This window comes from Prionailurus bengalensis, chromosome A2 (genome assembly GCF_016509475.1).
Source record: "Prionailurus bengalensis isolate Pbe53 chromosome A2, Fcat_Pben_1.1_paternal_pri, whole genome shotgun sequence".
Taxonomy (NCBI): Eukaryota; Metazoa; Chordata; class Mammalia; order Carnivora; family Felidae; genus Prionailurus; species Prionailurus bengalensis.
Genome location: NC_057348.1, coordinates 85,144,257 through 85,288,435, shown reverse-complemented (window position 1 = coordinate 85,288,435; position 144,179 = coordinate 85,144,257).

Genomic DNA, 144,179 nt, shown 5'->3' with positions numbered 1-144,179 from the left:
CCCATACAGATAGGAAGATTCAAAGGGCAGCCAGGCAATTGAGGTTTATGTAACATACTGAATTAAGGAAAGAGGTAGGGGTTTGGGATTTACAAAGGAGAGGAAAGCCATTCACAGGAAGGCAGAGGAGATGTTTAGAAAACAAAGGTACCCCGTTATACAGATAAGTTTCTCAAGCGAAAAAGTATCTCTGGTAACAGCCCTCTTCCTGGTATAGTCTCCCCTTCCAATGTAAATTTAGGCAGTTGAGTGGGGAGCTAAAGAGCTTTTTCTGAATATGCTGGGTTTTGATTGCCTGTAGCTCAAAATAATCCTCATGCTAGGGTAACATATCTTGGGGTGATAAATTCTGATCCCCTTTATTTATAATCACAGTTGTCTGCACATTATATGAATTCCTCAGAAGAATATTATTTGCCAATTCTCACAAAATGAAATTTTTATTTGGTGTTACATATAAAATTCTTACATCCTCCACTTTTTACCGAGAATCTCAAGAGTCTGATAAAAGATATTTGAACATTCTAATTAATGCTGTTCTATCTTTGTTCACCAGACAATAACAATCCATTCACATTTGCACAATCATGCTGTCGCCAGCTAGGCCCCAAGACCTGACCTGTACTGCTCATCTGCTTGTACTCACTCACCTTTGTCCAAAATTTTTCCTTAAGCTCTTCTTTCCAGCTTATCTCATAACTCAGGCAAAAGACCCTGTAAGCATAGCATCCTATGATGTAAACCAAAACTACCCTTTTAGCAGTAACACCTGCCCAAAGAGTTCTGGCCTGCCTAGACCACCAAACATGTTTGAACGTAAGCCCTGACTCACTCCTGCACAGATGGACCACGGAGAGACCCATGGAGTGACTGATAATTACCTTTATCTCATTATAATACTAAAATCTCCATCCAAGGCTGGGCACAACACTCATTTAGATAACAATGTTTTTTAAGACACATGCACCACCTTAAGCCTGACCCTACAGAAGATAACAAGGCTCCCGTACCTAAATATTCACCCTAACCTTAAATAAAAAGAAAAAAATTTACCCTTGTTTGGAGAGTCAGGGCTTTGGAATTTATTCCCTATGATCTCCTTATTTGCTACAAATAAAGTTTCCTTTGTGTGACAATTCCACCTGGTGTAGTTTCTGTATGTGTCTCACCAAGGAGGAAACTCAAGTTAGTTCAGTTACAATGCCAAGTTCAGTAACTGTAGATCAAATGATAGCTATTGAGAAGGTAGGGGACAAGGGAGGCTGCCCCAAGATAGACCACTTTGGCATGAAAACTATTTTTGAGTTAAAAGCAACCAAAACTCAGTAGATTAAGAAAAAGCCTTACCTCTTCCACAGTTGCCTAAGAAGAATTTAGAAAGAGTACCTATACCAGGAAAAGAGTTATCACCATAGATAACTACATTATACTATCAACTAGGTCTGGTTCCCAGGCAGGAACCTAGCAAGCCCAGTGAGATCATAGTCCTCTATGTCCCATTGTTTGCTGAGTCAGGACCCAACATTTGCTTCCTAACTCTTCCTTACTCTTTTTCACCTTCCTGTCAATCAAATTCCTTCCTTTGGAAGTCCCAGACCCTTATCCCCTTCTCCTTATTCTGATTGATATATATCCTTCATTTTGCCTGTCTTTGGAAATACTTAACTGTGTATGGGACTGCCTATACATTTGCTATTAAATTTGATTTTCTCTTTGGGGCACCTGGGTGTCTCAGTTGGTTAAGCTTCTGACTTCGGCTCAGGTCATGATCTCACAGTTTGTGATTTGAGTCCTGCATTGGGCTCTGTAGTGACAGCTCGGAGCCTGGAGCCTGCTTCAGATTCTGCATCTCCCTCTCACTCACTGCTCCTCCCTGCTCGTGTGCGTGCGCTCTCTCTCTCTCTCGCTCTCTCTCTCTCTCTCTCTCTCAAAATAATAAAATAACCATTAAAAAATAAAAATAAATGATTTTCTCTTTTAACTCTGTTTCCTGTCAATTTGATTCTTAGTCCAGCTAGAAGGACTTAGAAAGGGACAGGAAACTCTTCCTCTCCAACAATAAATACAAGAATTATCTTAGAATACTATTACTCTTGGAAAAAGTAATATTTTTAAAAAAGGCATAGTGAAAGTCCAGGGATTTATAAAATTAAATAAAACCAGCTTTGACTATTCTTCTACTACCCAGAAGTGACCTTGTCTCCCTGGTTTTCAAGTTAAAGGCAGCAAAGGGCTGTGGTTAAATATGTTGCCTCAGACCCCTTTGCTGGTGCTGAATCTGGCTTGGCTACTTACTAGATGTCTAACTGAACAATTTATTTGTCATGCTTCAGTTTCCTCATCTGTAAAATAGGGACTATATCAGAAACTTCCTCATTAGATTCTTATGATGATTACTTCTTAAATGAATTAATATTTGTAATTTTTTTGTAAATACTTGTAAATTATTCAAAACATTGTCTGGCACACATTAAGTGTCATAAAATAACTGTTAAATTACTAAATAAAGGTTTTAGTATATATGTTTTTAAAAAGGAACAGTAGAATTATCTGCTTATAATTTTGTAATGAATAAACCAACAGTACTTTGTATAATTCTGGCCAGGATAAAGTACCTTTAGGAATATGTTACAATTCACAACGTTTTTACATTCATAAATAACCAACCATTTGACTTATAGGTAGTTCACTGTCAGCAATGCCATTTATCAGATTAAAGCAAATTTACTGAATTTTCTTTACTGTGTTTTACCTACATACACTGTCACTACCAAAATCTGTTAGAGCCAAAAACAAACAAACAAACAAACAAACAAACAAAAAAAAAAAAAGAGAAGAAGAAGAAAGAGGGAGAGAGAGTCAAAATAAATTGTAGATGTTTGAAGATGTCTGTATGCTTAGAGTTAGAAAAAATGTGTCAAGACAAAAACACAGCTGAAGTATGGTTATGGCTAAATGCCTCAAATATAAACTCTTTGGTAAGTACTAAATAAGTTCTACATCTGGCTGGCCGATTATTATTCATTCTACTTCCTAGGGGGAATATCACAAATGACAAAGCATATGTTGATTTGGGATCAATTCAATAAAAACTCTTTCTTATGCAAATATTTATCTTAAATTCCATAAAGCTACTAATGAAGGCAACAATTTTGAACAGACAATAGAATTCTGCAAACCCTGGGGACACTGAGGGCCTAGATTTTCAAAGATAAACTGAGATGCCTATTGTGTAATACTTAAGAAAGTCCGTTATATTGTTTAAATCTTGTTAAAGTATGCCTGTGTTTCTTTGTAAGCAGAAAAAATTTATATACAGAGATTCGAACAAAAGTTAAATATGCACTTCTAGAATAGCATAGTGGAGCTACAATGCTTCCTGTCCTAAATGCTTTCCATATATTATTTGACTCAGCAATGGCCATGAAGTAGGTAGCATTTTTGTGATTCATTAAAACACACTGAGACAAAGAAGTATTAATTATCTAAAATTATTTTACTGTATTATAATGTTTGCTTGATTATTGTACATCTCCTTCACTAGAATGTAGTCTCCAAGACAGCAGTGACCTTGCTCTGTCTTTTCACAGCCATATCCTCAGTGCTTAGAATACCTTCTTGCATCTAAGTATTGAAGAATGAAAGAATATCAAATTAATGAGCTTGCTAAGATCTCACAACCGGTAATTTGTTAGACTAGATGCACATTCGAATCACCCCAGATGATTTTTCTTTTTTATGACCATATTAAAAAAAAACCCAAAACAATAACAATAACAAAAGACAACATAGAACAGCATTGTTAGAAATTTCTAGCCAGGCTTTGAAAATCACAATGTCTTTTATCAAGTTCTGCTCAAAACAAAGTTGATGTTGTAACTCTAATACTCATTTTTCTCAAAAACAGCTGCATAACTTTGGATAAGGTACTTAGCCACTCTGAATAAGGGTAAACCTTTAATATTGGGGTAATGAATATTTGATATGTTAGTATTTGTAAAGCTCTTAAAATAGCGTTTAGCATTTCATAAGCGCTTCAGTAAAAGTTAGCAATTATTGTCATTATTGTATTAAATTAATTACAAGCAACCATCTTACCTTTTCCAAATTTGTGCTAGGAAATATTAAAAATGCAAGTATATCCAGATGGTCGTCTTTTAAAAGAGAAGAAATTTGCTTCATATTGTTTATTAAAAAAATTTTTTTTGATTTTTTAAATTTGATTTTTAAACATTTTTTGAACAGAAAAAACAAACAAACCAGTGTATGTCTTTGCCTGAACTACTGAATGATCAGAAAGAAAATTCACGGGGAGTTGCGGCAAGATGGCGGCTTAGGAGGACGCTGGGCTCACCGCACGTCCTGCTGATCACTTAGATTCCATCTACACCTGCCTAAATAACCCAGAAAACCGCCAGAGGATTAGCAGAACAGAGTCGCCGGAGCCAAACGCAGACGAGAGGCCCACGGAAGAGGGTAGGAAGGGCAGCGAGGCGGTGCGCGCTCCACGGACTGGCGGGAGGGAGCTGGGGCGGAGGGGCGGCTCGCCGGCCAAGCAGAGCCCCTGAGTCTGGCTTGCAAAAGCGGAGGGGCCTGACGGACTGTGTTCCGACAGCAAGCGCGACTTAGCGTCTGGGAGGTCAGAAATTAACAGCTCTGCTCGGAAAGCGGGAAGACTGGAGGACAAAGGGAGGGAGAGCTGCTGAGCCCCCGGACAACAGAGCTCAGTTTGGTGGGGAACAAAGGCGCTCGCCAGCGCCATCTCCCCCGCCCATCCCCCAGCCGAAATCCCAAAGGGAACCGGTTCCTGCCAGGGAACTTGCTTGCTCCGCGCAAACACCCAACGCTGTGCTTCTGCAGAGCCAAACCTCTGGCAGCGGATCTGACTCCCTCCCACTGCCACAGGGCCCCTCCTGAAGTGGATCACCTAAGGAGAAGCGATCTAAGCCTGCCCCTCCTGCCCCCGTGCACCTTGCCTACCCACCCCAGCTAATACGCCAGATCCCCAGCATCACAAGCCTGGCAGGGTGCAAGTAGCCCAAACGAGCCACACCACCTCACAGTGAATCCCACCCCTAGGAGAGGGGAAGAGAAGGCACACACCAGTCTGACTGTGGCCCCAGCGGTGGGCTGGGGGCAGACATCAGGTCTGACTGCGGCCCCACCCACCAACTCCAGGTATACACCACAGCACAGGGGAAGTGCCCTGCAGGTCCTCACCACGCCAGGGACTATCCAAAATGACCAAGCGGAAGAATTCCCCTCAGAAGAATCTCCAGGAAATAACAACAGCTAATGAGCTGATCAAAAAGGATTTAAATAACATAACAGAAAGTGAATTTAGAATAATAGTCATAAAATTAATCGCTGGGCTTGAAAACAGTATACAGGACAGCAGAGAATCTCTTGCTACAGAGATCAAGGGACTAAGGAACAGTCACGAGGAGCTGAAAAACGCTTTAAACGAAATGCATAACAAAATGGAAACCACCACAGCTCGGCTTGAAGAGGCAGAGGAGAGAATAGGTGAACTAGAAGATAAAGTTATGGAAAAAGAGGAAGCTGAGAAAAAGAGAGATAAAAAAATCCAGGAGTATGAGGGGAAAATTAGAGAATTAAGTGATACACTAAAAAGAAATAACATACGCATAATTGGTATCCCAGAGGAGGAAGAGAGAGGGAAAGGTGCTGAAGGGGTACTTGAAGAAATCATAGCTGAGAACTTCCCTGAACTGGGGAAGGAAAAAGGCATTGAAATCCAAGAGGCACAGAGAACTCCCTTCAGACGTAACTTGAATTGATCTTCTGCACGACATATCCTAGTGAAACTGGCAAAATACAAGGATAAAGAGAAAATTCTGAAAGCAGCAAGGGGTAAACGTGCCCTCACATATAAAGGGAGACCTATAAGACTCGTGACTGATCTCTCTTTTGAAACTTGGCAGGCCAGAAAGAATTGGCACGAGATTTTCAGGGTGCTAGACAGAAAAAATATGCAGCCGAGAATCCTTTATCCAGCAAGTCTGTCATTTAGAATAGAAGGAGAGATAAAGGTCTTCCCAAACAAACAAAAACTGAAGGAATTTGTCACCACTAAACCAGCCCTACAAGAGATCCTAAAGGGGACCCTGTGAGACAAAGTCCCAGAGACATCACTACAAGCATAAAACATACAGACATCACAATGACTCTAAACCCGTATCTTTCTATAATAACACTGAATGTAAATGGATTAAATGCGCCAACCAAAAGACATAGGGTATCAGAATGGATAAAAAAACAAGACCCATCTATTTGCTGTCTGCAAGAGACTCATTTTAGACCTGAGGACACCTTTAGATTGAGAGTGAGGGGATGGAGAACTATTTATCATGCGACTGGAAGCCAAAAGAAAGCTGGAGTAGCCATACTTATATCAGACAAACTAGACTTTAAATTAAAGGCAGTAACAAGAGATAAAGAAGGACATTATATAATAGTTACAGGGTCTATCCATCAGGAAGAGCTAACAATTATAAATGTCTATGCACCGAATACCGGAGCCCCCAAATATATAAAACAATTACTCATAAACATAAGCAACCTTATTGATAAGAATGTGGTAATTGCAGGGGACTTTAATACACCACTTACAGAAATGGATAGATCATCTAGACACATGGTCAATAAAGAAACAAGGGCCCTGAATGAGACATTGGATGAGATGGACTTGACAGATATATTTAGAACTCTGCATCCCAAAGCAACAGAATATACTTTCTTCTCGAGTGCTCATGGAACATTCTCCAAGATAGATCATATACTGGGTCACAAAACAGCCCTTCATAAGTTTACAAGAATTGAAATTATACCATGCTTACTTTCAGACCACAATGCTATGAAGCTTGAAATCAACCACAGAAAAAAGTCTGGAAAACCTCCAAAAGCATGGAGGTTAAAGAACACCCTACTAACGAATGAGTGGGTCAACCAGGCAATTAGAGAAGAAATTAAAAAATATATGGAAACAAACGAAAATGAAAATACAACAATCCAAACGCTTTGGGACGCAGCAAAGGCAGTCCTGAGAGGAAAATACATTGCAATCCAGGCCTATCTCAAGAAACAAGAAAAATCCCAAATACAAAATCTAACAGCACACCTAAAGGAACTAGAAGCAGAACAGCAAAGGCAGCCTAAGCCCAGCAGAAGAAGAGAAATAATAAAGATCAGAGCAGAAATAAACAATATAGAAACTAAAAAAACTGTAGAGCAGATCAACGAAACCAAGAGTTGGTTTTTTGAAAAAATAAACAAAATTGACAAACCTCTAGCCAGGCTTCTCAAAAAGAAAAGGGAGATGACCCAAATAGATAAAATCATGAATGAAAATGGAATGATTACAACCAATCCCTCAGAGATACAAACAATTATCAGGGAATACTATGAAAACTTATATGCCAACAAATTGGACAACCTGGAAGAAATGGACAAATTCCTGAACACCCACACGCTTCCAAAACTCAATCAGGAGGAAATAGAAAGCTTGAACAGACCCATAACCAGCGAAGAAATTGAATCGGTTATCAAAAATCTCCCAACAAATAAGAGTCCAGGACCAGATGGCTTCCCAGGGGAGTTCTACCAGACGTTTAAAGCAGAGATAATACCTATCCTTCTCAAGCTATTCCAAGAAATAGAAAGGGAAGGAAAACTTCCAGACTCATTCTATGAAGCCAGTATTACTTTGATTCCTAAACCAGACAGAGACCCAGTAAAAAAAGAGAACTACAGGCCAATATCCCTGATGAATATGGATGCAAAAATTCTCAATAAGATACTAGCAAATCGAATTCAACGGCATATAAAAAGAATTATTCACCATGATCAAGTGGGATTCATTCCTGGGATGCAGGGCTGGTTCAACATTCGCAAATCAATCAACGTGATACATCACATTAACAACAAAAAAGAGAAGAACCATATGATCCTGTCAATCGATGCAGAAAAGGCCTTCGACAAAATCCAGCACCCTTTCTTAATAAAAACCCTTGAGAAAGTCAGGATAGAAGGAACATACTTAAAGATCATAAAAGCCATTTATGAAAAGCCCACAGCTAACATCATCCTCAATGGGGAAAAACTGAAAGCTTTTTCCCTGAGATCAGGAACACGACAGGGATGCCCACTCTCACCGCTGCTATTTAACATAGTGCTGGAAGTTCTAGCATCAGCAATCAGACAACAAAAGGAAATCAAAGGCATCAAAATTGGCAAAGATGAAGTCAAGCTTTCGCTTTTTGCAGATGACATGATATTATACATGGAAAATCCGATAGACTCCACCAAAAGTCTGCTAGAACTGATACAGGAATTCAGCAAAGTTGCAGGATACAAAATCAATGTACAGAAATCAGTTGCATTCTTATACACTAACAATGAAGCAACAGAAAGACAAATAAAGAAACTGATCCCATTCACAATTGCACCAAGAAGCATAAAATACCTAGGAATAAATCTAACCAAAGATGTAAAGGATCTGTATGCTGAAAACTATAGAAAGCTTATGAAGGAAATTGAAGAAGATTTAAAGAAATGGAAAGACATTCCCTGCTCATGGATTGGAAAAATAAATATTGTCAAAATGTCAATACTACCCAAAGCTATCTACACATTCAATGCAATCCCAATCAAAATGGCACGAGCATTCTTCTCGAAACTAGAACAAGCAATCCTAAAATTCATATGGAACCACAAAAGGCCCCGAATAGCCAAAGGAATTTTGAAGAAGAAGACCAAAGCAGGAGGCATCACAATCCCAGACTTTAGCCTCTACTACAAAGCTGTCATCATCAAGACAGCATGGTATTGGCACCAAAACAGACACATAGACCAATGGAATAGAATAGAAACCCCAGAACTAGACCCACAAACGTATGGCCAACTCATCTTTGACAAAGCAGGAAAGAACATCCAATGGAAAAAAGACAGCCTCTTTAACAAATGGTGCTGGGAGAACTGGACAGCAACATGCAGAAGGTTGAAACTAGACCACTTTCTCACACCATTCACAAAAATAAACTCAAAATGGATAAAGGACCTAAATGTGAGACAGGAAACCATCAAAACCTTGGAGGAGAAAGCAGGAAAAGACCTCTCTGACCTCAGCCGTAGCAATCTCGTACTCGACACATCCCCAAAGGCAAGGGAATTAAAAGCAAAAGTGAATTACTGGGACCTTATGAAGATAAAAAGCTTCTGCACAGCAAAGGAAACAACCAACAAAACTAAAAGGCAACCAACGGAATGGGAAAAGATATTCGCAAATGACATATCGGACAAAGGGCTAGTATCCAAAATCTATAAAGAGCTCACCAAACTCTACACCCAAAAAACAAATAACCCAGTGAAGAAATGGGCAGAAAACATGAATAGACACTTCTCTCAAGAAGACATCCGGATGGCCAACAGGCACATGAAAAGATGTTCAGCGTCGCTCCTCATCAGGAAAATACAAATCAAAACCACACTCAGGTATCACCTCACGCCAGTCAGAGTGGCCAAAATGAACAAATCAGGAGACTATAGATGCTGGAGAGGATGTGGAGAAACGGGAACACTCTTGCACTGTTGGTGGGAATGCAAATTGGTGCAGCCGCTCTGGAAAGCAGTGTGGAGGTTCCTCAGAAAATTAAAAATAGACCTACCCTATGACCCAGCAATAGCACTGCTAGGAATTTACCCAAGGGATACAGGAGCACGGATGCATAGGGCCACTTGTACCCCAATGTTCATAGCAGCACTCTCAACAATAGCCAAATTATGGAAAGAGCCTAAATGTCCATCAACTGATGAATGGATAAAGAAATTGTGGTTTATATACACAATGGAATATTACGTGGCAATGAGAAAAAATGAAATATGGCCTTTTGTAGCAACGTGGATGGAACTGGAGAGTGTGATGCTAAGTGAAATAAGCCATACAGAGAAAGACAGATACCATATGGTTTCACTCTTATGTGGATCCTGAGAAACTCAACAGGAACCCATGGGGGAGGGGAAGGAAAAAAAAAAAAAGAGGTTAGAATGGGAGAGAGCCAAAGCATAAGAGACTGTTAAAAACTGAGAACAAACTGAGGGTTGATGGGGGGTGGGAGGGAGGAGAGGGTGGGTGATGGGTATTGAGGAGGGCACCTTTTGGGATGAGCACTGGGTGTTGTATGGAAACCAATTTGTCAATAAATTTCAGAAAAAAAAAATAAATAAATAAATTAAAAAAAAAAAAGAAAGAAAATTCACAATCATGTTCATAAAAATATTTTATATATGCAATTATATAAACCTACATATATATTGGAGATTTTATGACACAAAATTTATAACAAATAAATTCTCCAATTGCTGGATGTTGTTCTTCCAACTAATACACTGTTGTTGATTATTTATTCTTTACCAAACACTTCCAATAACAAACATGCCAGAGAAGAAATTCTTTTTGGCCAATTTTCTGAAACTTGAGGTGGCTGACTTTGGCTAAGTTATCAATTACTAGCTGCAAGAGTAGGGATGGCTAAAGAACAAAATTAAATTATTTTGACCATGTGAGGTAAAGTTCAAAATTAAAATTCAAACCTCATTCTCCCTGATTTTTTATTCTGCTCAGTCTCAGCCAAAGATGTCAATGCCTGCAGAGATGTGAGCACCTCTAAGCCTCTGTAGCCTGTGTTCTCTTCCATGGGGATCACAGCGGTCCCTCCTGTACCTCAGAGTTCTAATGAGTCTCTCAAGTGTCTTACTTTAAAAAAGCTAAGGAATTAGCAGAATTAATAAGATAACCATCATGCTGGCTCCTCACCCACTAAATTAAAAAAAGTACTAGGGCACCTGGGTGTCTCAGTTGGCTAAGCATCCGACCTCAGCTCAGGTCATGATCTCACGGTTCATGAGTTTGAGCCCTGCGTCGGGCTTTGTGCTGACAGCTCAGAGCCTGGAGCCTGCTTTGGGTTCTGTGGTCTCCCTCTCTCTCTGCCCCTCCCCCTTTCATGCTCTGTCTCTTTCTCTCTCTCTCGAAAATAAATACACATTTTTTTAAAAGTACAAATAAAAATGTCCAACACTAGCACTTAACATTATTAATTCAGGTAAATATAGGAATCCAGAATAGTTCCAAAATATAAAGCAGAGATGAGGGTGTCTCACATTAGAGAGTAAATGGAGAAAAATCGGTTTTTGCCTCAGATGATGCCACTTTTTTCTGTGCTGGTTGTCCATAGTTTACAACTTGGGCTCAGAAAGTTAATTAGGAGGCTCTCCTCTCAAGTAGTCAATTTGACATTGTACATAGTCCTGTTGGAGGAAAAGCCATTGATGTATATTCTCCCCCCTCTCAGAAAATGACATTTTGGCTAGTCTGTACTAAATGTGGCTGTCCAGCACATTCAAACTCTCCCACTGGACACGTTCCTCCTATGCTCAGTTGGGTAGCACCTCTAGGGATGACATATCTTCCACAGGCTTTCCATTGAGACTTAACTCCTACAGAAGATTTCTCCATCTCTACATTTGTATGTTTGTTTTCAGGAGACTTCTGAACTGAGTCTGCAGCTGATGCCTCTGAAATGTAGGAACAATAGTGCAAGTTAGAACAGTAGCACTACTCGTGCTCCCCAAGATACTGACCTTCTGGGATTTTTGAAAGGTGTGTGTAGCATGAGGCCTTGAGCAGCATTTTATCTGCTATATCATTTTTTTTTTTTTTTTTTTTTAGCATTACTGGGTTGTGCCTCAAGCATTGTTTCTCTATACTCTTTGTTTGCTTTAGGAAGGTTTAGCTCAGTTGATACAAGCTCCATTTGTTTCTTTTTCATCTTTAGTACACTCAGACAAAAACTGGCCCACAATCCTTTTTCTCCTTTTCCTTTTCTTTCTTGCCCCTACATCTGTTCCTTCCTCCACTTTCACTATCTTCTTTCTGTTGTTTGTGTTGTCTCTCATAGAATAGTGACAATTAGTTCAAGGACTCACAAACCATCCACTGATCAACTAAATCTTGTCTATCTCAAAGTTCTTGATTTGGAAGAATCACACCCATTACTTGTCCTCCCATCATGACATTACCTAAGACCTAGAATCAATCTTCGTCTTCCCACCTCTATCCCCTGTGCTTCAACATGTTTCTTTCTCTAGACCTTCTTTTAGAGGCCTAATTTCATACATCCCTCAGGCACAGCCAGTATCTGTAGCTCCATCTCTAATATTATTTTGAAAATAATCTTACTCATCCCTTGAGTATTTTTTTCCCCAATATCCCTGGTCTTTCCTTCTTAAGTAAGTGAAATGTTTTCTGTAATCATGTGGCCTACATGTAAAGGATATAGTTACTGAATTGCTCTTGCTCTGATGACTTAAGAGGTACCTTCTGATCATTTTCTAGATCTAAGTTTGCTTTGGAGGAATGGTCTAATCTGTTTTTTCAGACTTTGCTCCATCAGGGACTCAAAACGATCTAGCAACAGCTTAACACATTTTCCTGCTTTATTTACTTCTTTAAGGGTAATTATACCTGGAAACATCAAATTTTCCCTTCAATATATAATTTTTCCAGTGATACAGTAACTCTTTTTTCTTCTAATTGAATCAGTCTGTCTTCTTCACACCCTCCCCATTCATTCTTATCAGTTGTTCTTTTCTCTTCAAAGCTCTTTTATAGGCCATTACATTTTCTCTTTGAGGAAACCTGTTCCTAGACACAATGTCACATCAAAGCTCTGTTTAATTATCATCTTAGATGTAGGTTTCGGCATTTTTTCTCAGTTTTATTTTAACCCAAGAAGACTGTATATTCCTTTAAAATATAGACCTATTTTCCTTTCATTTGTTCATTGATAAAAATGATAATATTTGTCTGAGTGAAGCTGAGACCTAAAGGTCTAATTTCAGGGATGCTACCAGAATTTATGCAATTAACAAATCCAGCACCAACTTGAGACTATAAAATGGATAGTGAACCTTAAAATCCTGTAGATAAGTTGCATGAATCTGAAGGTTTAGCTCCAGTACTTCTCTACAGATTAAAATGAGGAATGGAATTTGGAGCAGTTAGTCCAGCATTGCCTGCCAAATCAGACACTAATGACTGAAACTAGAACTCCACTCACAGCGCCCGATAGCACACATGGGAATTGGGTAGAGTCTAAAATCCTGGCCCACACAATCCAGAGATATGGTATCGCTTTTGTTTTCCGACTCACTGGTGACTGGAGTGAGAGTGGGGGTGGTTCCACCGGATGTCACTTTTTTTGGTTTGCTATCATGATGGCCCTCATTCCTCCAGCCCGGAAACAAATGCAATTTAAGTATATCTATCTATTACCATCATGCATTCTGAGTAATTAATTTTCCTTAGTAATGTAGTGTTCAATGTTGAAGCATTGTAAATATCCTTCTGATATGCCATGTCTGGTATCACTTTTTAAGTTTATGCTCTAATTGTTTAAATATAGATTTGATTCATAACAATATAAACAATATATTTGACTTTTCTATGAACCTTGTATCATCAACCATTCTAATTAATTCTAATAGTAAAATTGTAATTATAGAATAGTATGACAGTATACTTTATAGATTTTTGAAATATTTTTTTATCTATACAATCATGTTGACTACAAATAATGACAGTTTTATTGATTCTCTTCCTTACTTTACTGGGTAAGATAAACAGAACAATGATCAGTAGAAATGGTGACAATGGGTATCCTCATCTCATTTCTAAACTTGGGGTATACTTCTAATATTTTACAAAAAATATGTATGCTTGTTTTTGAAAATAATTATATAAATATGTATGTTTTATGTAGGTTTTTGTAGTATCATGCCTTATCTTAGATTAAGAATATACTCTTTGGGGCGCCTGGGTGGCTCAGTTGGTTAAGCCTCTGACTTCAGCTCAGGTCATGATCTTGCGGTTCATGAGTTTGAGCTGCATAGGGCTCTGTGCTAACAGCTCAGAGGCTGGAGTCTGCTTCAGATTCTGTCTCTCTCTCTCTCTCTGCCCCTCCCCTGCTCATGTTCTGTCTCTTTCTCTCTCAAATATAAATAAAGATTACAAAAAAAGAAAAAAGAATATACTCTAATTACTTGTTTTAGATATTCAGAAATTCTTATATATATCTGTATTCAATTAGCAGATATTTGTTTTGAATTTTTGTGATGATGCTTATGAGAAACACTGACTCATAATTTTCATTTCTTGTGATGTTCTTGTCAGGTTTTGGTATTTTGTTATGCACATCTCAAAAAGCATAATGATAAGTTTTCCCCTTTTTACTTTCTTAAAAAAAATTATGTAAGATTTTTTTTATCATATTGTTTTTATTGCTTTCTTGTTTAAACTCAGTTTATTTACAGATATGATCTATACTATTTACATACTTAAAATGTATTCAAACTTGCTTCCAGCATTTTGGTAAATATTCATCTGTACTTGAAAATAGTGTGTTTGCTACAATTTTTGGATATGGTATCCTATACCTGTCAAGTATTGCCAATTTGTTAAAGTTATTTAAATCTACACTGATTTGTTTTTTCTACATGTTCCATCAATTTTTTGATCTGTAAAAATTTCCCACAATAATTGCTGATTTTTCTATTTGTTTTTATAATTAGGTTGATTTTTGCTTTATATATTTTGTAACTATGTTATTAGCTGCAAATTTAGAATTTCATATCTTCTGGTGGATTAATTAATTTTACCATTGTTAAAATCCATTGCCAACTCGGATAATGTTTTTGCCACAAGTCTGTATCAAACATTGTATAGCTACTCACTCACGTTTTCAGTAGTTGTTGCTAGTATTTGCATGGGAAATTTTCAAATATTTCTTTTTTAAAGTTTATTTATTGAGAGAGAGAGAGAGAGAGAGAGAGAGAGAGAGAGAGAAGGGGAGGGGCAGAGAGAGAGGGAGAGAGAGAATCACAAGCAGTCTCTGAACTGTTAGCATTGAGCCCAACGTGGGGCTCGAACTAACAAACTGAGATCATGACCTGAGCTGAAACCAAGAGTCAGATGCTTAACTGACTGAGCCACCCACGTGCCCCACAAAGATTTTCTTTTAATTATCCTCTTATTCTCCCCTCTGATAACTATTAATTATGCACTCTATTGTTTTGATGGTTACATTGGGGATACTAGTGTATGTCTTTTACTTACTACAATGCGAAAGTACAATGGTATTTTCATCATTTCCAAGACAATGCAAAGACCTTAGATCAGTTAGGTCTCTTTTAGTTCCCTCCTCATTGTGCTTTCTTTGCCAGGTATATTGACTTGTATATTATTATTGTTTTATACAATTAATATTAACTTTGATTTGCTTATCTATTTCCCCTTTCCAATGTTTTTTTATTCCTTCCTGAATTTGTATGCTTCCATCACAGGTGATTTTCTCCTGTGTCATAAGAACTACTTTAGAAGAAGTCTATTTGACCAAATTTTCTTTTTTTTCTTTTTTTCTGAGAAATCTTTGTTTGCCTTCATTTTTTTTAAATCGTGTGTGTGTGTGTGTGTGTGTGTGTGTGTGTGTGTATGTGTGTTCATAGCACAGGGTCTGAGACATAACTATTTTCAAACATATAAAAGCATCTGCAATAAATTTTGCGTGTATTTTTTTTAAAAAGTTACAAATATCCTATTTTAACGTAGAACCATCCACTTTGCAAGGCACTAACCTTTCCTGGAACATTTCCATGCAACCTCAAACTCAACTACTACAAAGAAAAAAAAATCCTATTGTTAAAATATTTACTATTACCCTTTTGGAAGAAAGCAGTATCATTACATTCCTCTACTGAAATCAAAAGAGAAAATTTATATTCAGGAATGAACAACAAAATTGTTCTTTATATTATATATGGATATTTCATCATATTCCTTAGAAACAGAATTGCATAATACTGCTGTGAACAAAATCAGAGATTTTGAAAAATTTTTTTTTACATAGTGCTATATAAAACTTCCTCAAAAAAGCCCAAATGAAAACCGCAGCCTGTTTCATACATAACACATTTCATCTGAAATAGGTTTAGACCTTTATTTACTCTGTTCACACACAAAAAGACAACTCAGAACTATAGCTGAAGGCTTCCAACTCCGTTTACACAACCAACTCCTGACTTAAATTCTTCTTGACAGACTTTATCAAGAATTATGTGAAACTAAGGACTTCTACCAAAGAAAACCCTGATCAAAAGGCATTTTGCATCAATCAGTTCTTACGGCAAAACAAAACTAAAACAGAGACAAAACTTACTCGAATTTTTTCCCTGAGTCTAGGTAACACCTTAAAAAAGTACATATTCCAGGGTTCCCTGGTGGCTCAGTCAGTTACGTGTCCGACTTCAATTCAGGTCATGATCTGGCAGTTTGTGAGTTCGAGCCCTGCGTCCGGCACTGTGCTGACAGCTTGAAGCCTGGAGCCTGCTTTGGATTCTGTGACTCCTTTTCTCTCTGCCCCTCCCCCGTTCACGCTCTGTCTGTCTCTCTGTCTGTCTCTCTCTCTCAAATATATATAAAAACTTTAAAAAATTAAAAAAATTGCATATTATACCTGCAATCAAACATATATACATTCAAAATGGTCCTCAGCCTGTAGTCTATATTATAAAGTATTTAAACAAAATAATAAGACAACAGTTTCAGGCTCTTTTTAGTAATTAGTAGAAATAGCAGAAGAATTAATGTTATAGCTTTCTTTTTAAATTAGATCTTAGATAGAACCTGTGTTCATAGTGGGTGGAACAGAATTTCCATCTTTGAAACAGAGGTACCTATAGCTTCATTTTGTAGGTTTAAAGCTTACCATTAGCTTAGGAATCTTCCGTAACTTCCATTGCCTAAATGTTCACTGGAAACCAATCTTGCTCATAGAAAGATCTATTCTTTTGAGGGTCCTGAGAAAATACTGAAGGTTTCCTGGTTTCCTGGTGGCAGTTGGCTTGACTTTGGGAGCACAGGGACACAGCACTATGTCTCTGAAATCCTCAAAGTATTCTTAATATCTCCTTGTTATATTCCTTGGAAAACATGGGAGCTCCAGTCTTTAATCTTTTAATTAAGTGCTAAATGATGAACCTTTTAATTAAGTGCTAAATGATGTCTAAACTAAGAACAGCTCATAAGCCCTGAACAGGTTATTCCATGCTGATCACGAGAATATCTGCATCATTTAAGGAGGCCATGCCTGAGAAAATTAATGTTCCATCAAAAATATAGTATCTGGAGCATCTTCTTCCAGGAATTTGGTAATGATATGCATATCAGGTACAGAAGCATTATGGAAATCTCCATCTAATTATTTAAGAATATCCCTCAGTGAGGATGATGTCTCTAACCTTGAAATACCAGAATTTAGCCATACATTGCTAATCTTCAACTGGGTAAAGCAAATAGCAGTTGTTTTCATCCACTGAAAGCTTTGCTTGCACACTCTACATTAAAGACAGGAAGTCCAAGGCCTTTGGATGTCTAATCTCTATAAGCAACAAACCATCCCATGTCATTGCTAGGTACCACACTGGATACTTCTAAAATAAGACTTCAGTCAGTCTTCTTTGATGAGGTTGAAGGGCTTCTCACGTGGAAAATAGGAAATGCTGAAAGCAGAGGTAGATGGCATTCAGTCCACTTGGAGGGTCACGATATTGATGCACTGGAATGCGCAATGGACAGAGATGTGGGGCTAGAAAGAGGAGAGGACACATGCTAAAACCGATGGTGATGGCACTGGTGATGCTGGTGATTAATGTAGGTAGAGAAAGTAAAGTGAATGGTTGAGTTGTACAGGGAGGCTGACTGTAGCAAGGTCTGAATCTGGCAAAATGAGAAATAGTATTCAGAAATCATTCTGCTTGATGGATCTTCAATTCCTATCATCCTTGCCCATGGAGACAGTATGGATTAATCACTTCAATTCAACCAGCCAGAGTGATACCACCTAGAGAAACTTTGCCAGTGAGGACAATATCTTCTTTAAGCTGGTGCAGAAAGGCATCTTCTCCAGGAGGTGATTGAAGGGATGCCATACTTATGAAAATGGAGAACAGAGTTAGAATGTCTCTTCTCAGTGAACAACTGGATGGGAACTTTCTGTACTGTATTACCTAGGACCAGAAACTGGCCCAGGTGGTCCCTCTGGGGCCAGTGCATTAGGGCAGATAGAGGAGTGAGGATCTATGCAGACTATGAAGGCTGAGGCAGCCTCCTCCCACTAAGTCCAGCCTCTGTTGCTACTTGCTTCACATGGGAAAAAAATCTCAGTGTTGGTGCCAAGAGCCCCCCTGCCCCCACCAGGCACCCATATAGTTCCTTCCATATTCTGTGGGACTCCATTTGGATACAGTCTTAGATTGGCAGTTATTTTTTTCATCATTTTATTTATTTATTTTTTTAATGTTTATTTATTTTTGAGAGAGAGACAGACAGAGCATGAGCGGGAGAGGGGCAGAGAGAGAGAGGGAGACACAGAATCGGAAGCAGGCTCCAGGCTTCAAGGTGTCAGCACAGAGTCCGACGCAGGGCTCAAACTCATGAACTGTGAGATCATGACCTGAGCTGAAGTTGGACACTCAACCGACTAAGCCACCCAGGCGCCCCAATTTTTTTTCATCATTTTAAAATGTCAGTTTTCTCTGGTCTTCTATTATTTTTATGAAACAACTAGAAATCAATCTTATTATTGGCCCAGATAAATGGGTATTTTTTAGATTATTTTCTTAGTTTTTGAGTTTCAGTGTTTTACTAAGCTATGGATAGTTATGATTTAGGCCTTTATCTTGTTGGATGTTTGTACAGCTTTTTTACTCTGTGACTTGATAGTCTGATTTAGCTTTTGAAATATTTTTGGTCAGTGTCTTGAAATATTGGATTTGCCGTTGTATTCTTTTTTTTTCTTTTGCTAGGATTCCAGTTACCTGTATGTTAGAACTTTTTACTGTGATACAAATATCTCATAAACTCTTAAATTTGTTTCATTTTTCTCACTTTTCTTGAGTTTGAACAATCTCTACTGATCCGTCTTCCCGTTTATTAATTGTCTTTTTAAGTGTCTATTTGTCTTTTAGCCCTTTCTATTGAATTCCCATTTAAAGTTATTGTATTTTTCTAGAATTTCTATTTGAATCTTTTTAACAGTCTAAAGTTCTCTGGAGAAATTTTTTTTAGTTTTAAAAAATCTATTTTCTTGAAAATATTTTCATGACTGATAATTAGAAAATATGGATCACTTTTCCAATGTTTTTTTTAATTGATTGGTCCTCCTCATATGTCTCTAACTATTGATTTAGTAACTATTGATTTAGTAACTATTGATTTAGTAACTATTGATTTAGTAACACACACACACACACACACATATATACATATATATTATTTATTCCCTATGTTTTATTATTTCGTCTCAAAGAAGAATATGTTTGGCATTTTAACAGAACAGGTTTAGATTAACATCACATTACTTGAATTTTATTTAAAAAATTTAATGTTTATTTATTTTTGAGAGACAGAGAAAGAGCATGAGCGGGGAAGGAGAAGAGAGAGAGAGGAAGACACAGAACCCGGAGTAGGCTCCAGGCTCTGAGCTGTCAGCACAGAGCCCGACATGGGGCTCAAATTCATGAAACATGAGATCATAACCTGAGCCAAAGTCAGACACTTAACAGAGACTGAGCCATCCAAGTGCCCTGATGCTATATTTCAGCATTGTGAAGAGTGATACTGTTTGTCTTCCTCTTAGGGTAAAGTCCTTCAGAAGTCTCAGATAACAGTGTTCCAGGTATCTTCTTTCTTATTAGTCCCTTAGATCCAGTTTTTGTCTCCATAACACTGTTACTGCTAAAGTTTTACTTACCGTTTTAGCCTGTATTAAGCCTGACTTCCTGGCCACTTACTATATGCAACATAAGGGTTAGGAAATACCTCCAGAAAAAAAAAATAGTGCAGAATTCCATGCTGATTTCCCTCTAGTTTTGTTTTCTCTGTAGCCTCAGACCTCAGGCTTCCAAATGTGCTGAGCCTTCATACATACAACCCTCATTCATTACATATGTGCGAATACCTTGGGTTGAAAATCAGTGAAGAATTTGGAGGTTAACTTAATGCGTTTTCCTGTCTCAACAGCTTAGCTATTCAAATCCTGTCTGCCATAGTTGCTTTTTTAAATCCTAACATCTTTTTAAAATAATTTTAGATCGCTTTTATAGTTATTTTCAACAACAGAATTAGTCTCTCATAAGCTACTCCATTACAGCTGAAAGGATAAAACAAACAAAAAAACCCAAAACAAAAAAGAAAACAAAAACAAACAAACAAACAAACAAACAAACAAACAAAAAACTCCAAAAGCATCTAATCATGTCTTGTTCTCTGAGCTCTGCAGGGATATATAGTTAAAATGTGACTGAGCAGGATGCTATTTTGTTAGCTTATATTCAAGACAAAGAAGGCAGGAAATTCATACATTTTTGCAACAAGTATAACTGAGGGGCTGTTACAGTGCTCAGAAGTTGGACACTCTTCTAAATGCTGATACAGAAGTGAACAAAACAGTCAACAATCTCTGCCACATGGAACTTACCCTCTAGTGAAATAGGATACTCATCGTAGACATCGAAATGTGATAGATTTCTACGAACTTTTTAGAAGACCCTCATTAAGTGATTATAAATTTATGGTATGAAGCTGTATGTTACTTACAAAAATATTTAAGACAATATCTATGAGCATTTGGGCCATGTGCTTTCTTCAGTATCTGCCACAGCAGTTACACAACTTCTGGAATCATGGCATTTAATTTCTAAGTTCTGCTTGCTAGCTCAAATACAGAATTTGTGCTTTGGGTTTTGGTTCTTAGGTTCACTCTGCTCACACTAGGAGTTTTCTGCTATTGGATTGGATCCACACTTCCACTTACCTTCAACATTACTTTCACTATCTGGACTAATTTCTGGTCATCTAACTCTATTCTCTAGAGATTAAAGCTGGTTCCACTAGTAGGAGATCTAACCTCTGTGTAATCTATGACACAGAGAATTTCTTAACCTGAGGTCCTTGAATCCTTAAGTGTCCACTGTATGTGCTTTATGAGGTCATTAGCTCCCTGAAGTATAAAAACAATACTCATGTTTATATGCACATGTTAGAATATTTGCTTTTTGGGGTAAAGACCCTGTATTTTCCATAATCTAGTAATCAACTATGTTTATGACCGCAACCTAGGAATACTTTTGTACATCTCCCTCAGCCAAATCTAACCAATAGCTAACCATTTTGAATTATAAATCCTTAGTAGCTCTTAGGTCTATCCACTTTATATCTCTGATGCCATCATCCAAATCTAAGCCACCATTATTGCACCCACTGATATACTGAGTTCCTTGACTCCACTCCTGAACGAATCATCAGTGTATATTTAATACAAAATGTTTATTTTGCTCCTTTCTCTCCTTGATAGTTTTTCATGGATTCTCATGCCACTTTTTAAGATGCATTTAGAATAATGTAAACTTAAAAGGCTGTTAAATGCTTAGTATCACCCCACAGTCCACCTAGTGAGACCGTAAAACTCTTTGGCTAAGTAGCCTCTGGAGTCCCTTAAAATTCTAGCTCTGCTTACTATATCATTTTGGGCAAGTTACTTAATTCGCTGTGCCAATTTCTTCTTCTATACAGTGGGGATAAAAATGTATCTATGCAAATTAAAATATTATGAAAGTTAAATGATTTTAAGTAATAGTAGATTTAGAACACTACCTAACAATTACTCAATAAATATCTTAACAGGTATTAAATTTTGCATGATATAACTCCCTGCTGTCATCTCCGTATTTACCTCCAGTACCATCCCAATCTCTTGCCTCCCAACCAAGCTTTAACTACAGTCTTCTTAGCTTTTTTACAGCTCTGTGAATACCCTGAGATCATTATTACTTATATGGTCTTCACACCTACTTTGGCTTTCATTTCCACAATTTAGCTTTAGTGCCTGATTTCAGACAAGTTTAGGTTTTCTTATGAATTGTTCTCATCTCGCTTCGTAAAGAAATGTGATTGCAATGATTTTAAATAATTACAGGCATGCTTTTTTTGTGTTTTTTTTCAATATATGAAATTTATTGTCAAATTGGTTTCCATACAAGACCCAGTGCTCATCCAAAAGGTGCCCTCCTCAATACCCATCACCCACCCTCCCCTCACCCCCACCCCCCCATCAACCCTCAGTTTGTTCTCAGTTTTTTTTTTAATTTTTTTAACGTTTATTTATTATTGAGAGACAAGAGGCACAGAGCGTGAGCAAGGGAGGGATAGAGAGAGGGGGAAACACAGAATCTGAAGTAGGCTCCAGGCTCTGAGCTGTCAGCACAGAGCCTGATGCGGGGCTTGAACCCACAAACTGCAAGATCATGACCTGAGCCAAAGTCAGTCGCTTAACCAACTGAGCCACCCAGGCACCCCTGTTTGTTCTCAGTTTTTAAAATTTTTTTTTCAACGTTTATTTATTTTTTGGGGGACAGAGAGAGACAGAACATGAACAGGGTAGGGGCAGAGAGAAAGGGAGACACAGAATCGGAAACAGGCTCCAGGCTCTGAGCCATCAGCCCAGAGCCTGACGCAGGGCTCAAACTCCCGGACCGCAAGATCGTGACCTGGCTGAAGTCGGACGCTTAACCGACTGCGCCACCCAGGCGCCCCTGTTCTTAGTTTTTAAGAGTCTCTTATGTTTTGTTTCTCTCCCAGTCTAATTTCTTTTTTTTTTTTCTTCCCCTCCCCCATGGGTTTCTGTTAAGTTTCTCAGGATCTACCTAAGAGTGAAAACATATGGTATCTGTCTTTCTCTGTATGGCTTATTTCACTTAGCACAACACTCTCCAGTTCCATCCATGTTGCTACAAAAGGCCATATTTCATTCTTTCTCATTGCCACGTAGTACTCTATTGTGTATATAAACCATAATTTCTTTATCCATTCATCAGTTGTGGCATGCTTTGTTTAATTGTGTTTCATCTTATTGCAATTCACACACTGCATATTTTAAAAATTGAAGGATTGTGGCAACACTGTGTTGAACAAATCTATCAGTACCATTTTTCCAACAGTGTTTGGTCACTTTGTGTTTCTGTCACATTTTGGCTAGTATTTCAAACTCGCAATATTTTAAACTTTTTCATTATTTTTATATGTGTTGTATTTCAATATTTCAAAATTTTCATTATTGTTATGTTTGTTACGGTGAGCTGTGATCAATGGTTATGACTTGCTGAAAGCTGAGATGATGGTTAGCATTTTTTAGCAACAAAATATTTTTAAATTAAGGTATTCACGTTGCTTTTTTTCCTTCTATAATGCTATTGCACACTTAATAAGACTATACTATAGTGTAAACATAATTTTTACATGCACCGGGAACCAAGAAATTAACTTGACTTGCTTTATTGAGATATTTGCTTTTTAAAAAATTTTTTTTTAACATTTATTTACTTTTGAGACAGAGAGAGACAGAGCATGAACGGGGGAGGGTCAGAGAGAGGGAGACACAGAATCTGAAACAGGCTCCAGGCTCTGAGCTGTCAGCACAGAGCCTGAAGCAGGGTTTGAACTCACGGACCGCGAGATCATGACCTGAGCCGAAGTTGGCCGCTTAACCGACTGAGCCACCCAGGCGCCCCAAGATATTTGCTTTTTTATGGTGCTTGCAAGCAAACCTGCAATATCTCTGAGGTCTCCCTGTATTGTTGACCTGACTGTTCTCTAGACTGAATGTCTCATACTGGGCTTTAAAAAGATTTCCTTCATCTCCCAGTCACCAGCACTATAAATAATGTACAGCACATATAAACTATCCAGTATTTTTGATGGAAATATTATGATAAAAGAATAAAAGAAATCCTGAACCCACCAAAGTGATATAAATCCACTTATATAGGAGGAAGTAGATGGACACAATAGAGTTGATAATTTTGTACTTTGAGGAACTGAGCTCAAAGATCTGGTGGAACAGCTGTGCCTTGCTCAGAAGAGATAAGACTTGTTTCACATAAAAAAGACAACTTTAACAGTAAGTTCTAGAAATAGAAAACTGAGTAGCTGGGAGTAATACACCAAGGCAAATCTAGCTAAAATAAATATCAAGCTCAGTTTTCTCAAGTATGAACTGTACCTAATATGGGTATGTTGTTTAACATGAGTAAGAGAATAATTTTTTTTTTTCCTCCGGGGACATCTTTTGAGAATCCTTCATGTAGTCAGTCTTTTCTTGTCTGTTTCCCTTTCTACCTGCCAGCACCCCACAAAGATAGTTTTAACCATATTAAGCCAATCTCTTTTCCCACAAAGAGACTCAAAACCACAAGAAACCACAAATAGGCATGTAAGTCTTTGAGGCTGAAGGTTTGCCAAAGAAAAGTGTTCATGCCAAATCAAACTTGAAACTCTAATGCTTTCACACTTAAAACATTGCAGTTTCAGGGTAATGCAATGTCCAAGAAAACCACAACATTAAAAAAAAAATTTCAACACTTCATGATGTTAAAGGATAAATAAATGAAACATAACATTTTGATTAAACTGGAAACCAAATAAAACAAAGGTACAATTTTTCATCTTACGGCTTTTTAAAAAAAAATTTATAAATGTTTAAGTGTTTTAAGCCTAAGTAAACCTAAGATGTAAAACATAAGGTATGATACAGAATGCATTTTAAAATGACAAATGCTCAAGTTAAGTATGTACAAGAAATATTATAAAGGCTCTTTGAAGGGAACATGATTTTAAAGTTGAAAACAAACATTGGTTTTGTGAAGTAGAAGCATACAACATAATTAAATTCTCTGCAGCCTGTTCCTGATTAATGATAAACAAAGACTTCCTCAATTTTTAAAGAGATTTGTAGAGTTTTTATGTCTTCCTGCTTCTCCAATAAATAGATTTAAAATTATAGAGATGCTGTTTTTGATTGTTTTGTTTCTTTTACCAGTAAGTTTATTATAAAAGCATGTGATCAGAATGGACCTTTTTAAAAAAGTTTATTGAGTGCTTATTCAGTGCAAGGTAATATTCTAAGTACCTCACTTGCATTAAGTCAATTTCTTCTTCTGAACCATACTTTATGATTCAAGGACCATTATCAAACCTATTATACAGATAACGAAAGCACAGAAATACTGAATAAGTTTCAAGAGTTTATACAGTTTTCAAATGGCAGAATTAAGATTTAAATGTTGACAAGCTTGAATGTGTGTGCTTGATCATAAATAGGCCACCTAGAATTTCTTACCTTCTGTTTCCCTTTCAATCTAAACCAATCTGGTTTTTATTACAGTGAAATACTCTTTGCTAGGGTCACCAAGTTCCTTCTTAATTGCCAAATCTCTTGGATGTCTTCCTGAGCTTAATTTGTTTCCCTTCTTTGCCGTAATTAACATCATTGTCCACTTCTTCTTTCTTGTTTAGCTTCCACAAAATGCTCTCTCTCTTTTTTTTTTTTTTTTTTTTTTAGCTATTCTGGCTTTTTTTTTTTGTTTCTTTCACATAGTCTGAATCCACCTCCTTCAATCTCTTAGTTTTATTTTGCTTTTTGTTGTTGTTTGTTTTGTTTTTAATTCAGTCCTTAGTTTCCTTGACACTACTTAATTTTATCTAAGAGTTGATTCAATTGCATAAATATTTTCTGAAAATCTACATCGGGATATCCTATATGGGCAACTAAAACTCAATCTAGTGAAGAAGTTTAGAACATACCAGCCCAAATATGCTACTCTGGTATACTGACTATTGTGAGCAGGTATTTGAAAAACAGCAGATGCAAGAAGGACACTCTTACCTTTCTTCTTTTTCTAAAAAGCAGATTAAATTCCCATGTGAAATATGTCCTCCCTATACCAAAATGTAAGAAACATTCTTTTCAGCAAGGATGGGAAGCTGAGACCAAGATAAATCTATACAAACCAACTTTGTTAAACTAAACTTTATCTGTCTAGTCACTTCTCCACTCAGTCAACCCTAGTCCAAGCCCCTTCACCTTGCTATATTTTCACAATTTACTACTCCTTGTTCCACTCAATATAAGCATTCAACTCTAACTGCTTCTTTGAGTCTTTGTATTTGTGATGAATTTCCAAAGTATACATAAAATAACAATAACGATAACAATAATAACAATTAAAACTTTTATGGGTTTATTCTGCTAATCTGTTTTATGTCTAATCCTTAAACCCTAAGAGAATAGAGAAAAAAAAAAAACGTTCCTCCTCTATACTGGCTAAAATTAACTCCCTATTTTTTCCCTATTGAAACTTGCTCTTTCTCCTTTAATTCTTGTCTCGGTAGATAACACCTCCATCATCCAGAAAGCCAAATTTGATTCCTCTTTCTCATTTATCCTTCACCCTGAAACAGTCACCATGTCCAGCCCCTTCACATCACCCCAAGGCCACTTCCTCTGGATTAGTACTATAGCTTCTGATCAGTCTCCAACTTCTTTCTCACCACTTCTCTCCCCCCGCACCGACATAAACAGAGTGATCATTATAAAACCAAAATGCAGTCTTTTTAACTCTTCAGCTTAAATTCTTGAATGCTCCTTCCTCATGTCAAAATTCCTCTAGGTTAATACTCCTAAGCTAGAATTCAATCTATTATCACCCTTTGCCACTCTTCCAACATATCTCATCCCTTTATGTATGTTACCTATGAATCTTTCACATACAGCCAATCTTCACTATTCACAGATTCCATATTTGAGAATCCATGTACTCACTAAAATTTATTTGTAACCCTAAAACCAATACACAGATATTCCACAGTCATTCACAGATATGCACAGAGTGGCAAAAAAATTGAGATGCCTAATATACAAGCTTCCCATGAAGGTCAAGGAAAGTGATGTTCTGCTTTGTTTCAGCTCTACTACTGTAAAAAAGTGTCCTCTTCACAGTCTCTTTAGTGCTGCATTTTTCACATCTCTGCATTTTTTTGTTGGTGATTTTGCTGTTTACAACAGAGCCCAAGTGTGGTGCTAAAGTGTTATGTAGAGTGTTCCTAAGTGCAAGCAGGCTGTGATGTGCCTTATGGAGAATATGTGTCTGTTAGATAAGCTGCATTTAGGAATAAGTGACAGTGCTGCTGGTCATGAGTTCAAGGTTAATGAATAAACAATATTTATTAAATGAGGTGTATTTAAACAAAAAAATATACACAGAAAACAAGATTACATAATCTTAAATTATAGTCATTAATATATTATTTTATAACATATTATAGATAAAACAATTAAGAAACTGTATTAATGTTATAAATTGAGATTTCAGAATAAAGGAAAGAGATATAAAATCAACCGAATTAAGAAAAATATCCAAAAGGGCTAGTATCTAAAATCTATAAAGAACTCACCTAACACCACACCCGAAAAACAAATAATCCAGTGAAGAAATGGGCAGAAGACATGAATAAACACTTTTCCAAAGAAGACATCCAGATGGCCAACAGACACATGAAAAGATGCTCAACGTCACTCCTCATTAGGGAAATACAAATCAAAACCACACTGAGATACCACCTGACGCCAGTCAGAGTGGCTAAAATGAACAAATCAGGAGACTATAGATGCTGGAGAGGATGTGGAAGAATGGGAACCCTCTCGCACTATTGGTGGGAATGCAAACTGATGCAGCTGCTCTGGAAAACGGTGTGGACGTTTCTCAAAAAATTAAAAATTGAACTACCCTATAACCTAGCAATAGCATCGCTAGGAATCTACCCAAGGGATACAGGAGTGCTAATGTATAGAGGCACATGTACCCCAATATTTATAGCAGCACTTTCAACAATAGTCAAATTATGGAAAGAGCATAAATGTCCATCAACTGATGAATGGATAAAGAAGATGTGGCTTATATATATATAATGGAATACTACTTGGCAATGAGAAGGAATGAAATCTGGCCATTTGCAGCAACATGGATGGAACTGGAGGGTATTATGCTAAGTGAAATAAGTCAGGCCAAGAAAGACAGATACCATATGTTTTCACTCATAGGTGGATCTTAAGAAACTTAACAGAAGATCATGAGGAGGGGAAGGGGAAAAATTACAGAGAGGGAGGCAAATCATAAGGCACTCTTAAATACAGAGAACAAACTGAGGATTGATGGGGGTGAGGGAGAGGGGAAAGTGGGTGATTGATGAGCACTGAGGACGGCACCTGTTGGGATGAGCATTGGGTGTTGTATGGAAAACGACTTGACAATAAATTATATTTAAAAAAAGTTAAAAAAAGTTTTTAAAAAAGAAAAATATCCAAAACTTTAAAAGAAATTTAGAAATATCAATTATTTAGTAATTTATTTTCGTATTTCTAAAATAAATATGTATTCTCAAGCTCTATTCATTTAGAAGGCTTAGAAAAATAACAACCTTGGGGCGCCTGGGTGGTTCAGTTGGTTAAGAGGCTGACTCCAGCTCAGGTCATGATTTCACGGTCCGTGAATTTGAGCCCCGCGTCAGGCTCTGTGCTGATAGCTCAGAGCCTGGAGCCTGTTTCAGATTCTGTGTCTCCGTCTCTCTGACCCTCCCCCGTTCATGTTCTGTCTCTGTCTCAAAAATAAATAAATGTTAAAAAAAATTAAAAAAAAAAAGAAAAATAACAACCTAGTCTACAAACAAAGACAATTCAGTAGCAATCAAAACCTCTAGTCCAGACTTGGATTTTTGAATATGACTTCCCACTTAAAAAACAAAAAACAAAGAAACAAACAAACGAACCAAAATTCCTTGAGGACATGGTTAATTCAAGTCTAGGGCAAGAATATTACAAAATGGTTCTGGAACATCTTGTGTCAGAAACAAAGGAAACTTTCAAATATCACTGGAGACTAATTAAAATTAAAACAACAACAAAAAACTTAACTAACTGAAACTAGGAAACCACTTGAAAGTGGTCCCACTGTCAAATATAGGACAGCTATAACATCAAAGAAAATAGCAAGTACAGTGATTGAAACCACTTTAGTTACGCTAAAGTCCACTTTCTTACACAATACACAAAAATAAATTCAAAATGGATGTAGGACTTATATGAGACTTGAAACCATACAAATCCTAAGGAGAACATAGGCAGTAGCCTCTTTGATATCAGCCCTAGTAACTTCTTTCTAGGCAGGTCTTCTGAAGCAAAGAAAACAAAACAAAAAATAAATTACTGGGACTTCATCAAAATCAAAACTTCTGCACAACAAAGGAATCAATCAGCAAAACTAAAATGTAACCTACAGAAAGGGAGAATATACTTGCAAATGACATTTCTGATAAAGCATTAGTATCCAAAATATATAAACGACTGATATAATTCAACACCCTAAAAATGAATGATCCAATAAAAAAATGGGCAGAAGATATGAATAGACATTTTTCCAAAGAAGAAATACAGATGGTTAAAGACACATGAAAAGATGCTCAACATCACTGATCATCAACAAAATACAAATCAAAACTATAATGAGATATCTCCTCACACCTGTTAGAATGGCTAAAATCAACAATACAAGAAACAACAGGTGCTGACAAAGATGTGGAGAAAGAGGAACCCTCTTGTATTGTTGATGGGACTGCAACCTGGTGCAGCCCCTCTGGAAAACAGTATGGAGGTTCCTCACAAAGTTAAAAATAGAACAGCCCTATAATCCGATTATTGCACTACTAGGTATTACCCAAAGAAAACAAAAATATGGGGTGTGTGGGTGACACAGTCAGTGAAGCACGCCTTTTTTTTAATGTTTATTTATTTTTGAGAGAGAGAGAGAGAACGTGTGTGTGAGTAGGGAAGGACAGAGAGACAGGGGGAGAGAGGATCTGAAGTGGGCTCCAAACTGACAGCAGAGAGACCAATGTGGGACTCGAACTTATGAGCCATGAGATCATGACCTGAGGATGAAGTCAGATGCTTAAGTGGCTGAGCAACCCAGGTACCCCAAAGCAAGCATGCAACTCCTGATCCCAGGGTTGTAAAGTCCAAGCCCCTTACCAAAACAGGAAGAGATCTGCACTTGGCATTTGAGAGTTTCAATGTACTCCACTGTCTGATAAAGTCATCTTTGGTTTTAGACAGCCCTTTGTGTGGTAGTCGAGACTCCAAGATCTGCTTTGAAGATCCCTTACTCTGCAGCCCCTATATTTGGATAATTTCCTTGGTAGATGGTTCATTTTACTTCCAGAGCGGTCTCAGCTTGTAGGCTAAGGCAAAACCCACTAGGTCTATTTGGCTCAGCTCTTCAGAATGAAGTTCCCTTTCTAAACTTTGAAGATTAACCTAAAGTCCACTCAAAGATTGTGAATGTATTGACTCCCAGCTTTAAAGCTTCTTAGGGGCTCGGTTGCCCTTAGTTTAGATGTTGAGCTGCAGTATTCCTTCTTCCATTTCTCCTGCTATTCAATTCCATTTATTTTACATCTTCCAGAATTTTGTCATTATTTCCTAATTGCTTAGGGTGCCCTTTTCTGTTTTCTAACACTATTATGGCTCCTTGTGTGTGTGTGTGTGTGTGTTTAAAGTGACTATGTATATGTACATTATATATGTCATAGAATTATCCTTTGGATGGATGGAGTATGCTGATTTGTATGCTGAATTTAACATTAGAATCAAAGGTCATAACTAAAAAAATATAATAGAAAAACTAACATCTTCATAGCCTCTGTTTCCTTACCTTATTTTTTGTTAGCTCCTTTGTCGCACTTTTCATTGCTTTCTTTTAGCTCTCTAATCAAGCCTATTCAACTTTTATAGTTTCTTGTTTTTCTCTAAGAAAATGAGATGTACAATTACTAACAACTCAGCTTCACCCCCATTCCACAGGCTAATTTATTTACATTATTTAAATGTAGTATTTCCTTGTCTATTCTCAGAACTCGAGGTCTTTCCCCATGGAGGCCAATTTCTGCTTCTAAATTCGTAATTCCACTTCATCTCTGGGAACATGAACCATTGCTGATCTACTCTTTTCTCTATTCGCTCCATTGTTCAAGCTCCTCCCATTTTGAAAAAGTTGTTACTACTCTTTAATTCTAAATATGGTTCTCTCTCCCTTTCTCTCATTCTCTCTCCCTTTTTAGAGAAATTCTTTTGAGAGAGATCCAGCAATCATCCTTTCTGTTCACCATTCCAACTCTCTTGACAAAGGAGTTTTAATCAATGACTTCCTTCTTGTCAAATTCAATGGCTGAACACTTGTTCCTTAACTTTTTGACAGTCTTTCTTCTGATTCTTTTTATGTTTTTATTTTTTTTAAATTTTTTTTCCAACGTTTATTTATTTTTGGGACAGAGAGAGACAGAGCATGAACAGGGGAGGGGCAGAGAGAGAGGGAGACACAGAATCTGAAACAGGCTCCAGGCTCTGAGCCATCAGCCCAGAGCCCGACGCGGGGCTCGAACTCAGGGACCGTGAGATCGTGACCTGGCTGAAGTCGGACGCTCAACCGACTGCGCCACCCAGGCGCCCCTGATTCTTTTTATGTTTTTAAATAACATTTTCCATTCTCTACTGTGGTGTGGTCTTACTAGGATGTCTTAAACAGTGGCTTTTCTTTTTCCTTTCTTTCTTTTTTTTTCTTCAACTTTGTTCCATGTTACACTCCAGATTTTAACTAACAAGCTTATGCTACTTTTTATGCCAGATCCTTACTTCTTGACCTGATCTCTACTGTAATCTTTGGAAAAATATTTTTATATATGCTATTTAGTGAATAACCAACTGGAGGTATCCCATGTAACCCAAACTAAAATCATCATCCACTGCTTTCCTCTCAATCATATGTTCCAGTATTCTCCCTGCATTTCCCATCTCACTTACTAGCACCTCCATCTATATAACATGCAAAATAGGGACTTGAGGAGTCACTTAGGCTACACTTCACTGTTATTAGCCACATCTAATAAAGTATCGAGTCTTACCCCTTTCCTCATTTGCATATGATAAAGAAGCTGTCCCCTTTCATTTCATTTGTATTTATATTGGTTTAGCTTGGATCTTTATTATTTATCACCTGAATAACTGCAACAGAGTCCCATGTGATTTGTCCATTCGATCATACTCCTTAAAACTTTATAATACACTCAAATCAATGAGTCTAGAACACAAAGTTAATTATATTAGCCTTTTTAAAAATCATCACTTAACAAAGTCATCATGGTCTTCTATTCAAGGTGGTTTTCCTCACACTTCCCTCATTATTTGTACTAACTCTCTCTCTCACACACACACACACACACACACACACACACACACAAAGTGTATGACCATACATTTCATATTTCTGTGTCTTGGTTAATTTGTCCCTTCTCCCTGGAAGGTATTTCCTTTCATTTCTAGTTTTGTTAGAACATATAATGTACTTAGACTCAGCTCTTGTGTTACTTCCTCAGGCAGGAATTTTCTGATTTTTTTATAAGAGTTTATTAAATATATTTCTTCAATACAAGTTTTTCTCACCTAAATTACCATAGTATATTTAAATTATTTTTGCCTCTTCATTTCCTCATGAAACCATAATTTCCTTTGGGTATGGATGGTATTTTACTCATCTTTCTTTCCTTAAATGCCTAGTTCAGCAGTGAAGTAGGTAATGAGAACTTAGTAAGTGTAAGTGCTTATACTATGAACTGAACAAACAAAACAAAAATATATATTACACACTGTCTTGGGAAAAATACAAAACTGAAGTTTTCAGGCTTGAAGTAATCCTTATATTTATTAATTGATCTTTCTTTAATTATTGATATTTTAATAACAGTAAAGTTGACCCTTGAGCTGCACAGGTCCATTTATACACAGATTTTTTTCCAATAAGTATTTTGGAAAGCTGTTTTGGAGATATGCAATGATTTGAAAAAACTCTCAGAGGAACCGTGTTGCCCAAAAATATCAAAAAAAAAAAAAAGAAAGAAAGAAAAAAATTAGGTATGTCACAAATGCATAACATATGTGCAGATACTAGTCTATTTTATCATTTAGTATCATAAAATATACACAAATCTGTTTTGGAAAGTTAAAATTTATCAAATCTTATACACACTGAATGCACATGGTGCCATTTGCAGTCCAGAAAATTAGAAATAAACATAAAGATGAGGTATTCAATTGTAACTGCATGAAAATGACTGTAGAATTAACATTCTGTAGTACTGTCATAATTTGTAGGGATGAACTGTTGCTACAGTGAGCTCAAGTGTTCCAAGTGGCTACTTAAAATGCCATATGATGCTAATTACCTCCATTTGAGCAGTGCATCTTTCTAGTAAATTGTATATTATATTAAAGAATAATCTCCTGTGCTTCTTATGTAGTTTTTCATCATGTTTAATGGAATACAATAAACCTTGAATAACACCATGGGACTCATATGAAAGTCCACTAGTGATGCTAAAAGTGCTCGCATGAAGCAGAGAAAAATCATGACATTACGAGAAAAAGTTGAATTGCTTGGTATGCACCATAGATGGAGGTCTGCAACTGTGGTTGCCCATCATTTTAAGATAAATGAATCTAGGGTAAGGACCACTGTAAAAAAAAAAAAACGAAAAGAAAATTCATGAAGGTGTCCTTGCAGCCATGCCAGCAGGCACAAAAACCTTGCATTTTTTGCAAAATAGTCATTATATGCCTATATGACTATGATTATATTTATAGTCACTATATGACAATTTAAAGCAAAAGGAAGGTGAAAAACATAAAACTGCAAGATTTTATGCTGGGAAATGATGGTTTAATAACTTTTGAAAGAGACTTGGCTTGAAAAATGTCAAGATAACAAGAGAAGCATCTACTGCTGACCAAGAGGCAACAGATGAGTTCCCAGATGCCATTAAGAAAATCATTGAGGGTCCACCCAGGTAGCTCATTCGGTTGAGTGTGTGACTCTTGATTTCAGCTCAGGTCATGGACCCAGGGTTGTGGGATTGAAATCTATGTCGGGCTCCATGCTCAGCATAAGATTCTCTCAGCTTGAGATTCTCTCTCTTTCTCCCCTGCCCCTCTACCCTGTTCACAGTGCTCTCACTCTCTCTAAAAAAAATAAAGAGAAATAAAAAAAAAGAAAAAAAAACATTGGGGAGAAGATATTTGAACAGATTTTTGATGCAGACCAAAGTGCCATATTGTGGGGGGGGGGGGGCGGGGAGGGAAGCCATAAAGTAAATTTATTAGTAAGGAAGAGAATCTTGAGCACCAAGATTTAAGGCAAAAAGGGATAACTCTACTGTTTTATGCAAATGCAATTCAGTTTATGATCACTTCCCTTATCTGCAAAGCTGCTAACCCCTGAGCCTTGAAGGGAAAAGATAAATATCAGCTGCCAGACTTTTGGTTGCAGAACAAGAAGGCCTGGACAATGAGAACACTTTCTCTAGATTGGTTCTATTGATATGTTGTTGCCAAAGTCAGAAATACCTAGCCCATAAGGGAGTTGCCTTTTGAAGTTCTTTTGATATGGGACAATTCTCCTGGCCACCCAGAACTCCATGAGTTCAACATCAAAGGTATTAAAATGGCCTACTCGCCCTCAAACACAGTCACTCTAATTTTGTCTCTACATCCGGGGGTAATACGGACATTTAAGGATCATTACACACAATACTCTATGGAAAGAATTGTCAATGCTTTGGAAGAGAACTCTGATAAAACATCATGGAAATCTGGAAGGATTACATCATTGAAGATGCCCTCATTGTTAGGGAAAAAGCTGTGAAAGCTATCAAGTCTGAAACAAATTCCTGTAGGAAAACAAACAAACAAACAAGACAAAAAAACTGTGCCCAGATGTTGTGTACGACTTCACAGAATTTATAGACAGAGCCAGTCAAGGAAATCATGAAAGAGGTTGTGAATATGACAAAAAAGTGGGTGGTGAAGAGGTTCAAGATATGGATCTTGGAGAAACTCAAGAGCTAACTGACAGCACACCAGAGGAATTAACCAATGACTTAATGGAGATGAGTGCTCTCATACCAGTGCCAGATGATGAAGAAGTCATAGAAGAAGCAGCACCAGAAAACAAATGGTCATTAGACAATCTGGCAGACGGACTCTAATTATCTAAAAACTGCTTTTGATTTCTTTTATGACATAGACTCTTCTATGATATGGGCACTGAAACTAAAGCAGATGGTGGAATAAGGATTGGTACCATACAGAGACATTTTAGTGACAAGAAAAAGCAAAAAAGTCAGGCAAAAATTATAATATAGTCTCATAAACTTCCACCCAGTGTGCCTGCTTCTCCTGTCTCCCCTTCTGCCTCCTCCATGTGTTCTGCCTCTGCAACTCTGAGACAAGACCAACTCCTTCGTTTCATCCTCCTTCTCAGCCTAGTCAACATGAAGACGACAAGAATGAAGACTTTTATGATGATGCACTTCCACTTAATGAGCAGGAAACAGTCATCATGCTGTACAGTTAATAAACTTACCTGTCGTACATGTGTGAGTGTGTTTGCGGGAAAATGTAATAACTAACTGTAAGGCAAAGCTTCATGAGACATTTCTCTGTCATCATCATCATCATCATCATCATCATCATCTTTCTGGCCTAAGTATTTATCATGTGGAAAATTATGTGTAAGATTTATATGAAAGTGGATAGCCTATTTTTATACAGGCATAAGGTAAGCGATAGTTAACACAAAATCAATAATTTGTTAGTTCACTTACAGTTTTATAATTTGCTTTCAAAGAATTTTATTATTGTACAGTATGTGTTTCTCATAATTGGAGACACTGGGCATCAGCCTAACATCATAGATACATTTTTTAAAAAAATATAACAGTGTTTCCAATACTATATTATGAATGATAGTAATGGCATATGCCATAAAAATTTTATAATGATTTATTCATTAGTGTATAGGTTAGGCTACCTGAAGCAATCATATAGGTTACACTAGGCTACCATCATTATCGATGCATGAATTGTCATACCTGTATGTAAATATGATGTTTTTCACATTATCTTTTCATTTTTGATGTCTAATGTTAGTAATATGTGCAACATCTACAGTATTTTGTATCATATAACACAATATGGCTGTAGGTACTGACAAACAGATGATTTATCTTATAAACAGATGACATCAACTTATGGCACTGATAAATATAATATAATACTGTAAGTGTATTTTCTCTTACTTATGATTTTCTTGGTTTCTTTCCTCTAGCTTACTTTATTGTAAGAATACAGTATATAATGCATATAACATTCAAAATATGTGTTAGTCAACTGTTTGTTGTGGGTAAGGTTTCCTTCCAGTCAATAGGGCTTTTTGGGGGAGTCAAAAATTATACATGGATTTTTTACTGTGTGGGGGATTGGCACCCCATTTCCTGTGTTGTTCAAAGGTCAAGTGTAGGTCATTTGTCTTATGAATTATGATACCATAATATTCAAAATAAAGTGAGGGGCATCTGGTTGGCTAAAATGGTAGAGCATGTGACTCTTGATCTCAGGGTTTCAAGTTTGAGACCCATATTGGGCATAGAGATTAATTAAAAAGAAAGTATTAAAAAATAACTAAGATTTTTAAAAAATACAAAAATAAAATAAAGTGAAACTAGAGTCTGCTAAACATCAATTCATGTATTTAAATGCACTACCTTTAAAAGATAAAATTAAAAAACATTTAACAGTTAAAATTTTGAAGTAGAGGAAAAGTTAATGTAATATGAACTGTTAATAATTACTTTGATAGAAATCAGTTGGTTTGGAGGTTTACCTAGCACTAGATATTATCTCAGGCAATCTAGTCAACTTTTCTATTTATGCTCTGTGAAATGTATTTGGAATTTTTTTTGTTTTTTATATACATGTATATATATACATATTATAAATACATATGCATTTAATATCAAGTCATTTAATATCATGTTGTTAGGTATCTAATAAATGGCTACTTCAACTAAGGTATTTTTAAAATTTAGACTCTGTGACGTTACAAAAGGTTAAACACTATAATTCTCCAATTGAAATATTATATCTTGAAATCCATAAAGACATAAATCCCTCTGTTTATTTGCAGTATTCTATTTGTGGATCTCTATATAACTGCACTATATCTTCCCAGGATGACCCCATGGCCTGCTAGACAGAGAGACCTTTAGACCATCTCATTGCTAGACTGACACGTATATTAGAAGAGACATTCTTTAATCTATAACTGTACAGTATATCATATTTCCATTTATCTTGTGCATCACTATATTTTATTGATGCTTCTTGATGTGTTCAAATAAGTTATGCTTTCATGCCAAAAGTGATTGTACTGTCTCTGTTTTTACTGGTTTACCATTTTCTCTAGGGAGCTGACTAAGAGGCATACTTTTGAGATTGCTGTTAAGTGAAAGTTAATATGAATCCTGACAGAAAATGTTGAAGTATTTTAAAGAAACAAGAAAGAAAGAAAGAAAGAAAGAAAGAAAGAAAGAAAGAAAGAAAGAACAAAAAGAACAAAAGAAAGAAAGAACAAAAGAAAGGAAGAAAAAAGAAAGACATGTTTTATTATTTTCTACCTCTAGTTCTTTAATGTGACTGTTTAAGTTTCTACAAATTAAAAATAAAATATGTTACATGACCCTTTATAAGTGTGTCCAAATCAGAAGACACAGATGAAGACTCACATCTAGAAAGAATTCATTCATTCCACAGGATAAATTTGCTGAAATGGGATTATATGGAAACAGACAGAATTTTGGCTAAGGAAGTGTCTTCTAGAATATTAGTTCTCATATTTTCTAGAATACTAGTTCTCATATGTTTTAGTCTATGGATCATTTTGGGGGCACAAAAGACCTCTAGTATTGGCGGACTTATTGAATATTTTTTTTATTCAAGTAGAACCAACCTGGTTTCTACATCTTTAAGCCTCTAATTCTAGTGACTACAGAATATTAATTGTGCCATGATTAGAAATATACCATATTTAAATCACTTCTGGTGACTGTGATGCATTTACGATGAACTGGAAGGCCACTAATGATCACTGATAGTTATATGAAAGCCTCTGACAAATCCCAGCAGGAGAAAAGATAACCTATTTCACAGTGTTATTTTCAGCATTAATGTAAATATAGACAGTTTCTGTACATAGTAGGAGATAAAAATATTTTCTCTTTATTCCCAGTATCAATTCATCTTTTATTTTTCTCTAAGAGCTCAATTTATTCTTGTTGACATCTTTATACTAGGATCTGGAAAAGCTGAAGATATTTTTGTGAGTTCCACTGGTAATCTTTGATTGTATTGAAATACTATCTCCACAGCTGGTTAATCATCTCAAGTGAGATCAGTTTGTGTAACCAGTCTGACATTGAATTTGGGGGAAAAAAAAACCTATTTGGTTGCTTTATTTTATTAATTCAGATAACTGAATGGTTAAAGGACAGCCAAATAATTACCTCATGAAAAATCATGAGAGCTTTAGTAATACTTTGTAATCTCTACCTCTGATTAAATATGGAAAATAAGAGCAATGAAGAGGAAATGAAGTTGATGTTTCTAATCTTAGAAGGCTCTTTTCATTTCCTGATAACAGTAATCAAGAATTCCTTAACTTTATCTATCTATCTATCTATCTATCTATCTATCTATCTATCTACTTACTTAAATTTAATTCCAGAATAGTTAACATACAGTGTTTTATCAGCTGTACAATATACTACTTCAACAATGCTATATGATACTCAGTGCTCGTTAAGATAAATGTACTCCTAATCCCCTTCACCTATTTCACCCATCCCTTCCACCCACCTCTCCTCTGGTAACCATTTGTTTATTCTCTATAGTTAAGAGTCTGTTTTTTGGTTTGCTTCCCCCCCCCTTTGTTACTTTGTCTTGTTTCTTGAATTCCACATTTGAGTGAAGTCATATGGTGTTTGTCTTATTCTGACTTCACTTAGCGTTATATGCTTTAGATCTATACATGTTGCAAATGGCAAGATTTAACTCTTTTTATGGCCCAATAATATTCTGTTTTATATATATATATATATATATATATATATACATATATATATATATATATATATATATATATATACACCACATCTTCATTTTCCATTCATCTATCAATGTACACTTGGGCTGCTCCCATAATTTGGCTATTGGACATCATGCTGCAATAAACATAAAGGTGCATGTATCTTTTCAAATGAGTGCTTTTGTATTCTTTGGGTAAATACCTAAGGATTTTGTAAAAAACTTATAATCTAAAAATGAGTGACATAATGGAAAAGGACCTAGAAAATCTTCTCCTGCAACATAAAATTAATACCCCTAATTAAATATTCTTAAACTTTTAATTCAAATATACACACACAAGGGGTGCCTTGGGTGGCTCAGTCAGTTAAGGGTCTGACTTTGGCTCAGGTCATGATCTCGCAGTTCGTGGGTTCAAGCCCATGTCAGGCTTTGTGCTGTCAGCTCAGAGCTTGGAGCCTGCTTCGGATTCTATGCCTCCCTCTCTCTGCCTCTCCCCTGCTTATGCTTTCTCTCTCAAAACATGAAATAAAATAAACATTAAAAAAATACACACACACAAAAGTGTATGTGCCGTAAGTGTACAAGCAACAGATACTCACAAAATAAACATATCTATTGTGCTAATTTTTTTAATTCAAAATTTATTAATATAGCAATAATAAAACCATCATGGTAACATAATATGTTTTTGTGAAAAATAACTATATTTTCCAAACAAAAAATGTGAGAAGAGTGGTAATGTTTTATAGTTTTTCAAATTTCTTTAACATCTGTATTAACAGAAGGAAGTTGGATTTTATATCAGCTTCTGCATTTAATCTGTTGCTATCTGTTGTTTGATTGAATATTTTAAAGGAAACGAAGCCTTTTGCAAATATGCAGTTGGGAGGGAAAGTGGGGTTAATATCTTTTTTCAGATTATTATGGATGTTTTTCTTTGACACTACAGGAAAACTCTAGTGGTAATTTCTTAAAGGTAAATTAGAATGTGGGATGGAAACTGTACTACTCTGTCACCGCTCACACCTCTTCCACTTCTACCCTGGATACATATTGCATATGAGATGAATTTCACCTAGTTTTGGACTTCATATGAATGGAATAATACTTGAACACTTGTGAAAGAGTAGCAGTAAAGATGGCACAAAACGTCTTAGTATTATTATTGAGACAATTTTCCCTTTGGAGACCCACCTGCAAGAGTCCCAGGGATGACTAGGGTTCCCCTAACTACCCTTCCAGAACCACTATATTGTATAATATATTATTATAGGAATACACCTATTTTTTGCCTATTCTGTTATTAATAGATCTTTAGATTGTTTATTGGAAGGGCCATCCGTTCCCTCATTATTCTTTGGTTTACTTTTGTTTTATGTGCATCTTTTTCTGAACTCTACAATACTATATTATTTTAGCTAATATCATAGTAATATAACAAAATCTTATTTATTGTGTCTTTATAATAATATGATATATACCATAGACTAAGTCCTCCAATTTTTTCCTTCTATATTTTCCTATTTTTGGACTTTTTATCTCAACATTAATTTTAAATTCTAAAATATCTGTGCAATGGCATTTTATCTCTGTGGACTCTTATAAAACATTGATTATATTTATTTTGAGGCATACTATATTTTTGATGCAATGGTTGATAAGACTTTCTTTTAAAATCCATTTTTAATTGTACTGATTTGTGGGAATACAATTAATTTTTCTAAACTGTGAACTTATTAATTTACTTTGTTATTTTAATAATTTAGAATAGATTCTGTTTGCTTTTCTCATGCAAATTTATGTCATCTGGAATGACACCTATATTTCCTCTTTTCCACTATTTCTTTTACTTGTTTGACTGCATTGGCTAGGAAAACCTCAAGCATAATATTAAATAGAAGCAATGATATCAGATAGTACTGCCTCATTCCCAAATTTAAAGGGAAAAGTCTTCAAATTTTATTAAGTTACGTTTACCATACATTTACGGACAGTCCCTTTATAATCCCAGTTTACAAAAACTTTTATGTATTGAGTGTAAATGTTATCAAATTCATCTTCTGCACATAAAATATGAGTTTTTTTTAAATTCTCTTAATAATAGTAAATTATATTGAGAAACTTTTAAAAGAAATTTGCATTCCTAGAATAAATCTAAATTGGTTGGGATTTTTACATACACTCACTCACCTCCTCCCCCCCGCCCCCCAAATAAATTTAAGTTGCCAACTTTAAAATCCATATTCATGAGAGAGAATTGCTTGGAACTTGCCTTTTCTTATATTATCCTTGTCAGGTTTTGGTATTAAGGCAATCTTAAATCAAGTTGGAAGCTACTTTTATTTTTGTGTGTGTGTAAGCTGGAATTTTCTTTGTTGAGGGAGGAGTAGTTTAATTGCTTATTCAATATCTTTAATGGTTAAAGACTACAAATTTTTATATCTTTTTGTTTATTCGTTAAGGTATAATATATACACAATAAAATGCCTACACCTTTAGTGTGGAGTTCCTTGAGTATTAGCAACATTATATTTAACAACAGTTACATACCCAACTTTAAATTCCTCTGTGTCTTTTTCTTTTTTTTTTTTTTAATTTTTTTTTCAACGCTTATTTATTTTTGGGACAGAGAGAGACAGAGCATGAACGGGGGAGGGGCAGAGAGAGAGGGAGACACAGAATCAGAAACAGGCTCCAGGCTCTGAGCCATCAGCCCAGAGCCTGATGCGGGGCTCGAACTCACGGACCGCGAGATCGTGACCTGGCTGAAGTCGGACGCTTAACCGACTGCGCCACCCAGGCGCCCCCTCTGTGTCTTTTTCTAGTCACCTCTCTCTCACACCTCCCCCACTTCCACCCTTGAAAACAACAAATTTCTTATTTCTGTAACTTTAGATTAATTTCACCTATTATTAGATTTTTTGTAAGTGGAATCATGCAGGATCTATTCTTCTGTATTTGCTTGCCTTTTTTCAATGTAATGTCATTGAACTGTATCCATATTGTTGCATGAATAGTTTATTCGTTTTTATCACTTAATCTTATCCCACTATATGAAATACTACAAGGTATCCATTTTCTGCTAATGAAAATTTGGGTTTTGTCCAATTTATGGCTATTATGAGTAAGGCCACTATGAACATTTTTATATAGGTTTTTGTGTTGACATGTATTATTGTTAGGTAAATGGCCAGGAATGGATTGTTAGCTCATGGGTGAATGTCTGTTTAATTTGATAGGAAAATGCACATTAGTTTCTCAAAGGTGTTGTGTCATATTTTACAACACAGAATATGTGCAATCTCCAGCTACTCTACGTCTTCCAACATTTGGTAATGTCAGTCTCTTGCATCTTAATGTGTTAAAATGAAATGTCATTTGGTTCTAATTTGCATTTACCTTATACTTCCCTCATATTAACACATTTTCATGAATTTTTGGCCAGGCAAAAATATTTTTCAAATCTCTGTTCAAGTCTTTTATCCATATCTAGATGTGCTGCTCTTTTTTTTACTACTATTAATATTTTTAATGTCTTATCCTTAAAATCTTTTGCCATACGCATGTGTAACAAACACTTTCTAAATATCTGTAGCTTGTTTCATTTACTTAAAGGTGCCTTTTGACAAATAAACATTAGTAATTTAGATGAAATTCATTTGTATATATTTTTTATAACAAGCAAAATAAATGTGTACACAAAAATTCATAGCTATTCATCTATATTTTCTTACAGAAGTTTCATAAATATATTTATCTTTAGTTTGGAAGTGTCTTCCATTATTTTTAAAATACAATAGTTCAATTTTTCTGTGGTGTTCACTATTCTCATTCTCATTGAGAAATTAATGATTAGACCTTACTGCTCCTTTGATACTAACATTTTTTTCTAATTGACTTAAAATTTTCTCTTTGTATTTAGTTAAAAATTTTTTTTTAATGCTTATTCATTTTTGAGAGACAGAGACAGAGCACCAGCAGGGGAAGGAGAGAAAGAGAAGGAGACCCAGAATCTGAAGCAGGCTCCAGGCTCTCAGCTGTCAGCACAGAGCCCTATGTGGGGCTTGAACTCACAAGCCTTGAGATCATGACCTGAGCTGAAGTTGGAGGCTTAACCGACTGAGCCCCCCAGGTGCCCATCTTTGTATTTAGTTTTAAGCTAATGTACATGATTCCAGTAGATGTAGTTTTCTTTGTACTCACTTTACTTGGGCTTTTCTAATACTACTTAAATCTGTGACTTATTTTTTGTCAGCTTTGGAAAATTCTTCACCATTATCACTTGTTTCTTCCCAATTCTATCTGTTCTCTCTTCTGTGAAACCAATTACACATATATCGGCCTTGTAAAAATCTCTCTTCCAGGTTTGCTTAATGATTCTTTGTGCATAATTTTTACCTGTTCATTCTTGTTTAACTAGAATGGATATATTATTTGGCTTTATTTTTCAGTTCACTAAGCCTCTCTTCAACTTTGTCTAATCTACTAATTTCTAGTTTCAGTTATTGCATTTTTTTTAAATTTTCAGTTTTGCAATGTGTTCAATGTTTTCTGTTTCCTGTTCTGTGATAACATCCTTTATTTGGCACAATTTTTCAAATCTGAGCTTTGGTACTTATGAAACCTGGTAAATTTCTGTTAAATTCTAATTCCTATGAGGTAGGTCAACAGAGCACTATCTAAAACATATTAAATTAATCAGTATATTCTTTGGTAGACTTATATCTGATGAAAGATTTTCTTAGATCCTTAGCTTCTCAGTTTCAGCTTTCAGAATAAAAATTGCCTTAAGGAGAGAGTAAAGTTCTTGTCAATTTATTCTTTCTTCCCCTTTTTCTGTATTTGGCCCTGAAAGCCTAGTTCTCTAATGCTTCCAGTAAAATATTTCAACTAGAAGATTAATGTGAAACACTTACTTTTGTATAAAATATAATCACTTAAATTTTGATTTTTTTCAATTGTTGATATGATATAAGAGAACTGGAATAAATTAGAGAGTGTTGGGAAAGAAAAATATACTTCAATTAATTGGAAATATTAATTTTTTTAAAAGGCCATATGTTTTATAACATTTTGGATTTTTAATTAATTTGCTTTTTGATGTTTGCTAACCTATATAACCTATAACCCACATAATTATATTTCAATTACCTTTATTCTAGATATTCATATTTTGATCAATTTAGCATTATAGACTACTCAATAACCTATTCCAATGAAATAATACTGAAGAAATATCCATCTTAAAATGGATATTCATGTAAAAAAATCTAGATTGGAGATTTTTAAAAATAAATACATGAATCAAAGGTATGAAGAATGAATACATAGATTCCTTAAAATATTAATTTCCCATTACCAAACACAAAAGCCATTATTATTTGTACTTTATTTATATATTATAATGGTAGTTTTAGAACATGATCCCATATTTTTTTTGATACTTTTTCCACTGAGAGGTGGATTCTAACTTTTCCTTTTGAATCTGTTCAGGCTTGTGACTACTTCATCCACAAGTATATAACATAAGTTACTCTATGGACTTTCCAAATTCGGTAACAAAGGGCTATGTGATATTCATCTTTTGCTGAAACGCTAATTCTTAGACATGTGTCATAATATAAGAAGTTTGACTACCTTAAAAATCCCATAATGTAAGTCCAAGCTGAATGGGCAAGCCTGTGTAGCTATTCTGTTCAATAATTTCAGCCTAGCCTAGGCACTGTGTCCTCCCAGACCAGGTGCTAGAGGTATGAGGAAGAAGCCTCCAGATCATTTTAATCTCCAGCTTTTTGAGTAACTCCCAGCTGTTCTGGTCTTTCTAGCAAAGATCCCAAATATGGTGATTTAGAGTCTATTTAAAATTGTGATACACAGAACCATTAGGAAATTAAAGTAGGTCTCTTTTGGTATTAAAATTTGGTGATTTGGGGGCGCCTGGGTGGCGCAGTCGGTTAAGCGTCCGACTTCAGCCAGGTCACGATCTCACGGTCCGTGAGTTTGAGCCCCGCATCAGGCTCTGGGCTGATGGCTCAGAGCCTGGAGCCTGTTTCTGATTCTGTGTCTCCCTCTCTCTCTGCCCCTCGCCCGTTCATGCTCTGTCTCTCTCTGTCCCAAAAAATAAGTAAACGTTGAAAAAAAAAATTTAGTGATTTGGTATTAAAAATTAGAAAACTGGAACATAACTTGAAACTGGAGCCAAAATCTGAGGAGTTTCATAAAACACAAAACAAAACAAAATAAAACAAACACAGAAACATTATGACATGCTGATTTGAGGGCCAAGTGTATGGAAGCCTGCAGTTCTTGAAGAACTTGTCTATGAAGTGTTGAAAGGAATTGAGGGAAATGTTACTGGAAGCTTGAGGAGTGGAAACTCTTACCTTTGACAATCTTTCTAGTCTGCAAAAGATTCTCAAAGTAAGAAAGACCTTAGAAAAAAAAATCAAATCTGAGAAAAGCATCGCCTTAGGATAAAAATAAAGATAAGGTTTGAGAAAAAATTCTTTGTTAAGGTACCAGAAAGATTTAAGGTACTTTCTCATAGATATATAAGAAAGACATAAGGACTTCTAAAAATCTGGGGTAGGCCTTGCACATACTGCTAAATCACAGTATTTCTAAGAATATTTACGGCTTTATCATACAACAGTTTTTGCGTTGTGTAACTTAAGGTAGTGAAAGGATTAAGTGGAAGATATTTATAGTTATAGCTTTTGCCTAATGAATTGAATTTTGTCTAATGAACAAATTATGCATTAAAAAAACCTGTGTTTTAATGGGTTACACCAGCCTGCACTAAAAGGAATAGAGACAATATAAAATTTAAAAAATGGTCTTTAAGTCTATAAATTACCATGTTCAGTAAACTCAACATGGGGAGGGTGGAGTCACACACTGCCGAGAATCACTTTCAGGGAGCAGGCCTGAATTCTAGTCAAATAACTGGCTTGTGGGTGTGTTTCATTTACAGAATCACTAGAGACTAATAATTTTTGTGTACCTTTTCTTTCTTCTACTTTTTTTTTTACTGAGATATAACTGACATATAACATTATGTTGGTTTCAAGTATACAACACAATGATTCAGTATACGTACATATTGCAAAATGATCACCATAATAAGTCTAGTAATATTCATCACAACACACAGTTACATTTTTTTTTCTTGTTATGAGAACTTTTAAGATCTACTTTAAGATTTAAAATAGTGTCTGTTGTAATCCTAATGTGACGGTTTATTCTATGTGTCAATTTGATTGAGCTAAGGGATGCCCAGACAGCTAATAAAACATAATTTTTGAGTGTGTCTGTGAGGGTGTCACTGAAAAAGATGAGCATTGGAATTAGTAGATTGAGTAAAGAAGGTGCCCACACCATGATCTTGGGCATCATCTAATCTGTTGAGGGTCTGAGTAGAACAAAAAGGTGGAGAGCGAACTCTCTCTGCTTGAGGTAAGACATCCATATTCTCCTGCCTCTAGACACTAGTGTTCCTGGTTCTTGGGCTTTCAAAACCAGGACTTTACACTTTTGCACCTCTATCCCCTGGTTTTCTGACCTTCAGACTTGGACTGAACTATGACACTGAGTTTTATGGTTCTCCAGCTTGAAGATGGAAGATTGTGGAAATTCTTGCCCTCCATAATTGTGTAAGCCAATTATTTTTTTTATGTTTATTTATTTTGAAAGAGAGAGCATATGTGGAAGCCAGGAGGGGCAGTAAGAGAGAGAGAGCAAGAGCGGGGGGGGGGGGGGCGGATCTTAAGCAGGCTCCCACTGTCAGTGCAGAGCCTGATGTAGGACTCCATCTAATGAATCATGAGATCATGACCAGAGCCTAAACCAAGAGTTGGACACTTAACCAACTAAGCCACCCATGTGCCCCTGTGAAAGCCAATTGTAAACTCCATATACAGCTATATATATTTCTTTGGAGGACCCTGACTAACGCACCTATGCAGTCCTACCACTGAAGGTTGGATATGGTGGTGGTGACAGGAGGCATGAGCAGATCAAGAGAAACTAACTAAAAATTGAACCTGTATCTGTATCTAAATTAAATGATGGCCTTCCTGACCATGAGCTTGATCTTTTTCGGGGAGAGGTGGGGTCTTGAAAGGGAATGACTGCTTTGCTCATAGGATTTATACAAATAATTTATGGTCAGAAGTCATATTGGCATAATATTTTTTTTAATAACAGAGAATTCTTTGTCCTTTCTCCCATAAAAAATTTGAGTGTATGCCTCCTTCTTGTGAATGTGAGTGGGCTATGACTGCTTGACCAGCAGAGTATGGCAGAAGTAATGCTATGTGACTTTTGAGGCTGTCTAAAAAATTAGGCACCTATTTCCTACATAAATTGTTCTAGAAGTTCTGAGTCATTTGGAACATTTGCATATAGGAAGAACATTACCTACATTAACTTCTAATTAACCTAAGCCCTAAAGTCAGGATTTTATAATTTTCACCAAAAACCAATATATAATTATATTTTCTAGATCTCTATTTGCCTCAAAATTCTAATAATTATCATATGATCAATTGAAACAGATTTATGGTTGACTTTTACCAATGTAGAAACAAAAATAGAGTGTCATGTACATTAACTTGCAAATATATTTTTTAATGGTTATTATTTTTGTTGTTTCTAGAAGTAGTTATAGGGAAAAGTGTTTGTAGAGGAGAAATCAGTATAGTTAAATAAGGGCAAGAACTGCCTAGGCCAAATCTGGATTTCAAGGGCCCATGGTTTCAATTTAGAGACAGAGAATATAAGAAAATAAAATATGATGCATATGCCACGATTATTACTAAATGACTAACTGTCTTACCAATTTATCCTTATTTTCTCCAAAGTTTAATTAATATAAATATAGGTAAACACCAATGATTAAGAAGATTAGTCATAAAGTAAGAGTCTATTGTTTATCAAGTTTCTACTCAATTGTCCATTTGAGTTTTTATTCGGACTTCATTGATGTTAGGTACCACTTTATATCTTTTCATTCATGGTTCCTAATTCATTGAATATTAGATAATTCTTTGTACTGAAAGTAATAGGGAATTTGCTTTTCCACATATTTCAGTGGTGTTAAAGATTTGTTAAATAAATTTCAAGGACAAGTGTTTTGATTTATAGGACCAATGTTATATGAATAAACATTGAGTAGCTATAAAGGCTTTAACTTCCGTAAGGTTACTCAATTTTATTGAATCAAGATCTTCTGTTTTGATTGCTCAGTATTAGTCACCATACACCAGATGTAGAGCCTAGTAATTCTCTCTAGGTCTTTGAGATTGTTTATGAAAGGAAATTATTGTTTACAAATTCATCAGTGCAGTCTTTTTACAACATATATTTCAACAACAGCATTCTAAACTTAGTAGAAAGGAAAATGAAGCACCAAATTTACTTTTATTTAAAATTACTAAAATTTGATTATTTTTATTTTCATAGAGCAGGGGACATTGCTTTTAACCATCTGTGTTCTTTGGACATTGTTGTAATGGAAATAATGTAATGTAATAATAATTAAAATATAATTTCCCCACACTATGACTACCTTTGTAACAATAAGGTATACATACATTGGATCTCCTTGAACTTTTTTAAAAAATTCATTTGTTTATTTTGAGAGAGAGACAGAGTGAGCAAGGGAGGGACAGAGATAGAGGGAGAGAGTACATTGCAAGCAGGCTCTGTGCTATCAGAACAGAACCCAACATGGCGTTTGAACTCACACACTGTGAGATCGTGACCCAGCTGAAACAAGGAGTTGGAGGCTCATGGACTGACCCCCCCAGGAGTCTCTTGATCCCCTTGAACTTCTGATTAAAGAAAAGCATAGATACATTTACAAAAATAACTTAAAAATATGTAACTAGATTCAGAAGTTCTAAATTCCATTCCAATTTATTCTTAAGTGTATAAGAAATAGGGAATGCAAACATTCTAAGGAAAATTTAATTCACAGGAGAGTAACTTTATACTCTCCTGTGAGTATAAAAATAATCAAGCTACAACAAGAGTATTAAAAATAATCAAGCTACAACAACTTGCTAATGAACACACAATATAAAAATAGGTTAATTGTGACATCAAAAACACAAAAATGGAGGGGAGTAAAATGGTAGAGCTTCTGTATGTGATCAAAGTTAAATTATTATCAGCATAAAATTGACTGTTGTATCTGTAAGATTTTTTATGTAAGCCTCATGATAACCACAAAGGAAAAAAAAAAAACCTAGATTCACAATAAATAAAGAGAAGGGAATAAAATAATACCATTATTGAAAATTAACAATTCACAAAGGAGGTCACAAGAGAGGAAGAAATGAAGAAAAGGAAATACAAAAGAACCAGAAAACAATGAATGAGAGAGAGAGAGAGAGAGAGAGAGAGAAAGTGAGTGTGAGCGAGTGCACGGTTAGGGCAGGGGCAGAGAGAGTTTGGGACAGAAGATCTGAAGCAGACTTTGCACTGACAGCAGAGAGCCCAACGTGGAGATCAAACTCACCAACTGTGAGATCATGACCTGAGCTGAAGTCAGACACTTAACCAACTGAGCCACCTAAGTGCCCCCAGAAAGCAGTGAATACGATAGCATTAGTAAGTCTTTATAAATCAATAATTATGGGATGCCCAAGTGTTCAGTCTGTTGAGCGTCCAGCTCTTGATTTTGGTTCAGGTCCTGATCTTAGGGTTCATGGATTTGTGCCCACACTGGGCTGTGAGCTGACAGCATAAAGCCTGCTTGGAATTCTCTCTCTCCCTCTTTCTCTGCCCCTCCCCTGCTCACACTCCTTCATTCTCTCTGTCTCTCTCTCTTGCTCTCAAAATAAATAAATAAACTTTAAATAAGTAAGTTAATAAATAAATAAATGAATGCTCTAACCATCAATGGATTGATTTCTCCAGTCAAAGGCATACAGTGCCTAGTGCCTGGATGGATAAAAACAAGACTCAATTATATGCTCCCTACAAGAGATGTACTCAGATGTGTGCTTTAAGGGCACACATAGGCTTAAAGTGAAGGGATAGAAAAAGATATTCTATGCAATAGAAACCAAAAGTGTATAGGTGTAGCTATATTTATGTCAGATGAAATAGTATTTAAGTCAAAATGATAACAAGAATCAAATAAAGCCATTACATAATGATAAAGAGGTCAATTTATCAAAAACATATGATTATAAACATATATGTGCCCAACATTGGAGCACCTAAAAATATTAAGCAAATACTAACAGAGCTGCAGTGAGATGCATATAATACAATAACAATATGAGACTTCAATACCCCACTTTCAACAATGGGTAGATCATCCAGACACAAAATAAAGAACAACAACAACAAAGTTCAGAGTTTATGAACCATACTTTAGATCAACTGGACCTAACTGATATCTATAGAACATTCCATCCAACAGCAGCAAAGTGCATATTTTTCTCAAGTCTATATGAAACATTCTCTAGGGTAGTTCACTTGATAGGTCACAAAACAAGACGTGTTTTTTTGAAAAGGTAAAAAAAATTGACAGACCTTTCACTAGACAAAGAAAAAAAAGAAAATTCAAACAAATAAAAAATTAGAAATGAAAGAAGAGACATTACAACTGATAACCACAGGAATACATAGGATTAAAAAAGACTAGTGTGAACAATTATACATTAATAAATTGCATAACTTAGAAGAAATGGAAAAATTCCTAGAAACATAAAACCTGTCAAAACAGAAAAATTAAGAAATAGAAAATCTGGGCAGTCCAATAATAAGTAAAGAAATTGAATCAGTAATCCAAACCTCTCAAGAAGGAAAGGTCCAGGACCAAATAAATGGCTTCACTAATAAATTTTCTGAAACATTTAAAGAACTTATACCAATCCTTCTCAAACTCTTCCAAAAAAAAAATCACAGAAGTGAAATCAAATTCATTTTAGCCTGTTACTAAATAGGGTATAACCCTGTTACTAAAGCCAGATAAAGACAATACAGGAAAACCACAGGCCAATATCTCTGATGAATATAGATACAAAAAATTCTTAACAAAATGCCAGCAAACCAAATTCAATAGTACATTAAAAGGATCACATACCATCATCAAGTAAGTTTTATCTAGGGATATGAAAATGGTTCAATATATGCAATTCAATAAATGTGATATACCACCACATTAATGAAAAACAGAAATCATATAATCATTTCAATAGGTATAGAAAATGCATTTGATAAAATATAACATCCTGTCACGAAAAAAAGTCTTAGAAAATTTGATATAAAAATAAAAAACTTCATACATGATAAGCTAACAGCTAACAACATATTCAACAATGAAAAGTTAAAAGATTTTCCTCCAAGATGAGGAACAAGACAAGGGTTCTTATGCTCATCGATCTTTTTCAGCAAAGAACTGGAAGACCCGGTTGGAGTCATTTGGCAAGATAAAGAAATAAAAGATATTCAAATCAGAGAAGAAGTAAAATTATCTTGGCTTGCAGATGATTTGATGTTGTGTATAGAATATGTTAAATAACTCACCCAAAATACTGTTAGAACGAATCAATGGATTCATTAATTATAGGATACAAAATTGATATACAGAAAGCAGTCACATTTCTATACACTAAAAATGAACTATTTGAAAAAGAAACAAAGAAAATAATTCCATTCAGAATAGCATCAAAAATAATAAAATACTTAGGTTGAATATAACCAAGGAGGTAAAACACCTGTACGGAAACACATTGTTTTCTGCACTTCAGTTCACTTTATTATGCTTCATGGACACTGTATTTTTTGTAAATTGAAAGTTTTTGGCAATATTGATTTAAGTAAGTCTATAAGCATCATATTTTTAAGACTATGGGCACCATTTTTACAACAGTATTTGCTTACTCTGTGTGTTTGTGTCACATTTTGGTAATTCTCACAATATTTCAAACTTTATTCATTATTATTATATTTGAATGCTGCCAATCTCAGGATAAAACTTTAAGAGATGAGGAGTTGCTTTTATGGCTAAACAAAGTGGCTTCTTGAGATAGAATTTACTAATGGTGAAGATGCTATGAAGGTTGTTGAAATGACAACAAAAGATTTAGCATATGACATAAACTTAATTGATAAAGCAGTGGCAGGGTTTGAGACAGTTGACTCCAATTCTGAAAGAAGTTCTATTGTGGGTCAAATGTCATCAAACAGGATTCCATGCTACAGGGAAATCGTTCTTGAAAGGAAGAGTCAATCAATGTTGCAAAATTCATTGTCTTATTTTCAGAAATTATGACAGCCACTCAAAACTTTAGAGCCCACTACCCTGATCAATTAACAGCCATCAACATTGAGGCAAGACCCTCCACTGGCAAAAAGATTATGACTCTCTAAAAGCTCAGATGAGAGGAAAATTTTTAGCAATAAAACATTTTAAATTAAGGTATGTACATTTTTTTAGACATAAGGCTATTGCACACTTAAGAGACTATAGTACAGTATAAACGTAATTTTCATTTGCAATGCGAAACAAATCATTTGACTCACTTTATTGCAACAGTCACATAATAGCAGCGGTCTGGAAATAAACCAGTGATATCTCTGAAGTAAGCCTATCCACTGAAAACTATAATACTTTGATAAAAAAAGTTGAGGAAGACACAAACAAATGGAAGATAACCTATGTTCATGGATTGGGAGAATTAATATTGTTACGATGTCCATACTACCCAAAGTTATCTATAGTGTCACTGCAATCCTTATCAAATTCCAATGATATTTTTCACAAAAAAAATAGGAAAAGACAAACAAACCAAAACTCCAATTTGTATGGAGCTACAAAAAGCCTCAAACAGCCAAAGCAATCCTGAGAAAAGAGAACAAAGTTGGAAGCAGCACTTTCCCAATTTAAAACTATACTTCAAAGCTATAGGAATCAAAACAGTATGATACTGGCATAAAAATAGACAAAGAGTCTAATGGAATAGAATCCAGAGCCCAGAAGAAATTTCCCTATATACAGTCAACTAATAATTGACAAGGTAACCAAGGATACTCAGTGGGGAAAGGAGAGTCTCTTCAATAAATGGTGTGATGAAACCTGGATAATCACATACACAAGAAAGAAGTTAGACCTCTATCTTACACCATTTACAAAAATTAACTGCAAGTGAATTAAAGACTTAACCATAAGAAATAAAACTCTAAAACTCAGAAGAAAACACAGGTAAAAATCTCCTTGACACTGGTCTTGGCAATAATTTCTTGGATATGACCCCAAAAGCACAGCAACAAAAGCAAAAATTAGTTAAGTGGGACTACATCAAATTAAAAAGCTCTGCAGAGCAACACAAAAATCAACAAAATAAAAAGGGAACCTATGAACTGAAAAATCTAATATTTGTAAATAATATATCTGATAAGGGGTTAATGTCAAAAATACATGAAGAACTCATACAACTCCAATAGCAAAAAATAATGTGATTTTAAAAGGGGAAGAGACTGAATAGATATTTTTCTGAAGAAGACATCCAAACAGCCTATAGGTACATGAAAAGATGCTGAATATCACTAGCCATCAGGGGAATGCAAATCAAAACAACAATGAAATTATCACCTCACACCTGTTAGAATGGCTGTTATCAAATAGAAGAGGTAAGTGTTGGTGAGGATGAAGAGAAAAGGGAACCTTATGCCTTGTTGGTGGGAATGTAAATTTGTACTTCCACGATAGAAAACAGCATGAAGGTCCCTCAAAAATTTAAAAATAAAACTGGCATATACTAGTATATGCTAATAATATATTAGCATATACTAGTAATCCCATTTCTAAGTATATATCTAAAATATGAAATAAGTATCTAAAAATATATATGTACTCCCATGTTCATTGCAGCATTGTTCATAGTTAACCAAGATATGGAAATAATCTAAGTGTCCATTAATGGATGAATGGATAAAGATTGTGTGTGTGTGTTGGGGGGGGGTGGGGAATAGTAGAAAATTATTCAGCCATGACACAGAAGACAATTTTATCATTTGGAAAAACATGGATAGAGTTGGAAGGCATCATACTAAGTGAAATAAGACAGACAGAGAAAGACAATAGTTTGTGATGTCACTTATATGATGAATCTAAAAAAGCTGAACTCATAAAGATGGAGAGGGGCTGGAGGTTGGGAAGAATGGGGAGAGGTAGGTCAAAGGGTACAAACTTCCATTATAAAATGAAAAAGTTTGGGGTATCTCATGTATTCTATTTTAGATAATATGAATATAGATACTGATAATATATCACTAAATTGTGTTATATACTTGAGAACTGCTAAGGCAATAAACCTTAAATATTCTCACCACAGGAAAGAAATGGTACTAGGTGAGCTGATGGAGGTGTGAGTTAAGTCTATAGTAGTAATCATTTTGTAACATATAAGTGTATCAAATCAATACAGCGTGTACCTTAAATTTACATATCATGTCAATTTTATGTCAGTAAAACTAGACAAAAGATAAGCCAAGATTATAAAAATTTTGTGCTAGTAAATTTGAAAGCTTAGGCAAAAAAGAGAAAATGTGCTGGATAACATTTCCAAATAGACAAAGTTACTAAGTCATTTTGTCATAAAGCAAATACAAAAAAAAAACCAACAAAAAAAAACCTTTTGAATGCAATATAGATATTATAGCAGTTATCAACAGACTTAAAAAAGAGGAATAGTATTTTATGATAATGCATAGTGTTCTTACTGACAGTGATTTATAATAACATTAAAGTAGTCAATTTTGGGGAGGGCCTGGGTGGCCCAGTTGTTTAAGCGTCCAGCTTTAGCTCAGCTCATGATCTCACAGTTTGTGGGTTTGAGCCCCACATCCAGCTCTGTGCTGACAGCTCAGAGCCTGGAGCCTGCTTTGAATTCCGTCTCTCCCTCTCTCTCTGCCCCTCCCCCACTTGCAGTCTGCCTCTCTCTCTCTCAAAACTAAATACACATTAAAAATTGTTTTAGGGGCACCTGGGTGGCGCAGTCGGTTAAGCGTCCGACTTCAGCCAGGTCGCGATCTCGCAGTCCGTGAGTTCGAGCCCCGCGTCGGGCTCTGGGCTGATGGCTCAGAGCCTGGAGCCTGTTTCTGATTCTGTGTCTCCCTCTCTCTCTGCCCCTCCCCCGTTCATGCTCTGTCTCTCTCTGTCCCAAAAATAAAATAAAACGTTGAAAAAAAATTTAAAAAAAATTGTTTTAAATAGTCAATTTTTTAGAAAAGTATATAGAAATGTAGGACTTCTTAATTAAATGCAGCATAAATCATCTATTTTGTTTGAATGAAACATTATTTTTTTATCCTTCCATCGAAACTCTAATTATATATCGTATATCAGATTGAGGTAGTAGTAAAGTGATATTTTCTATTTATCACTGTAGTTTGCACATACAAAGAGAATAGTGATATTAATGAAAAATATAAACCCACAAGTGTTGCTCTTCCTTCTCCAGATAACACTAAATAATTTCTGACCATCCATTTCATTCTGCTGCTAAAAAGTGCCTTTTAATCCATATTTTCTTTCAGCGAACAGCCAATTCCAATGGATCGTGCAAACAATCTATGATTACTCCACATTCTCAAGGCTCTGTCTAGCTCTGGGATCTCGTAAAATGAGTTCTTTTCCCCAGTGATATCAAACCGGGAAAGCCATTTGGAACAGGGCCCAAATCTCAGTATTCTTTTACTTAACTGGAATCTAGGAGAGCCCCAGATTTCCCCCCAACAAGTAGCTCTTCATAAGCCAACATCCTAAAAACAAAGCCAAAGTGATCATACATTAAGTGGCAAAAACTTCAGTAGTTAACATAGGATAAAGAATGTTTTTGCGAACATGATCTGTGTTTGAATTTGCTGAAATTTTATTCGAAAATGAATGACAGAAGATAATAATTAAAATATGTCTAACAAATACAGATTAATGCTATCCGGAAGAAAAACCTGAATAACCTAGATATAAATACTTTCCACAAAGAATGCCACATTAAATGAAAACAACAGAGAGTGGGAAAACATAGAGGAAAAACAAACAATAATTCTTTCATTAATCTAATGGCTAACATAAAAATCAATTTTCCTTGAAGCATTTTTATTTCCTTTTTAAAGGGTTTATATTTATAAAATAACATTTGAATATCATAGTGTTCAGTCTATGGAAGTGTTATAATCTGACTGTTAAATACTGTACTTCAGGGTAAAAATGATAATTCTAATTTTGCTGCTCAAAACAGTGTTTGAAGGGTGCCTGGGTGGCTCACTTGGTTAAGCGTCAACTCTTGATTTTGGCTCAGGTCATGATCATACGGTTCTTCAGTTTGAGCCCTGAATCAGGCTCTCACCTGATAGCGCAAAGCCAGTTTAGGATTCTGTCCCCTCCTCTCTCTCTGCCCTTCCCTGGCTGGTTCTTTCTCTCTCTCTCTCTCAAAATAAATAAAAATAAACTTTAAAAAAAACCAGTATTTGGCTTTTTAAAATTCATTTAAATACCTAAGGTAGGGAACAAAATTTTAAAACATCTTGTCTTTCAAGAAACTCTTCACAAATCACAGAGCTATAATTTGGTTTAAAAATATTATATTTTATGACTTAAAATAAAACTCCTAGATTCTTAAAACAGAAATCTATATCCTTGCCAAGATTATTTTATACTCTGTCACATACGTACATATTAGTTTGCTCTTGAAAAAACAAGAAAAACTTTTCTGTTATTTTATGTGATATTTAAAATTTGTTATGTCTCAACCTGCCAATTGCAAGTAAATTTGATAAAGAAGTTCTACATAACATACATTTTGATAAGAAATTCTTAAATATCTATGTGCAGTAGCTACTGATGGCACACCCAGAAGCTAGGCTGTCATTCGGAATAGATCCGTCTGGCTTATCGCTTAAAAGTAAGATGGTTCCCTCGGATCAAACCCATACAGATGTTTAAGACTTATGGTACAAATTAGAGGGGAAAAATGGTTTTAAAAGAGCCAACCTGTTTAAAATACAAAATTGACTTTTAAAAGTTATCCTTATGGAAACTCAGCTTTCACTGAAGTTTTGTCTACACTGGTAATCATTCTCTGTGAGATTTGCCAATGTTCACTGTCTATCCCCACTGGAAAGAAAGAAAATGGATGTTTTCCATCTGCAGCAAAATAGAGTCAAAACAAACGTATTTAAATTGGAAACATTTGTGACTAAAAGAGCTGTTCTCCATAAAAACATCTGGTTGTACTTTTAAGTCATTGCCAAATAAACGCATGCTGGAAAATCTATTTTATGCCACACATGGTCACCCATGTAGATGTAGCCTAAAACTTTTTTTGTTTGAGGTCAACACCCTATTTTAGGAAGGAAAGTACAGATTTGTGAGTGTGCAGTGAATTTTTAACAATACTGCTGGAATGGCCACGGGACTTTGGACATGTCTACTTTCTTCCAGACAAGGAACAGAATATGACAGACAGTGTTTTTGACAGTTCTCAGGTAGACAATGCAAAGACTGAACTAATGGTGGTTGCAGGACAGATCAAATAGCTACTTACTTGTGAACAAAGACTGCTTGTGGTTTCTGGTTTCAGCTAGTTTTCATTATTCTTTTTTCTTTTTTACACTGACTCAGAGAGATAATTAACTGAAAAGTTGTGAAGAGATTGGCTTTCGGGCTATTTGGTTGGCTAGGTGTATTTGTGAAGGTAGGTAACTCCCAAATATCAGTGGCTTAACACAAAAGAAGTTTATTTTTTACTCAAGCTTAATGCAGATATTTTGGTTGGTGGCAAGTTTTTCATAGCGTTTTTCAGTGGTCCAGGTTCTTTCAATCAAGTGGGTTTCCAATCGGTAGGGCTCAAAGACTACTGAAGTTTGTTCTGTATACGATCATCAGAGACAGTTTAAAAGCTAAACAGTTTAAAGACAGGTTTTAAAAGATTTTTATGTGCCAGACCTGGAATTGTATATTGCACTTTCTTCCACATCTCCTTGGCCATACCTAATGAGAGGAAGGCTCAAAAATGTCCTCTGGCTGTGTACCAGAAAAAATAAAATATGGGTATTGGTGAATGCAAAATTATCTCTGCTATGCTCAGGAGTTGAGTTAAATAGACAGGTCAAATATTAAAACACCATGTTTTATATTTCATAGACATACAATGCAAATATCAGAACAGGGTCATATTAGCTATTTTATAATAAATGTCACTGGGCTCTGCCTCTCCTTATCACAAAGGATATTGGCTACCTATAAATTAACCCTCAAGTATGCTTCTGAAAATGTCTCAGGCACTCATGAACAAAGCCACTACTGCCACATCACTTCGTGTCCTCTAGCAGCTTCCAGGTACCACTGTCTGCACTCATCATGTATCGCCCGCCACACCAACCACCATCTCCTAACGGATCATCTGCTGGATTCTGCTGTGTCTAAACATACCATGCACATTTGAAGACAAGACAGCATAGATTGTTGGGAATGTCAAATTTACACAATGTTCTGTTGCAAAATTGGGGAAAGGATGATAAAGGCATATCCAAGAGTAGAAGAGGCAAAGGTATTTGCCTGAGCCTGAGAATTAAATGGACATAAAGATAGATGAACAGGAGAAAAACATACATTTTTACATGAACAAGGGAGCTCCCACAGGAAAATAAAGACCCAGAAAGTTAATAGACTCAAATGCTTATATATTATATATACTACACTGAAAACTGAGCAGCAACTGTGGAAAAGTAACTAAAATATGTGGGAACACTAAAGGAAGATGAAGGTAATTTTAACAAGGTCTGTTTGTACAGGTTTCTTTTGGCCTCAGTTCCCCATCTATGATGATAAGAATGGTCTTTTCTCCCGGTAAAGGGAGGTAATCTTTCACAGGAGAGTTCTATCTCTTGCTTCCAGAAACAAAAGGGGAGGTCAGAGTGCCCTTCCTGCATCCACTGTTTCACAAATGTCTTTAGCACAAAATAATCCTTACCCTACTATGGCATATTTTGGGGTGGCGTAATCCGCCATGCTTCACAAGCTCTTCTGCTGTGTGCCCAAGACAACTCCTTCATTTTCTGCAAGCAGTACCTCTCTTTGCAGGACTTAGGTATTTATCTTGGTCTTTATAAGTCTGTGTATGTGTGTAGGTAAGACTAAGTCCTTTATGCTCAATTGAGCCTGAATATAGTTGTCATATCTAATCATTACAACAAATCTAAGAGGTAGACCTGAAGTAATAGAACTATTATCACTCCAGTTTTGCAGATGAGGAAACTTAACCTCTAGGAAGTTAAGCAGTTTGTTTAATGCTAATGAGTCTAATGAGATTCCCGGCCAGATCTCTCAATTCAAGGTCCAGGCTCTTAAGCACTGCACTATACTGCTCCTTTTAAGATTCAGGAAAGATCTTCTACATTAGTTTTCTTTTTTATTATATGTGCCTCATATTTGCATAATTCTCCAATGTTTCTCCCTTCCTTAAAATGTCTTATTCACTCACCTTTTCCCGAGAACAACTGTGTTAGAACTTAAAACAATCCCAGGTTAGTGCTCTAAAAAAACCTCATTGGATCCCAGGGTCAAATTCATAGACTGGTAGTGAGTGAGACAATGCTGTACAATAAGAATATAGGGACAGAAACTGCATGTGCCAGACTAAAGGGGGCAACTACCATCTAACTTGAGCCAAGAGTTGTCATATAGGAATGCATACTGTGTGTTGCCAAATCTTATGATTTTCCAAGGGAAGTTAGGAATTTGGATTTTTACGTCCAGATTTTTAATTATTGGCATTTTACTCACTTAAAACAACAACAGCAAAATAGGTTTCTAATGTGCAATGCCTGAATGAGGTCCATTTGGCCCCTTAGTTATTTTTACGGATGGAAAAGAAATAGGCTACGTTATCCATGGTTGGTTGTGTTCCAGATTTAATAACCATTGCACATGTAGTTGTTCACTTTCAGTTATTCATTCTTTCATTCATTCATTCACTCATTCATTATTCCATTTTTCAATGAATTCCATACTATGTGCAATGCACATAGTACAAAGATGAAAATAAATTATCCCTGCCTTCAAGGTTCTCATATTTGTCAGAGGAAAGAGAAATTATTTCAATCAATTAAAATATTTTTTGATAAGTGCATTAATAATGAAAAGAGTAATTAACTCTGTCTGGGGATGACAGCTGGGAATTTGCCAGGGAAAAAGGACATGGAGAGAACAGTATACAGAAAGCCTAGCTGGCTTAAAAAAGCAGAATACAGTTGGGAAAAAAATGAAAAATTATATATCAGGAAAATATCCATGTATATAAAGAGCTCTAGGATGGTGAGGTAAATTTTTGGAAAAGATCTCGGAAAAGGAAAAAGAAGGAATATACCAAAGGCAGCCTGGCATTAAGGGAAATGTGTCAGTCATTTCAAACACAAAGTAAGAACAGTTGAAGGGTGAGCCACGTGATATGACAAAGATTTGATCACAAAAGTGAGTCACAGATAAGAACTATTTGTGATATAGAAATATTATAATTCAGACAGTAAATGAATATTTTATTTCACTAAAAGATGAGTACATATTATATTTTTATTCTTAGTGAGTATTTCTTCTCTCAAGGAGGTAAAGCGAGTGACTGACACTATAGTAGAGTTGTTATTTTGGATTTTAATCTGAAATAACAAGGATTAAGTAATCTTAATGTTACTTTGGGGAAAGTGACCATGTTATTTTAGTATATCATGACCAAGACCAAAAACACTAGTGTGATCAAATATATCTCTTTTACATTAGAAATATGGACTTCCCCAACTTTAAGGGAAAGTCTTCACAGCTTAATTTTTTGTGTGTGTGGCTAAGGAAGAAAGGCAGTATTTCAAAACTGTGATTTCAAGATTAGTTCCCTTTAAAAAGGAAAATAATAAATTAGCTTAAAAAAGTAGCTTCTTGTGGCGCCTGGGTGGCTCAGTGGGTTGAGCGTCCAACTTCAGCTCAAGTCACCATCTCACAGTTCCTGAGTTCAAGCCCCACGTCAGGCTCTGTGCTGACAGCTCAGAGCCTAGAGACTGCTACGGATTCTGTGTCTCCCTCTCTCTCTGCTCCTCCCCCACTCACACTCTGTCTCTCTCTCAAAAATAAGTAATAAAATAAACATAATTTTTTTTAAAATGTAGCTTCTTACAACACTCTATAATGCTGATGATTAAAATAACATTATGATATGATAATTTCCCATTAATATCCCATTAATTAATGTGTGCTTTATGTGCCAGACATCATACTCAGAGCAACTTATATGATGGTCATTATTATACTTATTTTACAGGGAAGACCAATGAGGTGTAAACAAAGTCAGCATTTCCCAAAATAATACAATAGATATTATGGGATACATTGTATGCTTTGAGGTTTTGCAGTTAGTATTCAAAGCTAAGTTTCTCTGAATATAATTACTAACAGCAATTTTGTTCTTAAATATAGAAGAACATAAAAGTTAGACAATAAAATCTCATTGCAATCTTGTCATTATTATCTAAGTATAACATACACCTCAGGATAATTCTACTCTGTGTGGAGGCACTCAAGCTTTCCTTGCAGCTAGCTACTAAGTAGACTCAGGACACTGCATTTCAGAAATTTGCAGATGTGCCTTTGGAAAAAGAAAAACAACAATATTATGAAGAGCAGTTGAGACTGTAGACCTAAAAAAGAATTATAGTTTTAGTGATGTTTAACCTACAGCATAGGACAATTGAATAATTAAGGAAAACAATGACATTCTCTTTCAAATTCGTGAAACAATAAAAAGAATTCCAATAAAGCCTGTTTAATGTAGCTCCAGAGAACAAATGTGAAATGATAAAGTGGAAGATAAAGAGGCAGTTCACTCAATACACAGAGAAAGGTAATGGAATTAAGTGTATTTAAAAACTTTATGAGCCAAGAAGTGTCATATATGTCATACATATATACTATAATTACTTTTAAAACCTGGGGGCGTGTGTTTTTATCTTTATTTTAAAGAAAGGAAACATGAATTTGGAGAAGCTATAAATAACAGAGCAATCAAGTAGTAAGCAGCCTTCCAGTTTTCTCTCCCATCAAACCATGCATACAAATGGAGTTCTCCAAAACTGAGTGAAATGTTCAACATATCCATTAATGACACTGGTTTTCTTACGTGCAAAGGGAATGTTGAAATGACTCTGGCTCCAAAGAAAACCCCATTGTTTCATATTCTTCTATTAGATTCATCACCTATTTGTATGACACCAAATTAACGAAGATTGCATTCATACGTTCAGTTCATATATTTAAGCATATTAATAATTTTTTTGCAACCTAAAGAAGTTGACGGACTAGTGTAATTAACTTTGACTATTTAAATCTCAGCAAAATCATTTTTAATTTTCATTTTGTGACAGATTGACTAGGCCATACACAATCATATACTCGTTGATAATTTTAAGAATTCAAGGCTTGACTACTTCAAAACTGCATAAGCAATAAAATTTTCAAGAGAACATTTAAGAAAGGCAAAAAGAGAACAAAGCATTCTTCATTTGTCAGCATAAACACTCTCTTCAGGAAAACAAAGCCAGAAACTGAATGCCTTTTAACTGTATACCGTTTCTATCAGAGGTAAATCTGCAGATTTTTTAAAAATAATTTAGGCCTTTTGAAGTTTTGGGAGATTTCAGAAAAGAAGGTAATTAACCCTCTCCCAACCAACCAAATAATAAGCAAATACCTGAATGATCTTTTAGTTCTACTAATATAAATTGTATAGTCCTAAATAAACATACCAACCAAGGAAAACATAGTATAAATTTGTAAACATATCTGTATCTGTTAGTTTGATAACTTCTTTAAGGGGATTCATATACCAATGGGTTTGTTCCAGTTATAAGATTAAATAGTAATTCAGAAACCAATTATAAACTCTCATTTCCTCTAGGGGGTTACTTAAGCCTTTAGTTCAAAATAGCTTGAGTTACTCATGAAAGATCTGTATTTTTCAGACACGCAACCAGTGACTCACAGGATGAGTAACAAACAGAACCAGTCCTCTTATTTCCTTCCCCCACTCCCCTCTGTTCTTCCCTGCTTAGCCAGAACACACAAATTAATTGACTGTTTTCAACATGCCCTTCTGTTGCTTATGTTAGTTCCTGACTTTCAACGATGTTTAAGAAAAAAAAAAACTACAATTAGTTCATATATTAAACTATATTCTAGAAGGAGCTGACCAGCATAATCACCAAGAGGGGAAAAATACACATTATATAAACATATAAATCTATCTATCCATCCATCTTACCTAACCTACCTACCTACCTATACACCCACCTACCTATCTTTTTATCCATCAATCTAGGTCCTGAGAGGAACTGTGAAATCTGTAGACCAAAATCCATTTCAATATCATAAATTAAGTCCTTGCACTTTTATCTAAATTACTTTTTATGGGATGCTAAATTCTAAAAGAATCTGATGTGAAAATCCTTGCCATAGTTTGTCTCTTCTAGTAGTTATTTTAAATAATCACTGAGCCAGATATACTTCTAGTTACTGGAGATGTCTCCTTAAAGAAAAGGAAAAAAATTGCATTCCTGACCTCATATAATTTACATTGAAGTGGGTGGAAATTAACAGTAGATATAGTTTAAATAATTGCAGAGTATGTTAAAAGATGATGAGTACAATGGAAAATAAAAAGACAGAAAAAGGGGATAATGATGAGTTGCTATTTGCCAGATGGTTCAGGTAAACCATAATACAAAAATGGTAATTGAGCAAAAACATAAAAGAGAGTAGGTATCAAGATACGTGAACACCAGGGGACATATGTTCCAGGCAGAGACAACGGTCAGTTCAAAGGGACTGTGGCAACAGTATGTTTGGCAAGATGTGCCCACCAGATACTTTTGGATTTTAATGCAAGATTCTATGAGCATATACAACCTTAAGACTCAAAGGAAGTATATTCTCATGACAGAATTTAATCCATAACATCATGGTAGATACAGAGTCTTCTGTTCATTCATTCAAAAATCAAGCAGATAAATAGTAAGCTTTTTATTGTCCTAAGCACTGGAAACACAAACATGAGTCAGACAGTAAGAAAACATTCATGTAAGCAGATCTTTACATTCTGTGTTATAAGTACCCTAATAGAGTGTGTACAGAACTCTTTTGGATGATTGTAGAACGGGTGACTAACTATCCTGGGAAAGTCATAAATGGCTTCATTGAGGAAATGATATTTGATTTGGTTCCTGAAGAAAGAGTAGATTTCACAAGAAAGAAACGAGAGGCATTTCTGGGCACAAAATCATATCTGTAAAAATGGAGGTGTTGAAGAGAATATGAAAAAGAATAGGATATTACTGGATGTGTGGTACATGAGATGAGAAAAAGAGAATTGAGCAAAATATGAAATGCTGCATGCTAAGCTGTTTGGACTCTTTTGTGAGGAGAATGTTTTAATAGAAAACTGACATAATCAGGTTTGTAAATTAGAGGTATTTGATGGTGGGTGTGGAGGATGGATTGCACCATTCAGGCAACCTTCTACAGTTACCAGCTGTTCGTAAGAGATCCCTACAGATACATGAATAAAGATGTTTTAATTCTTCAGGGAAAGCTTTATAACATTACATAGGAATCTTACTGCTGGTGTTGATGTAGAACAGAACTCAGAAAAGGATAGGTTACTTCCGAAAATATTCAAATCACAGTCCCATGGGGTGTACAATATGAGGGTCTACAAGGTTCCATTCTGGACTTTGAGTTTTTTTAATGAGGTATACTAAGTACTCTAAAGCAATATAAAATATTTTTGAGTGCTTCTCATATATCCTGTAGTGTGTGCACGTTCCTTTTATGCATTACCTCATATACTCTTCATAATGGCTCTGAGGTAGTTACTGTAACTTTCCACATATTATAAATGAGGTAAATTGATGTCTAGGAAGGTTAAATAACATCCATAGATGAAACAGCTTTTATTAGAATCAGGTAAGTTTGACTGAAAGTGCTTTGCTATACTATTTCCCTAAAATTTGGCACATATTTGTGTCTCTAGTTTGTTGTCATTAAGGCACAGTATACATTTGAAATATTTTGAACTCGTTGTAGTTAAGGTACTGAAATCTGTTTTAGTGACTAGACAGATGAGGTTTCTCATGGCAAGAATTGGTCAAGGGTCTGAGATTTTGCCTTACTTGCATGCAGAAAGGTTAGCTTCTCACAGTTTCATGGTTGCTAGTGAAAGATATGAGACTCTTGGGTCAGAGACAAAGGACATTATTACTCAAAGGAATTACAAAATGCAGAATGTAGCATTCACACCAGCTCCTTAAGTCCAGATCACCAAAGAGTTACTCAAAGAGGGACATATGGCTCAGTCGGTTAAGCGGCCGACTTCGGCTCAGGTCATGATCTCGCGGCCCGTGAGTTCGAGCCCCGCATCGGGCTCTGTGCTTACAGCTGAGAGCCTGGAGCCTGTTTCAGATTCTGTGTCTCCCTCTCTCTGACCCTCCACTGTTCATGCTCTGTCTCTCCCTGTCTCAAAAAATAAATAAAATGTTAAAAAAAATTCAAAGAGGGACATGTGATGCCTTCACATGCAGTAGGTGGAGTTACAAAAGAGGACCTTTGAGTTTTGTGAAGTCCAATCTTTCATAAAGTGCGTTAAGTTTGCCTGATCTTTGCCTTGGAGGAAGACTTTGTCTTAATTATATTGGACGGTAAACAAACTAGCCCCTAGTTCTAGAGAGAGGCACTATTATTATCTCTCAAAATTGTTTTCTATGTATGAATCCTTGAAGATAGTCTAGAACAAAGATGGTCAGTACTACATTCACAACCCCTACAGAAATGCAGGAAACCCAGGAAGAATTGTCCCTTAGCATCTCACTCAGAAGGAATCTGTGCTAGAGGATATATGGAGAAGGATAATCAACTGCCATTTCTATCTTACATACCTGACTGAAATCCATGGCAGACTTTGAAAGGCAGACATTTCTTAGAACTTGACCTGGGTAATTTAAGCCAAGTTTGACTCCACCGCCAGAGCCATATAGAAATTTGTAGATTCCATTACATGATTAACAAGTCTATGTGACACTGATTTCTTTCAAAATGTTTCTTTATTTATTTTGAAGGAGAGTGAGAGAGGGGCAGAGAGAGAGAGAGAGAGAGAGAGAGAGAGAATTCCAAACAGGCTCTGTGCTGACAGTGATGCAGGGCTTGATCCCAGGAACTGTGAGATCATGACCTGGGCCAAAATTAATAATGTGCCATGTTATCTTAATTTTCTTAGCATCATGAAAGAAAACGTGAAAATTTTCTCTTTACCTCTAGATACAACTTCATTTTTCCAGTTGGTAGATGAAGGGGTAATTTCAACTTTTAAGGCCTATAACTTTAACGTTTTTTTTTTATTTTTTTATTTTTTTATTTTTGGGACAGAGAGAGACAGAGCATGAATGGGGGAGGGGCAGAGAGAGAGGGAGACACAGAATCGGAAACAGGCTCCAGGCTCTGAGCCGTCAGCCCAGAGCCCGACGCGGGGCTCGAACTCACGGACCGCGAGATCGTGACCTGGCTGAAGTTGGACGCTTAACTGACTGCGCCACCCAGGCGCCCCAAGGCCTATAACTTTAGATGAATTTTCAGACAGACTACTGCCACAACTGGAGATCATGAAATTTCCTTAGCTGATCTTTGGATGAAGTATGACATAAAGCATGCATTTGAAATCATGACAGCACCCAAAGGAATGAATAGTAAATAATATGTATGCTGTATGGCAGAATCATTTACCGCACTGCACAAATAATGTTGCAGGATTCCAATTGAACAGAAATGAAATGAACAGAAGAAATAGCTGATTTGGGGAGCCACTGACACTGTTGCCATTTGAGAAATTTTAGATACACAGAGGAACTTAGGCAACATATCAACATACATGAACAAAGCAATTTTAACAAAAAGGATGAGGAGGTCTCAGAGGTAGTGACATTGTCAAAAAAAAAAAAACCCTTCACATTAAAGACAATCTCAAAACATACCACAACACTGAAAGTGAAAAAGATAAAACATTGGAGGCTGATCCAACCTAGAAGGGAACAGGACAATTTGCCAAGGCACAGAAAAGATCTTTGTTCTGTATCTTAAATTATGATGAGAGGGCAAACGCTGTTCAAACTCCTCAGTAAGTTTTTATTTTTTTAACAAAGAAATAAAACAATTCTCGTTTAAATTATAGTGTCTCAAATAAACATTAGTTTATGCTTTTTAATTCCCTATCCATCTCTAACCTATAGTAAGAGAGTCTTTGATATTTTGACAAAAATTTTGATGTTTTTAAAATTTTTACTTTATTCTTGAGAGACAGAGAGAGACAGAGAGACAGAGAGACAGAGAGACAGAGCATGAACAGGGGAGGGGCAGATAGAGAGGGAGACACAGAATCTGAGCAGGTTCCAGGCTCTGAACTCTGAGCTGTCAGCACAGAGCCCGACGCAGGCTCAAACTCATGATCCGTGAGATCATGACCTGAGCTGAAGTCGGACGCTTAACCAACTGAGCCACCCAGGCACCCCTTGACAAAAATTTTAAAAGTACTGAAACAGCTGTATTTTTCTGGTTCTTCAAATTGATTTACATGATTTCAGCTTGTACAGGCATGTTCACAGTCCTGTAATACTGTGCAAAAATGGGCTACCTTATCCTTGTCATATATATGATTGTTTATAATATAAATACATATTCCAAATACCAGAGATTGTTCCATAAGCATGGTATACATACCTTTCTATACTCTGGACATCATATTTTGGGTGCTCATTACCTCTCACACAGAAAGCTATAAACTCTTTTTACCATTCTACCTTCCAGTTTCTCATCTTGCTAGTCAACTCTTCATTTCCCTCCATGTGGATCTTTCCGAAATGCATTTGTAGTCATGTCACAGCCTTATTCAAAAGCACATAATGAGAAACTGATGTGTATTACATTAACATTTTTTTCCACTATCCTATTTTTGCTTATAGTGCCCTCTCCACTTACGTCTCATGCTCCCCTTTCCTCTTCCCTTTATTATATGAATGTATAAATCAACAACTGAATGAGCAAATATCTACTGGTGGAATATTTCATATAAATTATGTAAATTATAGTAATATTCTCCAAAGTGTCGATTCTCACACATGAGGAAATGTGGAAAATAACCTACAGCACTGCCGAAAGGAAATAACAAAACTTGTATTACATTTACTATTATTTTTTAAATCTAAAATACAAAAGAGAAACTAAGCTTAATATTCACATAGGCAGAGGCGTTTTTACTGGGTGTGTCACATGCCCCACGGAGGCCAGAGTGGGAATGCCACTATACACACAAGAGCCTTCTCCCGTTTGTTCATGTCTAACACGTTGCCACCATTTGCATTTTATATAAGTGTGCTTGAAGTGGATTTATGTTTTATATCATCTTGTTTACAAATCTCTCTTCTAAATAAAAAAGAAATTTAAATTAAATGAGACAAGAATGAAGTAAAAAATCGGGGGGTGGCAAGAAATGACATTGGACATGCATGCCTGCTGCTAGAAGGAGCTAAAAATTGATCTGCCAACAAGTCAGCCAAAAACACACTCAATATTGTTCAGAAAAAAAATAGTTGCAGTGCAGATTTACGTGTACGATTAATAATGGTGAATTTCAACTAAAGTGCATATTTCTCTTAAAGATATTAGCTCGTGGTGGCTTGAAGACGTCACAGGTAATAAAATGTTAAAATTTGTACCTGCAACATGAAGTTAAAATGATGCAATGTTTTTAGCAGTGTTGCAAATTAGGGGTGCATTTGGAACTTGACAATATTTTACCAACTCAGCAATAAGAGTATAATAGCAAAAGTCAACAGCCACATTTGATTAAGGTAATGATTATTATTCACACAGTAGAAAATGGCTAAAACAGCTTATGTGAAACAACAGACAAAGTGCAAAGCATTGCCGTGTTATTATTTGGGAAGATACTGAGAAATGTTTAAGATTTAAAAAAAACTATTAGGACTAATCATCTAGTATGAGAGGTATGAACTGTAGTTGGATGAAAATGGAAGTTTTAAATATGCCTTAGCTGACAGTATTTGTTAGATTCTATTTTGATTATAAAAATTTGAAGAATCACTCTTATTGAACCATTAAAGGAAACGTTCTCTAAAGAAAAACATGTTATAAAAAATATGACTACTCTAAGAAAAAAAAATGGGGAAAAAATCTAAGGATACTATCTGAGAAAATGAACACTTTATATTAAACATTTTTTTCAAAAGGATTCAAAAAATAATTTATAGACATAGGATCATGTGTGAAATACATTCATTTGCATTATTCATAGAGAGGTGATTTCATCAAAGATGGAGAAGTTTAAGCCACAAGTGGAAAGCAGTCATTGAAGTGGCTATGGTGGGGGAGGCGGGGATGAAGAAAGTGATCTTTAAGAATCATAACACTTTGTAGAAAAGGCAGGTAATGATAATGAGAATATCTTTACACATTTACTTGTTATTAAATCACACAGTGTTTAAAGAATTACCAAATTTAAAGATGAGTTACATATTTTTCCTTACAAAAGGACAAGTCTTCCAAATTTGTTTACCATTTCTATAAGATGCAAGTGCTTCATGGAAGATAATAATAATAAAAAGTAGGCCATCAGTCCCTTAAGTATAAATGTGGCATTTAACGATTAATAAGATAGCAATTGCTTTCTGAAAAAAAACTCAGACCGTGAAGAGACGGATTTCAAAATATTTCCATTGTTCTGATTAAAACCATTGCAAACGTGTCACCTACAAATCTCTTACATCAGCTCATTTGTACTGGAAAACGGAATTTTCTAATCAGTTTAAAATTTTTCCATATGTAAAGTCTCAGTAGATTTTAACCTAATTGATTAAAAATGTAAAATGTAATATCTTAGAATTAGTTTGAAATAAAATCTGACTGACATCAAGAATTAGGGACACTAATAGCTATCAATACTCTTCCCCCAAGTTCATTTATTTCATTTGAGAAAGAGACAGAGCTAGTGAGCAGGGAGGGGCAAAAAGAGAGGTAAAGAGAGGATCCCACGTAGGTTCTGTGCTGCCGGCACAGAGCCTGACATGGGGCTCAAACTCATGAACTCTGAGATCATGACCTGAGCTGAAACCAAGAGTCAGACACGTTAACTGACTGAGCCACCCAAGGGCAGCAATACTCCATGCTTTTGAGAATTGGTCAGTAAAACTAAAAGATGAGCTCAAAATGATATACTTACTCCATTTAGTTCTACACATATTTGTGAAGGATCTTCAGGATCTTTTCCATCTTTCATAGCAAACCATGTGTGGACATACACTGAATTTTGTCCCTGGCTATGAACACATTATATATACAATGTAAAAACTGGATTATCAATAATAATGAAACTTATTTATTTGTTCTCATTCTAAGTATTATTAAATAACATACTATTTTTAGATAACATATGAAATATAATTATGGTAAGAAACTAACATATAAAATGTTTCTTGTATGATTAATAAATAAAATGAGTTTTTAAAGAGATACTGGTTATCTTCAACTGATTTTTAATCTCATTATGAAATATTAAATAATCATAAGCACTATATAACATCATTTATATAGAGAAAACATTTTAATGTGTTGTATTTATGTCATTTTGCATTATAAGATTTATAATTATAATGCAATATGTATAAGATAATACTACACAATATTTCTCATCCTTATATTGTTCTTTTAATTTATTCTAAGTTTTGTTTATATTTTATGAGCACATAAAATATTATGACATGTTGGGGCGCCTGGGTGGCGCAGTCGGTTAAGCGTCCGACTTCAGCCAGGTCACGATCTCACGGTCCGTGAGTTCGAGCCCTGCGTCAGGCTCTGGGCTGATGGCTCAGAGCCTGGAGCCTGCTTCTGATTCTGTGTCTCCCTCTCTCTCTGCCCCTCCCCCGTTCATGATCTGTCTCTCTCTGTCCCAAAAATAAACGTTGAAAAAAAAATTAAAAAAAAATATTATGACATGTTACATGTGAATAATTTACTAATAATAATTGTACATATATTGGGACATACCCACTGAAAACCATTTTACTGATAAGATTCTATAATCAAAAGACTTTCATGCTTTAAAGCATCATTTTATGGAAGCTATCTTCTCCTTAAAGGTTTCTCTCATTTCCTCTTTTTAAGTATCTCTTCTTTCTCCTAAAATTTCACATTATTTTACTGAAACTTATCACCCACTTTGCTACATTGTAATTATTTTTATACATCCATTATCTTTGCTAGTTACAAACTACCTAAGAATGGTTCTTATTTCTGTATCTTCTCAGACATCAACAAAGTAGTGAGTCCATAGCTAGCGACACTCAAAAATAAATGTTGACTGAGTCATCTTCGGGTTTGCAATTATGGACTCATGTTAAAAGTAGCTCTTTATCCTATTATAGTAAATGAGGATTAAAGAGCAAATTGCTTGAACTGCCTGCTAAGTATTCTCCATAGGATACCCCACATCAACTCTAAATATTTATGACTTAAAATGATGTTATATAGTGATCCTTGCTTTGCTAATAATCTCACCAGATGCATAGAGGAAACAGAAGCTGAAGTATGACCTATGTGTATAATCACTCAATTAAACAGAATAAAACAACTGGCTTCAATGTTGAGTAACATTTTATTGACCTGTTGGCTTAATCTGAGTAAAGACAAATTGTGTAAATAGTCAAACCTTTGCATTTGTTAGTAGGCATTGCTAGGGGAATTGGGAAGCTAGGATAGATAGGAACATCTTCAATATTTATTAATGTGCACAGGTTTGTTTAACTTTTGATGTTTCTTTAGCTTTTAAGAAATCTAAGTTTAAGTTTTAGTTAAGGAATTTGATACCTGCTGAGATCCTTTTATTGAGTACTACTCTCTCATTCTCACTGTGTGTGTGTGTGTGTGTGTGTGTGTGTGTTTGTGAATAAAGAACTAGAGTGCCAGGGTGGCTCAGTCAGTTGGCATCCAACTTTGGCTCAGGTCATGACCTCACGGTTCATGAGTTCCAGCCCCAGGTCAGGCTCTGTGCTGATAGCTCAGAGCCTGGATCTTGCTTTGGATTCTGTGTTTCCCTCTTTCTCTGCCCCTTCCCTGCTCACGCTCTGTCTTTCTCTCTCTCTCTCTCAATAATAAATAAACATTAAAAAAATTAAAAAAGAAAAAACTCAGCACTTAAATTATTTCAAAAACGACTCTACTTTTGTTGGTGTTGCTGTTGTTTTTCATTTAGGTTTCTCTTAAAGTAATTTGCTATATAAAAATCTTTCTCTATTATGTGAAATATTGATAAATTTAGGACTATTTGTTAATATTGGCTAGTTTTTATATTGTTTATATTGTCTTTTAGTCAAACTACATACCCTGGGAATGAGCTACAAGATACACCTATGACTGTTTTTCTCTCTGGAGGTGCACCATAATGCAATTTGCAATGAGTCACAACTTGGTCAAAATAGAGTTCTGTTATTTCTAATTAATAATAATAACAATAATTAAAGTAAATTAATGCAAAAATAATGTTTCACTGATTTTTTTCAACTAGCATTTAAAATTATAATACAATAAGCTTTTACACAAAATATACAGTTTATAGAAATATGCAAAATGATTTGACTGAAATTATTAATAAATGAAAGTGAGAAATTAATGAAACTGGCTTTTGACTGAAATAACCATTTTAAATAGCAGTTGTTAATGAGAGAATGAAATAAACATGTAGCAAAGGTGGGATGTCAACTTGATTTTTTCTTTCATATTTGTTCTGCAGAGCACTACAAAGAAAAACAACACTGACCCAGGTATTATGAAAAAAAAAGACTCAGTTTTAGAACATTTTACAAAGTCACAATTTTACTTACCAATGTAATTTCTAAGTACAAACACATAACAATTATAGATAAAGTTGTTCATTTTTTATATTTTAAGTTGGTTTTACTTAAAAGTCTCTGTGTTCCAAAAACCATAAAATACCTAGAAATAAACATAACCAAAGAGGTGAAAAATCTATACACTGAAAACTATAGAAAGGTTATAAAGGAAGTTAAAGACACACAAAAATGGAAAAAAAAATATCCCATGCTCCTGGATTAGAAGAAAAAACGTTGTTAAAATGTCGATAATACCCAAAGAAATCTATACATTCAATGCAATACCTATCAAAATAACACCAGCATTCTTCACAGAGCTAGAACAAGCAATCCTAAAATTTGTATGGAACCAGAAAAGACATTGGACAGCCAAAGCAATCTTGAAAAAGAAAACCGAAGCTGGAGGCATCACACTCCATGACTTCAAGACATATTACAAAGCAGTAATCATCAAGACAGTATGGTATGAGCACAAAAACAGCCACTCAGATCAATGGAAGAGAATAGAGAACTCAGAAATGGACCCACAAATGTATGGCCAACTAATCTTTGACAAAGCAGGAAAGAATATCCAGTAGAATAAAGACAATCTCTTCAGCAAGTGGTGCTGGGAAAACTGGACAGTGACACACAGAAAAATGAACCTGCACCACTTTCTTACACCACACACAAAAATAAACTCTAAATGGATGAAATACCTAAAGGTAAGACAGGAAGCCATCAAAATCCTCAAGGAGAAAGCAGGCAAACACGTCTGTGACCTTGGCCACAGAAACTTCTTACTCAATATGTCGCCAGAGGCAAGGGAAATAAAAGCAAAAATGAACTATTGGGATCTCATCAAAATAAAAAGCATCTGCACAGTGTAAGAAACAATCAGCAAAACTAAAAGGCAAGCAACGGAATGGGAAAAGATATTTGCAAATGACATATCAGATAAAGGGTATCCAAAATCTATAAAGAACTTCTCAAACTCAACACCCAAAAAACAAATAATCCAATGAAGAAATGGGCAAAAGACATGAATAGGCACTTCTCCAAAGAAGACATCCAGATGGCCAACTGACACATAAAAAAATGCTCAACATCACTCATCATCAGGGAAATACAAATCAAAATCACAATGAGATATCACCTTACACCTGTCAGAATGGCTAACATTAACAACTCAGGCAACAACAGATGTTGGAGAGGATGCGGAGAAAGAGGATCTCATTTGCACTGCTGGTGGGAATGCAAACTGGTACAGCCACTCTGGAAAACAGTATGGAGGTTCCTCAAAAAATTAAAAATAGAACTACCCTATGAGCCAGCAATTGCACTACTAGGCATTTATCCAAGGGATATGGGTACGCTGTTTCGAAGGGGCACATGCACCCCAATGCTGTTTATAGCAGCATTATCAACAATAGCCAAAGTATGGAAAGAGCCCAAATGGCCATCAGCAGATGAATGGATAAAGAAGATGGGGTATATATACAATGGAGTATTACTTGACAATCAAAAAGAAAGAAATCTTACCATTTGCAACTATGTGGATGGAACTAGAGGGTATTATGCTAAGCAAAATTAGTCAGAGAAAGACAAACATCATATGACTTCACTCATGTGAAGAATTTAAGATACAAAACAGATGAAGATAAGGGAAGGGAAGCAAAAATAATATAGAAACAGGGAGGGGGACAAAACATAAAAGACAAATATAGAGAACAAACAGAGGGTTGCTGGAGGGGTTGTGGGAGGGGAATGGGCTAAATGGGTAAGAGGCATTAAGGAATCTACTCCTGAAATCATTGTTGCATCATGTGATAACTAACTTGGATGTAAATTAAACAATAAATAAATTAAAAAAAATAAAAATAAATAAAATTCTCCATGTTATCCTAGCAGTATTTTCACACATCGTGATAGAAATTTAGGTGTCAATTAACCTAGTGAATTTGCCTGAAAACATGCTTCCTGGCACACAACAAAATCAAGCTTAGGAAAATGATGTAGCTGGAAAAGTAGATGTCTACCATTTTCTGAGTTTTTTAAAAAAAGGATTTTATCATCAAGGCAAGTAAACACATTTTAGCATTTATATTTTTATGTATTTTATAGTTATTACTTTTAAGATTCAGTTAATTAAACCTAAATGTTAAAGTAGATTTCTTGGTTAAAGCCTGTGGCAGATAGTTACATACACACATAATTTCTACAGGGGTTTCCCATTACTACCCTGCCCCACATTCCTGATATACTAATGTCACCACAAATGTTTCCTGAAAAAATGATTACTGTGTTCATTAATTTGGCATACGAGTCACCCCATTATTTCAGAGAAAAAAAATGTCCTTCGAATAACAGGAAAGATGATCCAAAATACATATTTTTGTACTAATTTCAAGAATTTTTTAAAAATCTGGCCAATTGAATGGAGTTTTTTCAAGATATATAATATATTCTGTGGTGCACACACTCCAAAGCACGCATGCCTAGCCAGGTGGTTGTTACCGTAAGTCCTCAGTAGGTTCGAACAAAAAGTGGAACAGTGTCTCTCAATTAAAGTTGAAATTCGGGGGCCCTTGGGTGGCTCAGTTGGTTGAGTGTGGGACTTCTGCTCAGGTCATGATCTCCGATTTGTGAGTTGGAGTCCCGTGTCAGGTTCTGTGCTGACAGCTCAGAGCCTGGAGCCTGCTTGGGATTCTGTGTCTCCCTTCCCCCACCCCTCCCCTGACTTGTGCTCTGTCTCTCTGTCTCTGTCTCAAAAATAAATATTTAAAACAAATAAATAAAAAAAAATTCTAAAAATCCTTTGTTTTCACAATCAATCTAACCAAGGCAGTTGCAAATACAAAGCATGTTTCTGAATCCCCCTGAAACAGGGTCCATAGATTTTCTTACCAGAGATCTTTTTACTCAGGTTATGATTTTCATAGTTATATTCAATAAACTGGGTGTCAATTTTATTTTACTTTTATTTACTTATATATTTTTTATTTTTATGATTTTTTAAGAGAGAGACAGTGCTGGGGTGCCTGGGTGGTTCAGTCGGTTATGTGTCTGACTTCGTCTCAGGTCATGATCTTCTGCTTCATGAGTTCAGGCCCCGCACTGGGCTCTGCACTGGCAGCTCGGAGCCTGGAGCCTGCTTCAGATTCTGTCTCTGTCTCTCTAACCCTCCCCTACCTAAACTCACTTTCTCTCTCTCTTTCTCTCAAATATAAATAAACATTAAAAATTAAAAAAAAAAAAAGAGAGAGTGCACATGAGTCGGGCAGAGAGAGAGAGAGAGAGAGAGAGAGAGAGAGAGAGAGAGAGGAGAGAGAGAGAGAGAGAGAGAGAGAGAGAGAGAGAGAGAGAGAATCTTAAGCAGGCTCCTTGCTCAGCTCAGAGCCCAACACGGGAAGTGGGGGGAGGGGTTGACTCCAGGATGCTGGGATCATGACCTGAGTGGATCCATTTAGACCCTCACCAGGTCTAATGAATGAGCTACCCAGGTGCCCCCTAGATGTTAATTTTAACCAAGACCTAAGACAGCTCAGTCATTACCTACATTTTAGAAAGGTGTTATAATATGCATGCAAATACTTGTGTAGCATGCTCAGGAAATATTAAAATATTGCCTGACATGATTTTTATAAATTTATGAAAGTAGTTTTAAAAACAGTAATAGACAGTTTTTTGTCTTACTTACGGCCCAGTGACACTTGACTTGAATGCTTGCTTGTGGCTCAGCATAGCCCCGATTCTGAGAAGCCCAGCCCATTTCCAGAAAGGTCTGTACTAAACTCTGTTACCTGACTTGCTGCTTGTCCGGTCAGTAACTAGCTCTGTTCTCTAAATATCCAAATTCCAAATTATATCTGAACATCCTAGACTCTCTGTTTTCTCCAGATGAAGGTCAAGATATTGGCAGCCTTCCTTTGGTGGGACAGTTTCTGATTCCTTGTAGTCAAGGGTGCAATTAGACCCTCCTTTTCAGGCTCCCTGATCACCAGCTATTTGGATCTAAGGCTCTTTTTCCTATTGCACCTCTGCTAGGAGTGTGACCATAGACCTTGGCTTGAATCCCAGAAGAATTCCCCATTCTCTTTGAACACCACTTCCTTAGTAATATGAAAATGTCTGAATCTAATTATCTGGAGAATATGTGCCTACTTAAATTCCCTGTTTCTCATATCCTTGTTATTCTTAGCAATTGCCTAAGATGAAAGTTCCTACAAATATGTATTTATCCTCTTCTCTCTCTCTCATCCCCATTCTGCTCCAAGCTTCCCTCCCCCAACCTAACTTCACACTTTTCAGGCAGTCTCAGATCTTTCTTTCACTTATGGTCTGTGAAATCCCCAGTACATGGCAAATGCATACATACATACGCACAACACACACATACATCTCTTCCCTTCTCAACCTCTTTTGTGACATTTCTCTATCAGTTGCTTTACATGAGATTTGCTGTCCCATGAGGCAACCACAGCATGCCTCAAGCTGATGTTAATCATTCACCCACACGGCTCATATCTCTGGGTCAGGAAGTGGGAAGTCAGCATTCTTCACACTCCCCGAGCTGATTCCTGACCATTACTCCGATCTTCCTTGGAAACTCCCTTGCTCGTTTGGACCTCAGGATATTTGGCTCTTTACCAACTATACTAATCACTCCACCTCAGGCCCTGAGCACTTGAATACATCACTCGCACTGTTTCTCCCTATCTCAAGTCTTGCCATCATCTCTTGGGTTACTTCAATATTCACATTATGGCCCACCCAGCAGCCCACATGCTCAAACCCTACATACACCTCAATCCCTGATGTTTAAAGTTTATTTTGTTGTTGTTGTTGTTTTGGGTGAGGGGAAGAGAGGGGGGGAAAGAGAGAATCCCAAGCAGGCCCCATGCTGTCAGTGCAGAGCCCAGGGGCTCAATCTCTTCACCTTGAGATCATGACATGAGCAGAAATCAAGAGTCAGATGTTTAACCAACTGAGCCATCCAGGCCCCCCTTCCTGTGTATTTGAAATCTACTTCCATCCACACACTCTTGTGGCTGCAACCAAAAAAACTCTACTTCTGCACTTTCCTGTCAGATATCTTACTCCTATGCTCTTTCAGTTCTTTTATCATTGTCCCCAATATACTGTTCAGCCAGCATCACAAAGTCCACAAATCCATTGGTTTATTCTCATTCTATCACTCACCTCTTCTTTTTACCTCTCTATCTAGCATTTTGATCCATCTTTCAACCCCTCCTTGACAATATGCTCAGGTAACTTGCCTTGTTATTCTTCTATAACTTTTACCCATTATTTTACCTGTTATTCTTTTATAACTTTTTAAACTTTTACTTAAACTCCAATGTGAGATAAATCCAACAGTTATTTTACTGCTATACCTGGGCTGAGGAGGATTGTTAGGGAAAATCACATGAACCAACATGTTAACTGCAAATTTTACTTGGCTCTCTATACTTTCTGGGAATCCTCTACAATTTCTCTAGTTAGGTCACTCTTTCCTTTGCCAAGTTGGCTATTTTAAACTTTCTCCAGTCTCATCTCAAATTTCGTACTCACCTAAAATCTTTCGTCTTTTCAAATGAACTCAACTCACATATTTAAGTAAAAAATATGAGCAATCAGGAGGGGATTTCCTTCTGCTATTACCTGGACAATGGTTCTTCATGATTTACCCCTTCTTTCTGCTCTCTTGTCACAAAAGATGTCTGCTTTCTTCCATCTACTTCCATTTCCTTCAACTTTGTTCTGAATTCCATTTCTTCCCCCTTCAGAGGTCTTGTTTCACTGTTTATACCCGTTTCCCTATCTTTTGTCTTCTTTTCTGCTTGTTCCCTTCCGTGAAGTTTTAAGTAGCCTACTGACCCTTTCCTACCTTAGATAAAATTCACTCTTGGGGCGCCTGGGTGGCGCAGTCGGTTAAGCGTCCGACTTCAGCCAGGTCACGATCTCGCGGTCCGTGAGTTCGAGCCCCGCGTCGGGCTCTGGGCTGATGGCTCAGAGCCTGGAGCCTGTTTCTGATTCTGTGTTTCCCTCTCTCTCTGCCCCTCCCCCGTTCATGCTCTGTCTCTCTCTGTCCCAAAAATAAAAAAAAAAAAAAAAAAAAAAAAAATTCACTCTTGATTGACATCCCTCTCCTTTTACTGTCTTCCTGTTGACCTTTTACAGAATGTCTCATTTGTCCTCTAAATGGTCAAAATCTTTAAAGAATTCTCTTTACCACTTTTTCATCTTCCGCATCTTTGGTTTATTTTTAAATGTAATTCAGTATGGGTGTTGGCCGATCACTCCACCAAGACATGTCACCATACATAGCAATCTTCTTTATTGTTAAGTACAATATATTGTATTGGCCCTCATCTCATATAATCTCTCCTTAACATTTATAACGTTTAGTAACATCCCATACTTTTTGAAACACCCTGTCCTTTGATTCCCATGACACTATATTCTTCTGGTTTTACCCATCTCTGTCCTCCTGGTTGTTGTCCTCCTGCCCACCTTGCCCTTCCTTTTCCTCCTCTTTCTCCTTGTTCCTTTTTGACATACATTCTTCCTCTATTTATTTTGTATATTTTTGTGTTTTTCAAGGCTATTTAGGTTTCCTTCTCTTTACACTCTGCATACTCTGTACTTGAGCAATCTCATCTGTTCCTGACTACAATTATAGCAGATGTTCTGATGATCCCAAATATATACACAAAGCTAAAACATTACGACTAAACTCTAGGTCAATATATCTACTTTAGAGAAATATTTACAACAATATTAAGTTTAATTATTCAAATCCGGACTGCTTATCTTCTCCCAAAATCTACTTCTACTTTAACCATTGTGTGAGTTTTATAAAGCTACATGTTGGGGGCAGAAGCAGCCAAGCAGTATGGCTTCTTCAAACCTACTAACCATCATCCTACTATTTGTAGGACATCACAAACACTGTCACATGTGGCATGCATTACTGACTTCTTTTGTCACACTTTCCACCTCTAATTAATCACCAAACCCTAGAAATTCTAAATTCTTGGTATATTTATTTCATTCACACTATCACTATTGTAAGTTACTTCCCCATTACCTCTCCTCCAGATTTTTGCCCCTACCTCTTCATTTGTTTCTTTGTCTCTAGACTTCTTTCACAAAATTTCCTTCATCAACTTGACAATTTTATTAAAATTACAAATAGGATCAAAACACTACAATTCTTTAATTATCTATCTATCTATCTATCTATCTATCTATCTATCTATCATTTATCTATCATTTACCAATCTCATACCAGTGATAACTCTAATAGCCTCCTATTTTCCTCAAGGTAAAATCCAAAGTCTTTAAACTGTAATACAAATCTTATTAAGATGTGGATTCTGTTTACCTTTTTGGACTCAAAATATTCTACTCTCTATTACATGCTATTAATATCTATTACATTAGACAAACTATACATCTCCTAATGCAAAACTATCCTCTGCCTGTGGGCCTTTGTACATATCATGTGTTTTTCCTCTTCATCTGACCAACCCCTTCACATGTTTCAGGCATTAGTTAAGAAACAATTCTGTATAGGAAGTAATTTCACCATCTATCCTGCTCCCAATGTTAGGTGAAGTGTCCTTCTTATGTACTTTTAAATCATTCTTTAGCAATTTTATTTCCCTGGTTGAATCTCTTAAGTACAAGGACTGTCACTGAGTTAGTTGCTTTCTGTCTTGATTTTATATCTTTATGTATAATCCTACACTGGTAGATTCTTGGTTGTATTTCTAATTCTTCACCCAGCTCTTCAGATCTGCATGCTCCCTACATCAGTTTTCTGGTGTGACATAACTAACCACTCCAAGATATAGTTTCTTAAAACAACACTGACTTTTTTTTCTCATAATTCAGTGGGTTGGCTACATGACTCTTCTGCTATTTTTGCCTGAGTTTACTCATAAGGCTGAATTCCAAAGGTTGGTTTTTTTTCTATTCCAAAGGAAATTCCAATATTAACATCTGAAATCTAGTCTAGCAACCTCTAGCCTCTAGATGAAATCCACTGATTCTACTGAGTCACAAGTTGTTTGATACATTCTTAGTACTGATACTGGAACTCTTCCTACCTTGCATCCTTGACACCAAAGATAAGGGGTTAAAAAATCCTGTTTAAGCTAAAGGGATCAAGACTCACAGGAGCATTCAATCAATTTTTAGTTGCATTAATCTGACTGGAAGAGATCTATTTGTAGATTAATTATACTGAAAAAACAAAACAAAGCAAAAAAAAAAAAATAACACCCAATGGTTGAACCTATTTATATTCCCTCTAGATTTTACCCAACACCACCTATGTTGAGCATATATATAAGCTCCAATTCACTTTTAAAGCTATTCAACATTGGGTTATTCTTGCTTCTTGTTATGATCTGATTTTGCTTAATTCATTACTCCATAAAATTGAAAAAGAAACTCCATAAAAATTTAAAAGAATTGTACTTAGGGGCGCCTGGGTGGCACAGTCGGTTAAGCGTCCGACTTCAGCCAGGTCACGATCTCGCGGTCTGTGAGTTTGAGCCCCGCGTCGGGCTCTGGGCTGATGGCTCAGAGCCTGGAGCCTGTTTCCGATTCTGTGTCTCCCTCTCTCTCTGCCCCTCCCCCGTTCATGCTCTGTCTCTCTCTGTCCCAAAAATAAATAAACGTTGAAAAAAAAAATTTTTTTTAAAGAATTGTACTTATTACAGAGGGGCCAATTTTTTATCTATATTAAATCCATTAGCTAACATTAGGTAGTATATACTTTTAAAAAGAGTTGCCTATCAATAATAATGACTTTGCCAGAATTAAAACTAATCTTTTCTCTGATGGAACAGCTTTGATGACTCAGGGCTTTCTAAGACAATTCCAAATATTTTATTAACTTAAAAAGATATTGTTGGGGCTCAGTTGGTTAAGCATCCAATTCTTGATGTCAGCTCAGGTCACTAATCCCAGGGTCATGGGACTGAGCCCTGCATCAGGCTCCACGCTGAGCATGGAGACTGCTGAGGATTCTCCCTGTCCTGTCCTTCTGCCCCTCCGTCCCCTCTCAAAAAGAAAAAAAAAATGACAATTTCTAGAAGATTGGCCAGATTTAATGGAACTAATCTTGCCTAAAATGATTACAAAATAAAGTGTGCGTGTGGAGAGAGAGAGAGAGAGAGAGAGAGAGAGAGAGAGTTTTTATTAATATCTGTGTTTTTCTTCCCTTCTTCTGTACTTTACTGTATTCACTTAAAACAGCTAGTTATTTTACACCCAGGTCTTAGGCTACCCTAGCAAGGAATTGGCTGCTGTTGCAGTAAGTAACCTATAAAAGTAGCTCTTCAGAGGTAGTATGCCTCCTTTGGCAATATGCACACCTTTGTGATGAAGTTCCAGCTCAAAATTTATCAAACCTATTTTATGATTTTGGGTAAACTCATAATGACTAATGAGGTTGGATATAAACAAGCAATACATTTTTTTCTCTGTTAATAAAAAAAAATAGACATGTATTGTCCTCACAATATGATCTCTGTCACTGATGGTCCCTATAACTTTTGGAAATGAATTTCAATGAAAATATTAGGAGAAAAACAAGTTTATTAAAAGTGAAAGTCTGAATTGGGAAAACATTTTGAAATATAGTACAACCTGGGTTTGTGAGCATAATTTCTTCCAGAAACATGCTTGTAATCCAAAGTACTTGTATATCAAAGCAAATTCTCCCATAAGAAATAATGGAAACTCAGATGATTCTTTCCACAAACCAAAAATATTCATATAAAATGATTAAGATACTGTAATATAATACAAAATAATAAAGAGAATCCAAAATATAAAGAAAAATAAATAAATTAACCTGTACTTATCTTTTGAAAACTTTTGTGCCTCGTGTGAGAGAAACAACAGAGAGGAGGGTTGTTGTATAGGACAACTTTCACTATCTCTAACAGAATCACTGCTATCTATTGGCTCAATGGAATCTTTTTCTGCATGGGGGCCATTGTATACACTTGCACGGATGTTGACTACAGTACAGTATTAATAAACTCTTGTCATATATTGTATTGAATGTAACTGGCAATAAGGTAGTGGAGGAAAGGGTCTCTATCTGCAGGCAGCCTGACCTAGAATGAAGCAAAGCATTCCTAAGCTTACTCTTGGATGGAAAAGCAAAGGACTTTGCTTTGAAGTGCTTTGAAGTGACAAAAAATACACTAGTGCCAGTTGTGGGCACCTTCCAATGTTCTGAAAAAACACTGATTTCTGTCAAACACTGAGGCCTGAGACTGAGCATCAGAGCATGGGACATGATTACCCACAATCCTGCAGCGAGCAAGAGAGAGAAAAAGGGGCGGGTGGGGACAGAGAGAGAACCAATGGCTCAGTTGTGAGCAAATGATGCATTTGGTGTCATGTACTATTCCTATTGCAAGACATCGTTCCTTTATCAAGTTAAATTTTTTTAGAAATGTTTGCTCATCTTGCAGAACACTCGCAGAGCAAGTTACTCACAATCCAAGGTTTTACTGTATTTTAAATCTTTTCCTTGTGAGGTAGTGAAAACATTATGAAACTGATCCCAGAAGGTTTTTACTGACAGTCGATACTGGAGGAATCTTGAGACATGTTTTGACCATTAATATCATTGATGTTTCAAAACCTCCAGACTGTATTGCTGTTCCCCAGTTTTCCTCAGGCACTGGTATGATACCTCATTTTCCTATGGTTTACTTTCAACAGCTATATATAATGAAACACGGCAGGCAGATTTCTCCAGTTAGAGATGTTGGAGTGATTTTTATTATGTACATAATGTGTGTTTATATAAATATTAAAAATATGTGCAGATATTAATGTATATGAGAAAATATATAACCTATGAAATAGTTAGAAAAAAGTTACCAAGTAGAAATTCTCATGGATGATTAAGGGGTTAGAGAGCAAATATATTAAAAACAGCAATAGAGCTTCTTCAAAAGACTTGTAGGAAAAATGAGGCAGAAGAGAACTTTGGCAATTTAACATATAAATTTAAGCCATTACCTGTGAAAATGCTACAGTGAGCAATTTATTTTTAATACCCTTCTGGTTCACAGGTTTCATGTTATGATAGCAAATAATGTGTGTTTGCTTGTGGGAGTTGACAAAGTCAGAGACACAAGGGAAAATAACTTTCTCTAAATAACTGACAGTTTACTTTAAATTCAGACTCTAATATGAGGAAATGAACAAGAAGGGACAATATTTCATGTAGAGAAAGCTGTATGTACAAATGCCTTGAGACAGTGTAGAGCATGGTGAGTAAGAAAAATTGAAAGTCTAGTGTGATTGAAAAGGAGAATATAAAATGATTATCGAAAGGTCAACAGGTATTTTAAGAATGTTGGCCTTTGTCCTAAGGGTAGTAGAAATCTGAAATATTCTAAGCAGATAGGTGTTTTAAATAAATTCATCCTGTTGAGTATAAGGAAAGACTTAAAGATGTCAAAGGTGGAAGAGGAATCGAGAGATGTTGTAAAAAGCCAGAGAGCAAATATTTGGGGTTTTAAAGGCTCAAAGAAAAAAAATCAAGGACATTATGTATGTAGTACTTATATAACAATAGAGAGAACAAATTTCTCTTGACCAATTTTTAAAAACATAACAATGAGAGTGTGGATAGATTAGAACGTTTTATAGAGGTCTGCTAATAAAAATAATGGATTTTCCCTTTTGCGAGGATAGAATTTTCCTTTATTCAATGGAAAGGTTAAGTAACTCAACATCATTGAATGGTTTTCCCCGCTTCGCTAACACACGAACCACTCAGAATCTCTTATTTCGGTTGCAGCCTCACTTTGGTTTATTTTTGTGAATACAGTCTATCATTGTTGCAGGATTTTTTACCACAATACCTGGGATTTGTTGTCTCACTGCTTCAAAAAATGAAGAGATGGACACAAAATGGGCAGTAAGCAAAAGTTTATTAGAATGTAAGATCAGAAAGGAAGGACAGTAGGAAAACTCTCTTTACAGAGAGGGGACATTTGAAAGTGAATGCCCGCCAACTATAGGCAAGGGTCCTTGTTTAATAAGGCTCTGGTCCTCCCCTCCACCCGCTTCCCTTCCCCCTCTTTCCTTCTTCGGTTTTACCCTTATTAGCTGGATAATTCTGGGTGCTGCGTTGTCCATTCCTGATTGGTTCGACTCCATCGTGTGAGGAGTGCTCTATGGCCATACCATTCCTTGTGGATCACAGGTTTTATGGTTTAGGTAGGTAGTTTAATTGTCAAATTCCTGAGGGGAACCTCAGGGGGCTTAGGTGGTATCTCTTACATTCTTAAGAGGGACTTCAGGCCCCAGGGGGTTTGCTGTAGTCTGACATTCCCAACATTGTCCCTAAATGTGTGTTTTTCCCCACCCAGGGACCTCAGGTCCTAACCTTTCCCTCTCTGCCTATTTTATCCTATCTTTTCCTATTATATTATCATGGGATTTTTTTACATTTTTAAATTTTTTCTGACCATTGTTTTCCTGTCAAACAGGAATATTGTGATGAGTGTTTAGTCTTATAATTCTGATGTATCTTTTATCTTTTACCATGTATTCTTTTATCACAGCTACAGTGCCTTTGTATAACAAACATGATGCTTTGCCACATAATTCAATAGCAAAGTAATCCACATTCTATCATGCCTTAAAAGTGTGGCATTCAAAGTCCACATTTCCCTTCTTTTCTTTTTTGGCCATGATGGGTAGGCATGGTAATAAAAAAAATAACATGGTACTCAGAATGCTGTTATAATTGGATTGCTGCAATTTATAGTATGTGAAGTTATGAAAGTACCATATATGGTCTACATCTCCACTACTCAAGTCCATCAGCACAGCAAGAAAGAATGCGGCAACAGATAGATAATACATAAACAAGTGGGTATGTATATGTTCTGTTAACACTTTATAAACACTGATGTGAATTCCATATAAATTTCACATGCCACAAAATATTATTCTTTTTACTTTTTTAAATCATTTAAAAATGTACAAAAACATTTTTAGCTCACAGACCATGCAAACACAGGCAGCAGTCTGGATTTGGTTCATGGACAGTAGTGAGAAGACCCATGGAGTAGAGAAAGACCAGTAATCAAGGTTATTTCAGGAATCCAGGCAAGGAAAGGTATAATTTGGCCTAGGAAGGTAATGCAGATAAAGATAAAAGGATAATCTTGAGATTCTGAAATACTAAACTAATCTGGTACTGAATTAACTCGAGAGGAAGAGAGGAGGACTCTGAGGGTTCTGATTTGCATACTGGTTTGCAGATCCTCAGCTAAGATAGGAAATAGACCACATTTGGAGGGAAAAATTATGAGTTCATTTTTGAACATGTCATGTTTGATATGCCTTTGTTATATCAAAGGAGGGATTTAAATAAGCAGTTGAACTCAGAGGTCCTGCCTAGGGCTATAAATGTTTTGTAATTGAAACCATGGACTTGGATGAGATTACTCAGCTAGAGAGTAGAGAATTAGAAGAAAAGAGGACAAAAGGCCAAACCTTGAGGTACTCCTACACTTAATGACGTGGGGAAGAAGCTCAGCCTGCCAAGAAAACTAAGGAGCAGCTAACAGTGGTAGTGAAAAAAGAGAGTTATGCCCTGAATTGCAAAGGAAGCGAGTAGCAGTGATTAGTAGGCTGGAATTCAAGTAAAATGAGGTATTAAAATGCCCACTGCATTTACTAAGTGATACAGGGTTAATGACAAGTAATGAGCCTGAGAACTATTTTATTGGTGTTACAGGGGTAGAAGTCACAATGGAGTATATTGAGGAGTGAGACTGTGAACATAGAAACCACTTTTTATTTTATTTTATTTATTTTTAAAGGTTGTTTAACTTTTATTTATTATTGAGAGACAGCAAGAGACAGAGCATGAGCATGGGGTGGGCAGAGAGGGAGACACAGAATCTGAAACAGGCTGCAGGCTCTGAGCTGTCAACACAACCTGATGCGGGGCTCGAACCCACAAACTGCGAGATCATGACCTGAGCCAAAGTCAGACACTTTACCGACTGAGCCACCCAGGCGCTCCTAGAAACCACTTTTTAAAGAAATTTGCATGTGGAACTGGAGAGAAGGCAGTGGCAGAACTGTATTGGATTGAAAGAGTTTTGTCTGGTGGATTTGGTTTTAAAGTGAGACTTTTGGGTAACTTTACAAAGTGGGAGAATCCATTTGACTGGGTGACTGAAGACTCATGAAAGTAAAAAGTAGGAGAGAAATGGGATCAAACCCAGGTGTAATCAATCATTTATCGATCTAATCTATGCATCTACCTTACAAACATTTATGTGTCTATATTTGCATTCTCCATTTATTTTTGCATTTAACAAATTCAAAATGCTTTGAAGCATTAGTTACATTTTCTCCTTTTAGACTGTACTGGCAACTTCAAAGTACCAGTGAATTGAGGGGGCCAGTTTAGTGCCAGAATGAAAGTTCCTTTATCATTGGAATTGCAATATAGTACTTTGAAAACATGCATTAGTATCCCTTGATCTGAAAAATCAGGGTGGTGCCTGGGTGGCTCAGTGGGTAAAAGGTCCGACTTCAACTCAGGTCACGATCTCATGGCTCCTGGGTTCGAGCCCCTTGTCAGGCTCTGTGCTGACAGCTCAGAGCCTGGAGCCTGCTTTGTATTCTGTGTCTCCCTCTCTCTCTGCCCTTCACCGGCTTGTTCTGCCTCTCTCAAAAATAAATAAATGTTAAAAAAAAAATAAAAAAGGAAAAATCATGAGTGTAGACTAAATTTTTAAAAAAATATAAAGAAATTTAATAGTAACCTTCAATAATAATACAAACCATATCAACCAAAACCAAAACCAATTAGGCATTTAATTAAACTGCCATATTAAGTACCTTTTAAATTCATTATAAAAATAAAGTAGGATTTAAAAAAAAATTATTTTTTTTAGAGAGGGGGGTGGTGCAGAGCAGGGAGAGAGGGAGACACAGAATCCAAAACAGGCTTCAGGGTCCAAGCTGTCAGCACAGAGCTCGACACGGGCTTGAACTCACAAACTGTGATGTCATGACCTGAACTGAGTCAGATGGTTTATACTGTGCTCAAATATCACTTTCTTTTTCTTAAAAGCTGATTCCACTGATTACATTAAAATGTAATGTTTTTTATGGGGCACCTGGGTGGCTCAGTTGGTTAAGCATCCGACCTTTGATCTCTGCTCAGGTCATGATCTCATGGTTTGTGAGATGTAGCCCCAAATTGGGCTTTGTGCTGACAACATGGAGCCTGCCTGGGATTCTCTCTCTCCCTCTCTCCTAGCCCTCCCTCACTTATGTGCACACTCTTTCACTCTCTCTCTCTCTCAAAATAAATAAACTTTAAAAAATGTGATATTTACTATGTTGACACAAAAGCACTTTTTTCCAATTTTCACTATTAAAGGTTGTGCTCTCTGGTAAACATGTACAGCTATTTTTCAAAGCAAATACACATGCACACACACATATACAGATGTTCAAAAATGATATTGGCTATGGACATGAATAAATAATGAGAATCTTTTCATTTTTTTTTCTTTCTCTCTTGATCAAGGAGTAAGACTTTAAGCCATCTCTTCCAAGCTCTCCTGGGCTCTTACGTCTCTTCTTTGTCACACTGAGGGACTTTGAGTCCTTCCTGTTTTCCATTCCCAGCACTGGCTCTGTCCCAATTTGAGGTGGTAAAAGGTGTGTGCTCAGGGATGACAGAATAGGATGGTAGGTAAAGGAGATTGCAGATTATTAAGAAGTTGTTGGTTAGGATTTGGAAAGCTGTATTAAGGATTTTGCCTGATCTGAGAACTTAATGGCTGTTCAGGAACTTTGCCAAGTTTGATTTTCCCAGGCAATTCTTCCAGAGGTACTTAGAAGTTTTAGAGCGAACCCTATAGATGTGCAATAATCTTTTTCTGCCAAAGGAAAAAGCAAGAGTCAACTATAAATGTTGAAGAGAAATAAAATTAGATGAATACTGAGTGTCGATTGGGTTTGGCAGCATAGAAACATTTGATAACTTTTTGGGAGGAGTTTGGGTGTTTGGGCAGAACCTCTAGTAGAGTGGACTAAAGACTGAGCAGGAGGTTAAGAAATATACAGAACTCTGGATCTGAAAGGTAGGAAAGTGACAGAGTCATAGTTAAAGTATCCTTAGGCTTAGTGTTTTTTTTTTTCTTTCTTTTTTTTAATGGAAGAGATATGAGCATGTTTAAATACTAATAGAAAATAGACAATAGTGAAGGAGTATTTGAAAATGGAAGGTAAATTTAAAGTCAAATTCCTGAGAAAGCAGAAAGTGGGGGGTCCTGTCAGTGGACAAGGATTACCAATAATGACAAGAAGTTCTCTCCTTTTACTCTAAAAGGAGGTGGAAAGTTGCAGATGTAACTGGGGTTGTAGATCTATGAGAAAAAGGTGGGTGATTACTAGTCCAATTGTTTCCTTTTACTCTATGCAGTAAGAAGAGAGAGATTGGTCTGTGGAAAGTGACACAGAAAGGAAGAGGTAAAAGGTTGGAAGCAAAGGGGCAAGTTTTAAAATAAATGTAGAAAGGTGAAGAATAAATATAATAGAGACTTGCTTAATATAGGTAAGGGAAGTGGGTGATGGGCATTGAGGATGGCACCTGTTGGGATGAGCACTGGGTGTTGTAGGGAAACCAATTTGACAGTAAATTTCATTAAAAAAAGATAGCTAAGGTTCCAATACATTTATTCCTCTATTAATTTGCTTTGCAATCAATAGTTCACGCTTATACTTATGAAATGTCACAAAAGCTGACATCTAGACATTGAAAAAAAAAAACCTTTAAAGCTCAATTTTCTGATTATATGAGTCAAAATAAGTTAAGATACCAGTATATTTCTAGTACATTTTTACTGCGTTCCTTGTTCTGTTAAAAAGTATTCATTATCGGGGCGCCTGGGTGGCTCAGTCGGTTGAGCGTCCGACTTCAGCTCGGGTCATGATCTCACGGCTCGTGAGTTCGAGCCCCGCATCGGGCTCTGTGCTGACAGCTCAGAGCCTGGAGCCTGTTTCAGATTCTGTGTCTCCCTCTCTCTGACCCTCCCCCGTTCATGCTCTGTCTCTCTCTCTCTCAAAAATAAATAAACGTTAAAAAAATTAAAAAAAAAAAAGTATTCATTATCTTGGGGAACCCGGGTGGCTCAGTCGGTTTAGTGTCCAAACTCTTGATTTCTGCTCAGGTCATGATCTCATGGTTTGTGAGATAAAGCCTGGCATTGCTTCTTGCTGTTAGCACAGAGCCTAATTAGGATGCTTTCTCTCCCTTTCTCTCTCTGCCCCTGCCCTGGTACTCTCTCTCTCTCCCTCTCTCTCTCAAAATAAATAAACAAATATTTAAAAGTATTCATTATCTTAAAATACATTTTTAAAAATTATTTATTTGCCTCTAAGAAAAAAAAAAACGGACATGAAACATACTTATTTCATCTCCTGAAAGTATCTCCTTGTGTATCTCCTGAAAGGACTAATCAGGGTACTTTCCACATAATCAGTTTTTCTTTCTTTCACACCTTGACCTACTCTTTCTGATAGTAATTTTATATCAATCATAGGCCTGCAGTTCCTTTTCTCTTTCTTTCTTACCGAACAGCTTTTCTGTATCACCTTTTGCTTGACACAAGGCCTTATGGTGAGATGGAAATGAGACATTACATGCACTTCTCAAAGATACTGTGGGTTTGGTCCAGACCACCACAATAAAGCAAATATTGCAATAAAGTGAGTCATATGGATTTCTTGGTTTTCCAGTGTATGTAAAATTATGTCTAAATTATACTATAGTTTATTAAGTGTGCAGCAGCATTATATCTGAAAAAGCAATTTGTGTACCTTAATTTAAAAAAATAAACACTTTAGGGGCACCTGGGTGGCCTGGTCACTTAAGAGTCTGACTTCAGCTCAGGTCATGATCTCACGGTTTGTGAGTTTGAGCCCCACGCCGGGCTCTGTGCTGACAGCTCACAGCCTGGAGCCTGCTTCGGATTCTGTGTCTCCCTCTTTCTCTACCTCTTGCCCACTCGTACTCTGTTTCTCAATCTCTCTCTCAAAACTAAACATTTAAAAAATTTTTTTTAAATTAAACAATTAAAAATACTTTATTGTTAAAAAAGCTAAGTATCATCTGAGCTTTCAGCAAATTGTTATTTTTTTTTGCAGGTAGAGGGTCTTGCCTCAGTGTTGATGGCTGCTGACTAATCAGGGTGGTGGCTGCCGAAGGGTTGGGTGATGGTGGCAATTTCTTAAAATAAGACGGGAATGAAGTTTGCCACATCAACTGATTCTTCCTTTCACAATTTCTCTGTCACATGTGATGCTGTGTGATAGCATCTGACACATAGAACTCCTTCAAAATTGGAGTCAGTCCTCTCAAACCCTGCTGCTTATCTATCCACTAAGTTTATGTAATATTCTAAATTCTTTGTCAGCTCAACAATCTTCATAGCATCTTAACCAAGAATAGGTTCCAAGAAACCATACTTTCTTTGCTCAACTATAAGAACCAACACCTCATCCATGAAAGTTTTCAGTCACATCTCCAGTCTCTACTTCTAATTCTACTTCTCTTGCTATTTCTGTCACATATGTAGTTACTTCCTCTACTAAATTCTTGAACCCCTCAAAGTCACCCACGAGGGTTGGAATCAACTTCTTCCAAACTCCTGTTCTTGTTGATATTTTGGCTTCTTCCCTGAATCACAAACATTTGTAATTGCAACTAAACTGGTGAGTCTTTTCCAGAATATTTTCAATTTACTTTGCCCAAAACCATCAGAGGAATCACTATCTATGGCAGCTATAGCCTTACAAAATGTATTTCTTAAATAATAACACATGGAAGTCAAAATTACTCCTCAATCCACGGGCTGCAGAATGGATGTTGTGTTGGCAGGCATAAGAACAGCATTAATCTTGTACATCCATCCCCATCAGAGCTCTTGGGTGACAAGGTTCATCATCAATGAGCAGTCATATTTTCAAAGGAATATGTTTTCTGAGCAGTAGTTCTCAACAGTGGACTTCAATGTTCAGTAAATCATGTTGTAAACAGATGGGCTGTCATCCAGACTTTGTCGTTCCATTGATGCAGCAGAGGCAGAGTAGATTTAGCATAATTCTTCAGGGCCCTAGGATTTTCAGGTCAGTGTGCACTGTCTTCAACATAAAATTACCAGCTGCATTATCCCTTGATAAGAGTCAGCCTGTCTTTCAAAGCTTTGAAGCCTGGCATTGACTTTTCCTCTCTAGCTACTTAAGTCTTAGATGACATCTCCTTCTATAGAAGGCTGTTTGGGATACATTGCAGATCTGTTTTTTAGCATAGCCACCTTTATTAACTGTCTTAGTTAGATCTTCTGGATAACTTGTAACTTCTACACCAGCACTTATTGCTTCACCTTGCACTTTAATGTTATGGAAATGGCTTGATTCCTTAAACCTCATGAACCAATGTGGGCTAGCTTCCAACTTTCCTTTTGCATCTTCCTCACTTCACTTGGCTCTCATAAAATTGAAGAGAGTTAGAGTCTTATTCTGGATTAGGCTCAGGCTTAAGGAAATGTTGGGGTGGTTTGTCTTGTATCTAGACTACTGAAAATTTTGCTATATCAGTAATAGGGCCATTTTGCTATTTTATCATTTGTATCATTTGTGTGGTCACTAAAGTAGCAGTTTTAATTTCCTTCAACAACTTTTCTTGACACTTAAACCTTTGTTAATTGTTTACACGAAAGGGCTAGCTTTCAACCTATCTTGGTTTTTACATGCCTTCCTCACCAAGCTTAATCATTTCTAGCTTTTGATTTAAAGTGAGAGACATGTGACTCTTCCTTTCACCGGAACACTTAAAGGCCATTGTAAGTTACTGATTGCCCTAATTTCAAAATGAATGTGTCTCAGGGAAAAAAGAGGCTAGAGGAGAATGAGAAAGATGAAGGAAAGCCCAGTTGATGGAACAGTCAGAAAACACACAACATTTGCCAGTTAAGTTCACCATCTTATATGGGTGTGGTACCCCAAAACAATTACAATCAAAGAAACTGATCACAGACCACCATAACAAATATAATAATAATGAAAAGTTTAAAATATTGTGAGAATTATCAAAATGTGATACAGAAACAATGAGCATATGCTGTTGGAAAAATGATGCCAACAGACTTGCTTGATAGAGGGTTGCCTGAAATGTTCAATTTGTAAAAACTACAGTATCTGCAAAATGCAATGTCTACAAAGCATGATAACATGAAGCACAAACACGGTATGTCTGTATTTGCCAGGATTTGTTGAACTTGTTTCTTTTCCTTTTGAAAAATACTTAAGGGGCGCCTGGGTGGCGCAGTCGGTTAAGCGTCCGACTTCAGCCAGGTCGCGATCTCGCGGTCCGTGAGTTCGAGCCCCGCGTCAGGCTCTGGGCTGATGGCTCAGAGCCTGGAGCCTGTTTCTGATTCTGTGTCTCCCTCTCTCTCTGCCCCTCCCCCGTTCATGCTCTGTCTCTCTCTGTCCCCCCCAAAAATAAATAAACGTTGAAAAAAAATTTAAAAAAAAAAAGAAAAATACTTAAAATTATTATGAAGTTTGGTCATGTTACCTCTTTCTGCTGAGGGAAGCCTTTTGTGTAATCTTATTTCTTCCCTTTTTTTCTATATTGTTTCTGGAGAAAATACGAGTAGACATGATGCTAGGCAATTACTGCTCACATTATTATTGTATGAGCTTTGCTTACCCCCAAATCTTCTGGTCATTTAGCTTTAAATGTAATTACATTAGAAAAACAAATATTTATTAAATTGTATTGGACAACTTGTTAAAATTTAAAGTTATTATAATGTATAAATTTTGTCCACAGATTTATGTAAGAAATAGAAAAATTTTAAATGTCTTATTACTCAAGTTGAGTTAAACTTCATTTCTAACTGATATTCTATGGGCTGTGATAAAACACGTACACACACACACATACACACATACACATACACACACACACACACACACACACACACACACACGTGCACACACTGAGAGACACAAAACCACCAAGGAACTAAGAAACAATTCACTGAGTCTTTCCTAGGGTAGCTCCATCCACGTTGTATTGTAATTTGGGTTTTTACCCACGATCAAAGTTATGGGGCGATGTTAGAAGATATGTGAGAGTTGGAGGTCAATCAGTTCTCTACAAATGTGTTTCTATAAGAAAGAGTTCCACCATACGTGGCTCTACCAGTCTAGAAACTGGAGTACAGGAATCTTACAGGTTAACTTCTGGCTCCCCATAGGATAGTCTGTCAGCATATATGTCATGCTTTTTTCCTTTAAGCTCTAGTGCTGCACTCAATGACAAGAAGTAAGAAAAGGCACTCTTCACCGATAGGAAAGATGGCAGGAAGCCAATGGAAAGGCGAAAATACAAAAATAAGAAAAAAAATAGAGATCTTAAAATATTATCCTGGCCCTACCATCCATCTAAAATTAGTATTGTTCTGGGGCGCCTGGGTGGCGCAGTCGGTTAAACGTCCGACTTCAGCCAGGTCACGATCTCGCGGTCCGGGAGTTCGAGCCCCGCGTCAGGCTCTGGGCTGATGGCTCGGAGCCTGGAGCCTGTTTCCGATTCTGTGTCTCCCTCTCTCTCTCTGCCCCTCCCCCATTCATGCTCTGTCTCTCTCTGTCCCAAAAATAAATAAAAAACGTTGAAAAAAAAATTTAAAAAAAAATAAATAGTTTAAAAAAAAATTAGTATTGTTCTGTTTTTATTATACAAAGAGCTAATAAAATCATAGTATACTTTACTTTTTATGCATGTTGATTTCTGTTTCACATCTACCTCAGAAATAGATGAGGCTTATCCATTATTTCAGTCCATTTATAGAGTGACAGTCACAGATGAGGACTCCTCAAATGGCGATAGACTGATAGTAGGTGATGATCATTGTGTGGGATGCAAAATTTCTCTGGCATACAGGGCTATGCTTCAATTTTCAAGAGTAGTTAACATATTTAATTTCATAATTAAAGAGAGTATAATTAAGTTGAGAACCACTATAATGCCAGATTTATGTTAATGTTGGAAATAGCATTTTTAAAAGACATTTTCTTGAGGTGTACAAGAAAATTATATGACTTCTAGGGGAAGTGGACAGCTGAGAGGAAGATGTCAATGCTGATCTGAAACTGGGCTTTGCCTTCTGGATTCCATTCAGATCTGTTTCACTTTTCTAGCTATTTCAATGACACATGTGAATTTAATTATATTTTTTGATGTTTCAGTATTCTAATTACTAGATATCCAACTGTAAGAGGATTGCTTTTCTCATAATTGATTCATGGTTGTAAAGTCTTTAGAGATTTGGCAAAATGAAAAAGAACCTATAAAGTTCTTTAGGAGTATTTAGTGGTACATTGGACTAAGCCAACATGCTTGCTCTGCAGCTGTTCTTTTCAAACATGTATTGAAAGAGTTTACTAGTTCTAATTTAGTAACTCACGATATGGAGTAATGGAACACTAAATGGGGGTGAAGTAACAGAGCTATCACGTGACTTGGGTCAATTTATGGCTTTAACACAAACTAGGGGCGTAATCATGGGGAAGCTATTTAATCCCTCTTGCCCTTGATTTACACAGTTAACCTTCAGTGATATATAGGGCATTGTCAGTCAAAGTATTCAAAATTCCTACTCAAAAAAATTTGTTGCACACAACCCAATATAAAATACAAAATTGTTAAGAAATATGAGACCTTTCCCTTAGATGGTAAGTCTTTCTAATAGATTAAAAAAATAACCTAGGAACCAGTTGAGAATAGTTATTACCAGTTTGTCATTTGCAAGAAAAGGATAGACCCAGAAACTGATTGTTTTAAAATTCAGTGTTTTGAGAAATAGTTCTATTGTCAGAAGACAGATCCTTATTAGATTTTTAAAAATACACAGATATAACTGCACTTTTCTTTGATAAAATTCGACCTCATTTCAAACTAAATTTTTTTTCAGATGCTTTTGAGAATAGATTTTTTTATTTTCATCTCTTCTCAGAAGTGTGGCACATAAATAAAAAGTAGAATCAAGGATCTACTTGATTAAAAACTGCATATTCAACTGTATTAATATTTCAAATTGGCTTCTACCATAATTTTTGTTTTGTTTCTTAAAATTTAAATCTAGTGACAATGAGTTAATTCTGTACATTGTTTCAGAGTTGTATTAATTTGAAGAATCAGAATTAAGTGGTTTTTTTTTTATTCTCTTGAAAACAATCTGTGGAATAATGTGTAGCTCTGTAAAAATATAGAAAATCTTTTGGTTGTGTTGATAGCCTAAACAAGTCTTATTTTTCCTGGATTCTGCATCTGTATATGCTGGTGGTTTTTAATACAAGCTAGATTGTAAAGAAATTGAAATTAATCAGTGTGAAAATAGGGAACTTTCTATATATTCATTCTATTATTGTATCTTAAAAAGCTTCCAAATACCTTTTCATTCATTTTGGTATGGGCAATGTATATTTTATTTTTCTAGTACCCCATTAAGATACAGTTATCCGAACCAAAGAAAGGAGAAAATTCTTTTGGAGTGAGTTCAATAAGTGACATTGTTAGCTTGAGAGGCAAAGGTCCCTTGGACTTTGATGCTGGATATCATGTAATTAATATACTTATTTATTATGCTACACAGAGTGATATAAGTTTTAAAAATTTAGAACACTTCCTGAAAAAAATTAAACACATTATTATTTTTAAAAAAGAGTAATATTTTGTGTGATTCATTTATGAGAATTTGTGCAGTCAACCAAAAGTCTAGATTCAGTATTTGTGGTAACTCAAAGCAAAGAGATCACATCTTAACTTTTTAGCTTTATCCAAAGAAGCATAAGGGGGGGAAAAGACTTTAAATTGTTTGCTAATTAGGGAAAATTAATCAGTAAATCATTAAAATTTAAATCTTTCTGAACATCAAAGAAATGGAAGCAACTTAAAATAATCAAATTTTCATATTGAAACTCTTTCAGTGTTCATACCCTACCCCATTCAGAAAGGCAAAACACATAGATAACCAAGGTAAGATTGGGTATATACCTTATAAGTGAATTTGAAACTAATATGGTAGGACAGAAGAATCATTTCTGATATTTCCATGAGAAAGATAATTTAAGGAAACCATTGTCGGGAAGATTTTTCTGAGTGGAAAATGAAGGATCATAAGTAGGAACAGCTGACTGGAAAGAAAACAGCTGGAGGCCTATTGAGATTATCTGTCTACATTGAAATAAGGGGTGAGATTTGAGAAATAAAGGATAATAATAATAATAATTATAATTATTATTATTAAAGCATTTCCATTTTCAGAAATCCTCCACATCGATTATTTCAATAAGGTAATTAAGGAAATAGCCGGGGGTGGGGGAGAATAGCCAAGCGGGAAAATGCATGAATTTATTAAAAAATAGAGAATTTGCTGCTTATAGATATATAGTAGAAAAAGCATTAATAATTAAAGATGATACCAACTTTCTAGCCTAAAAGAACATAAATGTTGGAAGGAAGCCAATGACTTCTATTTCAGTTTGGAATTTTTGCATGTTACATGATGATGGCAAAGCTAATGATACGTATGTTTTAAGCAATTTGAATATTAGGATCACAAGATAAAGTTAAAATTAGGTGGGAAAAAACAGAGACTATGTGTATGAGCTATATATTTTGCAGTTCAGCTCCGTAAGTTTGACTCTCCCCATCTCACTTTTCCAGACTGCCTCGGCTCACACATTCAACCAAACCTCTCCTAGTCATTTAAGACCTAGTTCATCTTTCCACTACATCATTAGCCAATCTATTTTTATTATATTTGATATATTAGTGCCCATCCAACAGCTGTAAGTACAATCATTGTCAACCCCTCACTTGCCATGGGCTCTTGTACATTGCAAAGGCTTATTGAATATTTGCTGAAGAAAGGGTTTTAATGGATATTTTATGGCCTCAGGGTATTTTCTTTTTTCTTTTCAAAAGGACACTTGCTGATATGTATGAATAAATTATAGCTAAAGAGTAAAATGTGTGACAGGATGATGAGGAAAATATTTGAGATATAATGATAATTCTTAACTTTTCAGAAATTACCTCCAGTTCTTGATCACAAAGAATAACTCATGGCCTTGTTTGTATAAGTTAGCATCAAACAGTCTGCATTGTGAATAGTTTTGGTGCATTGTACTTTGAGTTTATGCTTGAATCTGGAATTCATCCATTATCTTTTTTGTAGTTTTTCAATTTAATCTACATATAGTTATACAGTCAAGCTACACAGACTTCTGAGTGAAATTTAATGCTATATAAAATGAAGATATTTTGAAATATACAACTAATCTAGTTAACTAAGAAGGCACTTTTATGTCTTTTAATTTTCATTAAAAAATTAAGGCTATATCTAATTTGAGAAAACAAAGAAAAACAAACAGGATACGTATCATAAAGATATATATGTATTACCAATTAGTATACTGTAAAGTTTTTTTTATATATGAAATTTATTGTCCAATTAGTTTCCATACAACACCTAGTGCTCATCCCAAATGTAAAGTTTTTAATTTTTTTTTTAATTTTTTTTAACGTTTTATTTATTTTTGAGACAGAGAGAGACAGAGCATGAACGGGGGAGAGGCAGAGAGACAGGGAGACACAGAATCTGGGAGCCATCAGCCCAGAGCCCGACGCGGGGCTCGAACTCACGGACCGCGAGATCGTGACCTGAGCTGAAGTCAGACGCTTAACCCACTGAGCCACCCAGGCGCCCCCAAATGTAACGTTTTTAAAAACATTTTCAGCTTTTCTAGCTTGCACTGAGAAGCAAGAGATAAAACAGGTTTGTTCTGTCAAGGGACAATAACTGTCACAGAAACACAGATGAGAAGCCTCAATGTGAGTAAGTATATTTATTTTAAGGTGTAAAAAAAGGAGAACGTAACTAAACTTTTCACATATATTATGAAAAATAATAACAAAGATTATGTAGCTACATCAAAAATATTTTATGGTGTTATATTAAAATATATGATTAGATATCCATAACTGATATATATATATATATATATGCTAATATAAAGTAAATATATTTTAGAAAATAGTAGAAGACAGATGCAGAAGTGACCTACACTGAATATGATGAAAGGATTTTTATGTATTTTTCCCTTTTGTTTTCTTTCCCAAAGGCTTTGTAAAGCTGTTGCATTACTTTTTAATAAATATATAAATTTTAAATAATAGGAAAAGTAGACCCTACAACATAGTTTAAAATATTTCATTTAATCTATTTCCCTTCCATACTCTGAAGTACAAATGTAGCAACTGCAGATTATGAATGTCTGTTAGATGTTCTTCCATGCTTCAAAGAGCAGTAATCAAATATATCACTAAAATGTAAGATGAATGAAATACTTTTTAGATGAGTGAAGAGAAAAATAGGTATTCAAATACTTCTATCACTAAGTTCTATCTGTACACATGACTAAGGAGAGTAATTCATTGTTTGAGTCCCCAAATTCACTTTAACTTATATTAACTGAACAACAGAAGTAAATGTGTAGCTTAGCTTATCTCATTTCTGGTAGACAGTTACCTGTCTGCCTACATTTGCAGTAGAGGTACCACCAATTTTTTGGAACAAGTTTCTGCTGCTTTCATGCCTTCAACAGACATGAATTTACTGATTTTTACTGATTTAGTAGAATTTAATGCTAGATAAATCAGCAATACAAAATTACTGCAGTATTGCCAAAAAAATATTGCTTTCATGTATGTTAAATTAAAATTAATGAAACATAAAAGGAAATGATTTAAAGGAATCCAGAATGCAAATATTATGAGTTACATTATATTATGGTATAAAGGAGACACCACACAGTAAAGGAGAAACCACACTGGACTGTGGTGATCAGGAGGTTTGCTCAGAGGAACGTGACACCAACTCACTTTCCATTTCCTTTTACTTTACATTCCTTTGAGAGCTTCTTTGAATCTCTCACCTAACCCTAAAGTTACTCTTTCATTCCCTTTAAATCTATGGCAAAGTTATGATGTCTATCATCTAGCATTACAGTTACCTTATCTGTGTTCTCCACTAGTAGTGACCTAAAGACCAGGAACTGGTTTATTTATATGTGTACAGACTAGAATGACACATTGTAGATTATTGATAAGTGTCTAATACTTGACTGAAAAGCTGAATAAGAAAGAAAGTTACAGAAATGTTCTGGAAATTCATCTGAGACTTGAAATATGATTTACAGATATAAGCAATAAATTTACAAGCAATGTTCTGATAGTTTGCTTTAACAAGCAATGATCTTGGACAGCATTTCATCACACCACATAATAAGAAGAAAATGAATATATTAAGTCCCTTATGTTCAATTGCCAACTATTTCATATATTTGATATTTGGAATAATAGAAGTGCCCTATTTCGGTCTGCTTTTCAGTTTTTCTCTCTTTGATGTCATTTCTTTGATGTCTGGCATGATGCCAGAGACTAAAGGATTAAAATTACTGCTTGTGCAAAAAATTACGTAACCTTATGCCAAAAATGGCGGTCTCAACATTTGGATACTATTGGAACTTTTAAATTCTTAACAAGATGAGGGTGGAATCATCATAAATCCAAAACACTTTTTGCAGGTTATCATTCGTCAGCAGACATGCCTAAATATTTGCATTTTCAACATTTTTATCATCACATTTTTTTCTATAGGCCATTTCCTATAAATTCTATTAATGTGACTGGGAAAAAAAAACATTGGAGAAAATACAGCAAGAGTAAAAAAGCAACAGGTCAAGATGAAGATAGCACCATCACTTACTCCTTTAAAACTCAGCAGGAAATGTTTGGTTTAGACCCTTGTAAGTTTAAAACGTACTTATAACAAATTTGGTTGATCATTCACTATCTTTTCCCTGCATTTCCTTTAAAACTTGGGTTAGTAAAACTACTACTTCAAAACTAAATTAAATATGGAAAGGAAACAGTAAAAATATGTGGGACTTGACACTTGGCTATTTTCCCATTTGTTAAAATGACATTCTTGTGAAATAATGAATTTCATTAGACCTTATTTTCTCAACTGGCCATCATTTTTCATAGGCAATCAATACAAATGTTTCTGTGGAGTCCTTGTAGACTATAGGACGCAGAAGTCATATCTGTATCTTTAATTTCATGTGTGGAAATTGGGACTTTTCCTTTATAATAATATTTTGGATATTTGGTTAAGGATAGGTTTCTGCCTGTGTGGACAGGATTACTACTCTGAAATATTATTTCCTTTTGGCCTGTCACAGTACTTTATTTAGTTGGTCAGCATTCAACCTGGGGCAGGGAGATATTAGGAGTATAACCATGAAAGCTGACTAAACAGTCTCTGTAAAGCTACTGTCTGTGTGTCTAATGCTGGAGCATGAAGCCCACCAAGGCCAGAAGTCAGAAAGGAGACTCTCCCAATAAAGAGGGGAGTTTAAGGGTAGACTTGAACACACATGTAGGTGTTGGACTCCATGAAGATGGACAAAACCACTGTCCATTCTTTTTGCCTTTGATCTTGGTACTGTGGGCATCCTGAAAAGTTTGGGCCTTTGATCACAAGGCTTAGTAAATGTATCTATTCTAGGAGTCAGAGAAGCTGACAGAGGATCCAGAGGTTGGTAGAGCAGTTGCAGACTCAGCTGCTACCCCAGGCCCATGGTGAGAATGTGGGCTGTCAAAAAAATCTCTAAGAAAAGAAGTTGCTGCTGTTATCCCCCTACCCTACTCAGGGGAGAATCTTTCATGGTGGTACAAAGGATGAATAATCATCCCCACTGGCATGATTTTTCCTAAGTTTGACCCTTGAACTCATTTCCATCTTTCTATACAATAGGATTGAATTAAATTGGATGGCAGAGGGGCACCTGAATGGCTCTGTCAGTTGAGTGGCCAGCTCTTGATTCTGACTCAGGGCATGATCTTCTGGTCCTGGGATTGAGCCCCAGATCAGGGTCCACGCTTAGTATGAAGCCTGCTTGGGATTCTCTCTCTCCCTCTTTCCTTCCCTCTGCCCTTCTCTTTCTCTCTCTCTCAAAATAAATAAACTTTAAATAAATAAACAAATAAACAGATAAATAAATAGGATGGAAGAAACAATATATGATTAGCATTTTAATATGGGTTGGCTGTTTTTTTTTCAGGCTCAAACATACTAATAATTCTTTATTACTATAATTAAAATAAAACACAGTGGTTTGTTTCTGTTATTTTAAAAGTGGAGATGCTCTGTGCTTGCTAAATCTATAAATGGAAAATTAGACACTTGGAGGAAAATACAATGAAACCTTTTTAAATAATTATTTTTTTAACATAAGCATAAAATGGGCAATTTTAAAGAAATATTTTCATCGAATGTAGAATTGTTAAACATCAACTTTTCTCATTCATTAAAAACATATATCATTAAGTGAAGTTAAATACATCAATATGAATAAATTAGTATATGCTCAATTATTTGAGTTTGGTAATTTTTCTTCACTTTTTTCTTGTTATTAGACCCAGTCCTAATCACTCTTCTTTAGCCTTTGAATCTTGACAACCCAAATAACCTTAAAACCTACTCTTTGGAAACTGAAGTCAGAGAGAATGGAAATAATATGAGAACTTATATATTTACAGTTTTCGTGGAGAATGTAGATGATCCTAGTTTCTGTGACTCAAGTTTTTCAACAGAAACAGGCATATTATAAGTCAATTTTATTGATAACATTCATGAAACAAAAGTAGAATAAAACATTTTGAAGTAAAACTTGAAATTATAAGGTTTCTTCTAGTTTTATAAAAGTATACAGAATAACTGAATAAAGTGAGAGACATACTCCTAAAAAGAAAAAAAAATCAATGAGTAATTTAAATTAACACTCAAAAAATTATTTCTTTGTGTGGCAGATTGGGTATAGGAGTAATTACAAAATTATTTTAAGTTCATCTGTAACATATGAATTAACAGATAACCACAAAAATTGTTAAATACATAAAAATAAAAAAATATACATAATTTTCCCCTATGAAATTGGCCAAGGTTTAAAATAATATGGGGAGGGGCATGTGTCTGACTCTTGGTTTCTGCTCAGGTCATGATCTTGTGGTTCGTAAATTCCAGCCTCGTGTCAGCACAGAGCCCGCTTGGGATTTGGGATCCTTCTCTCCCTTTCTCTCTGCCTTTCTCTCTCTCTCCCTTTTTCTTTCTCTCTCTCTCTCTCTCTCTCTCTCTCTCTCTGTCTCTCTCTGTCTCTCTCTCTCTCTCTCTCTCTCTCTCAAAATAAACTTAAAAAAATTGACTAATGGGAAAAAATAAGTGTTGACTAAAGTAGACATAAATTAACTTTCATAACATGAGATTTTGAATAAGCACCCCCCAAAATACTTGTAAACATTTATAAAGAGTATTAAAATGATTATAATCTGTTTTTTCAGTATTTCTGCTTTTTTGAGTTCATCTTTACAGAATTATCAGAGATATGGTCAAGATTTATGTGCTAAATTTGTAGAAGTGTATTTGAAATAATCAAAAGGGCTAACAACAGGAAATTGCTTACAGGATGGTATACACCTTTGACTAAATGCTATGTACCCATTAAAAATTATCTTTACAAAAAATAAAAACATGAGGAGATACAATCTGTAAACACAGCTTCCTTAATTTTGTTGTATATAATGAAAAGTGATCTTAAATATAATTATAAACACACACTATTATATACATAAAAGCATTGTTATCTCTTTTTTTATGGTTATAAGGAATTATACTTTGTTTCTCACCATTTTTAGTAAACATTTTCTACTGCTGTTTTTTAATGTTTCTCAAATTAAAACTCTAGTTTTTGTTACAAAAATTCAACTTATTGAATTATGTGCTTATTTCATCTGATATTCTTGCTTCCAAAACAATACTTGCTTATAATAGGTTTCCAATTATATAAATCATAATAGAATAGGATAGAATCATAATAGAATAGAATGTAGGAAGTAATAATGTGGGTGTAGCTTTCAGTGTGAGTAAAATAGATATTCCTGAAAAGTTAGGCATAAAATAAAATTTGGTCAATTGTATTTAATTTTTAAAATTCTAGTAAAAAAACAGTCATAATAAATTCATTGGAATCAGTATACCCATGCATATAAGATAATAAAGTATGTTCTTCTTATAAGTGCCATTCAAATCACAACCAAGTATACTCTTCCTGGACTTCACTTGTATTTGTTGTATTTTTCATGAGGATGTCCTGAAAATAAAACTTAAAATTTTTTTTTAATGTTTATTTGTTTTTGAGAGAGAGAGAGAGAGAGAGAGAACACATGAGCAGGGGAGGGAGAAAGAGAGGGAGACACAGAACCAAAGCAGACTCCAGCCTCTGAGCTGTCAGCACAGAGCCCAATGTGAGGTTTGAACCTATGAACAGTGAGATCACGACCTGAACCAAAGTCACACATTCAACTGACTGAGCCATGAGGTGCCCCATGAAAACAAAACTTTTAAAAATTTTATTGGACTTGAAATTTTACATGTAGTAGGATTTCAGAAAATAAAACTTGGCTTGATGTGGATTTTGTTGTGTCAACTGGAGGTCATCAATTTTATATGTTCTGCTAGTTAGTCTCTCCATTCTTCTCCCTCCATTTATTTCTGACCTTACTTACTTACTTATCTTTCTTATTAAAACCCCTTATAGGGTGCCTGGTTGGCTTAGTCCGTTAAGCATCTGACTTCAGCTCAGGTCATGAACTCACCATTCCTGAGTTTGAGTCCTGAGTGGGGCTCTGTGTTAACAGCTCAGAGTCTGGAGCCTGCTTGGGATTCTCTGTGTCCCTCTCTCTCTCTGCCCCTCCCCTGCTCGTGCTCTGTCTCTATCAAAAATAAACAAACATGAAAAAAATTTAAAAAAACACATAAATTATTGAGAATTATTAATCATTATAGACAAAACTACCAGTCCTCAAAAATAAACATAAAAAAAAATTTTAACTGTCTTTTTTGTTTTTTGACTGTTTTTTTTTCTTTCACTATTTCTATTAGGAAAAATTACTCAGGGGCGACTGGGTGTCTCAGTCAGTTAAGTATCTGACTGTAAATTTCTGCTCAGGTCATTATCTCATGGTTTATGAGTTTGAGCCCCATGTTGGGTTCTGCGCTGACAGTGCAGAGCCTGCTTGGGATTCTCTGTCTCCACCCCCCCGCCCTCCCATCCCTCTTTTTTCCCCCTCCCTATCATTCTCTTTCTCTCTCTCTTTCAAAGTAAATAAATACCTGAAAAAAAAAAAAAGGAAAAACTACTCAGCTAACTGGGAGAGGAGAGAAAAACAAAACGGAGGGCAAATGGAACAAAGGTAAATTTCATTAAGCTTTTTTTTTCTTTTTTTTTCTGGATTCCTGTTCATTACCGCTTTCTATCCATTTCTCACACTAGCATTATCTCTTCTCCATTTTTAAGAAACATTACTCTTTCCGGAACTCAAATTTCTAAAACACATACACACATGCGCTCACACACAAGCATACACACACACACACACACTGATTTCTTACCTTAAAGTCTCTTACCTTCTTACCTTCTGGTATAAGAAATAAAAACATTCTATAAAATAAGATTTGTGTTGGAGGGACCTACTCACAGAGTCCAAACTTAAGAAAGAACAGTCTCCTAGGAAGGCCTTGGCAGTGTGCCAGCGTATAGGTCTGGTGTTTATGAAAACATTATCTTTTGGATCACTCCGAGACGATTTAATTGATAGTCTTTGTAATTTCCTTTTGGTCTCCCCCAAATTATAGCCAGTTTTAAAAAGATACACGTGGGTCCTAAGGAGGTCATTCTGACCTGATTTCTACCACAGAGTTGGCTCAACCAGCATAAACTGCTTAGACAGCATCAAGATCAAAATGTCCTTTTCTTCCATTATGTGATTTTATGATCCTTGCAACACAGGAATAGCAGAAAAGAGAATAGGGAATTCTGTGAGTCTCTGTGAGGTTGCCCAAAACAGAGTATTGACACAATTTTCAGGAGGCTGATGTGACACATACATATTCGACAGTTACTGTGTTAAATTATCTAGTTACCTTAATCAACTACAGCAAACCACTAAATTAGGGAATATGTTTACACAAGTTCATTTTGAAGCAAAGGTTCAAAATAAGCAAGATCCAGTCACACAAAAAGTGTTTCATTACATTCTTAGAAAGAGTCAAACTATACGGTGCTTTTGTAGGACTACCTACTCTAGATTATAGTCTCTAGACTTGATATCCAATATTCAAGTATACAGAAAGCAGGAAGCAGGAATACTCTTTTTTTTTGTAAAGAATATTTGTAAAATCACCTCAAAGGTGAAGTAACTACCTGTGGTTTAAATATATTCCCATTTGGGGTGCCTGGGTGGCTCAGTCGGTTAAGTACCTGACTTTGGCTCAGGTCATGATCTTGCAGTTTGTGAGTTCAAGCCCCACATTGGGCTCTGTGCTGACAGCTCAGAGCCTGGATCCTGCTTTGGATTCTGTCTGCCCCTCTCCCACTTGCGCTCTGTCTCTCTCTCAAAAATACATAAGCATTAAAAAAAAAGTTAAATAAATAAATAATATATTCCCATTTATGTTGTTCAGTTTTGAGATGAGATAGAATCACAACTGGTAACACTAGAAGGAAAATAAGGAACAGTGGTTGAAGAAAGGAAAGTAACATTTAGTGAGTGCTTGGGAAATATGTTATGTTTAATATGTTATTAAATACTCAGAACTCTCTAAGGTTGAAGATGTACTTTGTCACCATTGTATAAGAATACTGATGGAACAGAAATTCAAATGGATTTCTTCCTGACTTCACAGCCTGTGCTCTATTTTTTGCACATTATTGTGAAAAGAGATAAAAAGCTTAAATCATCTAACATAAAGTAATCAGAGTTGAAACATATTAATGACCATTGACTCCGCCCTAAATACTTGGCAATTATATTCCATTCTACACACTAGCCCAAAATTTGAATGTAAATATATGAAACTGATTTGTAACGTTGGCGCTCATAAAATGGATGTCAATAAGAATAATTGTGGTTTTTTTTCTCTTTCTGAAATAAGTATCATTAAGAAAACTGCTAAAGAGAGAATGTGACAACTTATGGCACCATTAAGAAGCAAGAGGTGGTGAAAGAGTGGTTGAATTTAAATTATTCTTCATGGTTTACATAATTGTGCTGGTGTTTCAGTGTCTGTTCCTGAAAACGTTCCTCCATCTACTTTAACATATATGATTCTTGCAAGAGATCCAGACCAAGAAGCTGAAGTGTCTTATTATCATCTATTTGTTTATTTTTCAAACTTTAACTAACAAACAAAAAACGCTCAAATTTTCAACAAGTAAAAAATTATTTAATTAGGCTATGAATTAAAGTGTTCTTTATATCTTACCATAGTCACTAGTGGAAGAAGGAATTTAAAGCTTTGGATACAGTAACACTGGCTAAAAATGATATGACTTGAAAATTAAAGCAATAGACACATTAGTCTGAAAGCACTTTGAAAAACTAGAGCTTACATTTATTTCCATTTATCTGATGACACTTACATAGCTGAGAGAATGACTTTTCATGTTTCCTTGCCTTTTATTCAGCTCAGATCGGGCATATTTTCTTTATTATACATATAATTTGAATAAAGAGTTATATCTTCATATTATTTCTGGTTTTATCAATAATTAATAAAGTGAATGAATACATATTAAATGACAAAATAGTTACAGATTAAGCGGTGATAAATAAGAAAAAATACAAGATAATTTATCACTCTAGATTTTTTCAGAGGGTGTTATGGTATCCATATAATCTCTATTCTAATTGACAAATTTTGGTTTCCTGATTAAACATTATATTATAAATCATTAATTCACTAGAATATTCTGCCCTATATGTTGTAATTCTTCCTTTAATTCTGACTAGAGCAGACTAAGGTTTTTTCCATTTATTCATACTTACTCTAACAACTGGCTCATAAACATCCCTTAGAGAGGAGAATACGGTTGAAACAAATGTTTAAGGGGAAGCTTGCTGGAATAGCTAATCTGTATATAATTTTTCTGGGGGCCTGATTTGAAAAAGGAATTGATCAGCTCTCCCAGTTTCAGGTTTTTTGCTCATGTGAATCTTAGACTGAAGAAAAATATAAGTTCCAGTTTACCAAGTTCAGAAGCTCCATGTATTTGAGAGTGTGAATGTGTGCGGGGAGATAGCGTTAGGGAATGTGTATGTGTGTGTTTAGGGTGTATGGGTATACGTGTGGGTTTAGGCCAGGGTATATGCATGCAAGTGGAGGATTGGTGTCTATGTAAATAACTGTAATTATATGCCTACATGTATATTTTCCATAATTAAAACATAATACCTGAATTTTATTGCAAAACTCATTGGGAAAGAAAAAAAAACCTGGAAAATGATATTTTTTAACAAATCCAAAACTATAATAAAAAGAGGAGAAACAAAGAAAAGGAGGTTTTTTTCATGAGAACATTTAATGGATTTTAGTCAAACATAATCCAACTTTGGTTGTTCACTTACAGACAAGTAAAAAATCAGTTAATACGCCCATCAAAATAACTGTGACGTCTTTTGGAAATGGCATTGGATACCACATATCCTAGGTTTTATTGTTTTCTTTGGGCCAGAAACTGGATGTAAATGTTTAAAAATATAATGTCTTTACTGAATCCTTTTCAAAATCTTTAATATTTGTCTTGAAACTGAGCCCAGTTATAAGCATGGGTGATAACACTGGAGAGGAACATGATGATGACCATAATTTTTTTTAAATAAAGCAGTATTTTATTGTGCCATACAGAAAATCATTACAAAGATGATATCAAATGGCTACTTCCAAATAATTCAGTACATGTGCCTCCTTTAGATACATTCTGAATATACAAGAAGGAATTACTTTTTTATATATTAGAAAAATCTATAAATGCAACACTAGGCAGTAAACTAATTATAAAATCAAAAATAGCTACTTGCCAAAAAAAGCTTTAATATTTAAGTATAAAAATCTTTGGAGGGCGCTTGGGTGGCTCAGTCAGTTGGGCCTCCAACTGTGGCTCAGGTCATGATCTTCTGGTTCATGAGTTTGAGCCCCATGTCGGGCTTGGGCTGACAGCTCAGAGCCTGGAGCCTGCCTAGGATTCTGTGTCTCCCTCTCTCTGCCCCTCTCCTGCTCACGCTCTCTCTCTGTCTCTCTCTGTCTCTGTGTGTCTCAAAAATGAATAAACATTAAAAAAAATAAAAAATAAATCTTTGGAAAGGGGTGCCTGGGTGCTCGGTTGGGCAACCAACTCTTGATTTCAGCTCAGGTCATGATCTCATGGTTTGTAAGACTGAGTCTTGCAATGGGCTCTGTGCTGACAGGTGTGGAACCTGCTTGGGATTCTTTCTCCCTCTTTCTGCCTGTCTCTCTCTTGTGTTTGCATACACTCCTCACCCCACACCCCTTGAAAATAAATAAATAAAACTTTAAAAAATGCTTGTGAAAGACAAATAAAAATGTGAAAGTATTTTCAGATTGCTTTTGAAGTCTGCAACTGAAAGAAAGCTTAGCTTTCATTTTATGGGCACTGTATTTACAGAATTAATTTTGATTTAGTTAGGACTTGGCAAATAATGACATCAAAACCATCAGTTCAGAATGCATGCATTTTCAATAATGTATTAACCATTTTTGTGTATGTTTTTAAAAAAATACTAAATTCTTCAGTTAGTTCCACTGCCTACTTTGCTTTAGATTTGCATAATGGTATTATTTTTAAAACCACAGAACTAATTTTAGACTCTGAAACAAATCATAGTGTGAGAAGTAATATAAACTCTAACATTAAAATAATGAAGATCTTTAATTACCCTTTAATAATAATTTTCAGTATTTTTAATAAGAATGAATTTTAAAAACTTACATAAATTGAAATTTTAAAATATCAAATGTATATAATTGCCTTTTCATATTCACATAGATAAGCAGAAATTCAATTTAAAACAATAAATTTAGAAGCTTATCTGATTCATTTCACTTTCTCCATTAGATTTTATTTAAGTTTAATTTTTGAATTTTTAAAAATTCAATTTTTGTGTTTGCTTCTTCAGGTATGTATAAAAGTTGGAGAAGGAATTGTCTCCATATTCGAAAGCACAGAACTGAGGCAATGTTCTCAGCAATTAAATAAAATTACACTTTTTACAGTTGTGAATTATCTGGAAAACTGCCTCCATCCTTGGCTTTCCTTGACTGTAGAGGTCTGGCCTAAGTCTCTTTTTCCTCTATGTTCTGGTCAAAATTCAAATTTGCAAATACTTGGAAAGAAGAGAGAGGTATAAGGGGATAGAAAAACATAAATCACTTTTACTACCAAATCATTCTGGGAAATGGGACCACTTGAATTTCAAATGTTTTCCAGTTTCTTTAAACATTTCTTCATGTTTCCAGTAGTCACTTACTGGGCACTTTTTAAAATATCTTACCTAGAACATGCCTTTTATAAACTGCAAATATTTTTTTAATGTTTATTTTTGAGAGAGAGAGAGAGAATTCACACAAGTGGGGAGAAGAAAGAGAGAAAGGGGGACAGAGGATCTGGAGCAGGCTGTGTGCTGACAGCAGAGAGCCCAATGCGAGGCTCAAACTCACGAACCGAGAGAGATCATGACCTGAGCCGAAATCGAGAGTTGGACACTTAACCGTCTGAGACACCCAGGTGCCCTAAATTACAAATATTTTGACCAGGACTTTTTCACTGTGTGAGAGTTAGAAGAAAAAAAAAATAGCAATAAATGTTTCTCCATGACCAGTGGCTAAAAGCTTATCATACTACATTCACTTTGGTATTGTAGAGTCCTCTCTCATGTTATCAACTTTACTTGCTGTTTTTCACTTAGTCTCAAACAAAGTGCCTTTGTTCTTTTTCTTTCTTTACTTTCATATAACATTCAGGATTAACTTTATGAAATAAGTTAACTTTTTTTAAAAAAAATAACATTTTTATTTTAATTGCATTGAATGTTTCAATTAAAGAGAATTAGTATCTTTACCATCTATAAACCTGGGAGATTTATTCATTTACTGAGAAACTCACTAAGTACTTCAATAACATTTTGTGCTTTTCTCCATAAAATTTTGTATGTGTACACATTGCATGTATGATATCCCTAGATTACTTGCATTTTATGGCTAACTATTCATTTCTAATTGTTCTTTAAGGTTATAGAGGAAATAATTAATTTTTCTAGATAATCCTTCATTTTCTGTGTTAACATTAATAACCTATCTATTAAAAATGACTGCTGCTTCTACTTATAATTTTTTATTTGTATTATATGCCTTATTTTTCTGATGAGGACCTCCACATCAATGTTTCCTACAAGTGTTAACTTTTAAGAAAGTGGTAACAAAGGAGGCATCTTTGTCTTGTCAGGATTTTAAAAGTTTTTGTTTAAATGTTTCAAATGAGGATGGTATTTGTTGCAGGGTTATGGTAGACAATCTATATTAAGTGGCAAACATTTCCTTTATTCTTAGTTTGTTAAAAGTTTTTATCAGGAATCCGATGTTGAGTTTTATAGTATTTTTCTTCATTTGCTTAGAAAATTATACAATTTTTAAAAATCTATTAAAGTTCTAAGTGACTTTAATGTTTTTCCTATTCTTATACCATTCTGATGTTTCTGTCATGTAAAGTACTCCATATAAGGTAGTTTTAAATATGGATTGCTATATGCAGTTTGCTAATATCTTAATTCTGGGATTCTAATTTGATCCTCCCTGTCTTTGCTGACTAAAGCTCAGGAAGGTTTGTTCACGCAGGCTTTTGTTTGTGTGTGTTTGCTTGCTTGTTTGTTTTCCCACACATGAGCTCATCTTCAAAGGGGCTTTACATGTTTACATATTTGGACAGTGTTGAGCAAATGTCTCCCCAAAGCAGTTTTTATCTTTTGACTGTGCCAGGTATCCTTAGGGCATCACTGGCTTCAGGAAAGTTGATCTGTTAATTTCATGGTTTAGCTATTCTTGGACCACATGTTAGTATTCTCTCTCGTGTCCTCTCTCAATCTCTCTCTTTCTCTCCCATAATTTTATTTCCATGATATTCTGGAAGGATTATGGCAAATTATTTTACTCTGTTGACCAATCCAATCTAAAAGCACACTTTCATTTGATACACTTTCACCCTTCTTTGGTTTACATGTTAGTGTTCCCATCAGAATTTGATTTCCTCCATGATAAGATTATTTCTTATTTAGTTCTTGTCTTAGTGTACTGCACCATACATTATATGGGCAGTTCTCAGGAATTATTCTTGAGTGAAAGCATGAACTCTACCAATTTCAAGGGTCTATGTTTTCTTAAAGCCTAGAACAGCTAGAAACAAGAAATTCATTGGTTTGAAACATTTTCTTCAATCTCTATTGTATGCCTAGTACTGTGTTGGCACCCTTGATGTCTAAGACATCAAATATTTAATTTTCTTTTACCCGTTTTCTAAAGAAACAAAATACTTAGATTATGCTGAGTATGCGTTAGGTACCACTAAAGTGCTTTACAAATAATAAATTACTTCATTCTTATGAAAACCCTGTGAAGTAGATACCTATTACCGATGAAGACACTAAGTCCAGATAAATGAGTAACTTACTCTAGATCCTCTTGCTGGTAAATGAATGGATCATGACTCGGCCACAAGCAGCCGGACTTCACGATGGGTTCTTCACCACTACCTGCCTTGCCACCTGTGTTGTCATCCCTTCTGCGAAGCTGTTACTATCCTCCCTTGTGCTTTTAATGCTCTTCTCGGAACTCCCGAAAGGCAAAAACTATGTGCTGCTCATTTTAAGTGTCAGTGTTTGATACTTAATTGATTTACTGAGAATGAATAAATAAATGAACGCTTAATTCAGAACACCTATGCTGTCATAGGAAAACCCATTTTTTTAAATAAAGTGTCAAAGAAAGGGAAACTTGACATATTTGAAGATAAACTTTTCACTTTAAAACACTCTTTCTCCCTTGACTTTTAGGCAGTTTGTACATTTTTCCCCCTAGGTTAAGAATTTACTTTAGTGGTAATATGGTTTTGGTCACACCGCGTTTTGGTTCAGTATTCCTTGTAATCTTAGTTTCTTCTCACTTATGTGAAATATTACTAAAATGAAGGTCAATAAGACATAATTCAATAGAATTAAAAGCACTTTAAAGTAATTTTTTGGTCATACACACAATTTACTTATTAATTATAGAATTACATTTAATAAAAGGAAAATTAAAAACATTCTTTGACTTCATCAAATTTATTAGTTATTATTTTATTAAACTTGCACTTTTTAATTATATGGGCATTGGAATATCACTTTTTTAGATTTATTTTATTATTTTAGAGAGACAGAGCATGAGCAGGGAAGAGGAGCAGAGGGAGAGAGAGGATCTTCAACAGGCTCCATGCTAAGCATGGAGCCTGAAGTGGGGCTCAATCCCACGAGGATTGACCTGGGATCATGACATGAGCCAAAATCAAGAGTCAGATGCTCACCTGACTGAGCCACCCAGGTGCTCCTGGAATATCAACTTTTAAAATTACATTTTATAACTTTTTCTTTGAGCTTTCTAATGTCTCAATGATTTTTCAAATTTGTCTAAAAGTAAAACAGTTGTTTAATTTCACATGTTTTTTTCCTAAACAATGAAACTTAATATACTCTCTTAGTTTGGTATTTCAACAAACTTAAATTGGTTATATTGCCTTAAATGTAGCATACTCAAACCAATGTTTAAAAATGCAGTCAAAGTTCTGTAACAGTTGGTAGGTAACACTGATCACTGAAATCTGTATGAGGGTACAAAAGATATTCCCTTTGACAAATGATCTTAAGCTGTTTGGGAAATGGATCTACATTTTTACGCTAACAACTTTTTAAAGTGTTTTTCAATTTCATTTTTAAAGCATTCTTTATGTAAAGGGACATTGCATATTTTGAGTACTCAAATATCCCCCCATTTATTCTGTCTTCTCTTAACGTATTTTAGTATTTTAGCATTTCCAGGGAGTGGTTGCTGTGAGAAATAGAGACAACCTGTCTCTGGAGTCCTGTGCTAGCCCCATCACTAAATATCGGGAATGTTAATGATGACAGTCCTGTTCTTATGTAAGCAACAGTTAATTTAAATATTTAAATGTTACGGTTTAACCTCTAAAACCATTTTTATAAAGGGGTAAATATCAATACTTTGCTATTATTTCTATTGTCAATTTTCTTACAGATATTCAAAGCGGCTTAGAAGGCAAACGTCTATGAACTTCATATGATTTCTCTTTTTACATACAGTGGAAGTCAACCTCATTTAAGTTTTGTTCTTGATGCCACTAAAAAGAGTCAATTTTACTTGGTGGGGTAAGAATTCAAAGCTTTCTATTTTCCTGCTGTTTGTCTTTAATAAGTAAATATTCTAGAAAATGAATACTGAAACATCCATATTGCAAAACTGATGTAGCTATTAAAGAGAAGTTGGGCAATAAGTACTTGCTAATATGGAAATATTTCCAAATATATATGGAATGAAAAAGTGATTGCAGAAGTGTTTGTAGTATTCTGTTGTCTGGAATAAAGTATAACATACCAGTCAGTAGAAGGTCTAGGGATAGGGTACAGGTAGGAGGAAACTTTTAACTTTGTTTTATAATACACAAACATTCTCATATATATGTGTGTGTGTGTGTGTGTGTGTGTATATATATATATATACATATATATATATATATATGTATGTATATATATATACTTGTAAAGAAATTTTTTAAGGCCAAGGGCTTGAAACTGTTACAAAATATGTATCACATAAAATTTTAAATATTTGTTGTGTGACATAGATGAAAAGAGACATTTGTTTACACTAAGTGATAAAAAAAATCTCTTTTGTCCCACAGATACATACCAGATGCACCTATAAATATTTATGAAAATCTGCCTGTTGGAACAAAGCTAGTCAAGTTGACAGCAACTGATAGAGACATAGGGGACTTGGTGCATTATGAATTTATAGGTACAGAAAAAGAATTTTCAATAAATGAAGGTATAGTATTTTTTGGTGCCAATCATTTCATGAAGTATAATATAAAGTATGTTTTCACTAGTTAAAGATAAGCCTGATCATCTTCCATTAGGATAAATGAATTTTTAAATATTCAACAGCATATTTAACATACTTTATATGAGGTAAAAAGTGATCATTCCTTCTTTGTCAAAAATATGGAAACAGTCTGCACAGCGTGCCTGTTCCAGGGGACTCCTAAACAATTCAGACCCACAGCAGGGTTCCCTGGGATTTTATTGTACGATTTCTCTCTGAGAAGTGGATTTTCCCATGGAACCCATGATACTGAATTGAATATTTATTCTCCATCATACATTCTCATAAGCACTTTGCATACATAATAACTTCTTTGGGTTTTTACTTTCCTAATCCTCATCTAACATATGATGCCTGGACAGGAATCTTAATTTACCCAAGCTCATGCAGCTAATTTGCATGGTAGAACTTGCACTGAATTCACTCTGCTTGGTTATGACACTTGCAACTATAAGTATACCCTATCTGACCAAAAACTTAGAAGTACATGCCTCTAACAACCAAGGCATGAAGCAAATGGAGAGGAGAAAAGGTTTTTCCTCTTCTTAAGGGGTTACGTACATTTTCACACACGAAAGATCAGGGTTAAACATCCACCGTCTATCAAATCAGTAGAAAGAGCCCCATGTAGGAAGTAGAATCAGAGAGAAATAAGGAAGATGATCTATGGAAAATGGGACTTATGGTAAGTCAGAGATTAAGCAAAGAGAGAAAGCGGAGCAAGCCTGTAGTGAGGACAACCAAGTAGCAGCAGAAATAGGAGATTACTTACATATAGGAAGATTGATAAAATAATTCTGTTAAATATTAACAGAGGCTGGTTTCTCCTGGCAACAAGGGGGTTACAAATGTACAAAATGAAAAAAATAAAATAAAATGAACATGAGGATGAATTTAAATCAAAGGTTTTAAGAGTAAACTTAAGTTTTTCTTAAGTGTGTGTGTGTAGTTACATAAATAAATATTGATGTAATTATCTGTGCGCACATGTGCACACACACACGTGCATTTCTATAGTTATATCTCCTAAAAGAGTAAAAGAGCTTAGGAGATTGATACCACAATAGCAACGAACACACCTAGTACACAGATACTGACTCCTAAATACCAGTTTATCCTATATATTAGAGAAATGGCTTTTTTTGACGTGACAGGAGCTAAAATACAAGAGGAGCTTGAAATATCTTCTTGTGACAGAAAGCAAGAATATGTTCAAAGGATGATGAGAGTATATTAAAAAGAAACAGAAATCACCTTGAATTGGCCCCCCCTGGTCAATTCAAGAGCAATTTGAACATCAAAATAAATAATAGTTGCAGATTATAACCCATTATATAAAATAAAATACCATGAACCCATAGAGATATAAATACACAAATAAACTGACAGTGTGATGGTGAACAGAGTGTTTACATATTTTCAAAATGTCTCACCAGAAAATATTTATTAAGTGCAAAGGATAAAATAGAACTTCGGAGTGGAAAAAACTGGCAGACACCATCCTAGTCAAGTAATTAAAGTTGACTTCATCAGTAATGAGACAAACTAATAGCATGCAATAAGAATGTAGTATAACCTCTGTGACATTTAATCCAAAACTACATAACCCAAATCTTATTTTCATGAGCAGATATCAGACAAATCCAATTTGAGGAAAATTCTCCAAAACAATCAGCCTTAAATCTTCAAAATAATCATAAAACTTCAGGGAAGATTTAGGAACTTTCCAGATTGAAGGAGACTCAAGAGACTTGGCAATGTGTGATTCTGAACTGGATATTTTTGCTATAAAAATATTATTGAGACGGGGTACCTGGGTGGCTCAGTTGGTTAAGCATCTTAAAGCAACTTAAATCCCAATGCCCTAGTACAAATATTTTTATCATTGTTTTCTCTTCTAAACTTCCTAAAGAAGTATACATTTTGGTTATAGTTGAAGTTATCACACTTCTAAAACTTTCTGTGGGGTGCTTGGGTGGGTCAGTCGGTTAAGTATTTGACTCTGGCTCAGGTGATGATCTCTCATGGTTCCTGAGTTCAAGCCCCACGTTGGGCTCTGTGCTGACAACAGGGAGCCTGGAGCCTTCTTGGGATTATGTGTCTTTCTCTCTCTCTCTGCCCCTCCCCGACTCGTGCTCTGTCCTCTCTCACCGAAAAATAAAAAATAAAACAGTAAAAAAAAAATTTTAATGCTAGAACTTATCCATGAATTTAACAAAGTTGCATGATATAAAATCAATACACAGAAATAAGTTGCATTCCTACATACCAATAATGAACAACAGAAAGAGAAATCAAGAAATTGATCCCATTTATAACTGCACCAAAAACCATAAAATACCTAGGAATAAATCTAACCAAAGAGGTTTTGAAACATCTATACACTGAAAACTACAGAAAGCTTATGAAAGAAGTTGAAGAAGACACACACAAAAAAATGGAAAAATATTCCATGCTCCTGGATAGGAAGAACAAATATTGTTAAAATGTCAATACTACCCAAAGCAATCTACATATTCAATGCAATCCGTAACAAAATAACACCAGCATTCTTCACACAGCTAGAACAAGCAGTCCTAAAATGTGTATGAAACCAGAAAATACCCTGAATAACGAAAGCAATCTTGAAAAAGAAAACCAAAGCAGGAAGCATCACAATCCTGGACTTCAAGCTGTATTACAAAACTGTAATCATCAAGACAGTATGGTACTGGCACAAAAACAGACACTCAGATCAATGGGACAGAATAGAGAACCCAGAAATGGACCCACAAACGTATGGCCAAATTATTTTTGACAAAGCAGGAAAGAATATCCAATGGAATAAAGACAGTCTCTTCAGCTCTGGTGCTGGGAGACACCCAAACAATGGAATAAAGACAGTTTCTTCAGCTCTTCCCAGTCTCTGGTGCTGGGAAAACTGGACAGTGACATGCCAAAAAGTGAACCTGGACCTCTTTCTTACACCATACACAAAAATAAACTCAAAATGGATAAAAGACCTAAATTTAAGACAAGAAACCATCATAATCCTCAAGAAGAAGGCAGGCAAAAACCTCTGTGACTTTGGTCTCAGCAACTTCTTACTCAACACATCTCCAGAAGCAAGGGAAACAAAAGCAAAAATGAACTATTGGGACCTCATCAAAATAAAAAGCTTCTGCACAGCAAATGAAATAATCAGCAAAACTAAAAGGCAACTGACGGAATGGGAGAAGACATTTGAAATGACACATCAGATAAAGGGTTAGTATCCAATATCTATGAGGAACTTATCAAACTCAACACCCAAAAAACAAATAATCCAATGAAGAAATGGGCAAAAGACACGAATAGACACTTCTCCAAAGAAGACATCCAGATGGCCAACCGACACATGAAAAAATGCTCAACATCATTAATCATCAGGGAAATACAATTCAAAACCACAATAAGATACCACCTCACACCAATCAGAATGGCTAACATTAACAACTCAGGCAACAAGAGATGTTGGGGAGGATGCAGAGAAAGAGGATCTCCTTTGCACTGCTGGTGGGAATGCAAACTGGTACAGCCACTCTGGAAAACAGCACGGAAGTTCCGCAAAAAATTAAAAATACAACTACCCTATGACCCAGCAATTGCACTACTAGGTATTTATCCAAGGGATATAGGTGTGCTGTTTCAGATGGGCACATGCACCACGATGTTTATAGCAGCACTATCAACAATAGTCAAAGCATGGAAAGAGCCCAAATGGCCATCAACAGATGAATGGATAAAGAAGATGTGGTATAAATATACAATGGAGTATTACTGGGAAATCAAAAAGAAATCTTGCGATTTGCAACTATGTTGATGTAACCAAGGGTATTATGGTAAGTGAAATTTGTCAGAGAAGGACAAGTATCATCATATGACTTCACTCATATGAGTGAAGGACTTTAAGATACAAAGCAGATGAACATAAGGGAAGAGAAGCAAAAATAATATAAGAACAGGGAGGGGGACAAAACATAAGAGACTCTTAAATATGGAGAACAAACAGAGGGTTACTGGAGGGGTTTTGGGAGGAGGGATGGGCTAAATGGATAAGGGGCATGAAGGAATCTACTTTTGAAATCATTGTTGCAGTATATGCTAACTAATTTGGATGTAAATTAAAAATAAATAAATAAAATGGCAAAAAAATAAATAAAATGCACAACTACTAAGTAAATTTTTTTAAAATATAAAATATTATTGAGACAATTGATCAAACTTGAAAGGGAAGGGGATCAGTATTAGATGTATTGATGTTAATTTCAGGACTTTATTATTTTTGACATATTCTAGTAAATTATTAGACATTAAAAAATTATTTGAGCCTCTAGGAAGAAAGACTAAGTCACTTAAAAGAGAGTGATAATCAAATTGTAAACAGACTTTTCTACAACATTCTTTTTGCAAGTTAATGGTATAAAATATTTAGGAGATTCAATGACATGAAAAGAGACTTAAGAAAAATGTATACATAAGAACATGACATCATAGATAAAGAAAGCAGATAAAACTTTAGGCATAGGAAAGCATTAAGGAAATAGTGTTCCTATGAATTCTTCCTGAGGAATTTACTGGAGAATGTACTCCAGACAACCAAAATAGCTGGAAAGATATCAGCAAAAGAAATGGTGAGAATTAAATATGTAGTTACTTATAGAACTAAAAACAAATAACGTTTATAAAGGACAGAGTGTATTACACATGGAGGGTATATGTTCTGCAAAGATAGATAGAATAAAATTATTTAAAAAGCAACTCAGAAGCAAAATATTATTAGTTGCAATTTTTATTGATTTTTGTTATTTTTTATTTTTGTCTCTGCATATTGCTCCCTACCCAAACCCCACTCCATCTGGAGCTGGAAGAACAAAGAGCATGTATGTATAGGAAAAAAAAAAAAAAAAAAAAAAAAAACAACAAGGGAGCAAAAAAGCAATGAGGGGAAGTTGACCTTAGTAAATATTAAAATGTAATGCCTCCGAATTGAAAACAGTATGATACTGACAACTTATTGGGTAGAACAGAATATAAAATGTTGATAACAGTTCCAAAAGATCATGAAAATACAGTATTCAGTAAAACTTAAAAAACATAGACATTTTAATAGATGATATAATAAATGGATAGCATTAGGAAAAATACAACATTTTTATACTGTGTACCAGAAAAACATCAAATAAATTAGCTAATTTTCAAAAAAAAATGCAACCATATACATTATAGAAGAAATATGAATGAATTTCTTTATAATCTGGGAGTAGGGAAAACTTTTATAACTATTATGCAAAATCCAGACAGCACATAAGAATAAACTGATGCCTGTAACATAATCATCATGTCATCATCACAATAACAACATTTTTCAGGGCAAAACACACACACACACACACACACACACACACACACACACACACACATCACCATAAGTAAAGTAAAAATACAAATAAGACATTTGGAAAATATTGGCATATTAGAAGAAATAAAAGTAGCAACCATGTCTGAAAATGGACTAAAGATAAGCATCAACAGTTTACAGGAGTTGCAAATGACTCAAACATATGAAAAATACTCAATCTTGCTCATAATAAAATCAAAAATTAAAATTATATTACATTATTGATTCTAATCTATCAGATTAGCAAAACTTCATGTTTCATCTTCTATTGGTGAAGCTGTAGGAAAATAGACCTCATTTACTGCTGGTGAGAATGAAAAATACTACAACCCTTATTGAGGAAATCTGGCAGAATCTAAGGAAATTGCATATCCATTTACATTTTGAATCTGTAATCCCACCTCTAGACATTATCTCAAAGTACCCTGGAAAATATATAAAAAGACCTATGCACATACTAGTCATTACAGCATTATTTAATATCTGATTAAAATGAAAATATACATAGGGTACTGGTTGTATAAACTGTGATACATCTAGACAATGGAATAATCTGTACTTAGAAAAAGATGTGAGAAACTTCTATTACTACGTAATAATCTCCAAGATATAGTGGGGGAGAGGAAGGTAGAGAAAAGTATGCACAGTTTGTTACCATTTATCAAGGAAAGAACAGAATTATTTAACAAAAATGTTTAAATTTTGGAGAACCTTAAAGAATTAAGAGAGGGCGCCTAGGTGGCTCAGTCAGTTAAGAGTCCGACCTCGGCTCAGGTCATGATCTCGTGGTTCACGAGTTCAAGCCCCACATCGGGCTCTGTGCCAAGAGCTCAGAGCCTGGAGCCTGCTTTGGATTCTGTCTCCCTCTCTCTGTCCCTCCCCCACTCGCACTCTGTCTCTCTCTCAAAAATGAATAAACATTAAAAAAATTTAAAAAAAGAAGAGATATATCAATTACAAAGTACTAACTTTACTTAGATGATAATTTGAAAAGCAACAAAACTTCCTAAAACAATCCAATAAATTTGAGCATCACTGGATGTATGACGATGCTAAGAAATTAATGTCATGTTTTTAGGTATGCTAATTATATCACAGTTGTATTTTAAAAGAGTTCTTTGCCTTTAAGAGTGGGTACAAAAATGTTTGCAAATGAAATACCATGTTTGGGACTTTCTTCAAAATAATCCATGTAGAAGATAAAGTAGATGATGCTAAAGATGAAAAAAACTAGTCATGTATTGTAATTATTGAAGCTAGTCATATGTAGCTTCATGGGGGTTTATTGTATTATTTTCCTGGATTTGGTATATGTGAAATTTTTAAATAAAAAAAGTTTTATTCAGGAATATATATGCCCCATCATAACAGAAGTATATAATTGATATTTTCAATTGCAATAAGCTATATTTTTTAAATTACATAATTTCAAAAATTGATAGAATATTGTAAAGATACTAAGAATTTCTTTTATTGCACTCTACTTCTGTTGTCTCCCGAGATACACATGTCCAATCAGAATATGTTTATCAATTCCATCTGCTAAATACAAGTTAACATAATTTCTTTCCATCATTACTGTAATTCAACGTCTCTCACCTAGTCTTCAGCAGTGTATTGAACTTTTCTCAGAATGCTCTATTCTTGCATGTATTTTGCCCTTCTATCATGCGATATTCCACCTGTCTGGAGTATTCATACTATTTCTTCCTCTTTGCTGTCCTTTTGCCCTAAATTCTTCCTGGCAACCTTCATTCCACCCCAATTTTTCCTGCCTAGATGTCCTGTGTTCATTTCTCAACACTCAGCCTAGGCTTCACTCTGCATTCCTCACCTCCCCTCACCATGGCTCTCCTATGAAATATTTTCTGATCTGTGAAGTTGAGGAGGGTCTCTTTTCCCTGTCATTAATCATTCCCCGCAGACCCTCAATGGTGACTGGGTTGTGAGATTTACCAGGTCAGCAACTGTGATCTGTCCTTAATTTATCCCTAGAACTATTTTATCCACATCCTTATTTTTATTCTTAATATATTCACCTTGTGAATGTTAAACAAAGTTGTATTTGTCTGTCTTTTAGAGACAGGAGAGGTCACAATTGCCTATCCTTTGGATTATGAAGATGCATCCACCTCACATTCTTGGGTATTATATTTAAAAAAAATTTAATGTTTATATTTATTTTTGAGGAAGAGAGAGAGAGACAGACTGTGAGGAGGGGAGGAGCATAGAGAGAGGGAGACACAGAATACGAAGCAGGGCTCAGGCTCCTAGCTGTTAGTACAGAGCACAATGTGGGGCTCAAACTCACGGACCGCAAGATCATGACGTGAGCCAAAGTCAGACGCTTAACCAACTGAGCCACCCAGGCGCCCCTTGGGTATTATATTTTAGAGCTCATGACGATGGACCAGTACATTCTAAAACTGGAACACTCACAGTGATTCTTCAAGATGCTAATGACAACCCACCTCAATGCACTCAGGATATTTACATGTAAGTTGTTACAACAAATTGGGCCTTTAGATCTTGGCAGAGAGAGAAAAAGAAAAATTAATGGATAACCAGCATACATTTCTAGAATGAAGAATCCCTTCATGCCTTCCTTATTATATTGTCAAACAATGCCTCTCTTTTTTCTCCCTTGGAACAACTGAACCTGTTTTATTTTGTCTCACAAATTATAAAATTTAAAGCCAGAAAGGACCCCAGAGATTTTTGTTTAGCTTCTTGCTTTCAGGGATATAAAACAACTTTCACATTAAAAAAAATTGTATATTGTATATATAGCAAAGTTATAAATCATTTTTTAAAATATTTTCACATTAATTTGTTTTTTTGTTTTTAATTTTTTTTAACAATTATTTATTTTTGAGGCAGAGAGAGACAGAGCATGAATGGGAAGGGTCAGAGAGAGAGGGAGACACAGAATTCAAAACAGGCTCCAGGCTCTGAGCTGTCAGCACAGAGCCGGATGCGGGGCTTGAACTCACTGACCGCGAGATCATGAACTGAGCTGAAGTCGGACGCTTAACCGACTGAGCCACCCAGGCGTTCTGACATTAATTTGAAGATAATTCTAAAGCCACACGCAAACCTGCCTTTCCTGGTATATTTAAAATTACATAGAGGGGCGCCTGGGTGGCTCAGTTGGATGAGCGTCCGACTTCAGCTCAGGTCATGATTTCACGGTTGGTGGGTTCGAGCCCTGTGTAGGGCTGTGTGCTGATGGCTCAGAGCCTGGAGCCTGCTTCGGATTCTATGTCTCCCTCTTCTCTCTGCCCCTCCTCCACTCGTGCTCTGTCTCTCTGTCTCTCAAAAGTGAATCAACATTAAAAAAAATTAAAAAAATAAATAAAATTACATAGAGAGGTGACTGGGTGGATCAGTCAGTTAAGCATCCAACTTCGGCTCAGGTCATGATCTCAGGGTTCATGGGTTCGAGCCCTATGTAGGGCTCTGTGCTGAAAGCTCAGAGCCTCGAGCCTGCTTCAGATTCTGTGTCACCCTCTGTCTCTGCCTCTCCCCTGCTTGTACTTTCTCTCTCTCTCAAAAATAAATAAACATTAAAGAAAATTTAAAAAATAGTAAAATTATATAGAGATTTAAAAATACAGGTGTGATATGTTATTCCCGTTATATGAATGGAGGACCAAATATGTAAGATTTGATTTACTTACAAAGTTTATACAACTACTTAGTAAGGAAGTAGATCCTGAAACCCAGATTTCCTGATTCTTGGCACATTTTTCTTTACAGGATACCTGATTGCTTAGAACTCTTAACCCAGTCTGGGAGTATTCTGATACCCTCTTCTTTGGCATTCTAGTTATGTTATCTCATTCCAACAGTATGTGTAATAATCCACCCTTGAGGAAAACCAAAGAAATGTGTGCTTGGTATTACCAAGCAACTGAATGCAGTCTAGATGGAGCTAAAACCATCTATATAGACCAGAACTTCAATAGTCCCATAAGCTGTGGAATGACAGTTCCTGTTTAATCAGAATTTTCACGTACATAGCAGAAACAAGGTTTTATACAGTGCCGTAAAAGTGTTTGCTGGTTTGCTCTTGAATAACTTATCTTCCACTTAAAACAATATTTTACAATATTTTTGCAGGCATGTATTTTATCACTTTACAGTAACAAAACACCAGCCAAAATCCACACATAGAAGCAACACCATTACTCTATCATACTTCAAAAATCAACTGTTAGTTTATAAACCTTTTGCCAGAGATACATTTTACTAAAAAAAAACAAGGGGCAGAAATAGTAAACAATAATTCTGTAGCCACTCTCATTGTAGTTTGCTTTAAATTTCTATTCCAGCTAGTAGTCTACAGATTGTTACTAGAAGAAGATTAGAATTTTTGGTTTCTAGAACATTGTTTTTGTTAACAAATTAGCTCACTTTTTATTCCATTTTTTTCAAATCTAAGATATTTTAAGTGGTTAAAATTAGAAATATTCTTTTAAAACAACAAAAAACCAATCATAATTATAACTGTCTTTATTAATCAGATTACTTAACACTAGTTGCTGTAACAAAAAAATAAAATGAAATAAAAAATCAGTGGCTAAACCCATTAAGCATTTCTTTGTCTCTTATGCAAAGAGCAATGAAGGAAGTTTGGTTGGCTTGAGTGACTGGCACTCCAGGCTGTCACTCGGGAGTCCTGGTTTATTGTATCCTCTGACTTTGCCATGTCGTTGCCTTTTGTTTCCAGCCACATGAAGAAGCTAAAGAGAGGGGGACCATGTGGAAAGTACCCCAAATATTTAATGGCTCAGGCTCTAATCCCCTTGCCTAGATCGACACATAGCCTTCCACTTCCATTTCATTTGCTAGCATATCCTCCTTACCCCACCACCCCCTGAGCCAAGTGTGGAAGTTGTAAGGGAAACTAGGACATATAGAGAGGTGTATAAACACTGGCATTTCTGTTTAATGTTTATTCATTTTTGACAGAGAGAGAGTGAGAGAGAGAATGTGAGCAGGGGAAGGACAGAGAGAGAGGGAGACACAGAATCTGAAGCAGGCTCCAGGCTCTGAGCTGTAAGTCAGCACAGAGCCTGATGCAGGGCTTGAACCCAAGAACCATGAGATTATGACCTGAGCTGAAGTCAGACGTTTAACCAATTGAGCCACTCAGGCGCCCCTAAACATTGGCAAAATTTAACAGTGCCTGCTAACTCTTAAGTAGATTTAAGAGAAAGTCAGTAGTAGGACTACCATACCTTGAGCTATGCTTGGACCAGATCAACACATTAATTCAAGTCTGATATTAGTTTAAGAAACTTCCTATAACAACAACATGGTTTTAAATTATAAAAACAAAAACAAAACAAAACAAAAAAAACAAAGAAAATTATGCTGCATAGGGAGGCAAGAGGTCAAGGGTTTATTCATTTTTCCAGCCTGTATCTTTTTAAGTTTAGAAAATTTATTTATTTTTTGAGAGAGACAGAGAGAGAAAGAGAGAGAGAATGCATATGGGGAGTAGGGACAGAAAGAGGAGAGAAAGAATCCCAAGCAGGCTCCCCACTGTCAGTGCAGAGCCCAACATGGGGCTCAACCAGGAACCATGAGATCACAACCTCAGCTGAAATCAAGAGTCAGATGCTTAAATGACTGTGCCACCCAGGCACCCCTAGACTGTGTCTTTTTCATAGTCACTTAACTTTTAGAGTTCTCAGTTTCCTTATTTTTTTATGTTTTATTTTATATTTGAGAGAGAGAGAGAGACAGAGAGAGACAGAGAGAGAGAGAGAGAGAGAGAATGCACACGAGCAGGGGAGGGGCAGAGAGACAGAGACAGAATCTGAAGTAGGCTTCAGGCTCCTAACTGTCAGCACGGAGCCCAACATGGGGATCGAACTCACCAGCAGGGAGATCATGACCTGAGCCACAGCCTGACACTTAACCGACTGAGCCACCCAGGCGCCCCTCAGTTTCCTTATTTCTAAGTGCTAACAATAATAATTTATATTACTAATGTCAAATGTATGGAGTAAATGATTTCATATCATTTTCAGATCTAGGATTGATAAAGAAAAAACTATGAATCTGAGATACAACCTGTCATTTTTCCAATGATAATATATGTGTGTGTCTTACCAAATTTGCCACTTATTAATCCAGCATAAAAGCTGCTCATTTTCCCTAGTCCTTAGCAACGGTGTCAAATAATTTCTTTATCTTTCACGATTTTTCACCATTGTATTATTGGCAAAAGTGGTTACTTAAAATACGAACACACTTTAAAACATTTTAAATATTATCATCTGCATAAATCTATGTTAACATGTTACACCACATTTTTTCTCATATTTTACTCATTACAGAATTGAACTTCATGAAAATATCTCAGTTAGTTAAAGTCTCTCTAACTTGTACAGATAAGGATGGAACTGTTTCCAATAACAGTTTCACTTATCATTTGATTATGGACACTTTTTCAAATAAAACATCTACCCTCACACACAATGAACTGAAAGCAAATATTTTAAAGCTGCTCTGTAATCATGGCCCTGTGATTGACCTTAGATTAAAAACAAAACTATATTTATTATTATAAAATTCTTACTGAACTACATTAGTTCAAATAGCAGATGGCAGAATTTGTTCCCGTATTTTTAACTGAAACTTAAATTGCCAACAAAATAGCTTAGCTTAGGGTGAATGCTGGAATGCAATTTTGATCCTGGGAATTGAACTGGGAAGGTTATAAATTTCCTAGAAAAAATTGTTCTATGATAAAGTACTGACTATGCCTTTGGAATGTGTTGAAATCACCGTAATTGTCATTAATAAGTATATTAAATAACTACTGAGCCTTATAAAAATAGAATAAATATACATACCTTATTACTGCAACTTGGAATATGCAATAGGCTAAATATTTTACCAATAAAGTAAAGCTAAATTTTATTTTTTAATAGTTTTTGAGACCAACATCTATATATGTTGCTATATTCACATATTTTTAAACTGAATAGGGAGGGTTGGATTAGGCATTGTGTTCAAGCAGGATTCACGGGTAATATCTGGATATTATGATGAAAAATTGCCCATCTAGTCAATTGACTAAGACACCAGACATGATCTGAGTAGGTAAGCCATAAGTAGGTAATAAACAGGCTTTTGGGCCTTGGTTTGACACAGTCCCTGCAGTTGAACCACTACCCAAGCTCTGAGTTGCATTTCATACAAACCCCTAACATCCTTACCATTTTCTGCCTCAGTGTCTGTGACTGGCATACACAGAATCACTTTCACAGCCTCAGGACACTGTGCGTTTAGCTCCGGCTGTTCACACTGTTTCTATTGCTAGGAAATGTTCCCCACCTATTTTGTGCCTCCATCACCCACACGCTTTTGCACAGCCTTCAGAACTTTGTCGATACGTCACTTCTTTTAGGAAGCCATTCTTGATATTTCTTCTCCCTTTTCCCTGGGTCAGGTGCTTCTCTTTGGGTTGTCACAGAATTCAGTTCTCTCCTACCATAGGACTTATCACATTTATGTCTCCTCAGTTAGACAGAGAAAGAAAAAAAAAAAAACATCTGTCATTAAACTAGTGCCTGGCACATATCCAGTACTTGTTGGATGTATGTTAATCAATTACTAAATTACTAAATAAATGAGTAATAAATGAACAAAATTTGGCTGTGCAATATTTTTTAAGACATTGACAGCATTTAGTAACAAATGACTCCCAAAGGCATCAATATCACATTTTCACACCTCTTTTCAGTTAGAAGATATTGTTAATATGACCAGAACGTTAAAACAGATCCCCATAAACTATATGTATTAATTTATTTCTTATAATTATGGAAAATAATATGATATTAACATATTTTTAATTAAGAATATGAAGATCCTGGGGACTATGTAACATTACTTTAAATTCTTCCTATTCAAACAACTTTCAACAAGAATAAAAAAAAAACACAGAATATATATGAACAGACCACAACAAATTATTGTATCGGACCTTCTTTAATTTTGATAAAGACCATACAACCTGACACACAAATTTCCTAGAAGCAAAACCACTGAATCAGGGTACCCCCCACAATGACTTTTCCTATCTTTTCATGCAAAATATGTAATATTAACCTCCACTGAACTCATTGATCTATGGTATAACCCTCTTTTCTATCATGTTATTGGAATGCGAGCAATCATATTTTTCTCAAAAGATGATTAAATTCGGAAAGGGTTATTAAAATAGCAACATTCTTATCTTTCTACTGCAGTCAAGCAAGAGAAGCCAGTTTACAGAAAAACAAGAAACTGACACAACTTTAATGCTTAGTGAATAAAACCTAATTATGAGAACATAGAAAGCACACCTATCTGGCTTTCCAACAATGCTTGAGTTTTAAACCCACAAAAGGGCATTACAAATATTTTAAAAATTTTGTTTTTAGATGGACATACATTTACATGTGTATTATATTAAAATGTGAAAAAGAGAGTCTTAACAGTCACTTAAAACTATAATTTACAATAAGTACCAAGAGTTTTATGTTAAAATAATGAATAAAACGCTAATAGTCTAGTGGATATCATTAACTCTAAATTTATCTGAATTCATTGAAGAGTGATATTCATCAGGATATCAATGATAGTCATATAATTTTAACATTAAACATGAATTAATATAAAATGAATCTAAACATTTCATATGTAATATATTTATTAATAAAATAATAACAAATTAAAATTTTTATATTGGTATTGCTAATCATGTATTTTATTAGGTCATTTCTCTTTAATGAGCATTGACTTGAAAAATCACCCCAATATATTTTTACTAGTCAAATCATTTTCAAATGCTGTTTTATGATGTAATATTTGATATTTATAGGATAACATAACTGACATAATTTGCAAGCTATGACACATAGTAATAAAATAAACCCCCAACCCATCACTCCCTTCAGAATGAGAACCTTACTAAGAGCTGTGTTAATACTCTTTCTCATCCTTCTGCTTGTCCTTCACAGATAGCCAATATCTTCAATTTTGTATTTGTTATGTTTGGGGGCGGGAGGGTTATAGCTTTATCATCTATACATATATCTTTGAACAACAGTGTTGATTAGTTTATTTCTAGAGCTGTATACAAGTGGCATCATATTCTATTCAGTCTCCTGTGACTTAATTTTTTCATTTATGTTATGTCTTGAGGAGTAAGTCATCCATCTATGGTATCTATATATCTCTGTATCTATGTATCTATCTACTTACCTATCTACCTACCTATCAATCATCTATCTACCCATCTCTATCATCACCTACCTACCTAGTTGCTGTTATGTTCCATTATATTCCTTAATATTCCATTGTGTGACTATAACCATTCTCCCATTGATAGGATTTGGATTTCATCCTGAGTTTTACTTAAGATTGCAATAGACATTCTTGGGTGTTTTTCTTGGTGTCTACGTGCAATGCCTTCTTTAAGGTACATACTTAAAAACAGCTCACATGTCATAGTGTATGGAAATGGTCAACTACAAGATGTGGCACCAAGTTGTTTTCCAAAGTAGTTGCATCACATCATACTCTCACCATCAATGTGTAAGCATTATTCTTGATTAATATCCTTATTGTAATGTCTAGTACTCCCACACAGTTTAGCAAGCACTAGCCTGATTAGTAACAAAGTTGCACACCTTTTCATATATTAACCAACTGTGTGGAAAAATATGAAATATTTGTATTTCCTTTATGTGGCAAGTGTAAATTACATTCACCCATTCCTGCTTTGTTTTCCTTATTGATTTATATGGTATGTTCATATATTCTGGAAAATATCCTCTATTTTCCTGTAAATATTTTAGCAAGTAGTCCTTCATATTTAAGTTTTCTAAATCCAAGGGAAACCATTTTGTGGTTTAAAGTGAAGTATGAATTCAATTGATTTTTCCCTTTTGTAATACCAAATTACACAGTGATATTTCTGCAGTGGCCTGCAATATCATCTCTGGCATATGTATAATTTTTATGTATGTTTGTGTCTGCCTCTGATATATTCTTATTGTTGTTTTTCAGTGATCAATTCATTTCCAGTTTTTCCATATCATTTAGATATAAACAGGATGAGAAAAGACATGCAGCAAATTAACAGGAGCCCTACCAATGTGAATTACTTACTTCTTGACCGACATCTGGTTCAGTCCTGTCAGTGTTCTGTGTGTCACTCTCTGTACTCAGAATACAGATGTTCAGGACTGAAACATACTTTAGAGATCACCTAATACTCTATTTATGCAGAAACTATTTTTTCCCATTTGGCAATTCATTTACAGTCCCCGATTTCTGCAATTCTTGGAATGTTGCAGAATCTTAAGAAAACAACGTTATTTGCCTATGCTTTTCTGCGCAAACTCATCACCTAGTTGCTACAAGTAACATATCTCCCTAATACGTGTTGGATGTTTGTTGAGAAAAATAGTTAATGCGAGTGTGGCTAAGGCTTGGAAAAGACCTCAGAAGAACTGGAAACACAGCACAGAATCCATATTCCTTCTACTTTTCCTGGATGGCCTCAGACCTTCTCTTGCTATGGCCACACTGAGGACTGTCATTATACATGAGCTGTGATGGGGGAGATTCTTACCATCACCCTTTTCATTTAAAATTATGAAATGAAAGATCTTGAATGCATTCTGCCTGCCCTGCACATCCGTCCCTAGAGAGTAAAGTGAAAGAACAAAACTATGAGATGCTTTGACCTTTCTCACAGAGTGGATCTCAAGTTCTGTTTTTGTATGACTTCAAAATTTGCAATTTAAAGCTTGCTTCTGAGAGATTATGCCTGCTAATAATAATCCATACCTATTTCTAAAAGTGCAAATAAATTCATGGCAACTACTTTTTATAAATCTTATATACATATAGCAGCTATTTATGAAGATGCATAAGTAAAGAATTGGAAAAAGACAAACTACGGCAAGTCAGTGTGAACGAACGAATGCATATCGATACATGACCCTACTTTGGCTATTAGTATTCTTTTACAATGTAAGGTAATAATTATGAAGTTTGTTCTCCAGTATGGAAGCCACTAACTACATGTATTTTTGAGCACCTGTACTGTGACCTGTCTGAATGGGTTTATGCTGAAAGTGTGAAATAGGCAACAGATTTATCACAATTAGCATGAACAAACAAATGTAAACATCTCACCAATATTTTTATAGTGTTGATTACATGTTCAAATGATAGTGTTTTGAACACATTAAATAAAATGCTTTATTAAAGTTAATATTACTTGTTTCTTTTTTGTTTTTAAAAAATGTGACTACTAGAATTTCTATTATCATGTTGTAAAGAGGAGGTGGGAGGGGGAATTTCTACTGTCTACCTGATCTTTGTGGGAAAGCTTTGAGCTTCTCACCATTAACTTCGATATTAGCTGAAGGTTTTTATAGATTTTCTCTATCAAGTTGAAGAGAAATCTTAGCTTACTGACTAATCTTAGTTTACTGACTGTTTTTGTCATGAATGGATATTGGGTTTTACCAGATACTTTTTCTGCATCTATTAATATAATCCTGGATTTTATTTTTTAGCTTGTTGATGTAATGGTAATGACGCTATTAGAGGAATTAAAGTTATTTGTGCCTTATATATGTGACTCATTCATATTGAACAGTATTGTTGTAGAATACTGTATAGAATATCATATGAAATATCAATGTAGAATGCGATTTTCATTTTTTATCAACTTTTTATTTAAATTCCACTTAGTTAACACACAGTGCAGTATTAGTTTCAGGTGTAGAATTTAGTGATTCTACACTTACATACAACACCCAGTGCTCATCACTAGCGTTCCCATCCTTCCACTGATCTCCCCTCTGGTAAACCATCAAGAGTCTGTATTTTTCACCACAGGTTTCACAAGTCCTAGTTTCAGATTCATGCAAATGATAAAATAGTTTAATCAAGGGAAATAATAATCATCAATGTAAATTCTTCATCTACAGACTGGACCTACACAACTAGATTATGATAATGCTATTTTTGCAGGGATGCACTTCAAGTTTACATTGTTTGTGAGAGAGTCTGATGAAGGAACTCCTGTATTGTCAAGTAGGAGTTATTAATTTGAAGTATTAAAATATTTTGAGTCATATAAAATAAAAAGTAATTAAAAATTAGTTCTTAGAAGTTTATATTTGTAAATATTCTGATTATCTGTTATAGTAAAATACATGAGATTACTCATATTTAGTGCATATATACTTCTATTAAAAAAATATGGGGCGCCTGGGTGGCGCAGTCGGTTAAGCGTCCGACTTCAGCCAGGTCACGATCTCGCGGTACGTGAGTTCGAGCCCCGCGTCAGGCTCTGGGCTGATGGCTCGGAGCCTGGAGCCTGTTTCCGATTCTGTGTCTCCCTCTCTCTCTCTGTTCCTCCCCCGTTCATGCTCTGTCTCTCTCTGTCCCAAAAATAAAATAAACATTGAAAAAAAAATTAAAAATAAATAAATAAATAAATAAAATTCACATGCAACCCAAAACATGAATGAGAGAATGATGCCCAAATGTTATTACAGGACATTGCAACTATTTAAAGGCAAAGTCAAAGTTGAACTTTTCTGAAATCTTTGTTCAAAAGATTTCTCATGGAATTAATTTATTTTTCATTAGAGAAAAAAAAAACTAATATTCAAATTCTCATAAATTGCATTTCCCTCATAATTTTTATATATGCATCTTTCTTTATTATAATGCTGAAGTAATTTAGTCATATTCAACTAGCAAACTATGTCCCTTCTTGGAAACTTTAATCTTTAAGTCAGAACAGTAGCATTTGTGTATAAATATTATAAAAGGTAATTTTTTTACAAGCATCAAAAATAAGTTAATAAAGTATTTTATTAATCTTAAACTTATTTCCAAACACTCTATAATTAAATAGGTAACAATTTAATTACAGAACTTAACAAATTAGATGTATTTGTATAATTTACTCACTTAGAATTTTATATACAGTTGACCTTTGAACATGGATTAATGGCTTGGTCCACTTATCTGTGGATTTTTTTACAGTACTATAAATGTATTTTCTCTTCCTTATGATTTTCTTAATAAAATTTCCTTTCTCTAGCTTATTTTGTTTGTTGTAAGAATGCAGTCTATAATACATATAAAATACAAAATATGTGTTAATCAATGGTTTATGTTATTGGTAAGGCTTCCAGTCAACAGTAGGCTATAAGTCATTAAATTCAGGGGGCAGTCAAAAGTTATACATGGATTCTTGACTGCATGGGGGTTGGTGCCCCAACCCCCATGTTGTTCAAGGGTCAACTATATAATATTAGATGGTGATTAAAAAGAAAGGAGAAAATAATAATACAGAAGACACATAATTACCTTAGCTACATTTTTATGTACTTTTTTCTTCACAGCAATTATTACAATCATCATTAGGGTGAGTTGCATTAATGAATTGACTCCAATTGGAAGTATATTGCCATTTATCTTTAGTATATTTGAAAACGGTACAGCTGATACTCCAGTTGGGAAAATTACATTGAACCAGACACAGGTATTACAAAAACACCAATATAAATTAATGATACATATAAAAGCTCCTATACTCATTTGAAATTTACTTTATTGAGTAACTGTGGATATAAGAATGTCTTAAAAAATAACTCTCTTGAACTATTTAATGTTCACCTCGGTTGGTAAGTAGTAACTAAATTCTTAGTTACTACAGGAAGAATCACAAAAGATTTGATCTTTTCTATATAGGCCTTCAGAAAATCTATGCATATGTATTCGCTTCCTTATATCTAAGAATGTGAAACAGGTGGCTAAAATGGTGCAAATGATTTTGTTGATGAATAATACTCTGGGAATATTACTATTTGTATTAGTTCATTTCTATTTGTTATTTTGTGATTATTTCATTTATATGGTTTATGATTTGGCATAAATTAAAGATATTTAGTGATCCAGGGATAACAGTTCTCCCTTCATTTTTGTGTCAGTATGATATGATAAAACTATTGGATTTCCTGGACAGGGAAACTGAATCACAGTACACGATAGCAGTGAGAATAACAGACATGGCCAGTGATGCTGTCCCCAATCCCCTCAGACAGAGAAGTGATTCTGCTCAGGTGGCTGTCAATGTTCTGGTGAGAATGAGTTACTGCTTATAATGCTGTTATCCCTTAGGAGGCTTATTCTTAGGAAAAAAAAAACAAGGAAAAATTGTGAATGGATAATGCCTTCAGCATGGACTTAAATAGACTTGAGAAAGTAACATTTTAGGTTAAAAAAGTGATAATATTGCCATTAAATATATGATATATGGTATCAAATATATTATTATAGATATATTATCATATATATTTCCATATATTATCATATATATAAATTTTCCAGTTTTCTTCTTGTAATTAGTTTCTAGTTTCATAACACTGTGGTGGAAAAAAGATGCTTAATATGGTTTCAGTCTTCTTAAATTTATTGGGGTTGTTTTGTTGCCTAACATATGATCTGTCCTTGAGAATGTTTTACATACACTTGAATGGAATCCATATTCTGTGTTTTTGGATGGAATGTTCTGTATACATATGTTAAGTTCATCTGGTCTAATGTATCATTTGAGGCCGGTTTCCTTATTGATTTTTCTGTCTGGATGATCTATCCATTGATGTAAGTGAGATATTAAAGTCCTGTACTACTATTGTATTTCCATTTCTCCCTTCAGGTCTGTTAATATTTACTTTATATATGTAGGTGCTTCTATTTATGTTGGGTGCATAAATATGTGCAAATGTTATACCCTCTTATTGGATTGACCTGTTATCATTATATAATGCCCCCTCTTGTCTTTTACTATAGTCTCTGTTTTAAAGTCTATTTTGTTTGATATAAGATTTCCCAGTTTTCTTTCAGCTTTCATTTGCATGAAATATATTTTTCCATCCCTTTACTTTCAGTCTGTGTGTGCCTTTTTTTTTTTTTTTTAAATAAGTCTCTTCTGAGCAGCATATAGATGGGTCTTGGTTTTTTAATCCATTTAACCACTCTATGTCTTTTGATTGGAGACTTTAGTCCATTTATATTTAAAGTAATTATCGGTAGGTATGCACTTATCGGCATTTTGTTTTCTGGATGTTTTGTAGTTTCTGTTCCTTTTTTCTGCTCTTGTGGTTTAATGACTTTCTTTAGTGTTATGCTTACATTCCTTTTTTACTATCTTTTGTGTATCAATTAGAGGTTTTTGCTTTGTTGTTACCATGAGGTTCACCTGTAACTGCTGATATAAAAGTCTATTTTAAGTTGACAGTAACTTAAGTTTGAACACATTTTAAAACTCTAAATTTTTATGCACCTCAAAATTTTGTTTTTGAGATCACATTTTACATCTTTTTATTCTGTGTATCCTTTAACTATTAGAGTTATATTTATTTTTACTGCTTTTGTGTTTTAATATTCATACTAGTTTTATAAATGATTAATCTGCTGCCTTTACTATATATTTATTGTCACTAGTGAAAGTGATACTTTCACGTTCTCTTCTTAACAATTAATGCCCTTTCCTTTCAGTTTAAGTTGTCTCTTTAACAATTCTTATAAGACTGCTTTAGTGTTGATGAACTCCTTTAGCTTTTGCTTGTCTAGAAAACTTTGTCTCTTCTTCAATTCTCAATGATGAACTTGCTGGTAGACTATTCTTGGTTGGAAGATTTTTTTTTCCAGTATTTAGAATATATTATGTTCCTCCCTTCTGGCCTACAAAGTTTCTGCTGAATAATCTGCTGATAGGCTTATGTTATTTTTCCTCTTATGTGTAATAAGTTGTTTTTCTCTTTCTACTTTAAGGTTCTCTCTTTAACTTTTGACATTTAAAATATAATGTACCTTGATGTGGATCTCTTCGAGTTCATCTTATTTGGAACTTTCTTGACTTCCTGGACCTGGATGTCTATTTACTTCCTCAGTTTAGAATAATTTTCAACCATTATTTCTTTAAATAATTTGTTTCCCTTTTATCTCTCTTCTTCTTCTGGAGCCGTTATAATACAAATGTTATTCTACTTGATGTTTTCCTTAAAGTATCTATTTTTTTGAAATTCTTTTTTCTTTTTGCTGCTGTTTGGGTTATTTCTTCTGCCTTGTCTTGTAGATCACTGATCTCTTCTGCTTTAACCAGTCTTCTGTGTATTTTTCTGTTCAATTATTATATTCTTCATTTCTATAACTTCTGTGTGACACCTTCTTGCATTTTTATCACTTTGTGAAGTTCTCACTATGTTCATCCACTCTCTGAAGTTCTGTGAGCATCTTGATAACCATTATTTTGAGCTGTTTATCATCAGATCATATCTTCATTTTATTGAGGTTTTATTTCTGAGTTATCTTATTGTTTCATTTGGAACATATTTCTGTATTTCCTGATTTTTCTTGACTCTCTGTGTTGTTTTTTGTGTATTAGATGAAACAACTATGTCCTACAGTCTGGAAGGAGTGTCAGGCTTTTGTAGAAGATGAACCTTATCTTTCAATCTTGCCCTAGATATTGGTTGTTGTCAAACCTTGATGATTGTCTAAAAAGCCTAATTTATTCTTGATAGATCCCAGTTGTACTAAGACTCATCAGCATTTCAAAAAAGGGATCTCATTCGTCATCTAGTTTCAGGCTGATAAGAAGCCAGATCCTCAGATATTAGCTTTTAAAGTATGCAACATATGCTGTCATATGAGTCCACAATCCTAAACCCTTCTGGCCTCCCAATCAGGCAATCTGGAGGTGTTCCCTGTGTGATGGCTGCAAAAATCAATGCTTCAGTAAATGTATAAGTTCCTTTCTGAGAGGTACTGGTAAGCTGTAGTGAGGCTGAGGGAGAGTGCAAAGATGGTGTCTCCTGGCCCACACTGCCTGAGAGCTTCTCCATAGCTTCTAGATATGTGGAAAATCTCACTCTGAAGCTCCAGGACTACTAAATAGACCTTTTATCACAGAAAGACTGGGGCTGTATTTCCGTCTCCTTTGGAGTGCCCTGGAGGTGGTAGCTTGCAATGATCTGTCTCTTTAATGTCCTATGGGATCCAGGAACATTAGCCTCCCTGGCCACCAGAACCAGTTATTAACAGAACATGACCTGTGTGGACTACACATGGCTGCCAATTTTCTTGAAATAATGGAAGAACACAGGACTGGTTTTCACAGAGCTGTGGAAGTGCGCAGAGCCAGGAGCACCTACTGGCTCTCATGGGGTCACAGGAGAGTGTGGGACTGATCTGCACTGCCTAGGTTATCAAGGTGGAAGGAGAGTGCAATAATGGCACCTGCCAGTGTCTCTGTCCCAGAAGAGAGTCCCGACAGGTCTTTGCCCCTCTAGAAGATGCTTTAAGATTAGCAAATGAATTTCCTTTACATATAGTCCAGGTGCTTTTCAAACTGCTGCTTTTGGGTAGGTCCCCAAGGCAAGTGATCAAGTGAGCCTCTTAAGAGAATTACCTCAGTTCCCTACAGCCCTTCGGGTCTCCCGGATGTGAGCCACATTGGTTTTCAAAGACAGGTGTTTTGGTAGTTTGTCTCTCTATGCAGGTCCCAGGGGTTGAGGTACCTAGTGCAGCACAGGAACTCCTCACTCTTCAGGGTGAAGTTATAGATTTATAAGATCCCTCCCAACTGTGGTCACTGAGCTAACTGTGAGGTTTCTTTGTGAGACCACATCTCTGCCGCTCTTACTTGTCTTCATGTGGCCCTTTTACCATTTATTGTAAAGAAGCCGTTCAGCTAGTTTCCATGTCTTTTTCAACGAAAATTATTCCACATCAAGCTGTAGATTCTGTGTGTCTGTGAGAGGAGGTGAGTTCAGAATCTTTCTACATCACCATCGTAGAACACCAGAGACAAGCTTTTTTAAAAATTTGGTTTTTTTTCTGCTCATTGAGCTATTCTCTCCCTTTCAAGTTTTCACTTAAGGAATAATTGATGTTTTCACTAGTAAAGATTCTGAGAGATAAGCTACAGACTATCCAAACATGAAGTATATAGGCAAGAACCTCTAACTTATAAATACTTTTTAAAATATTCTAGGCAAAAATATATTTGACTTGGCTTGTTCAAGACTTACATTAATACAGTTCTGTACATTGCTTTTACTGGCAGAACTATACAAAAGGAGACTTTTTTTCTTTAAAGATAGTGCCAAATTTGCTTTATCTTATGACTTTGTGTTTTATCTTGCTACTTGAGAACAGTATGAATTCCAACAATTGGTCCCTCAAAGCAGGCACTGACTTCTAATAAAAATGATTTAAAACCACAAACATTGTTTACAGTCTGTGTATACTCCTACATGATGAACACTTTCATATGTGTTCTTGGTGAGCTAACCTCAGTGGTGCCCGTGACTCAGTGTTACAATCCCCACTATAGGCTCATTATGTCTGGAAAACATAATAAACCAGGCCAATTTTTTTGTGTGGAGAGAAATTTAATAAAGTGATTTGAATGGTTTCAATCATGACTCAGAGGATGTCATAAGTTAATGAACCTGCTGTCCTTATGCAAGTTTTCAATAATACACCCCAAGTGCACTCTAAATTACATTATAACTTTCAGTAGATGTCCTTTGCGTTTGCACTTCTATAACTGATTATTTCTACTTTCATTTTGTTTGTGAATTCCTATACTCAGATAGGTATATAAGATCTTTGCTATTCAGACTTTTAAGTATTCACCTTTCTTCTTTGGGGTGAGAAGGATTTATTTAAGAATGGATACTCGTTTTCTTGTGGCTAGGTAAAAAGATATGCATTTTCCACCATTGGACAGGTGGGCTTAACTTTTATGTAAGACAATGATACTAAATTCAAATACTTTCCCTCTAAAAATACTTCCAACCAAGCTTTGGGTGGACTATATCAATATATGTTATTCAGAAAAATAAACTGAGGCCAAAATTTCCAAGTAAAATACAATTTTTTTTCATATTACACTTTGTTCCAAGAAATATTGAGGATAATATAAAAGATAAACACTACAGAAATGCTACTTAAATTAGAAGTAGATGGATGAATAAATTTCACCAGTAAGAATGAATGAACAACAACAAAAAAACTCATATATTGTATAAAATGAGGCTGAATGATGTAATGGACTAAATGTTTGTGTCCCACCAAAATTCATATGTTAAAGTCTTAATGCTCAGTGTGATGTTAGTCAGAAATGGGGCCTTTTGGAGGTAGCCAGCATTAGAGGAGTTCATGAGGGTGAGGAGCTTGTTGGATGGAATTAGTTTATTTAAAACAAGTGGCACCTGAGAGCTTGTTCTCTCTTAGACATAGAAGGACATAGCAAAGAGGAAGCTATCTGCAAGCCAGGAAGAGAGGCCTCACCAGAAACCAAAACTTGCTAAACTTTGATTTTGGAATTTCCAGCCTCCAGAACTTTGAAAAAATAAATTTCTATTTTTTTAAGTAACCCAGTCTAAAGTATTTTGTTATGGAAGCCCTATCAGACTAAGACAAATAGCAATTCAACTCAATAAACATAAAAATGTTATAAACTATATTCAAAAATATATATTCCTAATAAATGATACATAGCTAGACCAATAAAACATACTAGGAAGTCTAGGATCCAAGATATAAGATAGTAGCTTTATGATAAATTATACATAAACGGGGTTAGAATAATTAATACATGATTTTTTCATAAAGTAAATGTTTCCTACTTTAAAAAGTTAAAGATTTAAAGATAAAATAATAAGCTCTAAATATACATGAAGAACTATAAGTAAATGTTTATGAAATCTTGAATTTGGGGAGAGTCCTTTCAGCATCATAACAAGGTAGGAATCATATAGGACAACATGGCTAAATCTAACTACAAAGATATTTAAAGCATTTGTATTTCAAAAAATAACATAAACTGAAAGTCAAACAAAAAATTGACAAAAACATATTTACAGCTTTTTCAAATAATATCTTCAATAAATAAAGAGTTCTTCGTAATCAGAAGGAAAAAAAAATCTCAGTATGAACTGCAAGGTAATACAAAACCTTAGTGACTTTAATAGTAAGCAAAGGAATGAAAATGAAAACAAACGGATTTATTTTTATGTGTTAAATTAGAAAAAAAAGATGATATCTAGTGTTAGAAATGGCATAAGGAATGGAAAATTCACCCCTCTAGAAATTTAAATTAAATTGGCACAATTTTTCTGAAGAGTTTTTTACAATCTATACAAATTAATCTTCACATTTTATGTGTGAAGCTGATAATTACAGAGGTTATTAACTAGCCTAGCATGATTACCAAAACATAGCCAACTCTTAGTCCCACACCTTTAATCACTCTACTCTTCAAGTATTCTTTCAAAAGCATAACCACACACACTCTATGCCTAATTCCTATGATGGAAAATTATCTTAAATCATAGGAAACATATTATTTTCTAAATTATATTTTTATTTGAAAATATATCATGGATAAATTTCCGGGTCATTACATATTCCTCTTGGCATATATCTATGTCTTTTGAAAATTTTAATTAAAATGACAATAGTATAAAATGTTTATCTTTGTTTCTAAAACAGCAGCAGGACAAAAAGACAATGAAAAACACCCCCAGCACAATACCTAAAAAGCATGTGTGCATTCTCCTGATATATCCTCCAAGACCAACTAGTTTTGAAATGTATGTCAAAATGCCTTATTGAAATTAATTATGAACATCATTAGCTATTATCAAATTAAAGTTTGTTATTATCTATTGATTAGTTGACCTGCAGTCCTTCTTTCTGGAATAATTATCTTCTTTAGTCAAATGTTTTAAGACAATCATTAGGTCATGATAATAAACTTTGTCATGATGCAAAACTGGTTTGTTAGAAAATATATTTTCCACAGAAGCAGAAGTTGGGGGGGAGTATACATTTTGATAAAACTGGGCATCAAACTTTCAGAGAACATTTTTTTTTAATTTTTTTTTCAACGTTTATTTATTTTTGGGACAGAGAGAGACAGAGCATGAACGGGGGAGGGCCAGAGAGAGAGGGAGACACAGAATCGGAAACAGGCTCCAGGCTCTGAGCCATCAGCCCAGAGCCCGACGCGGGGCTCGAACTCACGGACCGCGAGATCGTGACCTGGCTGAAGTCGGACGCTTAACCGACTGCGCCACCCAGGCGCCCCAAGAGAGAGAGAACATTTTTTTAAAAAAGGAAATAACACATCCCATTTTCATCCTACAGGGAATTATTATCTATTTTATAAAAAGATGATTGCTAATGGCCTTGACTCAGAAGAAAATTAGAAAATCTTTTTTCTTGCTTGCTGTCATTATCGAATTATGTTTACTCATTGGCTGATATCCTGGTATACAACATGTGCTTTCAGACTTTTGATTTTGTTTTCATTTTATCCGCCCTTTACCCTCTTCTGCATCTATTACTGTTTGATGTATATCTCAAGGTCCATTGTACTCTTTCTATGATAAGTCTTATTTTTTAAATAAAATGCAAGTATTGAGTGAAATTGTGTGGCAGGGCCTGTGCTCATACCATGAACTAATCTTTCTGTTCTCCAAACATTTACAACGTGGTACAGTTAATCTCATCCAGGGTTTATATCATTAACTAAGGCATAGTATCAGAGAGGCTATGAGACATAAAAATTCTTCTGGGATTATGAGACATACAAATTCTTTCAGAATATAAATGACAGAAAACACAAGGTAAGTCACAAAAAAGTACAAATCAATGCTACCTCCTGTTGTCACTCAGCTGAGGAGTTTCTAAGACAGCAGAATTATAATTACATAATCTAAAATTTATTTTCATTTTCACCTATAAGGTAAAGTGAATATCCCAAAGAATCTCTCGACACAAAACACCTTGAAATGTATGATAAAATATAACAACTAAGTCTTTAAGATAGAAAATTGACATCTAAAAAAATGAAAAATTTCCAGGACCAAAATTACGGAAACCACTCAAAGTTGCCAGTTGTCCAGGAGCATGATTCTTTTTTTTTTTTTTTTTCTGTAAAGTAGTTGTTTGCATTTTCACTCCTATTTGAATACAATGGGAAAAAAATGGGCAGCAAGAAAAGCACAGAGTTGGAACCTTTTATAAGAAGGGGGGGCCTTCACAGTAATTTAAATATAAAAAAACTGGCCAAGAAAGGCAACAAGCAACTTGCCCAGCTAGGCCTTAACTTTGAATTAAAGAGAACAATGCAAGGGAGGGAGGAAAACCATAACAAACTCTCAAATACAGAGAACTGTGAGGGTTGATGCAAGGGGAGCAGGGGGAAAGGGGAAAATGGGTGATGGGCATTGAGGAGGGCACTTGTTGGGATGAGCACTAGGTGTTGTCTGTAAGTGATGAACCACGGAAATCTACCCCCAAAACAAAGGGCACACTTTACACACTGTATGTTAGCCAATTTGACAATAAATTATATTATAAATAAATAAATAAATAAATAAATAAATAAATAAATAAGAGAACAATGTATCCCCTAAAATTCAAAGCAAATATATTGGGTTTGCATTATATATACTGCAAGATATTGGAAAACCCAAGATAAGACATTAGAAGAAAGTAGTTCAGGTGTTTTGTATTGAGGAGTTTCTGGAAGAAATATTATCAAAACTTCTCTGGGGAGGCCTAACTCTAATTAGAGTGTAGAAGATTCTTATAGAATAAAAATGGTTGAATATGAGCTCAGAATCTAAAATCACAAACTCTTCAAGAAAGTTCACAGTACACAGAATACTAAATTCTCCAATGAACAGTTATTTCATGCCTAGTTCACTGGCTGTAAGCTGAAATAACTGTGGCGAGATGGTCTGGGGCCTGGGTGTAATGTTAAGGCAAGCATACTTTTGTGCAGTGACTCTGTGACCAGAAATGGTTTGCTTCCTTCTGTCACAGAGTGTGTTTCTGACTCATGTATAGAAGATGATATGACAATACTAGAGTTTTATTTTATACTACTTAGCTGATAATTGTTATATCATTTTGCTGCTAATTATTAACATACTGTATGTTTACTTAATATTAAAGCTGTGTAAGAATTCTAGTTAATTTTGGCATATTTGAGGATACCTTTTGGAGAGGGAACATATATAGAAAAGTGACTATATTGTTAATAAATCATATGTACAATGGGAATGGTTAGAATTTAATGACTATAATATTTACATGACACCCAGTCTCATCAAAGCATTCTGAACATTTTACCAATGTGCACAGTAGTGGAAATTAGGTGTGGCCCTGATATTTAGAAGGACAATATTTTATTGTAATGAAAGAAGCTGGAGGTCATTTATTAATGTGTTGGTTGAAAAGTTATTACAAGCATCCAACCCATTGGCATTTTTATGTGACAAGGAGCTTCATGTAGGACCTAAAAAGCTA